The 126460-nt window shown below is 33.5% G+C and overlaps 11 protein-coding genes across 13 annotated transcripts; 2 read left to right on the top strand and 9 right to left on the bottom strand.

Moving 5' to 3' along the window:
* Nucleotides 1-8252: 8252 nt before the first annotated feature.
* On the bottom strand, nucleotides 8253-11260 carry LOC106707828. The gene is made up of 7 exons (XM_045686453.1): nucleotides 11160-11260; nucleotides 10819-10903; nucleotides 10087-10222; nucleotides 9691-9830; nucleotides 9337-9397; nucleotides 8872-8983; nucleotides 8253-8366 (listed from the first exon to the last, which is right to left on the bottom strand). Exons 2-7 carry the CDS (start codon nucleotides 10889-10891, stop codon nucleotides 8259-8261), a joined length of 630 nt encoding a protein of 209 aa, XP_045542409.1. The 5' UTR covers nucleotides 10892-10903; nucleotides 11160-11260; the 3' UTR covers nucleotides 8253-8258.
* A 3509-nt stretch (nucleotides 11261-14769) lies between these two features.
* On the bottom strand, nucleotides 14770-17806 carry LOC106707845. The gene is made up of 6 exons (XM_045686486.1): nucleotides 17733-17806; nucleotides 17236-17375; nucleotides 16348-16408; nucleotides 15921-16026; nucleotides 15442-15534; nucleotides 14770-14977 (listed from the first exon to the last, which is right to left on the bottom strand). Exons 2-6 carry the CDS (start codon nucleotides 17258-17260, stop codon nucleotides 14909-14911), a joined length of 354 nt encoding a protein of 117 aa, XP_045542442.1. The 5' UTR covers nucleotides 17261-17375; nucleotides 17733-17806; the 3' UTR covers nucleotides 14770-14908.
* A 4607-nt stretch (nucleotides 17807-22413) lies between these two features.
* On the bottom strand, nucleotides 22414-25255 carry LOC106707852. Its single transcript, XM_014499296.2, has 8 exons — nucleotides 25229-25255; nucleotides 25004-25080; nucleotides 24474-24609; nucleotides 24159-24298; nucleotides 23676-23739; nucleotides 23487-23595; nucleotides 22938-23033; nucleotides 22414-22635 (listed from the first exon to the last, which is right to left on the bottom strand). Exons 2-8 carry the CDS (start codon nucleotides 25068-25070, stop codon nucleotides 22576-22578), a joined length of 672 nt encoding a protein of 223 aa, XP_014354782.2. The 5' UTR covers nucleotides 25071-25080; nucleotides 25229-25255; the 3' UTR covers nucleotides 22414-22575.
* Nucleotides 25256-30351: 5096 nt separating this feature from the next.
* On the bottom strand, nucleotides 30352-32373 carry LOC106707844. The gene is made up of 6 exons (XM_014499287.2): nucleotides 32262-32373; nucleotides 31827-31956; nucleotides 31575-31708; nucleotides 31382-31442; nucleotides 30924-31026; nucleotides 30352-30478 (listed from the first exon to the last, which is right to left on the bottom strand). Exons 1-6 carry the CDS (start codon nucleotides 32335-32337, stop codon nucleotides 30368-30370), a joined length of 615 nt encoding a protein of 204 aa, XP_014354773.2. The 5' UTR covers nucleotides 32338-32373; the 3' UTR covers nucleotides 30352-30367.
* Nucleotides 32374-35733: 3360 nt separating this feature from the next.
* Nucleotides 35734-62349, bottom strand: LOC106707797 (acetylcholinesterase). Its single transcript, XM_014499234.2, has 5 exons — nucleotides 62216-62349; nucleotides 44771-44859; nucleotides 36307-38113; nucleotides 36025-36200; nucleotides 35734-35885 (listed from the first exon to the last, which is right to left on the bottom strand). Exons 3-5 carry the CDS (start codon nucleotides 38079-38081, stop codon nucleotides 35758-35760), a joined length of 2079 nt encoding a protein of 692 aa, XP_014354720.1. The 5' UTR covers nucleotides 38082-38113; nucleotides 44771-44859; nucleotides 62216-62349; the 3' UTR covers nucleotides 35734-35757.
* A 10818-nt stretch (nucleotides 62350-73167) lies between these two features.
* LOC106707866 (protein lifeguard 4) lies at nucleotides 73168-78089 on the top strand. Its single transcript, XM_014499310.2, has 5 exons — nucleotides 73168-73359; nucleotides 73732-73895; nucleotides 75100-75205; nucleotides 77505-77656; nucleotides 77809-78089. The coding sequence occupies exons 1-5, from the start codon at nucleotides 73294-73296 to the stop codon at nucleotides 78059-78061; spliced, it is 741 nt and encodes a 246-aa protein (XP_014354796.1). The 5' UTR covers nucleotides 73168-73293; the 3' UTR covers nucleotides 78062-78089.
* A 1144-nt stretch (nucleotides 78090-79233) lies between these two features.
* On the bottom strand, nucleotides 79234-97266 carry LOC106707798. 3 transcript variants are annotated; one of them, XM_045686308.1, is made up of 12 exons: nucleotides 97000-97266; nucleotides 96174-96363; nucleotides 96008-96091; nucleotides 95727-95935; nucleotides 94255-94447; nucleotides 93582-93978; nucleotides 93186-93250; nucleotides 92750-92869; nucleotides 87195-87306; nucleotides 86225-86399; nucleotides 82880-83241; nucleotides 79499-79577 (listed from the first exon to the last, which is right to left on the bottom strand). In XM_045686308.1, exons 1-11 carry the CDS (start codon nucleotides 97077-97079, stop codon nucleotides 82881-82883), a joined length of 1986 nt encoding a protein of 661 aa, XP_045542264.1. In that variant the 5' UTR covers nucleotides 97080-97266; the 3' UTR covers nucleotides 79499-79577; nucleotide 82880. The 3 variants fall into 3 exon arrangements, with proteins under 3 accessions (XP_014354721.2, XP_045542264.1, XP_045542265.1); XM_014499235.2 differs by lacking the exon at nucleotides 82880-83241 and having other exon boundaries at nucleotides 79234-79577; XM_045686309.1 differs by lacking the exons at nucleotides 95727-95935; nucleotides 96008-96091; nucleotides 96174-96363; nucleotides 97000-97266 and adding an exon at nucleotides 94697-94858.
* A 215-nt stretch (nucleotides 97267-97481) lies between these two features.
* LOC106707799 (periodic tryptophan protein 1 homolog) lies at nucleotides 97482-103570 on the top strand. The gene is made up of 13 exons (XM_045686382.1): nucleotides 97482-97647; nucleotides 97751-97809; nucleotides 98102-98217; nucleotides 98594-98673; nucleotides 99141-99246; nucleotides 99389-99496; nucleotides 99912-100086; nucleotides 100562-100658; nucleotides 101246-101416; nucleotides 101643-101733; nucleotides 102107-102188; nucleotides 102739-102890; nucleotides 103452-103570. Exons 1-13 carry the CDS (start codon nucleotides 97564-97566, stop codon nucleotides 103508-103510), a joined length of 1380 nt encoding a protein of 459 aa, XP_045542338.1. The 5' UTR covers nucleotides 97482-97563; the 3' UTR covers nucleotides 103511-103570.
* Nucleotides 103571-104623: 1053 nt separating this feature from the next.
* Nucleotides 104624-111196, bottom strand: LOC106707580 (aspartate aminotransferase, cytoplasmic). Its single transcript, XM_045685868.1, has 9 exons — nucleotides 110954-111196; nucleotides 110243-110350; nucleotides 108227-108300; nucleotides 107520-107628; nucleotides 107223-107440; nucleotides 106992-107142; nucleotides 106150-106315; nucleotides 105564-105635; nucleotides 104624-105491 (listed from the first exon to the last, which is right to left on the bottom strand). Exons 1-9 carry the CDS (start codon nucleotides 111063-111065, stop codon nucleotides 105272-105274), a joined length of 1230 nt encoding a protein of 409 aa, XP_045541824.1. The 5' UTR covers nucleotides 111066-111196; the 3' UTR covers nucleotides 104624-105271.
* Nucleotides 111197-111674: 478 nt separating this feature from the next.
* Nucleotides 111675-112054, bottom strand: LOC106707857. The gene has a single exon (XM_014499301.2). It carries the CDS (start codon nucleotides 111965-111967, stop codon nucleotides 111695-111697), a length of 273 nt encoding a protein of 90 aa, XP_014354787.1. The 5' UTR covers nucleotides 111968-112054; the 3' UTR covers nucleotides 111675-111694.
* A 2287-nt stretch (nucleotides 112055-114341) lies between these two features.
* Nucleotides 114342-125607, bottom strand: LOC106707801 (replication factor C subunit 1). The gene is given in 17 exon segments (XM_045686348.1): nucleotides 114342-114535; nucleotides 115172-115360; nucleotides 115789-116002; nucleotides 116548-116693; nucleotides 117200-117308; nucleotides 117816-117982; nucleotides 118665-118859; nucleotides 119604-119752; nucleotides 121256-121339; nucleotides 121790-121936; nucleotides 122411-122538; nucleotides 122663-122777; nucleotides 123359-123746; nucleotides 123905-124033; nucleotides 124370-124479; nucleotides 124573-125254; nucleotides 125407-125607. Coding segments are annotated over 17 exon segments (3174 nt in total). The 5' UTR covers nucleotides 125551-125607; the 3' UTR covers nucleotides 114342-114457.
* Between the last annotated feature and the right edge of the window lie 853 nt (nucleotides 125608-126460).

The raw sequence follows: 126460 nt of genomic DNA, 5'->3' as shown, positions 1-126460 counted from the left end.
GATATATCTTACCCTTTGTCCAAGTACACTGAAGCAAATCAACAGTGAACCGAATATTTAACCAAACACACTATCGCGAAGCGAACTTATATCAGTTTAATTCTGGTATCATTAAATTACATTATCTTAATCCGAACATTACATTGATTTCGTGAATCATTCTAGGAATTTATCAGTTGTTCACGTTAAAGGTTAATTTTAACATACGTTATGGATAATAAAATATACTGATTACATAAATTATAAATCTGTTGTACATATTAAAGTTACATATCAAAGTCCCGTTGATTTAAGATTACATCTCGGACGTTTTTTTTTTATTCTTTATATATCGTAAGGTGGCAAACGAGCAAACGGCCACCTGGATTCGCCGCAATAGCGAGGCGACCACTGCCCATAGACATCCGCAAATGCAGATGTGTTGCCTACCTTTAATCAACGGAGAAGAGGACGCACAGAAAGAGGATATTTCTCTTTCCTATGCGTCCCCTCCTCCGCCAAATCCACTTCCCCTTCCCATCCTTTCCTAATAAGAAAAAGGTGGGAAGGGAAAGAGGACTAAAATTAAACCTCCTCAAGGAATTAAGCGTCATTATTGATGAAAATTTAGCTTTTATCACAAAATGTTAAAAGAATATTTTTTTAAATGTGATTTAAGACAAGTTTCAGATCAGCGGAGTCCTGAGGTTACCATTTCTTCTTTTAGAAACGAAAATAAAGATTTTAATTGTTGGCAACGAAAAAGTCATTACGCTATTTCAAGAATTAAGGCGGCAAGTTGCAAGAAAGAACATTATTGGGCTCAATTGAAGAATTACCAAAAAGGATTTTTTTTATTGGATAGTTCGAAATGAACAATCGAAACGAATATTCGAAAGACGGAAGTACAGGCAACATCATCTATTTAATTGCCAGCTTTCCGATACTTACTTTTTGGCTTAGGAATATTATAAAAACGAATTCTTCGCTTCTGGAAATTGAAAAATAGAGCATAGGAACAGCCGCGCCGTAGAAGCCATAAAAGATTTAAAGTTTATGGCACTAATTTTACAATGGCTTGCAATTTGCAAGAACCGCGGGACCGGATGTTTTTGAGAAATATTATAATGCGTAATATAGTGAAATTAATATGTGAATATGTGTCGTGTATCGCCAAAGTGTCCGTGCTAGTGTAATGTAAAGTGTGTCGTCACAGTATCCGCGCTAGTATATCGTGCGTGTAACGCAACCTGTGTACGAATGTATCGCCAGTCGTCTACTCTCATATATGAGTATATTGTAATAGTAACTTCAATGTTAATTATGTATCGAGTCAGTTTTAAATGTTGCATTATTAACCGATATATTATTGAGGATGTATATTTTATTTTATGGATAGGTTAAAATATTGTTAAATGTAAGTTGTCGTACCGTATGATGTCATGTATTATCCCACTTGCCCCGACATGTATCAGAATATTATTATTTATGCTCTAATACGTCTAGAATTAATTGTTTTAGTTTTATGGTCTAGACGTAAGGATAAAGTATATGTCTAAGTGAATCTCCCTTGGTCATTAATCAGGTTTGAAAGTTGTTGCTAACTTTGGATGATATTAATAATATAAGTATGTGTATGTGTGTACATTTGTTAGCATCAGGATGACATGTGAACATGTGTTCATAAGATTCACTCTTGTATTGTAATGATAATACTTTATCCCTATTTTTGTAACGCTTAATATACATTGTCTTTAAACATGTGTCACGTTTGTTTTGTATTTTGTGAGATTTTATAAATAAAGATAAAACCAAAGGGTTGCTCTAAGTTGTGGTCCGAGCGCTAACCGAGAGCCCTTTCCTCGGATTTAGCGGGCTATAAATATGGCGCCTTACGGCGATATCTCTCAGTCGCAAGTCAGCCTCTGTAGAAAACACACGCGTTAAACTAACCCCGATGAATTTCGCTATTACTAAAGTGTTTTTCTCTGGCGACGTTTCCCATTTGTTAGTCCGTAGTAGCCGCTTTTGCTACTTCTCTGCGGATCCTGGACCGGTGTTACCGGCGCAAGGTAAGAATCGAGTTGCGTGCCGCGAGGTGCAATACGAGATTCTCGCTTTGTTTAATCGCTCCGGTCATCCAATTGAGAGCTTGTCCCAGACAGCGGAGGGTAGTGCCTTTTAAGGTGCTACCTGGCTTCACGCAGCCGAAACAGTAATTTTAGTAAAATATTGGATGATTCCCTTAAGGCGGATCGGCCGACCATAAAACAACCAAAATGTCATACGAAAACAGCATAAACTGCTATATTTGTTTAGTTTAGGGTTATAAGTTCAATGAACAATACCTATACCCACAGGTGGGCACAGTTAATCGAAAAGGTAACTTCGTTAATCGTTATTACGTTAATTAAAAAATTAACTTCGTTAATCGTTAAAGCGTTAAGTTCTCGAAAATTTAACGCAAGTTAAAGTTAATCGTTAACAGTTAACCATACCAAAATTATACATACTAATTTTACACTTATGTGGCGACACTTGTTTAAAATAGTAATTTGACTATATATTCTAAAACACATTAGTATTAGAGACAAGCATGAATGCATTATAGTATATTTCATTACGAGTGCGGAAAGCCTGTCATTGCAAAGAGTTCCGACAAATGTCTACAAGTTGACAGTTGGAACAAGTTGTAATGACAGTTCGCACGTGTACTAAACAACTATTTTTGATACAGTTGCGAAAAAATGAAACAATTTAATAGAATAATAAAAACACAATAAACTCAACTAACTAAAATGTTTGGAAAATGGCGCCAACCGTAAAAGAATACAAACAGAGATTTTTTGTTTTCTTCACCCATTCTGGGTAGGCAAAGGGAACTATGCCCAAACAGCCAAGTCTTCAATAGATTATTTTTATTGATATGAAATGAAAATTAAATTTAATGAGATGAAATAAAATGAAACCTAACCTAATTCATTGAATCAAATCATTAAATTTGATATTGTAACAAATTAGGAGCTTCTTTTTAGAAATATTTGCACGAATCATAAAAACTTCAATGATTTTTTTTTTGTAAAAAGTTCGTAGTTGGTTTTTTTTTATAACAGACATATATAGCGTCAAAGCCTTCGAAAACCGGCGGCTCCTTGAGCTAGATGCCAGACGCGACGAGCTGAAAGCCCGACCACCTGCGGCTATCAGCTATAATTACGTGAACGGTATGCTCTCATGTCCGCAATGTACGAGGATTTTCACAAACAAAATTGGCTACATAAGCCACATGAGAGCACATCAACGTCAAAACCGGAGTTAAAGACAGTCGTCGTGGCCGATATCGGCCGGGATTACATCATTCATCATTTTGACAGTTGGGAAAGAGAACGCACGAGTTTGGAAAAGCTAAAGAAAAAGCACGAGTAAAAAAGTTTTTTAATACAGTTGCTCAAAAAGTGGCGTATTGCAGGGACGAAGAGCGTTCGGAATGTGGGCATACTCGACATACTCGTGCTTTTTAGCCGACTTCAAAAAGAAGGAGGTTATCAATTCGACTGTATTTTTTTTTTTTTTTTTATGTGTGTTACCGCGAAACTCCGCCCCTGGTGGCCCGATTTTGATGAAAAATATTTTAATCGAAAGGAAGTGCTTGCAGGTGGGTCCCATTTTTTTGTTTTTTTTTTAAATAACTAGAAGACTAGTAGATTTTGAATATAGCTTCAAAATTTGTTGCGAAAATTAGGGACATTTTTGCTTTCAGCGCTTACGTAGGCTAAACTATAGGACCTACATAAAAATGATGTATGGCGAATTGTAGCTCTTTAAATGTGCTAATTAAAAGTCCGCGATAGCATATATCTATCTTTTATAGTTTTCTCACAATAACCATTTTTTTCTTCAGAAACATCAATTAAATTCATGCCCTATTTCCGACGCTATTATTCGAGTTCAGTATTAACCCTTATGTAAATAAACATGTTCATTATCAAGAGAATTTAATGTAGATTATGTTTGCAATTGAAACTATATAATTCTGTCTAATAGTTTAGGAGATATCGTAAGAATAAAATTACGCGGAAACGAAAAATGCTACACGAAAAGCACAATTTTGCTTTCTGGGCTTGCGTAGGTCAAACTATATGACTTACATAAAAATGATGTATGGAGTAATAATAGATCCTTAAATTTTCTAAATAAAAGTCTTCTGTGGCATATATCTATCATCTATGGATGTCTCACAAAAACCATGTTATTGTGAACAAACTTCGATTAAAATGCACACGAAAAACAGCGTCGTAAGCTTACGGCGCTATTATATTATATTCGATATGAATCCTTATCCAAATAAATATGTTTGATGCCTAGAGTATTAAATGCAGATTACATTAGCCTTTAAACTATGTAATTCTGATCAATAGTTTGGAAGATATTAAATTATTAAAAACTACGCGCATTCGAAAAATTCTACGGCGGCGCGCGGCTGGACAAAATTATAGGCACGCTACGATGTATTAGTTCGTTAATTTTCAATTTGTATACCGATTTTGATAATTATTTCATTGTTTAAAGGATAAGTGGTTATCTGCTGTATTCTAAATTAGTTTTTGAATTGAATTACACACATATCAAATAGGAAAGTCCTTTTCTTTATTTGTCTTATTTATGTCTTTATACGTATTAACGAAATTTGTAATTGAACTTCAAATTCACTAAAAATTGTGAAATAAAACAAAAATTTTAAGAAAAAAAAATAGCCGACTTCAAAAAAAAACAATCTCAAACAAAATGCACTCAAAAGTAACCTAAAAAAACGAATTTCAAACAAAATGAACTCAAAAGTAACATAAAAAAACAATTTCAAACAAAATGCAATCAAAAGTAACCTAAAAAAACCAATTTCAAACAAAATGCACTCAAAAGTAACATAAAAAAACAATTTCAAACAAAATGCACTAAAAAGAAACAAAATAATGTCATGAAAACTCTCTAAACTCTAGTAGTTAGTAGTAGGGGCTCAGTTTTCCGCAACTCCACGACAAGCGCGTATTTTGCGTGTCTCTAAACTCTAAAGAAAGTTCTCTTCTTTCTTGTAACATGTCTAATATAGACAGTATAATTATTGTTATTTTGGAGTCGGTTTCGGCCTAAGTAGGGACATAAACGTAAGTATGTCTAATACATCTTAAATATAAAATTTCATCTATTTACTTCGGCCGACACCGACTGCGAAATAACAATAATTATACAATATAGACATATTACAAGAAAGAAGAGAACTTTCTTTAGAGTTTAGAGACACGCAAAATACGCGCTTGTCGTGGAGTTGCGGAAAACTGAGCCCCTACTACTAACTACTAGAGTTTAGAGAGTTTTCATGACATTATTTTGTTTCTTTTTAGTGCATTTTGTTTGAAATTGTTTTTTTATGTTACTTTTGAGTGCATTTTGTTTGAAATTGGTTTTTTTAGGTTACTTTTGATTGCATTTTGTTTGAAATTGTTTTTTTATGTTACTTTTGAGTGCATTTTGTTTGAAATTCGTTTTTTTAGGTTACTTTTGAGTGCATTTTGTTTTATATACTCGTAATGAAAAATACTATTTCGAACCTTCTTTTGATTTGGTCCTGTTGGTCACGTCTTTCCCGGATGCTCTGATGCATCACACTTGCACGCGAACTTTACATATATCAATTATCAACTCGTTCGTTCACCCATAGATAATACACTATATATGATACGTGCACCATTCGAGTCGCCGACAGTCGCCCAACATAGCTGAACTTACGAGCGTGGCGTGGCGCGTAATTTAAACACAATGAAAGCACGTATCCAAGTTTCTAATTTAACGATTAACGGACTTTTATTAACGGAAGTTGAGTTTAACGGAAGTTAACAAAAGCATTAACACTTTTTGAAGTTAACTTAAAAGTTACTCCGTTAAGCAAAATGTTAACTTCGTTAATTAACGATTAACGGATTAACGAGTTAATGCCCAGCTCTGCCTATACCTATTTAAAGACGGAAATTCAATCAACAAGTTTCCTAAACCAACAGCAAGCCACATTGGTTTTAAAGCACTGTGGCGTCATCTAGTTTATTTAGTTTGAACTTTGGTTTTGTTCTGGTCCGGGGTAAATAAATTCATGCTGTAAAAGTATTTCTTTTTAAACAATTCATTCATATTGCTTATGTCTTGAATATAAATGCATAATGTTTCGAAAAAGTAATATTATATTAGATTATAAAATATTAAAAAGTATATTCCTTGAAATTGCACTGGCTCAATGAAACTGTTTTAAAACAAATGACATAGATGGCGGTAACATAAACTTTTTTCTGTGTTACTAAATTAAAAGTCGAAATTATAATTGTTAAATCATACTTCATACTAATATTATAAATGCAAATGTTTAGATGGATGGATGGATGGATGTTTGTTTGAAGGTATCTCCAGAAAGGTTAAACGGATCTTGCTGAAATTTGGCACAGATGTAGAACATATTCTTGAAGAACAAATTGGCTACTTATTACGGTTTTTTTTAAATTCCACACGGACGACTTTAGGCTATTCACGAAATAGAACACCGCTGTATACAGACTGATCTTCGGAAGCGGTTTTAACTAAGCAACATAAATAAATTGAAACTAATATTATTTATTTAAATGTTTACTATTTATTTATATTTTGTGTTCGGTTTATTAAATAAACTTTTATTTAAATTCATACATTGATCTTATTAATTTATAGTTAAATAAGATTCTAAATGATAACATCGTAATGATTGAGGCATTGATCCATACTAATCCTTACTTCCTTACTAATATTATAAATGCGAAAGTAACTCTGCCTGTCTGTCTGTCTTGCTTTCGCGCCAAAACTACTGAACCGATTTAAATGAAATTTTGTGCACAGTTAGTCTAGAGCCTGGGAAAGGACATAGGCTACATTTTAACGCGAAAAAGGGGTTGAAAGGGGTTAAAAGTGGGGGTGAAAGTTTGTAGGGAATTATCGTCATTTTTACAGGTAGAAGCTTGAAACTTATTTTTAAGGTTGCTAATTTGATATAGCTAAATATGAAATTAATTTTTTGTAAAAATTTTACCCCCAAGGGTGCTAAATAACAATAAGGGAATGAAATTTTGTTTAGCAATATGTGAGGTTTTGGTGAATGTGTAAGGGGTTGAAAGTGGGAGTGGAAATTTATAAATTTATTAATATCGTCATTTTTACAGTTAGCAGCTTGAAACTTATTTTTAAGGCTGCTAATTTGAAATAAATAAATATGACATTTAAAGTTTGCAAAAATTTTGCGGTGCAATATAACAAAAGGGAATACGGAACGAAAGTTTGTATGAGAATATATTATGTTTATGTGAATGTGTTGTAAGTCACGAAAACTCACAAAGAAAAATCACGCGTGTAACCCAGAGGGGTAGGCAGAGACTAAGGACCTACATTTGGCGCGGTCCTGGCACACCTCTCTCTATGTTTTTCTTCATCAATACATCAATGAATAGTACGTCGGTTAAGTAAAATAATAAGCCAAAAAAATGCTACCCGAAAACAGTATTTCACGCGGACGAAGTCGCGGTCACAGCTAGTTTTAAATAATAATGAAACACAAATATTTGTGTGAGTATTTTATTTCATTAAATAAGAAATATTTTGATACACATTTATTTATTTTTACAACATCAATGTCACTTGCATTAAATCACATTTCAAAACAAACGAATTTGAATTATAATGGGAATAAGTTATCTAAAATTCTGTCGACGTAGATCCACGCAATGTACTCAAGGAGTCCGTTGATGGCATCCTGCAAAAACACCATTTATTATATAAAAAATAAAAAACCCGACTGTCTGTGCTCCTATAACACTCAAGAGAAGAATAAAATGTTACGTCACTACACACAACCTATTCATTTAGGATGTATGCGGACAAAAAACATATATACCCCCAAAAACCCTCTTCTAAGTCAGGTGGGTAGAAAGGAAGGAAATTATTCTCCTCAGTACACCCATATCGTTCTTATTGGCTTATAGCTCAAAGTAACCAAACATTTACAGAACATTTCATTTTGTCGATAATACACACAAAATAAACTAGTTAAAATTATTTGATTATCTAAAAAAATGACTTATGTATACATATATACAAATACAGTAATTTTGAATTACTATTCTATTTTATTTTTTTACTTGACAGACAATATATTAAAAAAGCTATTTGATAATCACAATATAACAATTACATATATACTATCCCTGAGTAATTTAGTAAATACAAACCGTGTTCTCTTTTACGAAGGCGGGAAGACCGTTGAAGAAGTTGTTAAAGGAGGCGGAGAGGTCGCGGCCGAAGAGGTTCACGTTCAAATCAGACTAGAAATTAAAGATTAGTTTTAGAATATTACCATTACAATTAAGAATATTACAAGGTGATAGATAATAGTTAAAAGTAATACTGACGAACCATTACCCGAAAGGACCAGAAAATCACCTCACCATAATAGCATCCTTTTATAGCCTGACCAGGTAAGTAAAAAAACAAGCCATAACGCGGAAAAATATGAAACTAATGTGATTTAACAAAAATGGCGATTGAAGTGTTACCAGACCAGGATTTTTATATTCTTGTGTAGATTATTTTTTATTTATATTTGTAACTATTTTTAACGAATAAACCAGGTTTTGAATTCGAACCCATTTTACGTTAAGTTATGAGGCGGCTGTGTCTATTCACTCTGATCAACATTTCACGTCATACTTGGGCGGAAATACTGACAACGGAAATACATCGTTGCGTAGTAAGCAAGAGATGTTTAGAAGCCATAGTGGCTTGCGAGAAAAGACTGATTGATACAAATCAATATATTCGTAGACTTACCACAACATTATCAAGATACAAGTCCAAGTCGATACTGCGAACGGTGATACCAGAGATGGCACCGACTGACACCCTGACATCGGCTTTAATACCGAGGTTAACGATTTCCAAACTAAAACAAAATTAAACTGTTTAAATAACACTGGACTAATAAACCCTTTCCGCCTTGGAGCCGCCTCGACGTCGCCATTAAAGATATAAATTGTTTAGAAAAATGTTATGTCATTCAAGCTTGCAAGCGGTCCGCGAGGCATCGGCGAGGTGTCCACCCGCCATCTACCTGACCGCCGCTAGTCGTCCACTCGTGCAAGCGAGAATGACGTATCGAAATTTTATATCTTAATCCCTCTAAATCCTTTCAAAAATCGTTTTAGCGAAATGCTTTTATTACGTAACAAAATCACGCTATAGCTTTACTTATTAAGTCGCTCGAATTTTTATTTAGAGTTCAAATATTTCTCATACCTTCCACTGGCTTTTCCCGCGAGTTCACGGTCGAACAAGTTCATTTCGAAACCGGATTCACCTAAAAATTAAACCAAATGTAATAATCTGAAAAACCTTATCATTATCCTAATCCTAATTTTGATTCACTTGAAACATTCATAATTGAAATATTTTAGAAGTCAAGATATTCATCAACAAATCTACTTTCATCTGTTACACTATAAACAATCTTCTAAATCTTTCTACTTCTCTCCTATTTGCCACCTACAAGTGTCCTATTTAATATCTTAGTATTGCTCTTTTTCTTGAGAGTTTAATTTTTTTAACTTATACCCTTAATAAATCTAGATCATTTCGAAAAGTACAACTTACCAACGCTGCCCTTGAGATTTGGCAGAGAAACGTCAATGGTCAGTCTCTGAGCGAGGATTGAGAAGTTGATGTCGTTCACTCTTATGTTGCTGAGGCCAACCAGGTTCACATCCCGCGCAAAAGCATAGCCGCTGAGGATTCTGTTGAAACAAAGGATATATTGATTTAAAAAATGTACACCAATTTGAGCCTTATAGTCTTTGGCAAAACTGAGATATATGTTTTTTGCATCGGTGTATTGACATTGGAAATACATGGACACTGAACTTCAATATTAAGTAGCTCATTCGAAATGCTATTTACACTATTTAGTGCGATCAGATTTTACATCAGAATTAATACAAAGAGAACTTGAAGCTTGTACAGAATCGTATGTCCTAAGAATTGGGAACTTACTCTGGTTCGGAAAGAGCGAAGGAACTCTCGGCAAATCCAAGGTGGTATGGGTCAAGACCTCGGTCCCTGATGGCTTCACTCAATCCATTGATTAGATCGACGATGATGCCAGCGACCACTCTCTGTTGCCTGAGTTCTGTAATAGAGTAAGCTCTTTTAAGTTAAGCTCTATAAAGCTCTTTTTAGTCTTTTACGGAAACCTTAAAACTGCAATGCAGGTTTTTATGGAGCGAATATTAATCACTAACTAATAACATTTTCAACCGTTAAGAGGGATATTTCTTACCAAAGATGGCGGTATTATCTAACTATAAGTGCCGGCTAAATAAAAGTAAATCTATGCCGGCTCGCGCGCGGCACCTTGCGCGGGTAATCGCTCCTAGTCGCCAATTCGATCGGATTTTTTTTGATCGGCTTTAAAACGGTCCTCTAGTTATATTTATCGTAAATAACATACACTAACTCTAAAGCTTTTAAGTCTTTATTCTAACCTTGGATTAAATTCGTGTTATTTTTCTCACAATTACAATCTGCATAGTGAGCTCGCATATGCAATATAAAATGTATCTTACCATACTTATGACAGAGAATTAAAAAGTATTGTGAGCGACATAAAATTCAGAAACTGACTGACTATTTGTTTTTTTTTTATAAGATATGTGTTTTAATTAATTTCTTTCGCCAAGATAGATATCGTAATTAACTTGAAGAATAAGTTTTATTAATACTTACCATCCTCGCTAAGTGTAGGCAGGGCGCTGGCGCCAGCCAAGAGCATCAAAACGGCAAATGCGTAGGCCTTCATGGTCCTTCGATCCTAAAAATTTAAAACATTAGAAAAATAACTTTCAAGCTCTATTACTAAGCATAGTCTGATTTATTGCATGAATTGGTATTGTATTTTGAAAAGTAAGTATCCTTAAAAAAAATTACATTTGTAATTGTATTTAATATTTAATATTTTCATCTATTTAGATATTTAAGAATGATGAGGTTTTAAAGGATTTTATTTATTTTGTTGATATCTTTTGCTTTTTACAAATTAAAATAACACATAACATGTCCTAACTTACCTATACACTAGTTGCAAGTACACTTGGCAATGCGTTATCAACATTTTATATTGTATCCGAAATCAGTGATTATATCTGAAACATAATTAATCACACGACGATTTTAATTTAATCTTTTTAATCCTTTCCGTTCGATGTACGCTAATGACGTTACAAAAGAATCAGGTGTTGTTATATATCAGGTTTGTAGATATAAAAATTCTTATGGTGGCTCCACATTAGTGCCGTGAAGCTCAGCGAACATGTGTGAATGTGGATGGTTTTCGCGGGGTTCACGTGCGTTCGCGCTCGTTTACGCCTTGTTCTCCAATCAGAATCAATATTTTGTCCCCCCGCCCTCGTCTTCGCTCCTCGCTCACGCGACGTTCGCATCTGCTTTCACAGCCTATTTATTTTTTGTTTATTTAATAATTATATTAATATTAATAATTATGATGTCCTCCATCATGCTCTTTTTTTCCAACACTCTTGAATGTTGGAAAAAAGAGCCAAAAAGAGCCAAAAAAGAGCCAATGCCACACCAAACAAAGTTATTGCTGCAATAACTTCAACGTCCAGTTCACGGCGGGTTTCACGTACCAGTGTGAACACCCCGCGAAAGTGTAGGGCATGACTTGTGAATGCCGCTAATGTAGAGCTGCCATTGTAAGAAATGCATAGAAGCTCTACATGAATACATTGATTTATTAGATTATTTAACTAAATAGAATGACTCATCAACCCTAAAAAAATACATCGGCACAAAACTACATAGTATAGTGGAAGTGAGAAATTAAATTCTAAAACAAATGTGAAAATCAGTTGTATAAAACTTCAACACACATTGCTAAGTCTTTTTTCAATGTTTCAACTTTCTTACATACCTGAAGTGATAATTTAGTAATTATAATGATAATATTATCTAAATGCATAGATAAATTTAAATTTATTTATTTAGGTTATGAGTGATAATTATATTACTTTTTTTTTACCGAAATTATCATATACACAATGGGTTTCTTCGCGCATCATATCGAACATCATATTCGTCGGGCTCTAAAATATGTTAAATATGTTCATAGTGTCTGAAGCTAATATAAGTTAATTTATAAACTGACTAAAGACAACATTCGATCTTGAACCATATCCTTAGCTGAGGTAGCATATTATACATATTTCATTATAATTTCTTACGCCTTTTATTTTCTGGTACTAGGTATCATAGAATTACGTTCAGGAAAACGTATTTATTTATTTTAAATTATCACTGAAATCACTGAAATTCCGGTAGATACATAAGGACAAATTTTCAAGGTATTATGAAGGTTAAAATTTATTGTATGTTTTATATTTAGAATCATACTATTGTTAGTTGTTATTCTCAACTTTGATTAGGAAAGCCGGTCCCACCATTGTGTGGAGTACGGGCTAGGCAGAGAGAGGCATATTATCAACAAGATATTCCTACTTCAACTGTTAGTTACGTATCGGCTTACAAGAACAGCGTACCGTTTCCACTGTTGTTTGTGCAACAGCTGTATGAAAACATATTGTTATGTGAGCACATAAGTTAAATTACTCGAAATTAATACAAGTTCATACTCAGAATGAACCCAAAAAAATCATGTTTCGTGTACGAGATGTAGTTATAATGAAAAACCAAATTTTCAAATGTTTGTATGTTTGTCAGCTGGACCCATTTTGACGGGACATTGATGGGAAAGTATTTGATGTGTACAGGAATATTATAGGTTTGTTTTCTAAATCCACGCTAACGAAGTCGCAGGCGGCCTTTAGTTGTATAGAAAATTACACTTATTTTTCAGTGTTTTTCGAGCAGGGGCCAAGTTTTTGAGCTCGAGCTATAGCACATTTAAAATAGAGTTGTACTCTACAACGGTATTTAAATTCTTAGTTCATAATAAATAGTAAACAAGTGCTCGCTTTCTGTCCTATTCTTAACCAAAAAAAAATATTTTCAGTGTATAAAAGTGGTACTATAGACGTGTTACTATACATTTCGATGTTGATAATTTTCAATCTAAAAATTCTTCCCAAATCAACTTTGCGAATATTCAATATTCCGCAAATTGAATATTCTAACAAATTAAAATTAAGAAATATAGAATCTATTATAACCTTTATGAATTACTTATACGCATAGTAGATATTGTACATTGTACATTGACAATAAGTTGTTATTATGATTCAGTAAGTCAAGTGGGACATTCCCCTTGATAAACATAAGTATTTGTGTTGAAGAAAATAATCGACTTCAGGTGATTCAGAATAGATTAGTGCGTAGAGCCACGGGAGCCCCGTGGTACATGCGCAACAGCGATCTTCATATAGACTTGTGACTTGTCCACCATTGCCCAACACCTGACGTTGGCGTCGCGTCGTTATTTTACTCTGCCGTCGGTCATCCTAATCCGCTAGTTGTAGGTGCCGCCACTTACAATCCAATCGCGCTCCGTAAATTTCGTCGGGATTATCGTAGACCTAGGCACTTTCTTGACTTTCAAGACGATGCAATAACTATCGCTCAGGCTAAGGTATCACAGACAGATTACACGCCGCAGTCGCTGTCGGCTGCGGCAATCATTCTCGCGATACGGCCTCATAGCAGGCAGGTTTTCTCCTGTTAATGATAGAAGCGTTGCTGGAGTTTCTTCCGCCACTTCTTCGGTGATAGTAATATTAGTTGTATTAATAATAGCAACCGATCAAGCCGAGGTTCGGTCCTCTCGGGCACCCTTGAATCGGATTGCTAAACACGTAATCAGTGACAGCCCAAGCCGAGGTCCCCTGTCGGGGGCCCTTGCACTCAGTCACTCCATGGAGCGTCCACCGAAGCAATCTAAGAGCTCGGTGGCCTCCCAATTCGGTAATAATAACAAAGTAACAGTCCGAGCCGAGGCTCCTGAGGGAGGCTTCAAGCCTAGTTACTCTTAAACGAGGTTTAGACTAAACGCAATCAGCGCCCGAACACCTCAAAAAAAATAAAGAAAACAATTGAAAACAATTATATAGGTGAAACAGGGCAGGGCAGTCTTCCAGGACTGTCTGTTTGTCCGGACGACGTCTAAGGAGTAGGAGTATCGGAAAAGGGGCGTTAAAACAGGTGCCAACTCAGGAGCACGTGTCCTCAGCATAATAGGAGCAATACCGTCGGCTCCACAGGACCCGTTTATATCTAGAGACTGCAGCACTTTACGTACTGATCTCTCGATGAACTGGATATCCGACATGGAGGTCTCACCGCTTAGCATTTTTGGCGGTGAGTTACCTTTGTCATTCAGTGTCGAGTTGAATGCAAACAGTGATACTAATAGGTCGGCCTTAACTTTTGCAGTATAGGCCAACGTGTTGTCCTCCTTTAGAACTATGTAGTTCATATAGGTTCTTAATTATTTATCTTCTTAACCCAACATCAAACAGTTCATCTCATGATCTTCGTTTTCTTGCCTTATAATCCGAATAATTACTATGTACTCAGGTTAAAAATTATTTTTATCATAAACCGACATAAAACAAACTTTTATTTTTTACTCCATTTTAAACGAAATGAATACTGTGATAAAATATTCATGATATGATTTCAAAATTCCGCAAAATAAAAACCAAAACATTTTTACTGAAATTATTTTATTATTGAAATTTTACAACATAAGAATATTGCAGTTGGAACTTAAAGGTTGCTCAGCTTAGGTAGTGACTGAATTTGTTGTATTAAAAATATTTTTTATTTAATTCATACAAGCTTAAGCTTAAGGTTTATTTAAGATATGGTTAAGCAGGGTCTGGATGATCCTCGAGAGGCCACGGTTAATGAGATCCTGGAAATAAAACATAAATTGTTAAAAATCTTTAATTCTGTTGTCTCCTATTTATTATTCGTCTGTTAAAGCTAAAAAACTAAATTATCGTCTCCATTTCAATGTCCTTAATGCAGACAGTAATCTGTACTATAATCAAGCGAAACCACTTCTTTATAACTTACGGCACATTTTAGGTTATATATTTTCACGCCATCAAATTTAGGCGTAAGTAAATTGCATAAAATCGTTATGCGAGAAAGAAAAAAAAATGGCAAGACGGTTGCCTTTGATGGTAACTGTAGTTCTGAACCAATGGCGTTTGCCTTCTTTTTCATTTGAATATAGACATTTGTAATTGAAATTTATACGCATTGTAAACCATAAAATAAACTTTTTGTGTAACAAAAATGAATGAAATTTCTTACGGATGAAGCCGAAGTAATGATAGCTTTCTTATCTAAGTACAAAGATGAAACACTTACGCTGTACAGAGAAAGATTCGCGGGAAGGTTGTTCAGCCAGTTTGTGACTAGCGTTGAAAGGTTTATGCCGAGGATTCTGACATTGAGCGCAGACTGAAAATAAACATCACATGCCTTAGTACTGATGAAGATACAACTGGTGTTAAAACCAAGAGTCAATGCTTACATTAAAGGAATAACATTGTTTTGTACATTGGTGATTGTAAATTTTTTAAGAAAACTACATATTTTCTAGGTCATAAAAATTCTGATTTTGTTATTGTAAAGTTTAAAAATAAATGAAACAGGACCTTTTAGGGGACAATTTGTCACAAAAACTAGTTTTGTTTCGCTCTTGTAAATTGCATACTCGTAACTTTAGCTGAATTGATGGAACACATTTATTGCCATCGTACGAACCGCATCCATATAACAGATACGACAATGGACAGAAGGAAATCAAAAGGTACGGTATGGCATAATTTGGTCAAATTCCTCACCTGGATGTTGCCAAATTTAGCGTTGACCTTAACGTCACTAATCGACACTTTGTCACCCACGACTACTTTAGCGCTGCCGCTGGCTCCTAGTCCGGTAATTTCCAAGCTAGAAAAATAGATAGTGTTACTGACGAAACTATTTCCAATGAACAACAATTGGTAATAACACAAATAATTCGCATAGAGCTGAAAATTAGTAGGAACCCTCAAGTGTGTAGAAGTGCAATAGGAAATAGGGGATGAATGTTTGTATGCAAATGTGTAATGTTTATACATATTATTTATAAGTTTGCGACAAGGTACAAAACATTAGAGCTATTCTGATTTACAAAATCAAAATTACAAAATACAAAATTACAAAATTCTACCCAAAGACACTATGTCCGCGAGTTCCTCCTATCATAACTAGTAAACTTATAATACTTACAATCCACTCAAGCTTCCAGAGATTTCACGACCAAGAACGATCATTTCGAATGAAGAATCACCTGTAAATTAAGGAAACCATATAAAACTAGCTTTTACCCGCGACTCCGTCCGCGTGGAATAAAGAAAAAATAGAAAACGGGGTAAAAATTATCCTATGTCCTTTTCCTGGTTCTAAGCTACCTGCCCACCAATTTTCATTCAAATCGATTCAGCCGTTCTTGAGTTATAGTGTAACTTTCTTTTATATATATAGATAATATATATCTAAGGTGGGTTCAAGCTGTCAACGTGGTTATAAAAAAGAGTATGGTTATATCAACTTAAATATTTATCACAAAAACTGCTTCCGGTATAAGTACTTTGTTATTCATTTATCAAGATCAAATAACGGATGCCTACGCATATTCGATAATAATCATAATCATGATTTCTACTAATGTATAATATTAGCTTGCGATAAAAGCGTTGACATATGTTTGAGATAAACCGTAATAGAAACACTGACTAAGTTTTTCTATGATTAGGCCCTTACTGTATTATTAAAACAGAAGACAGCAGCTTATAATATAAGTAGGAGGTACAGTCGAATCTGGAAAAGTGAGACCCCTCAATAACCATGAGTCTTTGCCCGGACCCGATGGACGACCTCCATAGTGAGAAGCTCAGGTGAGAGAGCAAACTTTACTAGCGAGAAAATATCGCGGTACCTTGACTCTCGCTTTTCGGATACGACTGTATTTAAAGTAAGAGCCATAACTGTGGGTTTGTAGTGACATTTTTATACACACATATTGTCATCCCGCACATCTCTTTGAAAACAACAGAGACGACAATTATGTGTCTATACAAAGGCACTGCAGTCAAAACTCACAGTAAAAGTACTAACCAACAATCGCTGTGATGCGGGGCATAGAGATGTCAATGGTCAAGTCATTGCTGAACGGAGAGTAGCTAATGCTGTTAACCACGATGTTGCTAAGGCCCAATACACTCAAATTTTCGACGCGAGCAGACGCACTGAATACACTGAAATCCGTAATAAGATATTAATGCTTACAAAATAAGAAACGTTGAAATAACTTTCAAAATACTAATTGATCAACAATTACTGCTCAACAATTACTATTCACCATATATTATAGCCAACTTGTTTAAAAGGAGGAGGCGGAAAAAATCAATAAAAAGCTATCAGGCTCTTCAGAATTTCTTTTTATCAACCAGACTCTGAGTTCAGAGTAATCAGGGGATTTGTTTTTAAAACCTTATCCTCTCACATCTGAGAATCATGCAGTCAGAAAAGTAAGTACTGTTTCGTTAATACGAGTAACCATAGCAACTGCATTGTTTACTAGAGGTACATTGCGCTCGTCGCTTTTTACTTACGTGGGGAGAATGAAAACATATTCGCCCTGAGCGCTTTTAACCTCGTAGGGGTCCAGGCCGCGGTCGACGATTCCATTCTTTAATTTTTCTATGGCGCGGAGAATAATCCCAGCAACATCCGTCCTCTCCGCTCCGAAATCTGATTTGTTTAATAAAATATTAATTGATAAAAAAATATCCTAGCGTACTTAAACCAAGTTAAATTCATCAAAATGTGTAAAAATATATACAAAAGGTCAAAACTTCAGAAACTCGTGTGGTAATTTTTGAAACTCGTATAATGCATCCAGAAAATTTATTTACCAGTTACGGAGACTTGGGGCAAGGCTGCGGCGCACGCCACTAGCATCAACAGTCCGAAAGCGAATGATTTCATTTTGGTACAACTGAAACAAGTTCCGTTAAAGATTAACATTGTATTTCAACTGCTTAAACAGATGAAAAAGATGATGATAACTGGATTTAAAAAGTCAAGAAATTTAAAATAATTAATAATATACCGCCGAGAGTTACGAGTCACTTAAAGGCAAAGTTAGGGGTACTAAATATCCATGTAAAATTCACACGCATTGGTAGTATCGACCCAGAACCCTCTTTGAAAATTAAAAAAAAAAGAAATTATATATAAGTCTAATAATTCTTTTACATTATTTACTTTCAGAGAACGTATGCATTTGTACTTTGATCTGTAATTCAAAATCAATCCGATTATAAACACTATCCCAACCTAACCTTATTTGTTTAAAGAAACGAAACTGTACTAATATAAATTCAAACAATTGTAAAATAAATACATATTTTAAGCAATTTAAAAAGTAATAACACTTCTGCACCTTACCTTCTTATGTGTGAAAGTTAAGGTAATATAAAAAACAACGGGTATTTATACTGCGGCCAAATAGATCGATATCTCAGTGCATCTAGAAGTTTTTTATAAATTATCAATTTATAAATTCTTATATCTTTAAATCAAACTCGTCAGATTTAATTCATTTATAATGAAGTGATTATCGACATATTTTATTGGAAATGTTTGTATTAAATGACTTCAAAAATGAAGAGGTTTTCAATTCGATTGGTTTTTGTTTATGTATGTGCTCCGATTACTATGAGATTTATGATCCGATTGACGTGTTTCCTCCTTAATTTGATGCAGATTCATTGCCATTAGGTCCCACTTTTTTTTTCAAAATCAAAACTATTCAGAATGTTATGGGTTATTATTTAAAAACGTACTAAAAATAGCCTAAATGTAGGACAATTTTGCTTTCTTGACTTACTTAGACTAAACTATACCTACACAAAAATAATGTTCTCATATAGTAAAATATTTTAGCTCTTTAAATATGCTAAATAAAAGTCCGCGATAGCATAATCTTCTATGGTTTTCTTACACTAACCATTTTTTTCTTTAGAAACATCAAAAATAAATCACTCAAATATTTTTCGTATTTGGTATGAATCCTTATCAAAAAAAAATTACGTAAGACTATAATTGAATTTTAACACACAAAACTACGCGCGTCTGAGAAATGCAACTGGGGTGAGCGACCGCATAGAAACTAAAAAATAAATCTATATATATAAAAGAAAGTTGTGTTAGTTACACCATTTACGAGTATAACACAAGAACGGCTGAATCGATTTGACTGAAAATTTGAGGACAGGTAGCTTAGAACCAGGAAAAGGACATAGGATAATTTTTACCCCGTTTTCTATTTTTTATTCCGCGCGGACGGAGTCGCGGGTAAAAGCTAGTAAACTATAAAACATGAATCCGACGTAGGAACTTAAACTGGGTCTATGGGTACCTACTTGCGTAAGCCAATTTTTGTGTAAATATAGTAATACATCTCATTAAAAATGTATAAATCATATCATATAAATGCCACAAATCTACCTCAGCCGACACCGATTCCGAAATAACAATAATTATACAATAAACACAATAGAAGAAAGAGCATTTTCTGTCTTTCGAGGGATTCATATTATTTTGTTACATTTTAGTGCATTTAGTTAGAGAATATTTTGTTTTAAAGACGTTTTTTTTAATTTATTTACTAGATTTAAATGAATACATTGTTGAACGCAACCTTAATCTAACATTTTAGAGTAAAACTAACTTTAAAATTGTTAAAATTAAATCTAGTTTTATAATAATTTACTTATTAAAGACAAGATGTGCCTGCGACTTCGTCTGCGTAAAATACTGTCTTCGGGTAGCATTTTATTTTACTGAAACTTACAAAAATTACAACAAAACATATTAAACTTACAAAACATTCACATAAGCCTTACATATTCCCATAAATTTCATCCCCTGTTAACTGTTGTTATTTTGCACCTTTGAGGGTAAAACTTTTACAAACTTTGATTGACATTTATTTTTATCAAATTAACAACCTTAAAATTCAGTTTCAAACTTCTAACAACTTTCCATCCCCTTTTCAACCCCTTAAAACCTTTTTTTGCATTAAAAAGTAATCTGTGTTCTATAAGACTATCTGGGTACCAAGTTCGTTTAAATGGGTCCAATAGCTTTGGCGTGAAAGCGAGACAGACAGACTGATAGATACAGTTACTTTTGCATTTATCATATTAAGAAGGATTAGTAAGGCTTAATAAGAAAATTTATTTTTTAAAAACAACATGGTAACAAATATTATTATCAATTTAAAGGTAAAACAGATTTTTATAATTCATATGTATTATATGTCGGGGATAATAGTGATAAGGTATCAATGTATCAGTTTAAAGCTTTGATTGTTTGAAATAATCAATCCGTGGGGTGGCCTTGAATTTATTTTATACTTGTTTTTCAATAATAATCTGTCCCATTTCAGCCTTATATCTGTTATATTACTACATGTAGGCCCAATATTTTTCTTCCATACTTCCAAACGCCCCCTCCCTTCCCCACTTTAGACTGTAACGGATGACCGATCCTGTAGTTCAGGTTATCCTTTTACTTATATAATTGTTTATAACAGAAGGGGCAAACGAACGGCGAGAACACCGAGGTGATTAACACGCTCATGGACGTCCGCAATACTTGAGGAACGGCAGATACGTTGCCGGTATTTAAGACGATAGTACGCTCGTTCTTGAAAGACACTAAATCATACTGGTTTGGAAATAACGCCGAGGACAGACCACAATGTGGCTGTGCGAAACAGAAACTTTCGGAAAAACCGCACTGTTATAGATACCAGCCATCCAGGTGGTGTGGATGGTACTTGGCGGTCTGTGGTCGTTTCCGCTTATTGAACTCCGCGGCACGAATCGTTCCAAACAATTCTATGGAACACTCCCCAAGGTAAATGCGGAAAAAAATGCAGAGATAACTGACGTCCCTCCGCAAGGCCTGAGAATAAACCCAATCGATAAGAGCTTGGTCGTTGACGATTCTAGCCCCTATATGATGTATGCGGTCGATTGGAAGAAACTGATATTAGTGAGGTACCCAGGGGTGCGAACAGTATTCCATGTAGAGTCGAAGCAGCGCCTTGTACAGTAGTAGCCAGTGTCCCGTATGGATGGCTGGAAATACTGCTACAGAGCTTATTAACTGACGTTGATTGATACTTATTTATCAGTCTCCTGATACGTTTTAATTTCAATATATTCATGTAACAAAAAACTGACTAAATTACAAGATACTTTATATTATAGAGAAAAACCAAGATTTACTAACATTTTTTTAAGAGCGTCGGTGGCTCAGGGGTTAAGCATTTGACTTGCATTCTGCAGGTCCTGGGTTCGAACCCCGCTATGTACCAATGTGTTTTTCGAGTTTCGATTTACATATGCACATTTATCCGACGTTCTTACGATGAAGGAAAACATCGTTATGAAACCTGCACATATCTGAGTGAAGATATGTGTGAAGTCAATCAACCCGCACTGAGCCAGCGTGGTTGACTACAGCCTAGTCACCCCTAAATTAGGGTAGTTTCCTAGCCCCTCGGTTTTTTCTGTTTGTGTGCCCAAACAATTTGAAAATTAGTCTTGCAAGTCTGCTTTTTTTCCAGGTAAACTCCGAAACAGTTGGACCGATTTTAACAGGACTTTTACTTTTTTTATATTATACATATGTTGGAAAACGAACAAGCTGTCATCTGAATTCGCCGAAATAGCGAAGCGACCGCTACCTATGGACAACTACAATTGCAGATGTGTTGCCTAAATTCAAAAAACGGAGGAGGGTACGCACAGAATGAGGATATTTCGCCTTCCTCTGCGTCCCCTCCTCTGCCAAATTCTCTTATCCTTCACAAAATTTCCTTAAGAGAAAGGCGAGGGAAGGGAACATGGACTAAAATCAGGCCAACGACACGCTCACTCATCAAACGAAACGCGGAATTGCTTCCATTTGACGCTCTTGTGTGTGGTCGTGTTATTTCACCGGTCGACCCGGCACATTCGTGCACCCAACAAATAATGTTGTTCTTGTAAGTACCACTGTTTCCATAACTGGAAGGTGGCTAATGTATGCGGAAGTAACTCAAGTACGAAGTACTTTTTTAAATTACGCGCCGACGAAGTCTCGGTCGTCAGCTAATCTTGCAATATAATTCAACAGGCAGTTAGTCAATTTTCTCGCGAATTAAGAACACACGATAAAGGGTTCAGAAAAAGAACAAATGTTAATAAATAACTGATTTATTGCAATAACAAAAATTATTTTACAAACTCAGGTGTTACGCATAGAGAAGGTACTTATAGTGGTTTGTTAAACAAGATGTTAAAATTCGTACAAAACTGTAATAACTATAACATTGTATAATTATGTATGTACATTATACGAACTATTTGTTATTACAAATTTACTTCATGACTCCTCTTACAGAATCCTATCGAGGAAGTACATGATGGCTTCTCCAATTATCTTGTCCACGTATTCCTGAAACAAAGAAATATCATCAGTTTTAAACATTATTACAATAATATTAATAGTCGAATTGTTGCAATGAACAATTTACTAAACTCCACGAAATTAAGTATTAAATTGAAAAAGTTCTAATTACGAAACTCAATATTTATATAAGAATTCAAGATATTGTATTCCATAACAATTTATCAATGTCTGATGACAAAGTAGTGAAGAAGCAAACAAGGCCACCTAAATAAAACCTTTTACAATCGATTAAAGCCGTCAAATTATTATTTATTAGTATGGTAACATACAATCGTGAATAAACTTACAGCATTGTTTTGAAGCAGGTTGGGGAGAGTGTTGCTGAGGAAGTTGTTGACGTAAGTAGACACGTCGTACCCGATGATGTTGATGTGAATACCGGACTGGAAAATGTATTAAGTTATTATAAATATTTTCGGAAATACCAAATCTAAAGACTTAGATATCTAAAAAATCTAGAGCCATTTCAGTCACCTTTATATTCAGCTAAGCGTTCAGTCATCAATTGATCTCATTATTATAGACTAGCTTTTACCCGCGACTCCGTCCGCGCGGAATAAAAAATAGAAAACGGGGTAAAAATTATCCTATGCCCGTTTCCTGGTTCTAAGCTACCTGCCCACCAATTTTCAGTCAAATCGATTCAGCCGTTCTTGAGTTATAAATAGTGTAACTAACACGACTTTCTTTAATATATATAGATTTATATCGGATTCGAGAATACCTTTCTTTATTTCATTTAATTGTCCTTCCCATCATTATTTAAAGACTAATTCTTCCAATTTCTCAATGTTCACAATATGTCTGAAGTTCTATATAGAGATGTATTAAATTACCTCAATGCCACCAAGACGAGCAGAAACAACAAGGTCGCTGATGTCAACGTTGTCTCCAGAAATGTCGACTGATACGTCACCGGTGATGCGGAAGTTCTTAATGGAGAGCCTAAAACAAGTTAAACGTCATGGTTGACTTCAAATAGTTATTTACTTGGGATTTTATCTAAAGTTTGCCTTGAAATTTACCTTCCCGATGCCAGACCACGGTGGGCAGGACGGCCAAGGAATGAAACTTCTCCCTCTGCGAGACCTGTAATAAAGAGAGACCACTTAACAAAGAACTTATAACAAGGATTATCTAAAATTTTATTTACTCTCAAATACTCTACTGTATAAAGAATGAGTAGACGATGCATAAATTCAAAATCTACTAGTCTTCTAGTTATTTAAAAAAAAAATGGGACCCATCAGCAAGCACTTCCTTTCGATTAAAATAGTTTTTATCAAAATCGGACCACCAGGGGCGGAGTTTCGCGGTAACACACAAAATACAGTCGAATTGATAACCTCCTTCTTTTTGAAGTCGGCTAAAAACCGAAAGCGATGTTAGTTACAGTGAAAATTTTGTAGCTAGAAGATATAATTGAAATCAACTGAAGTTTAAATTCATTTTGATTAAATTTTTCGTGCAAATACATATTAATTTGTTAGTAAAATATATGTACACACCAAGGGAAGCGGTGATATCAGGAATGCCAATGTCAAAGGTAAGCTTTTGGCTGATGAGGGAAAAACCAATATCGTAGACAACGATGTTGCTTGCACCAACGACGGACAGGTCGCTTACGGAACCGCGAGCTGTAAATAATCTGGAGAAAGAAGTGAACGAATAGTTGAGTTCAATTGAGTATTAGATTCTAAATGGGGTGATATTATAGTGAAAAAATGAGGATATTTTCCTTTTTCTATTTACAAATATTCTCATTTCATTACAAAGGTTACTAATGTGACCATCAAAAAATGTTTTCGAATGAAAAAGCTTACCCAGGGATAGGAAATTCGTATTGTCCCTCAACATAGTCTAGAGTATAAGGGTCCAATCCACGATCTTCTATCCATTTAATTATACGATTAATAACGTCATAAACAGCTTCCACAACGTCTCTCCTCGATTCCACTTCTGAAAATAAATATTTCTATAAAATAATGTTTTAAATAATGTAAAATAAAATAAAATAATGTCTTATAAATATATATCATGAAGCTTCTTCTAGAACTGCCTCTTCGTTTATTATTGAAGAATGGTAGACAGTCTAAAATAATTTGCTCTATCGTTGGCGTGGCTGTAAGTAATTCTATTTCAAATACAATATGAAAAATGCCTTCTTCAAATGTTGTAATTTACAAGATTAAGCTTTTTCTGAGTGGTCTGTTAGAAACTTATATTGAATTAGATGCTCGTTTGGAATTATAGGGTAATGTAATTTCATTGTTCTGTTGCTATTATAGAATGAATTTTCATATAATGAGTATTATTACCCACGGTATTTTGAGGTTGCTATGAGAGGTCTTACCAGAAGTTTGTGGCAAGGCGGTGGCGCTGGCCAGGGCCAACAGAGCGACAAAGGCAAAAGTCTTCATGATGTCGTACCTTAAGGAAAAAATTAAAAATGTTAATATCCAAATTATATTCACGTTTTAAATAAAAATTATAAATAATATTGATCACTCAATTCAAATTATAAATCTGTTATTGAATATTCTTTACGGGTATTTTATGATGTTATTCAATTCCTTACCTTCCTTTAAGTAAGATTAATATCCGAATGTTGCAGTGTCTATTTATATTAAAAATTTATTGAAAGATAACGTTAAATAATACGATAAAATGTCATTTAATCAACGATGCGAAAGCTTAAACACAGTCACTATCAATGCAGATATATGTAGAATTTTAGAAATCGAAATGTATTTTCCTTAGTACTGAGAGATAAACATCCGTTCCATAGTTAAATGTATATTCAAAAGTCAAAAGTATGTAGAATGTAGATGATTTTATTGGAACGAAGTTCCTTATCGCGCGTTGTGAAAGGGGGCTAGACGGAAAAAATTCTTACGAAAAGTTGTCACTACACTTTTTGCTATAGTAAGTATGTTAACGACGAATGAGCGCTACTTCACCATGGCAACGACGTGACAATATATAACGAAAATTCATAGTAATAAAATGTACTTCTTGTGAAGACTTAAGTTTTTTATTCATAGAATAAACATTGGTTCATTCACTAATTAATTGAAAGGAACTTCGTTCCATCCGGGTGTCCCTTGACACCTCTCAAGTTTTTTTTTTATTCCTCATTAAATATTTTATGTTGTTATATTGACACACTTGGCTTATTATCTACTACTATCTTATTAGGAAATGATGGGAAGGGAAAGTGGATATGGCGAAAGAGGGGACGCATAGGAAGGGTAAATATCTTCTTTCTGTGCGCCCCCTTCTCCGTTGATTAAAGGTAGGCAACGCATCTGCATTTGCGTATGGCCATGGGCAAAGGTCGCCTCGCTATTTCGGCGAATCCAGGTGACTGTTTGTTCGTTTGCCACCGTTTGACATAAAAAAATGGTGCTAATTATATATCATATCTGGTGGGTGTTGCAAAGTTCAAATTTGACAAAATCATCGAACCAAGAATTTGTTTTTAATTATGCATCGTCAATGAAATTTCGTATTCGTAGTCACTGAAATGAAACATTTTCTTCTAAAATCGACTTCTTTATTCGTCGGAGCAATTGTATCATTTATGAAGGAGCATACAACTCACATATTTTATGTACAACTAATCTACTATATACAAAGTACTCTATTGTCACAGTTATAAAACATGCACCTTTTGACTTTGCTACGAGTAGGTATTGGACTTGATCAATCAGTTCCCTTCTTTTGACAAAGTGACAAGTCAATGATGACCATAATTATTATTTCACTAAGATCTCCCTGACTGAAACAATTGTATTTTCGATGAAATTGATACATCATCATCATCATCATCAGCCCACCGAGGGGCTCGGAGCTAGGGGTGTGGTCCCTAAGTTAGGGGTGACTAGGCCATAGCCAACCACGCTAGCCCAGTGCGAGTTGGTTGACTTCACACATATCACTGAATTTCTTCTCAGTTATGTGCAGGTTACATCACGATGTATTCCTTCACCGTAACAACGTCGGAGAGAGTTTCGGTGGTTCAGAGGTTAATCACTGACTTGCAATCTGCAGGTCCTAGGTTCGAATCCCGCCATGTACCAATGTGTTTTTCGATTTTCGATTTACATATGTACATTTATCCGACGTTTTTACGGTGAAGGAAATTGATACACCGAAGAAAATTATGTCTAATATAAGTAAGGGTCAAGGACACAAAAAAGTTTTATTCGAAAAAATCGTTTCCTTCTTTAGATTATTCCATATCATTATTTTTAAAAGATAAACGATGCACTCTAGAAAGTTTTTGATTGTTAATATCTCTTATCTAAATATAAGTAGTACTCGCATGTATTTAGGTAATCTGATTTATATCTAGGTATTATTTGCTGGGGATATAACTGTTTGTTCACTGATATGAAAAAAAAATTGTTACCAAGTAGCACGTATTATTCCAAAATCTTATTAATATAATAAATACGAATGTTTACATGTATGGATAGATGTTTGTTTGAAGATATCTCCGGAACGGCTGAACGGATCTTGATGAAATTTGGCACAGCTGTAGAACATAGTCTGGGAGAACACATCGGGTACTTATTAAGTTTTTTTATTAATTCCGCGCGGACGGAGTCGCGGGCGACAGCTGGCATTATATTATCACGAATTAATTTGATTCTGATTGCTGTACTTTGAACATCATGTTTTAAGCGTGTGGGTGCAATTTGGTTATTATGTCCAATAACATTTGTTCACTTTGTTCAAACTTTGTAAAAAGAGTAATGATGCTTCTTACGATACGAAGAACTTCGCTCTTTTATGCTTATCTCGCTCGCTCTTTATGAATAAGGGTCAATGTGCAAATTGAAAACTTTTCAATAGAGGCTCCCAAAGTTTACATTTTTTACCTGCTCCAATGGATATTTCTGAAACTTATATAAATTGTAAAAAATATAAATTGTAAAGACATAAGTTCTACGATGTTTGTTACTCTTGTTAAATAAATATATATCGGTTGTTTAATTAATGTAGATATAAGGGATACGTGTATATTTTTGTTTGCACTATATAAAATAAAACTAGTAAAAAGGCCAAAGTGTCATTTTGACTTTTTTTTGCTTTCAGTCAATTTTAAGTTATAACGCGATTTACAAAGTTCTCTTTCATTTCTGGTGTTTGATTTAACTCATAAATTGCTTATAAATCTACAATAAAAGTTTAGCCGTTATAAATAAAATGAAATTAAAACTTTGCATATTAGTTATTATTAAAATATTTTAAAAAATATGCATTGATATTTAATTTCAGTATATGATTGCATAATTTATCACAACACATTATGATAGAAGGATTAAAAAATATTTTTGATGCCACATTTCGATAAATATTAACGTTGCATTATCAATTTCAGGTTGCTATCGTATTTTAGGTAAAGATTTCTATTTATAGGGCAATAATTTTATCATCATCATCATCTCCTTGTCCTTATCCCAATCGCGTAGTATCGGCACATCAGATCACCAGTCACCAGGTTTCTTCCATCATCTCAGTCGTTACTCCCTTCTTGATCATGGCACCTTTAACGCAATCCATCCATCTCATCTTAGGTCTATCTCTACCGGTATTTTCTTCCACATTCATAATTAAAGTTCTTCTGACACATGCAATTCATCCTTTCTCTTAACAGGCCCATGCTTTTGTTTCTTAAATTCTCTCCCACCGCTGTTACTTTCAGACTTCCTTTAATATGCTCATATCGTATCTTAATCTATTCGTGTTACTTCGCACATCCATCATATAAATGCAATACTAACAATGCAATATCGAAAGACACATAGGCTGCTTTATTCTCTAACAGGTAAATCAGAAATTTAAGCCTTGATATCAATTTTGCATATGAAGCTGTACACACAACCTGTAGCTGGCACACTTGCTGTTAGGTGTACTACAATGACGGGCGTGAAGTGGAAGCAGTTCCGTGTTTCATCTGATGAGTTTGCGATGGCCTAATTTTAGTCCACTTCCCCTTCCCACCCTTCTAAGGAAAGGATGTTAAGAGGAAATGGATTTAACGGAGTAGGAGATGCATAGTAAGGAGAATTATCCTCTATTTGCGTGTCCCCTCCTCCGTCGATTTAAGGTAAGCGGTAACGAATATGCAATTGCGAAATGCGCAAGCCCATATTCGTTACCGCTTTTCTATTACGACGAATTGCCATTTCGGCCGTTCGTTCATGAGACACCTATGATATAAAAAATCCACAAAATACCACTGTTATAACTTGTCCATTTATAGAGGTCAGAGCATGTAGGAATTCTAAATTGGTTTGGTCCGTCTCGGTGAATGACCTAATAAACGAGCCTTGAGTAATTGTAATGAATTTGCAGCTGTGTTAAAAATTATGTGTTAAACAATTTACTCTGCCTATACCGTACAATGTAATTTGATGAAATTTGTTGTAAGAACTACTTACGCTATATCATCACCACCTTGTATATATCATACACTAACTGTCGCCCGCAACTCCGTCCGCCCGGAATTAAAGATCTTTGTAGTCTATGTGTTTTTCCAGACTGTGTTCTACATCTATACCAAATTTCATCGCGATCCATGCAGTCGTTACGAAGATACCTTTAAACAGACATCCATCCATCAATCAATCTAAACATTCGCATTTATAATATTAGTAAGATTTATAAGCCACATATTGTAGCAAGATATCAATTTTACAGATATCTGTATAACTTATATTCTATCCAAGTAATATTATTCCAGATCCCATATTTTTTTTAAATCACCATTTATATTATTTCTGACAATCTATCGGCCATTTACTTATTGACACTAATTATGTTGACATAATGTTTTGACTATTATCTAATAGAAAGCACTAATTCGTTTGGTAACTGTCGCAAGTAAAATGCAGTTAATATCTCCACGATAGTTTATCATCTTCCGGGCCTATTCGTGGGGTCGGCACACAAGGTTTTATAAACTTTAAAGTTTTGGCGAAAGTTTTTACGACCGGCCGCCTGCCTGTCGCCAACCCTACTATAGTTATAGTATGGTATGTAGTCACATATAACATTTGAATCTCTTTCTATCTGCTGTTTGATGTACTCTTCGATCTCATACTGATCACAGAAGGTTAAATAGTAAAGAAGATACTAGTTCTATAATTCTATAGGTTTCTAACATAGGGCGTGAAATGTAACAAAAAAAATGTTTGAGAGAATTTTATTAACACAGGTATATTTTACAGAATGATATTACTGTACAGTTAACTCGAATCGTATTGGTTACATAACCGATAACTTAAGATATTTCCAGTAGGGTTAATTAACTTAGAACAGAAGGTCGAAAATCCCCATGACCATTCTGCCGACGAGACGGTTAATTTGTTCCTGAAAATAATAAAACAATGTAAAACAAAACAAATTTTATCTATAACCTGACCAGAAATATAATATCCCTCGCTATATTGCAAGTAAAGTCAATTAAAGATAGATCAAGAAAATCGTTCCGATCAAATTATATTTAATTAAAACAAGATACCCTAATGCTGAAGTTCAGTATCATAAACTGTGTGTTTCAACAATCGAAACACTTACAAACATAATATGGGGCTTATCGTGAGGGAAACCCAATGTAAAAATACTAAAGATTACCTAAAATTATAAACATTTGATATACTCCCAAGTTTTAACATACTCAGAGGGCTAGTGACTGTAGAATAATTTAAAAATAACATACTGAGTATTTCTCGAGGGTTGCTGGCAGGGTGACGTTCATCCAGTTGTTGATGGGGTCAGACAGATCCCGCTCGTTGATGAGGATTTTAAGGTCGGACTGGAAATATTAAAAATAATAGGTTTATAATATTTATTATAAATAACCTGTTATTTACCATTCACTTTCTCTCTCCTGTTCTTATCATTTTTATTGATGCGGTAAAGAGTGATAACAAATAGTTATAAGATTTTTCTTTTATTTCTTCCCTTTGTCTATTTATGGTGTTAGATGTTTTGTTCATTTGCCTACTTCATATAAAACTTGAAATGAATTCCATCTGATATCTCAGTCGTCATAATCGGTTCTATTATTCAGGCGTTAAGCTATCAAGGATACGGTAAAAAATACTTAATGCGAGAAAATTATTACGATCCTGTCAGTCGGGTAAATACGATCGAAAAACATAACTAACACAGGAGGTGTTAGACAAGTAAAAATATATTTACTGTGAAATTACAATACCGTGATACTTTTATTAATGAGTTGCTCCGTTAAAACTTACTTCTAAACCACCAACGCTGAAGTCGAGTTCCAAGTCGTCGACCAAGTATCCGGTAAGGCCGAGCTGAGCCTCGACAGCTATGCGAACATCCCTGACTGCCAAGCTAAAAGGGAAATAAAACGACTGTTTTTAGAATCTGTATTAACTGGTTCCGGTTTCACACGGATTTTAACGCAACTCTTTTGCAGTCTTATTGAAAAATTATTTTTCTTTTTTAAACATTATTAAGTATCTAAAAAATCTAATTTTAATTATTATATGTCATGTAATGTGATTGTAACCGCTTTACAATTGTCTGGTCTTAAAAAAAAAAATTCATTGCTAATAAAAGATTGTCGTTGCCCAAGATAGTGTGGATATTTGCAAAACGATAGGATATTCAGAATAAAGTATTTCCTTTAAACAAAGGTGTATTAATGAATTGAAAAATTTTAATTAAAAAAATGTTATAAAGATACCTTCCGCTGATTGCACCGGTGATAATTCGGTTGAAGATTTTCACTTCGGCAGAGGCACTGTCTGTGATAAAAAACAAACTTTTATTATAATACCTACTTATTATTACTGTGTTTTTACACACTAATTAAATCCAAAGCAAAATAATGCACAAGTCATTACGTAAAGCGTCATACAGATTATAAAGAGCCATACCAACAGAGGCTTCGACACCGGCGAAACGGAGCTCCACACGAAGTTTGCCACCGCCGAATGCTACATCAACAATTTCGATGTCACCAAATCCGGCAGCCCTGAAGTTCTCAACGGACGCAACGGCACTGAATACTCTGTAAGAAAGATTTCAGAAGATTAAAGAAACTGCACTCATGCAGGTCATAGTCTTGAGGAGTGTTTACTGTCTTTATATTAGAGTATGGTAGTGAGGTTCATTATGATGTAACTTACCCAGGAACAGGGAATGTGTAATCACCAGAAGCGGATTCAACGACGAAAGGGTCAGCCGCCGCGGCTAATTCAACCACTGCCTCCAACACGCCGCGGATGAGGTCGTCTATAATTCTGGTGTTCTTGAATTCTGAAATAATATTTAATTCATATTAATAACTTATTTTACATGTTATAATACTAGCTATTTACCCAACTGCGTCCGCGTGGAATTCAAAGATGACCTGAATTAGTTGCCTATGTTCTATTCTACAATTTTAAGCAATTCTCAAATCAAATTCGGAATTCGGCACTAAATTTAACCTTCTAAAATTGCAACCAGGAATAATCTTTTTTACTGACCGTGGCAACTTGCAATGCTTATTAAAATCATACCCTATCTTTTATTTAATAAGATTTTTCTTTGTTATATTTGCTATAAAATGTGAGCCTTACCGGTGGTCTCGAATTGTGAGGGCACGGCGTTGACGCCGACCAGCATAACAACAAGAGCGAGAGCGATGGTCTTCATTTTGGCGAGTCTATCAAACAATAAAAATTATTATAATTGTAAATACAAAATTATGAGTATTTGTAAATATACTTTAAAAACTTTCTACATAGTATAATAAGTTACTGAGATTAACGATAGAAAAAATTACATTATCGTAAACGCTTAATTTTTCTAAATTAAAATGTAGTCGTTAAAATTTATTCGTAGTATTAAATAAAAGCAACAAAATTACGGCGTGTACTTACCTGATCTCTTAATTAGATTGCGAGAATTTTAATGTATCGAACAATTTATACTAATCTAAAATATTAGATAGCATCAAAAACAATCGATCAATTACAATTCTGATCACTTTTATCATTTTAAAACTACGGAAAAAGTCATTATACTCTAGATATGTTTCAAATAATAAGGTGATTATATTCAAAATGTTATTAGAAGAAATAGAATCTATGGTATCTATCCATCGTTTAGCATAGGTACCCTTTTGGAGAGGACTACATTTAGTTTGGCGATGAGCTTACGGCTAAGGGCCCGGACGAACGAAGCCCATCGCTGTCGTTGTGGGGTAGACGTGGATCCTCTAGCTCTAGGTCTAGGTCATCACGGTTTAGCATGTCGCCGCAGTGCAGGACGCATTCCGCGTCATGCCGCCTTAAATGCCGCCAGCCTCTTGGGCACCTTACCCTGCGAGCGCAGCGATTTGGAGTTCTACACCCTTTGCGGTTCTCGGCGATGTGGATCACGTTATGTATACTGGATTCGAGTGCGGTTCATATTTGGTCACTCCAGCGCATAGGGCGATGCCCCCTGAGTCTCTTCCCCTCGATTTTTCCCGTAATAATAATATTTTAATGAAATTGTTACTTAATCTGTTTAAAATATCTGGATGTAACAAAATGAAACTCGTTTTATATACAAGCATTTATTTTATAATTAAACACAAAATGCGAACATTCAATAATGCAATAATAGCCCTAATTTTTATTAATAAGTTTAAACATGTTTACTATAATAATTTAAAAGATAAATTTACTCAAAACAATACTGCATTATAGCGTAGGCCTTTGAAGATAAGAACTTCTTTTTTTTAATTTATTTAGGCCAATACTTTGCTGTTAAGCGGGTACAAAGCAAAAGATTGATTAGGTGCATATAAATTTTATATTCACTTTAATTTCTCAACGCCCGAAATTCATTTCTTCACATTATTTTGAATAACTTTTAAAATTTCATGACAATATTTTTGCCGAATTACACATCTCAAAAACAAATCTCTTAGTTTCACAATTAGAAATTAATTCATTCATAAATATTTAACAATTGTACAAAAATTTTAATGTCAATAGTTAATAAGTTACGATAAATTACAAATTACCACAAACATCTCGAAACTTCCATGATTTAGTTTATATGAAGATGATATTAAACCAATATTGACAACCCGTAACATAAGTTTGAACAAAATAAACATCTGAAAAGAATCAAATAAAACAAACAAATGAAATAAAAATACATCAATATAAGCATTTCATTTGGCACTAGTAAAGTAAATAATATATGTTGTTTAGTAAAATCAAAATCATTGCTAATTACAACCTACATCTACATATATATGCATATATGCATATAAAAATTATATAAAAAGACAGAACAAGAGGCACTCTAAAATTAAGCGTAGTTTGTGGAACACCTAACGTGAAAGATAGCGATTTGAATAATTCATCACTCACTAACATTAGCCGAAGTTTTTTAACAAGTATATTTACTGTATACTTTATCTAATTATTGATCAAAATAAATAAAAGCCTGAAATACATCTACATAATAATATACATATAGTTTATTTTTATCTAAATCTCATAAAGTATCGTCTTCCACAACAGATTATTGATTTCCATATACTTACATTAATTCGCTCCAGAAAAGCTTAGCCTGATATTAAATTTTAAAATAGTCAAGAAAAGTAAAGCGAAATAAATTCGAACACCTAATTTACAACACTAATTCTCGTATATACAAATAAAATAATCCATTACCTACAACGCAACTGACTCAAATATACTGCTTCAATAAATTTATTAACTCTTGAACAAATTGTAAAGATTCATCTAGGTAACATTTAAAAATACCAATATTTGAAAGCTGAACCGTTGGCAACTATGTTAGCTAATCTAAATGTATCAAACATCGATCCTAAAATAATAAAATACTAAATCGTATGCTCAAACATACACAGTATTCTACAATCTATAGGTTATCGATTTGTCATACTGGTTTCATTTGCTTTTTTTTTATTATTAAAGACTTGAAAAAATTACAAACCTTTTAATAACTAGTATTTTCGTGGTCTTAAATTTTTGAACATTCAATTGTTTTTGTTGTTAATTCTTGATACAGTATCGCTTGAACCATTATCATTTTCTGATTCCGTTTAATTTATATCGATCCGTATATCACGTACAACTTTCTAATATTGGTCCACTACAAAGTTGTGAAATGGCCTAGCTTATTTTATTAACTTACTCCCTAAGGCTAGAATGAGCTTAAACATTTCTATGCCTTGCGTGATATGTATTATAATAGAGGCGTATTAAAGCTAACAATATTTAGTTTTCATTCCTCTAACTCGGCCGTTGAATCATTTACAGTTTTTAAAAATGATCCTAATTGGCTAAACGAGCAAGATGTCCAATTGATGGTCAGTGATACGCCTCAGAAGGAGCATATATGTATATATACTCATTTAAACTCTCACTTCACTCCATTACAATTTGTTTGCTATTCCATACGTCGCTCCAGAACATTAAGTGGTGTCCATAGATCATTTCAGTATCACTTAAGCACTCAGAATACTTGGTAGGTACGTAGTGCAGAATCCAAATTACGTCACGATAGTTCTAATGAGAGATACCCATCAATACAACCTCCTTGAATAGAGGCATAGATAAAAATATGCATATTATTATTCCTGCGAAGATGAGACGTATCCTTTTCATTTTCAAAAAGTCATTTTTTATTTATGTTCGCCAGACACTTGCGTACATCCCACCCAGAAAGATATGTAGTGACTTATCGGCTACGAAAAAATTAACTCTACGTACAATATTCTATAATTTTATTATTAACAAGTGATATGTTGTTGGAGGCATCACTCCATTTAACATTAGTTCATAAACAATGATTTATCCTTCACTTACATATTAATTATGGAACTTAATATCGAGTATCCTCTAATAGAGTATATTCTGGACTTACAGCGCAATAAAACACTTTAGGTGGCTTACAACTAAAACTTCTAAAACTCTAATAATTTATACATACAAAAATAACACAAGATTTATGTTAGGCTCATGCCAAAGAAATAATGCACAATCGAAGAAAACAATATAACTTATAGAAGTAACTGAAGCTTAATTAAAATTATATCGATGTAGTTTATTTTACTACTTTAAATAACATAGAGTGAAAGTTAACAATTGCAATAAAACTAAAGCTGAGGGTATTGAAAGAAATGTTTGCAGTATCTGCTGCGTTGGTGCAGTTCTTTGGAGGTTCCGGCTTATCTGTAATTACAGAAATTAACATTGAAAATAAAGCCTCCAAAAATATTTCATACTATCTTGAAAACGTAATTTAATTGAAATAAATATCAATTGATCTTCTAACGAAAACTCTTAACAAATTACATTATTGTGAACTTACTGGTGGCAGCCATGAGTTGTGGTAAGTATTTTTGCCAAAAAGCACATTGCTTCACACGTAGTCCGTGACCTATGGCACTAGAATTGACAGCAAGGGAGAGATATTCCCTGCCATTTGCTGTATGCAAAGGCCAATGGACTTTTGTTATTTCACCATTTGGACCGATCGAAGGGTTCCTGAAATAAAAAATACGTAAATTAATAAACTTTATAGTTAAATTAACCTTTTATTGTAAAATTTTAATGGATACGGAAACACCTGTTGTTTGCAAAATTTACGTACCCAGATCTAGCAAAATTTGCCCAATATCTCATCAATCGCTTACTAAACTCAACTTCTTCTGGTGAATAGTTTTTACCGGGGTTGAGAGGTTCACCAAATACATAGTTGATTTCATCGGCGTGCATCACACCAGTCCATGATGGCCAAGGATTATTCTTGCTACGATGTTTATAGTAGTAAGTATACACATTGTTACCGGTTTCCGCGTATCGATGAGCAAATTCATTAACACCGCAAGTAAAATGATAGTCACCAACCATTTTGTCTAATGCGTTGCGATTTTTAACAGGATCATCAGGGTTCAACCAATCTGTGTACTCAAATACAATAGCTTGTTTAGCTACATCATTTACGTAAGGATTCAATTCTCTCACAGCTTGCAAATACTGCTCCCGTGTGATACCTACATTTTCTTCTTTTGGAAATAATTCCGTGAGATAATAAAGAATAAAATAATAACCCTCTTCAGTATTTGAACCCATTAGAATGTTTGTCTTTTTGAAATTCTGGTGAATCAAAGATCTTATAGGCATCTCATCCAAAAATGATCCATCAATTATAGGAACAAATGGAAATTCACAAATTCCTAATGTCCCCCATTCGTTATTTACGAGTTCATCTGCGCTTTTCTTTCGTAAGCAATCAATCATCGGTCCCATGTCTGTTCTAGAATTTGGACAATGAACAGCTTCAGCTAAACGTATTCCTCGAAGGATACTCTCTTCTCGAGATATAATAGCCCAGGGCGCAGTCGCTGCACCCGACTGCATTATCGCTTGAGTGAACAAATTTCTTGAAAGAGGCGAAAGCAAATGCAAAGATACTGACACAGCTCCCGCTGATTCACCGAATAAAGTTATGTTATGAGGATTCCCACCGAAATATTCTATGTTGTCTTTAACCCAGTGCAATGCCATTATTTGATCAAATAAGCCAGCATTTCCAGGTACGTCCGGTGTATCGAAAAACAAAAATCCTAACGATGCTACTCGGTATTGCATCGAAACGTACACAATTTTCTCTTCCGAAACAAGAATTTTAGGATCGTAAACGTCTAAAGTAGCAGTTCCAGAGTAAAAACCGCCGCCGAATACCCAAAGCATTACCGCAGCATTTTTTGGACGAGGTTTAGGCGTAACTATATTAATATAGAGACAGTCTTCCTGCATGTCCGTGTTGGGATTCCACATCATCGCTCCAGGGAAATCGCCAAATACGGTATCTACAATTTGAACGCATGAATGTGGCAGTGACGTTGTATTTAATATTTCATCTCCCCAATTCTCCACTGGCCTTGGATGTCGGAACCTCAAGTCCCCGATGGGTTTTTGAGCATAAGGAATTCCAAACCAAGCATCGACTTGTTTTCCTGTCGCCGCGGTAAGTGTTATTCCTCTAACTTTTCCCTTTTTCGTCCTAACGATCAAAGGATCATCATCTTCGGGACCGAGTTGAGGTTCGTCTGCCATGAGTTCTTCAGCCCGTTCGTGGTTGGAGTAAAATCTTTCGTCGTATCTTGCACGCTTTGAGGATGATTCCGCTTCTTCATACTTGGCTCTTTTCGATGAGGTTTCATGTTCATCGGTGCGAGGAAGTATGGTATCTAATTCAGGATTGTAGCGAACTGCTTCGCCGTGTCCTCGATAGGGTTGTTGTGCGTCTGGAGCAGGGAAATGGAGAGTATGTTCGGGAGCATGATGTCGGGCACGGTGCTCGTGCGGGCCGGCGACTGCGCGCGCCACCAGCGCGGCCAGCGTCGCGACCAGCACACGCATACCGTCGCTACACCCGCTCTAACTATCACCACCTGAAATATAAGGAAAAAAATAATAATAAAAGTAGCATTTGGGATGCTGTTACTTATTAGGTAAATCAATAACCGTAGGCCGAATGGAGTAAACACATCCAAATGAAAATAGTAGTTTCCTGCAGCCCAAACGACCTAAGCGATTTTTAAGTGTTTTTTGATTCGTCTTCCCTGGCATATAATAATGATAAAGTCGGTCTAAAATTTAGTTTCCGGTAAAAACTTGTGTACAATGCTTTTGTATAAAATGATCTTTCGGAAATTACGATTGTAACCATATCAACCAAAAATGTAAAAAAATATACTTTAATATACCCTTGATAGTTTTCAGATAGTTTAGGAAACATAAAATGGGCTTTCCCAAATCAAACCTGTCTTTATAAATAAAAACTTTATGCAAAGAAGACCCAGATGTAGGAAATATTTTGACGTCAACGTTTATAGTCATTAAATGGAGCAGATATAAAATTGCGATGTGTGGGACAGGACACTATTTTTGGATCTTCAAGTCTCTTAGATATGCATTTGGACATCTAGCCCTGTTTCAAAACCGCATTCTGTTTCAAGAGTATACATATTTTGTTACTTTTAAAACAAGGTGCAACTTGATCCCATCTTAATAGTTACTTATAATATCTTTGTGTGAATTCTTTTGATAAAAAGTATTAATTAACCGCGTGATCGCTTTATATCTATTATACGTCATACTGATTATTTATTCCACAAATTTATCGAACACTTGTGTTTTAATTATATTGTGAAGTATATATTTCATTACATAAGATTCTTGTTTTGTATTTTTTGTTATTTTGTTCCACGACTCGAAGTTCTTTTAGTTTGTTTGCTATATCATACTGATACTAATATTATTAATGCGAATGTTTAGATGGATGGATGGATCCATCTAAACATGGAGGGATAGATGGATGGATGTTTGTTTGAAGGTATCTCCAAAAGGGCTCAACGGATCTAAATGAAATTTGACATACATGTAGAACATGGTCTGGAAGAACACATAGGTTACTCATTTTTAGTTTTACTTAAGTTTATTTTTAATTCTGTGCGATAGCTCTTTACTAGCGTAAATAAATAATTCTCAAAAACCATTAAGAACTGTATATTTTAAGGTAAAGTAGATGTATTTTTAATTGTTATGTAATTGTTATCGTTAAGTTAGAAAAAGCAATTTTTATACTGCCAGCCTAATTTTTGTCCTCTTAACCTTTTTCTTATAAGGACAGAACGGGAAAGGGAAGTGGATTTGATGGAGGAGACGGTGAATAGGAAAGGAATATATTCTCTTTCCGTACATCTCCTCCTCCTTAGTTTTAAAGTAAGCAACTCATATACAATTGCAGATGTAGGCAGCGGTTGCTACGCTATTTCGGAGATTTCAAGTGGTCGCTAACTCGTTTGCCAACGTGTAATGTAAAAAACGAATACCGTTTTTTTTAAGACTCATGAAAATATGCAATTTCACTCTATTTATCTAATTAGACTTCATATCCTAATAAAATTATGAACTATAGACATCAGCAAAAAATCTAAGCCACATTTTTAAGACTGTACAAATCAAATCTAGTGCGGCGAAAACGTATTGTTAATATCTTTTTTATGAATCAACGATTCTTGGAAAAGCCTTCCAATAAATAGTGTTGTCTATATATGTATATCAATATAAAATCTTTTTTTTCTATTATGTCAAATCTAATCATTTAAAAGCTATTTAGCAGCTTAAGAAAGAAATAACACTGTTTCAAATAGATTAGATATAATTTTCCGGTGACAACACTATCCTTGTTATCGCAACCATGTGTAATTGGTTTTTCCAGCTGTTGTTTTTGTATTAATTATATGTTTCAGTTTCTTTTATTTATTACCAAATAAATAAATACAATCGTGTTCTGTAATATTTCCAAATTCAACGTAGTATACAAATTAAATATCAAGCGCCGTGAAATTGTGAGAAACGAAATGAATGGTCACTTTATTTCAAGTATAATTAGAAAACACTAGCTATCGCCCGTGACTTCGTTCGTGCGGAATTAGAAAAAAAACGTAATAAGTAGCAAATGCATTTTTCCAGACTATGTTCTACATCTGTGCCAAATTTCAACCAGATCCGTTGAGCCGTTCCTTAGATACCTTCAAACAAACATCTATCCATCTAAACATTCGCATCTATATATATAAAAGAAAGTTGTGTTAGTTACACCATTTATAACTCAAGAACGCCTGAATCGATTTGACTGAAAATTGGTGGGCAGGTAGCTTAGAACCAGGAAACGGAAATAGGATATTTTTTACCCCGTTTTCTATTTTTTTTTTTTATTCCGCGCGGACGGATTCGCGGGAAAAAGCTAGTTTATAATATTAGTAAGATTATAAAACATATTATACTATGTACATTTTTACAATCATTAAGACTGCTTTTAAAGAATTTTACTAAAAATATTATACAGTGAATTAGTATTACTATATTTTTAACAATAAAATAATAATCACAATTTTAATGTAACTAAAATAAGCCATCGGTAACCATCGGCAGCGGGCAGCATACAGCGGGCGGTCGGGCAAATATTTGCCGTGAAACAACTTCAATTGTTTATGTTGGCCGAACAAATCAAACACTCCCAGATATTGCTCTCCTACGGATATTGGATACTATGTTGATGTAAACAACAGACTTTGTTATATCGAATCTAAATATTTTACGTATTATGCGAGGTCTTGGCAGAAATTATGAGACTGTTTTATCGCAAAACATGTATGTGTATTTCTGAATTTGAATTACAATTTAAAACTAATTTGACAAATAACCTAAAGGATTATACAAATTCATTAATAACAAGATAACAAACAAAACTCGTACGATTAGCGATAGAGATATGAAAATTATATAAAGTTTTTATCAATCTAATTATTATTTAACGACCCCCTGTTTATAGTTGGATGTAACGATATTTTATGATATGGTGATATTTCCAATAATTCTTTTGTTTAAAGTACTCTAAGTCCTATGCAAATATTCTCTTTTCCTATTTACTTACTACGCTGTGCTACGTCGTAGAGTAAATCAGTAGTGCTTCTACGACATTATGTCGATACTAACCAGATTTGCTAAAATGAAAATGGATACGCAATGAAAGAAGCAATACATGACAGTTGTAAATTAATAATACAAATATTATGTACAAAAAATTAAAACGTTTTACAGTGGTAGATGCCAGCAACAACAACATCTGTTGCACGAATTGTCCGTCTCGTCCAGTGAAATACCATGACACACAAGAGGAAGCAATTCCGCATTTCGTCTGATGTGTGTGGTGTCAGAGGCCTTATTTTAGTATTCTTTCCCTTTCCAATCTTTTCTTATAAGAAAAGGAGAAGGGGATGTGGATTTGACGGAGGAAGGAATGCATACGAAGTGGAAACATTCTCTTTCTGTGGGTTCCTCCGTCAATTAGAGGTAGGAAATTAGGCTGAAATTGAAGATATCTATAGGCAGCGGTCGCTTCACTATTTTAGCGAATTCAGGTGGCCGCTCGCTCGCTTCCCACCTTATGATAAAAAAATAAAAATAAAGCTTTAATATTTTTAGAAAATATGTTTTGTTTGTGAAATTCTTTGAAATTACAATAACGTACAAATAGTTAGACCATACCATTTATCGCTCACGAAACTGCATTCAAGAATTTCTATTCGTTCGTGCGATAAATTGGGTCAGATAAGAATCGCACCCACAACATCTGAGCCGCTCGAACAAAACGTTGCCAGTGAACCGCATTGAATTTAATATTAATTCGAATCTCACTTTAATCTGGCCAACGGCGAAGGCGACCAGTTAAAGAACCACTCCATTGCTAAATTCGATACTGCGGCGAGGCGCGATATCGCCAAGTCGCGTGTCGGAAGGTCAGAGGCTACGGCGGAGATACGCCAGCGGCCATTTGCAATTCAAAAGCTACCACTGAGTGGAAATGCGACTGTGATGCCTCTGACATACAGTTTACTTGCGGCCTTGTGCTAAAAACAATAAAGGTCATACGTCAGCGAAGCTTAAAATTTATCACTCATATATCAAACCTACAACAACCTTACGCGGTTGCGGTCCACTAGTCGTTCACTCGTAGCATTATCAAGTTCCGCATAGCAACCACTGAACCATAAGCAAGGTACTAAAGACTCCTTTGATAACTTCGAAATGTGATATCTTTTGGTCACTATGTAGACTGTCAGATTGAAAGAGGTGTGTTTTATGTAAACGTTAGGAAATAATAGAACTGTTTAAAAGTCAACAAGCAAATTAATACTGGCCATTAAAAACAGATTTGCAACATTAAAAAATCTTATTGCAACATTTTAATAAAAATGATAATTCATAGAGTCAGAACACGAATGCTGTCCATTAAAAGTGTTCCACAAATTGCCGCTCCAATATCGCTGTCTTCGCGGCTGCGATCGTTTCGTACAAAATTTATGAGCGATTTTATATCCCGCGGGAGTCTATTACCGGAGGGAGGCGCCTACGACCAGAATATGTAGACCTCCGAAACTAGGTTGACTCGATGATGCCTGAATTATTTGATTTGTGTAATAGCCGAGAAACTTCTACTTGAATGGCATTTCTAATTTACAAAAAGTTATATGTACACTGTCATATTTGTTCTACAGTCAAAGAATTAAATATGCTTCCCAGGATCGAATGTCAATCGTTTTCAAAATAATTGCTTTGCAAACGCCAAATTATATTTCATCCAAATGAGTAGAAAATAAACGTCCGCATAAAGGAACCGAACTTGAACACATACATGTACATATGTATGCATACAATATCATATTTGATGTCTAACTTAACAGTTAATGTTGTTGCGATAAGAAATTAAGATTTAATTTACATGTTGACATTATATACGACAGTTAAAAATCTATGTACACTATTTTACTGTATGTCACGCGAAGAAAATTATACAAAAATTATAATAATTATTAGAGTTATAATATATTTATTATTAACGACTTTTGATCAAGTACAGCTAACAATAGGTTTAATTAAAATAAAACGAACGAGTAATTACGTGATATTTCAATGAAACGTTCATTATTGCCGTTGAAATTTAAAGCTGGAGAAAGAAAAAATATTTTCTTTTTTGTTCTCAGTTAAAAATAAAAGGTATGATTCGTTGTTTGTTTTTACGGCTCAGTATATTAATTTCAATACATAATCTTCGTATTTTGTAGTGGAATACGGCTTACTAGTCAGCAGCAATTTTGAATGACTGAAAATAACATTCAGTAGTTAGTTATAATCAAACTTATCATGGTATAGACTGTCGGCGTGTATTCGAAAGTCGAACAGTCGAGGTCAAAACATTGTTTATTTCAAAATTTAAAGTCTCAAGTAAATGCTGGACAGTTTTTTTTTTTTAATATTAAAAAATATATTACGTTATAACAATCACAACATATTTTAAGATTGAAGATCACGACTCAGTCTATTTATTTTTAATTTAATTTGAAATCAGAATATAGGGAACTACGTAAATTTATAAAACATACCGTATTTGCGTCCTTTTGGCAATTTTTTAAATATTGTAAAAAAAATATCGATACTTTTATCGACAACGTAACACATCACTACAGTCGACTCATAAAGTGTCCGCACACGCCCCGCCGCCGTGGCCGCACATACAAACAGCTTAATTATATTCCTCCCTTAACACAGCCTCTGCACCAACCTGTCTGCACTCAGCTAATATAATGATGTGAGCCTTTTCAACTTATAACGCTATTCATATTTTATAAGTGGAAACATAGAAAGTACTACTTATTTAAACACAGGTTAACCATGAAAAAAAAAACATCTAAACTTTCGCAATATGACATTCATATAAGATTCATTTGTTTTTCCATGGTTAACCTTTGTTTAAAAAATTACTACTTTCTATTAAACAAATGAATCTTACTAATGTTATATTGCGAAAGTTTAGATGGATGTTTGTTCCAGAACAGCTCAACTTAACTTGATGAAAATTGGCATAGATGTAGAACGTATAGTATGGAAGAACACATAGGTTACATTTCATTTTTTTTAATCCGACGCGAACCGAGACGTAAGCGACAGGTTGTGTCATTTATAATTTGAAAATGATGACAAGCAGATTAAATTAATACCTTGTTATGTATATAAAAAAAGCCTGATTGAAAATATAATAAAATCCATAGAGCACTATAGCATTATATCGTATTTATATATTAACAAAAATTCCTCTACAATTGCACTGATTTCAAATATAGTGCAACTCTAAATCCTGTAGATATCAGTCATCGAGTCGATAACCTGATTCTTGCGATGTGCACGGCACATGCACGTGGTCTGTGCATCGCATAATCGCAAATTAATCTGTGTAATATGACAGACAGCATAATGCGAAAGATTAAGGACGCGTTCAAGATACGATTACCGATCCTACCTATAAATAGAGTAAAAGAATTTTCTTATAACATTCTTTGTATTCACTACGAAAGCTAAAACTGTCTATTATGACGTTGATAACGAAATGTCATGTAATTCGGAAGATCGTCCCATCTTACATCATTCACAGTTGTTTAGTTTTGGCGCTATAGAGGGCGTTGTAGAATAATTTAATATCTCACCTGACACTATCTCCGGTAATTCATGACCAACGTCCACGGTGCGTTTGGTGCATGCGTGTGCCAACTACTTCACATGCTTTGCTGGTAACCTGCAACAAAAAATATGTTTTTTAACTAAATTTAATCTTATTAGTTAACTGTTTAAAGGGTGTAAAAAAACACTAGACAAGACAAGACAGAGTACTCCGACTGTGAACATACGCCCGCTTCCGGGTTTAACCCAATTTCACTTGAACTTTTAGTAAGGATGTAATTTAAAAAACACTAACTATCGAAAAGAATATACAAACTACTTGCAGTACACCAATAAATTTTGCTTTAGACACAATAAAAGCAACTAAATAAATAGGTCAAAGAAATAAAACTAGTATATCGATCGTACTATGACTTACTTAAGTAATTAGAAAGCATCATTAGCTTAACAGCTTTGTAAAGCACAAGATTTTATTGCTAGAGACATTTCGAATGGAATATTTTAACACGAATGCCAAGAGGACTGATTTAAAATAAATTTTTATTAACTAATCTTAAGAACTACGTTTAAGTAATAAATGAGATATAACTTGTCATCAAACATAGGTAATTTTTATTGCGCAAATAGAAAAAATAACTTGACCGTAAACATATAACCGATTGGAACTGGGAACCCACAGTATTTAGTATCTTAAACTTAATAGAACACTTAGAAAGGTACACATATAATGTGTTTAAATTTGTGTATATTTTCGTTCATAAAAAACTTGACTTATTGTTCTCTAACTTTTTTTTTTAATTTTTAACTAAAAATAATTTTGCTTCTATTCAGTGGGCATAGCACGAATATTTTTGACAATCGCTTTCGAATCGACATCGTTAATTATGTCAAAAAAAGTACGAGATATTTAGTGTACTGTACGCCCGATAGAGGCGCTGCACAAATTTAAATATAAATTTTGTAGATGACGATACGATGGCGATTGTTACAAACATTAGTCATTAAGTCAGGTTGTTCTACTTTCTTCATTGAATCAACTCATTGCTAATAAGCCGACTTAAATTAAGTCGGCTTATTAGCAATGAGTTGAATCGGTCATGAATAGGCTTGTTTTTATCTTCAAGCACTCCAGAGATGAACAACTAAAGTAATATTAAAGCATATTATTTTATTGGGATTCTAAATTAGAAGATAACCAACCATCAAACCTCCAAGTATTTATAAGTTAAACTGGTTAAAAAAAACAAATCGCGTAACAAAAGAACTATATAAAAAGGGCAGAAAGTGTTAGAAAATATATTCCTTTTCCTACGTAACTAAACGAAAACTTATAATTAAATTTCCCCAAAAATCTTTAGCAATACACTAGCCCTTTTCAATGTTGATTCAAGTCAATGCGGTCGAGGTGAAACTGCATTGCAGATGGATTTTACTATCAAAAACTTTTCCACTAAAGGTTTATATCTAAATATTTCTAAGTTTTATTTTTGCAAATATCACGAAGAATATAGATACTCTTTGTCTACTTTTGCTTCAAAACACAGTTTTTTTAACACATCGACTAGCTGTCGCCGGCGACACCATTAACGTGGATTTAAGGAAATAACTTAATTATTTGCCTATGTATTCTTCCAGACTATGTTGTACATCTATGCCAAATTTTAGCGAGATCCCTTTAGCCGTTCTGGAGATAGCTTCTAACAAATATCCATCCATTCATCCATTCGTTTATCTAAAATTTATAACATGACAAAATTTATTCTCCCCACTGAAGTGTTTGGACACTATGCTAAGTCAGGGGTGATTAGACCATAGTTAACCACGCTGACCCAGTGCGGATTGGTTGACTTCACACATATCTTTGAATTTTTTCGCAGGTATGTGAAGGGTGCATCACGACGTTTTCCATCATCGTATAAACCTCAGATAAATATATATACGAAAATCGAAAAACACATCGGTACATGGCGGGATTCGAACCCAGGACTTAGCTTAACCCCTGAGCCACCGACACTCTTAATAATCAATAAGATTTTATTGTGAGATAGTGTTTCTGCTAATAAAATTAATTTAAATTAATATATGCTTCCATCCACGAGTAATCTACTTGCCCTCAATCTTGAAAGCGGTCACTTAGCTGATTGCTTGCAAACCGGACAGCGGCATTTTATAGGCTTTTACTAAAGCTATATACATTTTAGACGCCCATCCGGTACACTTTTATAAAATGCATCATGTATCTAGGTTGTTTTTCATATTAATCATACGTACTAATTTTAAATAGTCAAATGACGAAAATAATATTAAAGTTATTAAATTGTTTAAACTCTCGTGACATATAATAATAAATTATTTAAGAACGGCTCAACTCACTTGTCCGGTGACGGCACCGACTAGTTTCCGACCCGTCGGGGGTCCATCTTCAGGGCGAGTGTTTATTTTCAGTGTGAGACGCGACGCGACCGCGAAGTCCTCAAAATAAACACTTACCCTGAAGATGGACACCCGACGAATCCGAAACTAGTCGGTGCCGTCACCGGACGTTCACACGTTCTTAAATAATTTGTTAATATTAAAGGAGTAGGTAAACTGACATTTAAAAAAAACTTTAGCTTAACCACTTTATGAAATTACGATTTATGAAAAATTTAAAAAATTATTCAATCAAATGCTTTGACCGTTGGTTTTTGTTTTCGATATGAACACTTTGTAATATGTTCTTGTACGAATTTCATAATTTCTTATCGCAAGACATAGATTTTTTTATTTTAACTGTTTTACTTAACAGTGCTTTTATTTCATAGAATTTTTTTCGTATATTCGGGGTGAAATATCCGCCTGTACGTTCTTAACTCACTTGAGTGCAATTTGTCCGAGCAACGTCGTCGAGAGCCCTCCGAGTCGGAGCTAAACTAAACTAGAATTTTTGTTAGGAAGTTCTGAATTTTTTTTTGCCCTGACGACAATTTTTATTTAACGAAACTAGCTCGGACTGGTCAAAACAATTGTTACAGCAAACTTTCTGGAGATGTCATAATAAGTTCTAAATTTGGTAAAAAAAAATATTTTTATTCGCTGTTACTAGAAAAAATTCATTGACTTTTTTCTAATAACCGATAAACTTATTGACGATGTATTTCATTAAAATCATTATTTTACGTATTATAAAGAAAAGAACTACAAGTCAAAGCTGACATGGGGCGGGCTGTCAGATGACCTTGAACTGCTAAAGGTGAAGGACAATACAGTTATCATATATCACCTTTCAGGGACATTTCGCTGCGCCCTATATTTGTCCTCTACTTCTCTTTTGCAAGTTCAGAAATCTTTAATTAATTTATACAAGTTATTTTATTTATAAATAAAGATATAATGTTATAAATCTATATGCTTGTGAGAACCAACTTTATAAATATTTTTATTGTAGTTTGCAATTTTTAAATGTGAGGGAGGGACACATATAATGCATTTAAAATAAGAATGAGCTTGAACCCGCGCCATATTGTGCCGACAACAAACATATTCATAATCTTACATATATCATAACTGCGAATGTTTAGATGGATGGATGTATCTCCAGAACGGCTACATGAATTCCGGACGACAGCTATTTAATTTATATGTTTAACCTTTTTAACAGTAGTGGATCCAGCAAAAATAATTTGTTGTGTGAACGAATGGGTCAGGTCGAACGGTACAATACCACGACCACAGAAGACAGGCGTGAAGTGGAAGCAATTCTGTTTCGTCTGATGACTGGCCTAATTTAAGTCCACGTTCGGAACTTAAACTTAGCATCTGCAATGGTGGATGTCTATAGGCAGTGATCGCTTCGCTATTTAGGCTTATTCAGGTGGCGTTGCTCGTTTACCACCTTATGATACAAAAAAACTCCAGGGACAAAATAATACTATTTACAAAATCTTTTTTAATTGAGACCATATTACCTTTTTACCGTTTTTAACAAATCGAGTAATTGTTGGTATATTTTGTTATTTAAAACGTATTGAACACAATACATACTTCTGAAATAATAACCCACCAGACGGGCAAGAGCATGCATAAACCTCATTCTTGTTTTGATATAAAATCGCCTTGACATCCATACCTCTGGGACTACGTACAGATGTATTATAAATGAGCTTGGCATTGAATTTATATAAAACATCGCCTTTAAACGTTCTTTCGGCATTCGACACGCGACATACAAATGAGGGGTACGTATTGATTTTATCGAACACGCCCCCAAATCGTGATTTGATTCCGAACGCTTCTTTTATATTTCACCGGTAGACTTTTCAGCCAACGAATTCACTGCGCAAAGATTTTCGAAGAATCTTTTCAAACCGAACTAACTCGCGTTAACAAAAATATCGTAGATGCACTTCTATAAAATTTGTTTAATGATATGCTATAAAACAGTTTAGGACATGCGTAGAAAGCAGACAGTCGTGAAGCGAAAATTATTTCGCGTTTCGTCTGACGAGTAGCCTTGCCGGAAGGGAACGTGGACTAAAATAAGCCCTCCGGAACGCACACTAATCAGATGAAATATGGAATTACTTCCACTTCACGTCTGTCTTGTGTGTGGTCGTAGTATTTCACCGGTCGACCAGGCCCATTAGTGCACCCAACAAATATTGTTGTTGTGGGCTCTACCACTGTTAGTCTCCAAAAAATGGGTATTTAAATTAGGTAATTGTGGCAATTGTGGCCCGATTTCTGGGTACTTGCTGATTTCATATCAAGTAAGTTATAAAAATCAAATAGGCAATCATAATCAATCAGGTTTAAGATTGCGAATATTAAAATTGATAAAAGTGTAAAATGAAAAGACACCATCGTGTTCAACTAAGCTGATTATCAAATTGTTTTTTTTTTTTTAATTTTCAGGATAAGTTTATTTTTTCCAACTTACAAGAAAGTAATAATGCGATATACATACCTATGTATGTATCATCTTTTTAGATCGTCTAGAGAGTATACAACTGAACCGATCTTAAGGAGTGAGGTATCATACGATTCGTCTTCTTCCCCTGAGTGTTTGTCCTACACAATTTGCTGTCAGTTTATATTATGACAACATTATAAGCTAAGCGTGTATATAACAGTAACTGATATACAAGTAATTACAAAGGATTATAATGTTCAAACATTATACTTCTGTATATCAGTAAGATTTAAATCTCGCGATGAATTTCCATCAACTGCTGATAATACCTTTGAATATTGTATACTAACTGTCGCCCGCGACTGTCGTCCGCGCAGAAGTAGAAAAAAAACTTTATAAGTAGTCTGTGTTCTTTCAGACTGTGCTCTACCTCTATGCCAAATTTCATCTAGATCCATGCAACCGTTTTGAAGATACCCTCAAACAAACATCCATACATCCATCTAAACATTCGCATCTTTTATCTATATCTATATATATAAAAGAAAGTCGTGTTAGTTACACCATTTATAACTCAAGAACGGCTGAATCGATTTGACTGAAAATTGGTGAGCAGGTAGCTTAGAACCAGGAATAGGACATAGGATAATTTTTACCCCGTTTTCTTTTTTTTTTTTTTTATTCTGCGCGGACGGAGTCGCGGGAAAAAGCTAGTTTATAATATTAGTAAGATGGCAACCGAATGATTTATGTTTAATCAAAAGGAAAATCTTTATATAATTTTGTAACAATTCTTATCAAGTGATAAAGTATGTATATAATTTAAGCAAACAGCAATTACATTATGTACTCAAAGAATTAACTCAAATGAAACATAACTATGTTTTTCCTTTTTATGTCTTTCGAGTTTATGTAGTTGAGTATTTACCAATGGAATCAAATCATCTTATACAAAAACAGTATAAGCAAATATAATCAAATGACCAAACATTTCGACTTAACACGACATTGAAGTTCTAATTAATTATTTTCTGTATTCGTACTTCTTGGTTTCTCTTTCTCGGAAACTACAACTTTTAAGTCTTTATTAGAAAGGACATAAGTCAATATAATTTTCAGTTAGTGAAAAATAATGCTTGATTTACAGAAAGTCGCTTTATTTTGTCTTATTTAGGAAACGAATTGTGTCACATAGCGCCATCTCTCGGAATTTTTAGGAACATAACTTTTTAATAACTTAACATAGAAAATAAATGGCTTACTTATGCAAACAATTGTTTTCTATTTAAATAAAAGAAACACAATAGTAAGTTCATACATTAATAAGAAATGAAAATGAAATCACAAGAAGTAATGTCATTAGGGCAACCTATTTCGTTCCCGTCCAGAGGAGATTCAAACTGCACCACAATTTCCGTCACGAGTAAATCATATTCTTACCTAGAAATATATTTAACTGTACCGCCTGTATAAAATAAATACTAAATTTTAGATTCTACAATTGATAACTCTCTCAGGCGCCTGAATCATGCCTTTGTATCACAGTATCGTCACTTTAATATTATCTTTTTTTTTCAAGTTTATACATAGTACATAAAAAAAATCAGTTTTGATTTTTTGTACATGTAAGTATTTAAATATTATGTACAATACAAAATTTCAGCATCAAAAACATCTTCTTATTTTCTATATTCTAAATACATAATAAAATTGGAATTAACAGTGCATAATGAGTTGAAAACCACAGGCAGAGTAAGTTAGAAGAGAACCGGTGGTAGGTAAGTGGCATACGCGACGCGGCCGGATGTGCGCGGGTCGACGAGCGGAAATTGGCCTAGCGTACTGCGAAGCCTTTGTGTCGAACTGTACACCCAAATGAGAGATAGATTTGACTTGTTTCTTCATACTTTATCTCCATGCGATAATTTTTGGTTCATAACTAATCTTAACACTCCATATATCTGCGACCTAATTCAATGAAATCAACCAACGCACTGAGCCAGCGTGGTTGACTAAAGTCTAGTCATCCCTAACTTACGGTAGGCTTACGAGCTCCGCAGGTACGATGTATATGAGATGACGGCTATTAGTTCAGTTAAAATTATTAGAACAATAGAAAATACTTAGTTTTAAACAAACATGAATGACAGAAAATAATTCGAAATCGAAACAAAATTTTTAATTAAATATAGTCAGATAAGGATATCTAAACCGATGAAAGAGGCGCTGCTATCCCGCTTGGCTTAGAATATATATAAAATCTACTTAGACATAGAAAATTATATAATAGAAAAAAATCAGATGACAGCTACAGTACAAAAAAACTTGAGAGGTGTCAAGGGACACCCGGATGGAACGAAGTTCCTTTCAATTAATTAGTGAAGGAACCAATGTTTATTCTATGAATAAAAAACTTAAGTCTTCACAAGAAGTACATTTTATTTCTATAAATTTTCGTTATATATTGTCACGTCGTTGCCATGGTGAAGTAGCGCTCATTCGTCTATAGCAAAAAGTGTCGTGACAACTTTTCGTAACAATTTTTTCCGTCTAGCCCCCTTTCACAACGCGCGATAAGGAATTCCGTTCCAAAAGGATCTTGTGATATTTTTGACGTTGACAGGTGGGCGCTATCGAGCTGTCATAATTTAGTTTGACTTATGCCCACCGGTTCAGATAGCCTTGTCGGTCTATACAGTCGTAAAACAATTGGTGCCGTCATATGATTTTGTCGAATTGAGCTCTGCCGAGTGGAGTGCGATTGAATGATTATGGTCCCCAAACAGGCGATCGTCAGAGAACATCCGCGTATCACTGACATATTTACGATTGTACCGACACCTAACCAACTATAGAGTTCACGTGATGAACTCTGTTAAACTCGCGAATCGTACATTCGTTAGCTGTTAATGTTATAGTGTACTACTATAATGTAAACATCATCTTCCTGCCCTTATCACTATGTAAGGTTGATATGGCATGTAATCCTTCAATCCTTTTTTGAACATAAATATCCATTCACACACAATCCATCCATACTATCTTCGGTCTTCCTCTACTTATGTACCCATCACCATACATTCTCTTTACTTGTTTGTACACCCCTGACACTCCACATGAATGTATTACTGCAAAACATATTAAATTGATAGAAACGATCAACTGCTCAAAGTTACCACCGATTTTCAATCAACATCTAAAACAAAAAAAGAAAAAGATGTTTGCTTTGCCAGTATCATTGCAAGAAAAGTGGCTGAATAAAAGTAAAAGTCGAGAATATTAAAAGAAAATAAGTCATTATTTCCAACCAGTTACTTATTTCCAGCCAGTATTTTTTTATTGTTTAAATTAATGACTTTTACTCGCATTAATAACTTTTTCTAGACTATGTTATAATTCTGGTCGCAGATTTTGATATTCAGAGATATGTATGTAAAATTTCTTCCTTCACAATACTTAATACTTGTATTGAGTTTGTAGTGCACTTATTATATATGCATTTTGTATAGTGCAAAATAAGGCCGTGTGAAAGATAAGACGCTGTCACTTGAAGCTTCGATATAAGTGCATCTTGAGGAGAAAATCTTGGCGCATAGTTGCTATCCAGCCACGATCGCACCACTAGAGCCGATCAAGTTGCCTTAACTACTGTCATCAAAGAATTAACGATGTAATACTATATTGCCTTCCTACTGTTTAATAAATATTGTTTTGTTTTTTGTTTTGTTAATTTCTGTTAGGCGATATCATTGTATATTACATATTGGATACGAACCCGTTTGTTTTGCAGTTTTGAACCTTTAAGTTATTAGAGATTCGAATAGGTTATTAAAATACGTACTACTCGTAGAAGATTAACTTTATATCCTCATTTGCGCAAAACAACATTCGAAACGCTCTTTACAAAGTTAAGGCAGTCACATAAACGTAAAGGGTGTCACGACGTTTAATTACAACATGTAATAATTATAAGCTTGCTACGCAATTAGGCTCCTCGTTGAGAGTCCGCGGGGAGGAATTAAGGGGAAGAGGCAACGCAGGGTAGGGGGGAGGAGGAATTTCGAGGCTCCGAGATGGTACCGGCACGGAGACGCCGTGCGACAAATGAGCTCTATTTGTATACGGCACGTGCGATTTGCGTATAAAAGCGTACGCGTAAACTGCGAACTTGTAGAATTAATTAAATTAACACTCGAAAAATGTGAACATACGCAATATCACAAGCTAGAGTAATAGCTAGGCAATTATCACGTTACAATGTGCAAAAAAATTATAATTTTAAGACGAAATGCAAATAAGCTTGAATCAATTTTCTATAGGTTTCTTAAAAGATATGAAAATAGCCTATACGTTTTAAAACTCTACGTCATATCTGAATCATATATCATAAAAGTCAATTCCAAGTCTAGTAAATGTCTCTTCAACTTTCAGTTTGCATTTCACTGACCTTACTGGACTTTAAAGTCCCACGAGTCTTGAACTCATTTTATATCCGACCTAGATGTCTTTTTCCTAACATTTACTATTTATTCTTGACTAGTTTACTGTTCCTGGCATAGCACCAATAAACTTCAATACATTTCTTGAATAATATACACATATCTTACTACGTACACAACCTTTTAATTTAAAGACACATTTGTTTCAATGCTTCATACATACATAGCATGCACATTACTATTTTGCTAGATTCGATTGACGTCTTAGTAGTTTTTATAATGTTTCCATAAAATATAAGAAAATAACTTTCTTATAGAACATTACAAGTAGATTTTGAATGAATTACTAAATGCATAATAAGTTGTCATCTTTTTTTGACGGAATTCTTAGTAATTAATAAGATGTAGACGGCATAGTTTTAAAAGACAATTTTTACCATCTCACATAATTTCCACCTACCTATCTGAATAAACATTTTTTTTTTCAATTTTTCATGTTTGCTTTTGCAAATATTTATAAAAGCCATCCTAAAGTCTGTATTGGTCTGTATACAAAATATAAAGTAAGTAAAGTCGATCGAATAATCTAACCTCTTTTATCGAATCCGTAAACTGATAAATTCAATTTATCCCGACCCTAACCCGCGGATGAAATTGGAATAGTTGTAACATGCATGTAAGCCGGGGCCAGATCAAAAGCTCAACTCTAACGTAATGCAAAATTCTACCTAACCTTGGAATGTTTTTCTTTGTTATTGTGTTTATTGTAAATATAGCACATTAGATCTAAATCCATAGACGAAGTTTTGGATTTACCTAACTTAAAGTTTGAAGCTTAGTTTGAATTATTTTTACACGAAAAGCTCTTACAAGTTTTGGAAGAAACACAGAAAACAACTACTTTTTAATGCATAGATAAAAAAAATCATTACTATTTCTGTATGTTTGATTTTAAAACTACACATATTTTTTTGAGATTACATTTACATTAACTTGAACCATGCGCAAAAATTACAATGTAGCCATACAAACAAACAAAAAAATTAACTCCAATCCGTTTAATTAACACACGTAATTGCCGTGTTTAATTTATTTCCAATGAATTATACAACTTTGCCGAATTCGAATACGTATTGTATGTTATATAAATAATATAAATAAAATGTGGTTTTCAATTTTGAAATAATCATTGTATACCACCTTTATTTCATCATAGTTTTTTCTCTAGATTGATAAGTACAATACTAGACAAAAAACATACAATACATACTACATAAATAACATTCAGTTAAGTTTCTATTTTTTTTTTTTTTCAGAAACTTGCATCAAGTTACATTTCTTCGTACTTTCCATTATAAAACCTTTTATTTTATTTTATTTTACAGACCATTGAAGAAGTGGTTAGCCAAGGTCACCTGTTCTTGGTACAGACAAATGAAGAAGCGGTTACCTGATGCCGTACATGATTATAGGTGAGTGTACGCGAGTGTACGGTGTGTTTGTACCGCAGTGCGGCGGGCTGCGTCACACCGCCGCCCGCTGGCCGCCGCGCGGCTCACTTACGCCGAAAAAACAACCGCCACGCCGAATTCCGTTTCGAGAATTTTTAATAAACGCTCCATTAGAAGTTTTAAAGTACGCTAACGTTTCTTCATTGAATTTTACAATAATTTTATTATTGTAATATTATTTCTTGATAGCTCTATAGTTTCGCTGATCAACTAACTACATCGATCGAATATTCTAAATGAACTCTGTGTTTATTGTAAATTTTATTTCATATGAATGTTAATAGAATTTCAGCTAGTGCTCGATGTCTTCCTTTTATTACAACTAACTGTCTAGAATTAAAAAAAAGAAAAAACAAATTAGTAACCTATGTGTTCCTCCAGACTATGTTCCACATCCGTGCCAAATCAAGATAAGTTTAGCAATTCAGGATTTACCTAAAATAAACACGTATCCATCTATATATTCGCATTTATAATATTATAAGTAAGATTTGAAAGTTGCAAAAACAAATATGTGAAAAAAATCTAAAAAATATTGAGCATTGCAATGCATTATGAAAATCAATTCCCCTGTCAGCGCTGGCTCACTCACATTCGTGAGAAACTATGCACATGCAACAGACAGCAATCCACGCTGTCCTTGAAAACCTCCGAACAACTTCTATGGAGGATTTAACCTTGATTCTTCGTTGCACCTGGACAGAAATACATTCTGCACATGCAGTGTTGATAGTCCCGAGTATCTTGATTAATTTTGTTAACACAAATTGTTGAAAACTAAAGTGATTTAAGTGTCATATATAAAGACACTTTTTTACTACACCTTGCTTTTTTTAAGAAATATGGTATCATTTTATCTTACTTAGGCAATTTCTCTACGTTAAGCTAAATAAAACTCTTGGCTTTTCACCAAATGCATAATGAATCGCAAAGGAAAATTCCATATTTTCCGAAGCCGCTTATGTAAAATTCAAAAATATTTTTTTAAGAATTTTTCATCTATATTCATCTGTATTTTGATAAATATGTAATAGAGAAATTAAATTGAAATGTTGCAAATATTAAAATATAAAAAACAATAATAAAAAAAATACAAAACATAGTTTTCATAAATGTACGATTTAAATAAAAATCTATTTTGAATCCAACAATTTTTATTAAATTTCTTTAAAAAGAAATCCACCGGTGCAAAAATACAATTCTTTTTTGTAGTGAATGAAACGTCAAGTGTTTGTTGTTACTACGCTGTTGTTTGAAGTACTGTGCTCTAAAATTGAAATCTTCAAAGTACTGAGCTTGCCATCACTTTTATTTTATACAATGATAAAAATAAAAAAGAGATATAAAAATTAACTTGCCAGTTATATAGCTATCATCAACATCAATCAAAATACTAACAAAATGTTAGTGAAAACCTTTATTTATCCTGCATAAGTTACTCGTCAATTTTATCTAAGATGACCTGAGGACCTTCAACTGAAGAGTTTAATGCTCTTGTACACTAACTCCATCTATCAAACCAATTACAAATTAATAACTAGGATTGATTTAGTTGTTTCTTACTGTGACAGGGCTCTGACTATCGTAGCAGTTATATAAAATTATATTAATCTTAATATATATAAATCTCGTGTCACAATGTTTGTCCTCAATGGACTCCTAAACCACTTAACCGATTATAATAAAATTCGCACACCATGTGCAGTTCGATCCAACTTGAGAGATAGGATAGTTTAAATCTCAAATTATAGTCGCAATTTTAATTTATTGCTAATTATTTGTCTGTTATTATTTGACAGTCACAACTATCTGTTAACTCCAAATGATTCTAACAGATGTCGATACCTTTCGACTGGGTTGAGTAAGTAATCAATAGATGGCGCTGCTATGGTAAATCTACGAACGTGTCATATAAGCTTATTAACTGCGCGCGGACGGAGTCGCGGGCGACAGCTAGTCTAATATATAAAATTCTCGTGTCACAGTTTTCGTTCCCGTACTCCTCCGAAACGGCTTAACCGTTTCTCATGAAATTTTGTGAGCATATTCAGTAGGTCTGAGAATCGGCCAATATCTATTTTTCATTTTTTTTTAAATGCGCGCGGACGGTGTCGCGGGCGACAGCTAGTATCCCTAAAATTCTCTTTGGAAGAACAAAGTCATATGTAATTCGAAAACTCTCGAAAGTTTATTCGAAAATTCTCGAAGGTTTTTAAACTTTGGAGCATGTGAATAATAAGTTTAAACATAAATATGGGTAGATATCGTGTTAGGGTTAGATTAGAAGTTATCTGCGGCCAGTAGCGGCCCGTGATATACAGTCGCGGGGCACGAATACCAAAAGGTCAAGTTCTTATAGAGAAATCCGTATACAGATATTCAAAGTACTAGAAATACCTCTAATTTATTATTATACTAATAATAAGAAGAAAAGTGCTAGCTACCATTTTATTACAATTTTATAGCTTTCGAAATTTGAGAACATCCTCCAGAGAGTTTAATAATATACAACATTTGGTCGTTTCATTTCTTAGGGTTATTTTTTCTTTTTACTAATGATTTTTAAATAAAATATTAGTAAAATTAATTAAGGCTATACAACGCTCTCTCTCTACGCTACTCAAACGCATTATACCATTTAATGTTTTCCGTTGAAATTGTAATAATTTAGGATTTAGATGGAAATTATTTTAAAAAACAGTGACCTCGTTTTGTTGCGTTAACGGAGAGTTTTGTAGGATTTATAATTATATTTAAACGGACCCACAGCGCCCTCTGTACAATATAAATTAAATCGTGAAATTGAATTTCGAACCACTTTTAGTAGTCGAGGAAAAACATTTAAAAAAATTGAAGATTTAATGCAGACAATTTGCAATGTAAACATAAATTTTCCTATAACAATTACTTGTATTCGAAAATAGAACTTAACAACATACGATAAGGTGCATTTGATAGTGAAAAATATGAATTTATTTGATTACAAAATGAAGCAGTATAATACCATGGATAAAAGGTAACAAATATTGTAGAACTTTACTTTGAAATAGGATTATTACGAGTATAAAAGGCGATAGACATAACCCACTTGTCATTTGGGTAAAAATTAACAGTAGTAGAAGCCTGCAACAACATCTGTTTCACAGAGAAGTATGAAGTGGAAGTAAACCCGCATTTCGCCTGATGTGTGTGCGTGCCTAATTTTACTTATCTTACCATTCCCATCCTTTCCTTATTAGAAAAAGGTGAGAAGGGAAACTTTAGATAAATAGTTGTGGCAAACTAGCAAGCAGCCACCTTAAAATATAAAAAAAACTGACATAATTTTACCGACCTGACCAATTTAACATGACATCTATATATATAAAAGAAAGTCGTGTTAGTTACACCATTTATAACTCAAGAACGGCTGAATCGATTTGACTGAAAATTGGTGGGCAGGTAGCTTAGAACCAGGAAACGGACATACGATAATTTTTCCCCGTTTTCTATTTTTTATTCCGCGCGGACGGAGTCGCGGGTAAAAGCTAGTTGCAAATAAACATGTCAATGCTGTTAAATACTTTCCAATTACCCACAACTTGTTTTATTGTTAACCATTTCATTAAAACATAAATGTAAACGTAAGTAAACAATGTATATAAGTAAATAATTACAAGCCTTGGACTGTTGTATCGTGTAATAAAATAAAATTACAATTATTTATCTAAAGTTTATAACTATTATTATAATTATAAACTCATTTTTTTATCATCTTTATTGTAGTCATTTTAACCATTCGTTTCCTTCTATATCAACTCAAAGACTAATACGTAATATAACATAATAATTTCTTTCACTTTTTCTCAATTTACAAAATAATAACCTAAATAATTATCCTATTGGAAAGTATTTTTATTATTTTTTGCACTTTTTTTAACTTCTATTTTATCACAACTATAATTTTTCGCTAGAAACAAATGCTAAACAGTGACTTTCACTCACTAGATAAAGGCATCAAAATATACGAATATATTGCCTATAGTTTTTATTTTTATCATGGGTATGTAACAATATTTCCTTGGCCGAAACACCTGCACAAAAAGATTTTTTTTTTCAAAGAGAATTTACTTGTGTGCACTTTTACAGTAGAAACTTAACGAAGCAGTGTTCGTATTAAATAGGTATAAAGTTTAAAGCATTTTAGTGCACGTGCGTAAAAGCGTAGGCGGCGGCCAAAATAAACGTAGCAAGAAGCGTAGGCGGCCGCGTGCCTTGCCGTCTACAACTCGTCTAGACGTGAAGATTTACTTAGTTGATTTTGAATTATTATATTTTACGTAATCTACACTCACAAGTAAAATGAGAGACTTCACTCAGTTAGTTTCCACTGTTTCATAAAAACTGTTATCTGTGATTTTTGACTGAAAGGGATGACAGTAAAGTTTTTACAGTGAAATTCTTCGTCATCGGCAGTTGTAGCTTCTTACTAATTGGGTGCTAATTTTTTATATGAAACCGTTTTTAATTTTTGTTTTTTTTTAATAACTAATAATAATTTCTTTTATTGATTAATAATTTTATGCAAAAAACGACATAAAGGAACTGAGCAATAACATTCTATGTAATTTTTACAACAACTAGTACACAGAATAACTCAAATTATTTGTAGGATTATTCTTTGTATTGAAATGTTCTTAATATCCTTTGTGTATATATTCCTCTTTTCAGCCATTACATTGCGAATCCTTTGACTAAAAGAACTCATTATTTTGCGACTTAAAAGGAAATCTCAGTTCTTTCTAACCGTACATATTAAACATATTACAAAACAAATCGAATAAGACTTGGATTTTTACATTTTAAAAACAATATATTTTTATCTATAATTTTAATAAAATTCGAGTGTATGTGTGTAACATGAATGAAAAAATCATATTTCGCGAGCATCGTGTATTTGCGTTGCTTATTTATATCTGTCTGTTTGTACGTTCGCATGTCCGCCTTTGTTCCGGGTAACCTTCGAAACCACTGGACCTATTTTGACGGGACTTTTATGGGAAGGTAACTGATGCATGGTCATGGACGAAGTCATATAAAGGCTGTTGATGATGATGATGATGACAAAGTAGTGGACGACCGCTAGTTCGTAATAAAGGTATGAACTGTTACTTGTCTTTCGACTTTAATGTACTCTGATATATAAAGAACATATGATAACATGTTGTACACATCTATATATATAAAAGAAAGTCGTGTTAGTTACACCATTTATAACTCAAGAACGGCTGAATCGATTTGACTGAAAATTGGTGGGCAGGTAGCTTAGAACCAGGAAAAGGACATAGGATAAGTTTTACCCCGTTTTCAATTTTTTTTTATTCCGCGCGGACGGAGTCGCGGGTAAAAGCTAGTATTTTATATGTATAAGGAAATTTGTCACCTTCTATTATAAAATATATATAAAATACTTTATAGACGTGTATATAAACGAAATTGAATTAACGATCTCGTATTCCATAGATATAAAATACAATACTGTCGTTAATTATACTCGATTGCAAAATAATATAAATTTATGTTCGAATTAAACTCGACACGTAATTAATTATATTGACATGAACGATGCAGAACATCATTCTCGTCTGTGAATATGTTCAATAATAATGACATTAATTAATGAACATATTCATTATAATGCGATCATTCAATATTGGTAAATAAATTTTATGAGCGTCAGTGACTCAGCGGTAAACACTTATAATCTGCAGGTCTTGGGTTTGTATTCCGCCATGTACCAATTAGTTTTTCAATTTATAGACTCCGAGCTCCTTAGTTAGGATGTTGAGTGATGAGCTGGTAGTGAAATTTTAGCCAATTTTCGTGAGCAGCAATTACCGTTTTCATTTTATTCCGAATAACATATAGGTATAAGTTCCGGTCTATGTTTTTTTAATACGATAAAACTATTCATTGTACCATATAAAAGAACATAAGATACCTATTGGTTGCTTTTAGGCGCCCTTATTACAAGCTGAAGAGTTTAGCTTAGCTTTTCGTATCTCCCTTTTATATTTAAGGAATGATATTGACCATTTGGCTTCGCTATATATTTGATAAATTTCTATTAAAATAATTAACATAACATGATTAATTGTTTGATATGTAGTATTTTACGGAATAATTTTCAATAATATTATTGTAAGATTAAAATTTAACGAAAGGTAAAAGTTCAGAATAATTTTGTAATACCATTAAATTACGCATATAGAATAAAGATCTTATAGCTAAGAACAATGTCGAGGCTTTAGGACTATTGCGAAGTAACTACACCGTTGCGGTGGTGAGACGCGCCTTGCTACGCTCGTAGCGCTATGATCTCGCAAATTATCAACAAGCCCACTCGAAAGACCTTGTCTTGACCCTGAAAACGTAACCATTACCGGAGCTTTCGCCCCACGTACCGCCGCCGCTCAAAGCTCTCGCGACTAAAACAATGAAAACATATGATACGACTACGAGATTCGGAGCTTTAAATATTTCAGCGCTACGTAGAAAAAAGCTACGTACGCTTATTTAAATTACATAATAAATCGAAAGTCCTCTTAAAACAAAAAGGACTTTAACCTTAAAAAATTAAAGATATCTTACCTTGATATAGACGTCTCCTTCGCACGGATTGAAGGTCGGGATGTCAGTAATAGGTGTGCTATTAATGGTGCACTCTCGGGCACGAGCGGCTGCGAGGGCAGGCGTCGACAGACTGAGTGCTCCGAGCCCGGCTGGAGCCCTGTCCCTCTCCCCGCGACCCTCGCCCCGCCGCGCCCGTCCCGCGCCCTGCCGGATAAACAACATGCATCGTAGGCCCGATCTGCGGAGCGGTCACACACGCCCGGCCCACATCGACTTTGCGCTGCTCGTTTTGCGTAGAACATTTATTCGATATACGAGCAAGTTTCACAACAAACCCAACATACTGAAATATGCAATAATCCTCAAACATCTTACAGAAAAATAGACAAAGTCTTAGAACTAAATATATTATAGATTTTACAACAATTTTGCACTCTTTCGCAATAAACCATAATATTGTATTGTAAATAGAATTTGTTCGAATTTTTTTAGGCCTTCTGGGAAAAATGAGTCCTTAACTACAGGGATATTACTGTAATACATTGTTAAGGTAATTGATTTGAAATAAAATCAGTCTTGTCCGTTACAGTAGATTATGAATAAAATGACACTTAACACTTTTAATCGATCATTCCGTTACTAGAACGAGACACCCGCAGAAACAAAATCTAACTGGCAGTAGGGTAAAAATTAGAAACAAGTATATTCTGCCTTATATTGGTTGCAAATACGACAACCGAAGGTCTCATTTATCCTTCAATTGATCCGGTCAGGTAACGGGGCTCATGTATAATTCCTTCGCATACGTCAAGACGAACTCCAATACCATCGGCCCTGACCGTATTCCGGTTTGCTTTTGCATCCATGTTAAACAAACTTTAACTTACACAGCTTACAATATTGTTTACACGATACAATGCGACTTGAAATATTTCTTTGAAAATATTCGTAAGTTAATTACTGTTCATTTTTTTTTCTTTGAGAATTAAGTTAAATGTTAAATGGCTTTGTGCCTGTTTCTAAAAAATCATCTATTTAATTCAAACTTTTCTTTAAAGAAGGTAAAAATTATTAAGAAATTTCAATAACACTTATATGTTTCTTATTAAATGCATACAAACAATTTATTTATGTTTGTAATTTTTGCCCACTTTCAACTAAACACTATCAATGCTTACGAAAGAAATACTTTGCTAAATATTTTGTAAAGGAAATCTCTCTAATTCTGACATCTAGTCAACAAACCTACAAGTATACTTATGTAAAAATTTTAGCCGTATTTTTAGAACAAATGAAAACGGCCCTGGATTTCTATTTTCTATGCCTACATATATTTTTATTTGTACTAAAGCATTTGAATAGAATATTCCGATCCGACCCCCATCTGTGATCTCCAACGTTTCAATAGTTGACCCTACTGATTGTTCACCAGTAGGGATTGCAATCCGGAAAAACGGATCCGGTAATCCGGCGGATCCGGCATCATTTAATGGTTACCGGATCCGGTACCAATATACCGGATCCGAAAACCGGATCCGGTGCTAGCAGTTTGTGGGAAAATAATATAGCTGTTGCATGAGTAGGTACTTTAAATGCGTTGTGCGTATATATTTGCAGCTCTATTAGAAGTCGTTTATCAAAATCTTATTTTCAAAATCAATATTGATTTTCTTTTATTACTTATATTTTTTTACAATTACTTAAAATAATTATTTATCGTAAGTTGATTAAACTAAAGAGTTCTAAACTCATGTTGTGATAATTTTTGCCATTCATTCGTTCGACAGATTCATCAAATCATGATGGTATCTGTTATAATCATAAATACCTATAAGACTTGTTTGTTAGCATTCTCAAATACTTTGATAATTGTAGGACCATAGGGTCCCTAAAGATGATTAAGGACAGACACTGGCTCACCACTACCACACTGGAGCGCAGGCGCACGTCCGCTTCGTACCGCGTTCGTCACTCAACTACCCAGAGACAGCTGTGCCTTCCAGTGTGGTACATGAGACAGTGAATTGTATCTATTCCATAGACACAAACACTACAATAATGATTTTGATCTCATTTCAGTTAATTACGTAAGGTTAATTGTATCTATTAGATATTATAATTACTTGATAATTAATATTGTTACTTATAAATTGATCTATCTGTGAAAGTGAAATCTAGAAAGACTAAGCTACTCGTTACGTCGTAAAATTATTACTAGTTACCTACACTACTAAATTTTAATTGTTGTCTTGGTGTCTATTTGTCTTAACATTGGTTAAGAAATAAAGTCGATTTTATATATTTGTGATTTATTTTTAATAAACTACCTACATATAAGTGCAGTGACACTTGATTAACTTACTTATTTTGTACTAAAAAGCGAAAATCATCTTGATTTAATCAATCCGGTCGGATCCGGTCGGATCCGGCCGGATTGATGGGAATCCGGTCGTATCCGGCCGGACTGAAAATGACGCCGGATTGCAATCCCTATTCACCAGTGCCCGCTACGTTAGAACTACGTTAAATGGAGAAAAAGACGTAAATGTAAATTAAGTATTTTTATATGTTGTACTTATTAAAATATATTTTAATTTTTAGTCTGAGAGAAAAGTATTTTTCAAGGATATGTTTGTATGTAAGGATGTACATTCCATTGTGATTATTAGTAGGCTAAACTGCATTACCGATTTTGTTAAGATTCTATTGTATTTTTTCGGTTTATGCATACAAAATATGTTCGATGACTCTTGTATACAGGCATGAAAATTATACATATTATTAGATACAAAGACAACTGTTGTTATTGTTTAAAAAAATATTAATAGAATAAGGCTTTTCGAAATCTATTTAGGTACGATAGTTGCTTGTCTAATTAATGTTTAAAAAATACGAAATACTAAAGCCACTTACAACGCTATCCGTACAGACTGTCGTTAGTTCAACATAAAATTGACTGCGCTAGGCTTTACTCGGGCAGAAAATTTGTTCATTGAAAGTTAACCTCTTCACCGAACGCTCCTTTAAAGTCAGAGGATAACAAGTGGACTTCCCGTGTCACTTTTACATTAATTAAAATCTAGTATATTTTTTTTACCAACCCGCACTTGGCCAGCGTGGTTGACTATGGTCTAGTCACCCCTAACTTGGGGCTGGCTCCAAGCCCCTCGGTGGGGACGTATAGTGATCTGATGATGATATTTTTTATTTATGTAGACGATTGGAAACTATGACTAGATAAATATACACTGCATATTTTCGGCAACTCGTAGAGCGTCTGTAGCACTGTACGAAGATACAATTCTACTCATACATTTACCGATCGTTTTTGAGATCAAAATATCCGTTTAAAACAAATTGTTATCTCTATTTTGTCAAAGATAATGACAGGAATGACGATATGTTTTATACAGAGACTGTGGTCTCAGAAACCCACTGTTATACGTGCGTAACATTGTATGTATCACTGAAATCGTAAAACGGGAATAACATTGTACTTTTAACAGGCTCTTAAAATAACCGTAGGGTTGTAATTTTTACATCATATAATATGAGTAGCATTGTATTTCACATAGCTCGTAGATCATTCGTAGCATTCCTAATTTGTTCGTTCGTCTGGGAATACAAAGCTTGTAGTATATTCGTAGCATCACATTTTTTCTTAGCTCGTAGATCGTGCGTAGTAATGTAACTTGTATGTTGATGGTAGAGCATGCGTAGCATTGTATCTTTCACGTAGCTCGACTTTTATAGGATTTATTCTTCTACATAATAATTTTAAATAAATGAAATTTAACAGAAATCTTCAAAAATATTCCATAATATATATATATATATTCGTATAATAATATTCCATAATATATATATATTATGGAATATTATTATACGAATATAGAATATACTTAATGTGATATATATATATATATATATATATATATCAAATTAAGTATACTGAAATAAATGAACAAAACATACAGAAGCAATTTTGAACAATTGTCAGCATTATTTATGTTACTCCGATGGTGCAATGTAGTTGAAAACGAATCCCATTTAACAATGCAATTCGACTTGTACAAGACCAGTCGAAATTTATTCGTTTTGTTACAAAATTTACATCCGACAAACAAGTAAAAATACACGCAGAATATCTGCAACACGGATTTTTTTTACCTCGTCCAATTTATTTTTATCAGTAGAACTGCGCAAATTGGGCATCGCATGTCAGTGATTTTTTATTCTTAGACATGCAACCTACAGAAACCTGCAACCCTTGAATTTTTCATCTTTTAACTCTAATTTCAATCATATGTAGATAATCTTTTTCCTCTATTAATAAGTTTACATCATCCTGATACGTTCCCACGACCGATGACTGAAGTTATAAAATTTTGTATGTATAGGACATCGTTATAACAATTGATTTGTATGGAAATTATACAGTTGTCACTTAATTCAAATACGTATATTACATAAAAATTAATAACATTATGTTATCCTACATTCGAGTATACAAATATTCTTGTTGTACCTGTATTTTATAAAACAATGTACGCTATGATTGAATTAAAGCCAGAACAAAGGTACGCTGCGAGTAGGAGAAGTATAGGAATCCAATCTGTTTTATGATTTTACTAAGGTCATAGGGATGTTCAATAATATCGATACTTTTCGATTTTTTTAACCATCGATTTCCATAGCTGGAATCTGCACAATAACATATTATTATCTATGTTGTTTTAATGACAACGAGAAGGGATCCAAATCACATTATTACAACGGTATTTAAAGCATTCCATTACTCATAAACACCTAACTCGTGACGCACACGTCAACACGCATATTTAAAAAAATATGTTATTTTTACTGAAATTAAATGCTAACTATTGGCTGTTATTTAATATTGTAAGTGTTATAAATATCATATAGATATAGTTATATATGTAGCCGTCGTGTTCATTTAAATAAACTTAAATAACAAAATGTCACATCACTAAGTGCTTTAATTAAAAACATTCAGTTAGATGTATCCAGATGCAGCGCTGCGAGCTGCGAGCACACATCAAATCTTTTTGTTCGTTCCAGCATTAGCAAACGTGGGATAATGCTTATTCTTTCGTATTTAATTAGACAGATGTCTGGGAACATTGAGTTATATTATAATTAAACTTTCATTTGTTTTAATATCCGTATCATTCAAAGTTACCATTTTCAATTTTGATTAACATATATGTTCGAAAATGGTCTAATGAATGAACTCCCTAACTCTGCTAGGCTTCGAAATATGGTATTGTTCTACCATACCTCAGCTTTTTAACCACTAATCACTTAGTTTTATATCATAAGGTGGCAAACCACCACCAACACCACCTAAATACGCCTAAAAAGGGAAGCGATAGCTGCCCGTAGACATCTGCAATTGCAGATGCGTTGCCTACCTTTAATCCACATAGGAGGGAACACACAAAAAGAGCATATATCCTCTTACTATGCGTCCCTTCCTCCATTAAATCCATTTCCCTTTCCTGGATTAAAATTAGCCCTCCGGAACGCACATTAGTGTACAAATAACACTATAAATGTTTACAGAACAACGTACAACATGTCTGTTGAAACAATTTATGCCGCTTGTAAAGCTCCCAAACTAACCGTGTTTCAGCGGAGGAACAATGCATACCCAAATTTCAATGGAAACGAAATAATACGGAGTAAATCCGTAATAACGCCCTAGCCACACTGCCGTTTATACGAAGCAAGGTTGAAATTAAACAAAACACTACGGACTATGGTCCGTTAACCGTCCGTAAAAAAATTGCGTCCGTAAAAACTGATGCGTTTGCGGAACGAAATTTTTTCGCGACAAATTCGATGTTGATATTCGTTCATACAGTATCACTTAACAAATGCGAAGCGGAATTTTTGTTTCGGTTCTGCAACTCTCTCGACGTCAGCGTAATAGGAGCGGGGCGCAAATGAAACGCCCGCGGCTCCGCGTGTACCTTATTATAATGGAACCTATTTAATTGGTACCGTTGTATTCTTTTGCCTTTTACGAAACAAGTATAATTATTTGAAAATTTAATTTCTATTAAAACATATTCGGTTAATTACAAATTTCTCAACTTGAAATATCGTAGCGCTTTCATTGAAACCACTATTAGGATATTGCTCCATCGCCCCAATGCGACAAGTGATTTGAACTGTCTTTAAATTCATAACAGAATATATTCCAACTTAAGCTTCATTTTGTATGAATTATCACGTCCAATTTTATATCTATCACTTGCCAACAACCTAATATTAAATACACCACAAATAATTAAAAAATATAAATACTAAGATATAGACACCGCAGGTATATACATATGCATATGTTGCATAAAATCCTAAAATATCCGTAAGCATGCAAACGTAGCTAAGACGTTTCACGAATTCAATGTACTACAGAACCGCACCTTTGAGAACTTGTATTTTTTCTCTTATTCTGTATCGTTGCGTTTCAACGAGTCGGTTAAAGATTCAAAAGCTCAAACGAGGGAGAATCTCTAGTGGTTTGAAAAAGCTCGGTCACTGGAAAAGTTTTTAGAATAATTAACTTTTGAAGAAAAAAATCTAGGTTACGGTTAATGATTAACAACAACATAATGTAATCTGTAAATCCCATCACCACGAATCTGGAAAGATTGAAGTCAAGACCTAGATTTCCTGATAAAAACGTTAAGTAATTCGATAAGATTAACAATTTTTAGATGTTAATTACACAATTTCTTATTGAAGAAACTTGAAGTACACTAATAAACAAAACATAACCGATAACCAAACAAAACCATGCAAACATAAGAGTTCTGCATTAACCTTTAATAAACCCCAGCACCGTGGCTTTTGCACTTTATTTTTTTTTAATCTATTCTATTTTATGAAAAAAATAATAGCAATATTTCTTCATGATTTGAGATTCAGCAAAATCTATCTGCATTGTACGATACCGCAATGCAGCCTAGTTGTATTCGTCACTGCGCAAATTAAAATATCATTGATCATTTTAAAATAATACGACTTATAAAAATCTTACGACCTATCCTCCCCTATTCAGAACTACGCCATCCTATTTTTCTCTATCTTCCGTACTCTCTTACTCCGTTACCTCATCACTTCGTAAAAAAAGTGGAAAGATCTAACTATAAAAAGCATCGACAATTTCTCAATTAAATTTTAGCTTAAACATATATTAACCCTTATATCTTACGCTGATTTTAGATATTACTAGAAATCATGATTATTGAAATATGATTATGTATAGGCTTTCTTAATGCGATCTTCGCAAATAAATAACAACACACAAGCAGTATTGGCGATACATATTTAAGGATAAAGCGTGCTTTTTTATAACCACGTTGACGTCTGTATCAATCACCAGCGGTCAAAGGGTTAAAACGCGTGTTTAAGTAAACTCTGTCTGGATGTATTTTTTGGAGTATTACATATTATTATTAAGTTTTAGCCCGTTGGTATTTTCTTTAAGATTCCTTAATATACATTTCTTCCAATTAACTTTCGCTTAAGGAAAGGCGTATTGTACATAATCACCAACACTAGGGTTGACACAAGTGCAATGCATTTTGATCACCACAGTTCAATTAAACTATGGAAAAGTTCCATTAAAAATGGTAGGACAATGGAAGTCAAGCACTAACCGTAGGTTTCCGAGACCGAAATCTCCGTTTAAAAAATAATGATTTGGATCAGGATATGTTTTATACAGAAATTTTGGTCTCAAAACCCCACCGTAAGATAGTTAAAGCTAGCTTGCAGTGTGGTCGCTGTCTCTGATCACGGTACGCTCGGTGGATGATGATTTTAAGTTTCAATATCAATCTAGGATAGTTAAATAAGACATCATTACAAAAAACCGTTTAAGCATGTCAAACGTTTCCTTAATATTAATATAATATTTTTTACAAAGATGTTTTCATCTTTGATCAAGCGCGCTTCCATATTGAAACGAGATCTTAAAACTCCGCTGTCGCAAACTCGACGCTTCTAACAGGAATTTAATTAAAATTTTCACGAGAATACGACTCATAAAAATTGTCGTGATAAAAAATGGGAAGAACCGCTGTCGGTGGCTATTTTCAACTTTCCAATTTTAATTTTTAAGTTTTCCATGAGACATCATTGTGAGACATGCCAACAGTATTTTTGTAAAGAAAATAATCCGAATAAAGATAAAATTATTTTATAAAGTACTTTTACTTGGTACTTTACTTTCTGGTATTCTTAAATAAAGTCTGAGTATCAATCATTACCCACTCTGTGGATGCAGAGAGAATATATATTAAACAGGCGCGTAATATGTAGAATCCGTAATCCTTGTCCATTACGATATATTTGTTTAGAATTTTACAAATGTGTTAAAATGGTTTAGTTATAAATTATCATATAATCTTTAAAGCTTTATTACTAGTAAGTAATAAGCAACATTGATGGACATTTTATCATGACTAATAAGTCATGATAAAATGTCCATCAATGTTGCTCATACAAATTTATCAAAAAAGCAACGCATAAAAATTCAAAACATATCTCTAATTTATTCTACTTTGTCGTAAGGACGCGGTTATAATATGTAACGTGTACGCATTCTCAACCCAAGGCCCTGCTCTCTTTATCTCCTTTAATTGTAATAAAATTGAATTGTCGATTTTACAATCAATTAATGGTTAAGCTCCAAAAAATCGATTATCTATACTCATCATAAAACAATCATGGCAACACTGACCAATAATAAATTAACGGTGGCTATTGAGATTTTAAATTGGCTGGGATTCCAGGTGGGTGCTTGGGTGCAATGCGGTGTCGCACAATGCAGTTGAGCTTTGACGAAATGCAATGCATCGGTGCCGGCCGCCGGCCTTTGATGTATAAAGCTGTGTTGTTTGAATGAGCTTTCGCCAGGCCATTGTGGATGTTTGTAGTGATTTAACATTCGCAAATCGTTTGATTCACCTCCGCTGTTGTAAGTTTTTGATCGTTTAAACATTCACAATTTTTTAGTATTACATATTTACATTCTAAACAATGGTGTATTTTCCGTAGGGACTCAAAGTAAAAAATGTTTTGTTAAATAATTATTAATTTGCTAACAAAATCACAAAAATAGCTTTATATTATGCTAACTACTGCGGCTTCTAATCGAATGGAATATGGAACACTATTTTAAATTTCAAATTTTGTGGATTTAATTTTTACGATAGCGACAATAAAGTGACACAAAATGATAAATCTACCTGAATTGCGTATATTTATGAGTACGAGACATTCATACGTGTACGTTGTATTTGTTTGAAGCAATAGCTCCGGTCCATGGGGCAAATGCAAGTTTACTCTCATTGCGAGAATACGGTGAGCCACAGAGCGCGTCGCTGCTTACCAATGGAAATCATTACTACAGTCCTTTAATGGATTGCCATTACACAAGTTTAATGTATCTACTTCATATCAATATAGATTTATATAACACCAGTACCATTTTTATTAAGTGTTGTATGTTACCAGAACAACTAAAGAATCGGCAACTTATACTCCGGCCTCCAGCATTTCATTTAATCGGGTTCCACAGACTTTTTTCTATCAATCAGCGGTCATTTGCGAATTTTAATGAACATATTTGCTTTCATAAATGTATTTATAAACGTCCCACACATTTGAGACCTTATATTAACGACTAGAGAAGTGCTGAAGATTTTAAATATGTGTACAAAAATACTTGATAAGCTAATAACTTTGTCAATTTAATATATGTACTATCTATAGATACTTTGATGGCATAAAATTTGCCCCATTTTATGTTCAACATCTTTATTGAAGAATTGTTCGCGGGAATTCTAATTAAATTCCTTTTCGCAAAGACATCAAGTTTGCGACAATCGAGTTTTAAGGAGCGATTTAAATAGACAAGAATTTACGATTCAATTCAAAACTTTCGCAGTAAGAAAGATACTATATTGTGAAATGTATTATAATAAATTTTACTAACTCTTGACTAATAAAGCAACTACAAAGAGCCGGATGTGGATAGATTATGGTGCAGTACTATTAGCCAATGCCTTAATTATAATTATTGTTTACGTAGGAAACTCTAAAAATAAATTCATAAAAAATTGGTCCGAAATAATTGAGTTATTAAACTGAAACTTAGACAAGTTGCCTTGTTTCCCTTTTGCGGTAAGTGTAAGATGCTACAATGCTTTTGATAAATGCTAAGACAAGATGTGACCAGTGTTAGCCTAATGAAAAATAAAATTGACGCAAAGACCTTCAGCTCCGCGAGCCAGTAATCTTTGGACACTACTGTTTGGTAGTAAAAATAGGTTCATGAAACAATGGACTTCTTAGAAGAAAAATGACTGCTTACAAAATGTAAAAAAAGCACGACATTGTAGACAATTGATGTCAGCTAAGTAGGTCAGTAACGTTTCACTGGGTAAACTACTAGAATTGACCCATTGTAAGAGTGTTGCATCGTCAAGGCTATCGTGTATACAAACTGATATACATCGTCTTCGATATATTGATGTTCGTAATTTATGCAATGCTTGCAAGCGAAAACGCACTAAACAATATAGTACATAACATGCAACTTTCGTGATGGTAATTCAGTGTTTTTCAACTTCGCAAATACTACGTGCAATTATTTTGTGATCACTTTGCTACCCGGCCGATACAAAATAAAGTTGTTCAAATTCTTTCGAGGTAAGAAAGAAAGATTCTTCTATATGTAAGCTCCGCGACATCTCAATGCCCGACCAGTAGTTTGATTACGAGGGGCGAGTGTAATTGCAATACCATTAAAGACCAACTTCATGAGTTTTAAACTTGTTCTTAAGTTTTATAAAAGAAAATCATTTATTTTTTATTCAAATAATTTAAAGTAGATTATTTTTGCTTCCAGTGTTTTAGAAGTAGCAACATTAATTTTGTCTTTGTCACAAACGTCATCCAGTCCCGAACTTGTCATATCTTCTTGTTTTCAAGGAAATTATTGAATATCGACATTAAGAAACAAAGTATTTCAAACTTAAAACGAATCAAATCTAATCATGGCCAACATACCACTAATGTATGCTCAAGAAGATTGTGAACTTGGAGGAAAGGAATCGATAGAGGTAAGAAACTTACGAAATCCATGCAATTCGTCAGCTGACCTTAGCTCTGACAATAATACAATTCTGTTTACTACAATTAATTACCATAATGTACTTATTATATGATTTGCATGCCATAGAAAGTTAGTTGTAACTTGATCCTTACAACAAAGTGATTAATCGTGTTTGTTTACTTTCTAATGTAAAACATGTCGAAGACATTTTGTACATTTTCGTAAAACTAAAAACACTGCTACTGTGTGATGTCGGAATAATCAATACTATTGTGAGAAAATCATAACTTTTCCACAATATCCAGACTTAAATTAACCATACTTAGATCCGAAGTCTTGCAAAAAGCATGCATAAATTTAATGTATGTTTTGTACTCAGGATGATTTTGCGTATCGCAACAATGTGATGAATGCTGACAAGGAGATCCGTTTGGGATTTGTACGCAAGGTGTACGGACTTCTTACAGTTCAGCTGCTGGCTACTGTAGCCATTGCAGGTGTCTTCCTGCTTGTCAAACCAGTACAACTGTTCATACACCAAAAGTATGTATTAAGTGCCAACTACACATAGATATATAAATATATTCAGATGTAGAAAACAAAAATTTCATTAATTTATTTCCAAATAATAATAACTCAAATACATTAGTTTCAATAATTAGAAAGTTTACACGTCACAAACACTTTTTCTCATCAATTTTTATAAAGATAAATGTAGAACACTTGGTATGATATATGAAGATAAATGTTCTTGACTCGTGTAGTGTAGTAGTTACAATAGTCATACGATAAAGTGTATGGACTGCATGGCTCAGTATTGTATATCTAAAGTTTGAACCTAAAACTGGGAAGGTTAGATATAAAATTTAACAGTAAAGTTTTATTTTACTTGATAAAGGAGATAACAGTTAAGATTACATTTCTTCTTGTCTATTCTAAGAAAGCATGTTTTGTAATGCCTAATGCAGATAACAGTAAATAAATAGATAACAGAGTATTTCTTTATCAGATTATATCAGGGATTTCTTTAATGTAAATACTAAGTTACTACTTTTAACTAAAGTATTTTTCATATAAAAAAATCTTTTTTACTAGCTTTCATCAGTAAAATAAAAAAAAAGTGACGACTTGTGAGTGAGTATAGACTATAATCTATATCCGTGATAAATTACAATGATATCTGTTAAACTGTGCAGTTATAGAATAAATATGTGAATCAAATATATACCACAGGAACAATATATATTTCTGTGATACTGTCACATAGTCTATGTTTTCTTCCAGACTGTGTTCTACGTCTATAACAAATTTTGATCTATGTGGCTGTTTGGAGGATACCTTCTAACAAACATCCATCCATCCAAACTTTTGTATTTATAATATTTAAGATGTCTTTTAGATTATATAAACTAGTGAGTTTGTTCAAACAATTGAGAAAGATTTTGCTTTGCTAGTCACCTCAATACAGCAGAATTATTTTGCGTCACTTTTTAAAATAAGGTTGAGATTTGGAAATACACATTTTATTAAGCTAAAATAAAAAATTGAGTGACTTAAGTAAAAGGTTACTTGGCAAACTTATTGAGGAAAATAAAAGGAAAAATTGTCATGACTTGCTTAATAGCATAGATAAACTCAACTTGGAGGGTTGTCTTTTTGTCTGCCTTTAACATAGTTTTGAGATATTTTTTTAAACAATTAAAGATGTTGTGTAAGTTACTTGTTGATTTATTTGTTGTGTTTTCAGTGATTGGATGGTATTTGTTGCCTTCATCTTGAGTATTGTCACATTGTTTGCGCTAATCGCCAAGCGCCGGGATTCCCCTGCGAACTTTTACCTCCTGGCTGCATTTGTGAGTATATTTAATCTAATATATAAAATTCTCGTGTCACAGTTTTCGTTGCCATACTCCTCCGAAACGGCTTAACCCTTAATTCGACGAAATTTTTTGTAACAAAAAAACTGTTTTTTTATAGTAAAGTCATATTTTTGGACATGAAATAAGTACAGGAAAAATGCTAAAAAAAATTATTGCTGGACAGTTTATGATAAACCACATGTCCGTCACAGCGGACATTGTCAAGTATGTAACGAATTAACATGTCCGTTGGGGCGGACTCTACCAAATGACTAACAGAAATGATAAATACAACAAATACACACCAAAAACAAAAATTAATTAATAATTGTAATCAAATATGACTATGAATATAAAAATTATTTTGTATGAAATTTCAAATGGCAATTACGAGGGTTCTTCCCTGTAAAAAATAGTCTTACGTCACATTTCATGCAAAAGACAGTAGTCTTTTTACTACTTTTAGGGCTCAAAGTCTCTTTCATGTTCAAATTCGTCAATGTCTAATAAATTAAGCCATTCCAAAGAAGAAGTTATTGAAGGTGCAGAAGATGAAAAATATGGATCTGGTGAGGGAGATTTGGTGATTTATTACTAGCTTCAGATGGGGCACGATGTTTTGGTACTAAAGCTAATACCTTGTTAATGCGTCCATGCAAATGCTTCAGTAAAAACGCAAAACAACAAAATAAGCATTTATAGAAGAATACATTCAACCACATGTGATATTGTGCAAAAAACAATAAATATAACAAAAAGGCGTTAATCATAGCGTATTTGGCAATGTTCGTCACACCGGACAGCTAGTTTCACGTAGTAATCGACAGTGTCCGGTGTGACGGACAAGAGATTTAGAGCGAGATAAAATAGTGAAAATGAGTGTAGAAGCTCGTGATTATCTTATTTTCCAGATATATATAATATCAGCAATATAAATTAATGCAGACATGGTCTAAAAGTTAGTAAAAATTAATAAAAATAGAACAAAACACCCTGAGCAAAACAGATTACTTCGGCGTCGACGCCATTTTCGACAAAAACTGACATTTTGAGTGTTTTATTATTCAAATTATATTTTTTAATAAATCTGTTATATGTTACCTATGCACTAAAATCAAAATCTTATGTATTTTTCTCTAAACTAGTTCAGTAGATTTTTTTAATTAGTTGTTCGTCACACTGGACACCATCGAATTAAGGGTTAACCAATTCTCATGAAATTTTGTGAGCATATTCAGTAGGTCTGAGAATCGGCCAACATCTATTTTTCCTAACCCCCCCCCCCCCCATTTTTTTTTATTTTTTTTTTTAACTGCGCGCGGACGGAGTCGCGGGCGACAGCTAGTATACAATAAATTTAAGACAAAATATGCTATGTGCATTAAGCCGCGTTCACATTTGCCTGACGTGTTGTGTCGTGATGCTTTCTGTCGTGATGGCTACTGTTCACATCTATGTGACGCGTTATGACGCATTTTTAATCAGTTCCGTTATAGCTCTCGGAGAGTTTACACATTCGCAATGTTTTTTCATGAATCATCCGATTCGGATTCAGATTATGAAGAAGATATGCAGTTATTGGCACTGGCAACACTTCTAATAAAACAAAAAAAGAGAAGAAGATATTGGATACATCCAGTAAATACAAAAAGATAGTTTAGTTTTAATAGATTGATCCTTATATTGTTTATATTTTGTATCATAAATCGCTTTATATTGTCGTACGTACTCGATCAGCTCGTCGTCCATAACTTCTGACGCGTCACAACACAACACGTGCGCGTGCACACTAGTCCGACCCGCTGTGTCGTGTCGCTGCGCCGTCCCCCGCACCTCACCCAACTGACGCGGACCGGGATCGCTACTGACGCGACACGACACAAGCCATCACGACACACTGTGTCAGAGAAGTGTGCACGCAACCATATTAATTGTATGAGACCGATACCTTTCTGACGCATCACGACACAACACGTCAGGCAAATGTGAATGCGGCTTTATCAATCTTTAAGTAACATGCAGAAAAGTAAAAACTATCAGAGTCACTACACCCATAGTATATATGAAGTTATATATCAATTATGTATGTATAAATATATGAACGCAAAAGCGAGGGAAGTATGCACACTCAATGCTCCATATACACAATCAGAGTAATCCATAATCTTTGTCTATACTATTCATATAGTATGATATATGCGGGATACGTAAAAAATCACCGAATGAAAAAAGGTATAGATACTGGGATACAATTATTGTCTGATTTGTTGATAATTTCATTAAATATTTTCAGACTGCAGTCCAAGCGTACACTGTGGGCGTGGTGGTATCATTTTACGATACATTCATAGTGCTACAGGCACTCGCTATCACCTTTGCAGTTGTCTTTTCACTCACTCTCTACACACTCAACACTAAACGTGACTTCTCTTTCATTGGATATGGGTGAGTAATGCTTTTAAGTAAAAAGCATATAATATTTGATGAAAAATAGCCTTCATAATTAGTAGTAAATAAACGATCTAACTATGAGATACCAATCTTTGAATAAAAATTGCCAGATCTACCATTGAAATATGTTTTACTAATCTTTTTAGATTGGTGGCTGGACTCAGCGTGCTCATTGTAGGTGGTCTGATTCAAATCTTCCTTCAGAGCTCCGCATTCGAGGTTGCGCTGTCTTTCGCAGGTGCGATCTTCTTCAGCCTCTTCCTCATCTTTGACACCCAACAGATGATGACCACATTGTCTCCGGAAGAGTACATCCTTGCTACCATCAATCTGTACATGGATATTATCAATCTATTCCTATACATTCTTCGTATCCTAAACGAACTCAATAGAAACTAAATTGCACATTTTTCTTCATATTTTTTAAAACACATGTTCGTAAAGATTTATAAGTTTATTGATGTTAAATTATAATCTACCTTTTTTATTATTTTTGGTTTTCTTGTAGAGTTCAATAGTGAAATCCGAATTAAATTATATTTTTATTGTTTTCAATGAGTTAACATTCCTATATTGTCTATGAAATTTGTAATTTTTTTTCGGTTACTCTAAATTATCTATGCATTTTTCCAATGTTTATATGTACATATATCTATTTATTTCTTCCCCATTATCCTAATTGAATAATGAAAACTTTTATTCATTAAGCATATATGTGATTTCTTACGCACTTAATCAGCACAGTATTATTTTTATTCAGCTTTTTGAAGTTCAGCGCCAGTTTTATCTTTGTGAATCTATCTCTTATTTTTTAAATCCTTTGACGGCCATAAATAAAAATGTTTGACAATGGCATTGATTGTTGTATTAAAATTAAATTATATATATTTGTTTGGAATAATGTAGTTTTATTTTACCAATCTAAATAGACAATATTGCTTTCCTTATTTTACTATGAAATGAAACAATATATTTAGTATTGAGTTGTTTATTACACTAATTTATTACAAATTCACTTAACATACAAAAAAACATGCACAAAATAACATAAATAAAAAGTTACAATTTACAATTGAAAATTACACTTTTTAAAAATTATGAAAATAAATTTTTACATTTCTAGACATAATTTCGCATTTCGTAACAATTTAAACCAATATTACTAAACCAACTAGCTAGACAAAACACCAACTTTATACAAAATATTTTGTTTGCAAAGGGTTCACACTTTTTAATGTTCTAGATTTTTTTCATCAGATAAAATAGTTCATATTCATAACAAACTGAATTTAGTACATTATCATTGTTAAATAGGTATCTATATGTGAAGGGAAAACATTGTACTCCCCAGAAATCTATTTATATAAAAGAAAGTCGTGTTAGTTACACTATTTATAACTCAAGAACGGCTGAATCGATTTGACTGAAAATTGGTGGGCAGGTAGCTTAGAACCAGGAAACGGACATAGGATAATTTTTACCTCGTTTTCTATTTTTTATTCCGCGCGGACGGAGTCGCGGGTAAAAGCTAGTCAATAATATTTAAAACTCCTAAGCTAGCGCATCTTTCAATCGTATCACCAAATAACACGAGGTGTGATAATGGTCAAGTGTTCATTTTAACTCCCGCTACACATAATAAGTCCATCAATTACGTATAATATGCATATATACGTAATTTAAACAAAACTAACTGCTATCACTACCAAAAACACTTCTTAACGTGTCCTGCATTTGCACATCACCATTTTCATTCACTTCACTATATTGTTCACTATTTGTATGATAAATCTCTTCATGGATCGTCAAATAATATTTATCACTGAACTCTTCATTACATAACTCACATTTAAAAGTCACATTTGCTGGTTTCTTTATCGGTTGACTGATGGAAAACGAATCACGAATTATTGGTCTGAAAAAGATAGAAAAAAACATTTAAGTTTTAGTTTTGTTTCGATTGCATCATGGGACGCCTGGCAGATGTGAAACATCGTGTGTGTACAAGTAATATGCATAAAAGATAATATTATTACAGGAATTAAATATAGCCTAATGAAAAAATTTCTTACAGAAAATGGTAACTTTATTTAATAAACATTTATTTACATCTTATACATATAAAAGAAAGTCGTGTTAGTTACACTATTTATAACTCAAGAACGGCTGAATCGATTTGACTGAAAATTGGTGGGCAGGTAGCTTAGAACCAGGAAACGGACATAGGATAATTTTTATCCCGTTTTCTATTTTTTTATTCCGCGCGGACGGAGTCGCGGTTAAAAGCTAGTTTGATATAAAAATTCGATATTAATATCAAGTGGCTACAATTTAAATATTTTCATCTGTGACTTCAGTAATAGTTATATTCGATGTTTCCTCTGCCATTATTACTGTGCCGATTGGTCGATGATAACTATTCAATTACATAAAGTACATTAAAGTATTCACAAATACAGCATCTATTGTTCCATATTTGGTAGTAGATTCTCTTGATTGTTGTTGATTTGCAATTGAAATTCTTTTTGAAGAAATGTCATTAATGGCATCGATTCAGCTCTTGTAAAATTTACATTAAAATCTCCAGCTAAAATTAATGGTAGTATATGTTTATTCATTTTAAAAATTACTGAACCTCTTTGACTATAAGGAAATCTTTCATGTAAAAATGAAATTATATGATCCATTTTGTTATTAGGTGAAATGTATACTACAATCATAATTAATTCACTTCCGTCTTCTAGTTTAAAATATGAAGCACACATATCACCAATATATGTTTGGCAAACATGAACTTATGTATCATTTTGAACTGTTAGATCCATGTTGAGTGTTGTAACATGTGAAGTGTTTTTGTAAATGGCAACTCCAGCGGCTCTAACATTTTGTCGTTTATATTTTGCAATACAATGAAAGTTACATAAGTCAACTGCTTCATCTGCAGAACACCATGTTTCAGTTAGTATTTCTGCAAATAGAATCTTGTAAATCAGCAGCATGTTTTCTGAGACTTTGACAGTTTAAAGTGTATATGGTTAATTTATTTCTGGAGTTCATAAAATCAGTGATCAATCCTTGCAATGTAGCAAGTCTGTTTAAAGATAATCTTTCAAATTCGTGCTGTAAGCTTGAAACTGATAGATCAACTCTCCTTCCATGATAAAATCTTAAATCATCCGTACTGTTACATATAAACAACCCTTCAGCACTTGTTACTCGTGTTAAAGCTACGTAAAGTAATAGAATACTATGACTTTTACTATATTCATACACCACCTCGTCATAAATACCTTCTTGAGACTTATGAATAGTCATAGCACATCCTGATATCAATGGAAAAAGATTTCTTTTTCCCACAATAGTTTTATTATTATTGAGTGATATTGTTGAAGTTCAACGCACAATAGGCACAGCACGTTTATCGATATTATATTCTGCAACAAAGGCAGCGGCTTTTCTTCTAGCCACTGTACCAGTGTTTTTATCTGGAAAAACTAGTAATATGCGAGTAACTTGATTTTCTTCGTTTTGTTCGATATGAATAAGGTTTCCAACGGCGCCATTATCTAATCCGTCTACCACGTCTATGTTAGTTGTAATAATGTAAGGTTTGCCAAAAACAAAAATAATTTCGTATGGCAACCCTCCTGTATCAATCACTGACATCTTGTGTAATTTTTGTCTCATATTCGCTTCCTGCTTGCAAAAACGATCATTACTCATGATGTTTTCTCGTCTTTTGGCTATTGCTCTTAATCTTAACCTATTCGGGATTCTCATTCATGACTTCTATTATCTTACGTTGCAAATTACTAACACCTCTGTTGGTCTTCTTTTCATATTCAACCACATATGCCGCACAAGAATATTCTTCAGTAATTATTTGGAAATTCATATTAGATTTTAATACATTGAAAACAAACAGATTGAAAGTATTGTGCCATTTTTCGAATGGATGTCGTTTATAGAATATTTTTGGCCTACTAATACCAGATCTTAGAATATCTGTGTATTCTTCGTCTGATCTGATATTATTACTTTCATAATAATCATTACTTTCTAAGTTAATTCTTATTTCATTATAAGTTTTTTGTAAAATGGATCAGTTTTTTCCATCGGTATTAAAATCATTGTGGATTTACAAGGCATGAATGGTGCTTCAAATCGGCACTTTTGCACTGAAGTAGATATTATTTTTTTGTAGCACGTCAAAGTATGCTTATTGGTAAGTAATTTTATATTTCCGGATGCTTCTTAAGTTGATAGTGACACTAAACTATCAATCATTTCTATTGCTTTTTTTTGCTCTTTTCCAAGAATATCTGTGGTAGCATTATCAAGCCATAAAAGGATATGCGCGTGTGAACTTCCACGATGTTGAAATTCAATCCTCAGAAAGTAGTTTATGACTCTAAATTTACCAAAAGGACTGAACTTCTTTGATTGTAAAATCGTCATTATAACATTAACTAGCTTGTTAAAATAAATAGCGCATGTTACAGCATCGTTGTTAAATAATGAACTTTTTTTTGGATAAAATTGAGTTCTGGTACGATGAGATTTTGCACATCTTTTCCTTCAGCTAATTTATACAGCAATGTTAATAAATCCGGCCACCCTATTTCATTTGCGCTTAGTGTCATGAATGCAGTTGGCTTCCCTAGCTGCCGCATCATTGCAAATAAATCTTTTTTCCTTGAAGACCAGTACCAAACTGAATTTGGTGTTCAATACCAAATTCAGTTTGGTAAGAGAGCTAGATTTGACTCCATGCAGTTATGAATATAGTCTTCACATTGAACTTGTTCCTTGGTTATATTGCTATATGTGCACATGTTTAAACGCGATCTTTAAACAGTCATGAACTTGCAGTCTCATAATTTTTACAGCCATATATAACAAGTGATAAGGATCGACTCCTCGACGATCTTTACGTCGCAATTCACTAGATGCCATCATAAAAGGCGTAACGTTGACTGTATCTCTGAATTTTCTAAAGTTTTCCATGTAAATACTAGGAAACGATAGCTCTTCGGCATGCTCGTCAAATAATAAACTCTGTGGAATTTTCTGTTGCCGTGGCGCTAATCGCAAATATTTTTCCTCATTTCATACCAAAGTTTGTTGTTGAGCAGTAAGGCTTTCTTCAAGATCAATATTATCGCTAAATTCATCTATGTTCTGTTGTGTAATTAATGGTGTTTTATTTGTACTTACTTCATCTATTTATTGGTTCTGTAATTATTTCTCTATTTTCTATATTTGGAGAAGAATGTAATTCTATAATACTTTCTGCATTCTGTAGACGTCTCCTTCTTTCCGCTTCACGCTGACTCAATTTTTCTCTGTTCTTTTCCCTGTATCTTTTTTGACGGTCTCTTTTATTTTGAAGAGGAGATGAAATAGCAGTTACTGGTTCTTCATTATTTACTTCCATTATATTTGAGTTTGAAGAGGTAGATCCGATAATGCTTTGTGAAGATTGTATACGCTTTCTTCTTTCCGCTTCACGATGTTTCAATTTGTCTCTGTTCCGCTCCCTGTATTGTTTTTGACGTTCTCTTTTACTATTGTTTACTCTGAAAAAAAAAATATAAATATGTTAATAAAATCTAAGATAAAAATTACACAACATTGATAGTATGCCATGTGTTTAACTGATCAATGTGGCGTCCAGTTTCAATAATAATATTTTGTGATCCCTGTGATGATTGTTGGGAACTGAAATATTTAAAAAAATATAATATTAAAATACTAGTGATGCAACGGTTGTCTGTTTTCGTTTCCGCAAGTGCGGAAGTTCCGCGCGCTTTTCAACATCCGTTTCTGCTTCTGTTTCCGCATCTTTTAAAACGGAGATAAAACGGAACTTTACGACCCGGAACCCACTCGGATCCGAGTGATCAGCAGTGAAAGTATTAATAAAGAAATATATTTGTAAAATGGTTTTAATATTTAAAAGCCTCCGTTTGTCAACACGTATTTTAACTTATTGCAGCACAGTAAAAATACATACATTGAAGGCTAAAGAACACCGATATCCAGTGCCTTAATAAATTAAAAACGAATACAAACTGTTTTTACCAAAAATATATATATATATATATATATATGTATTTGTAAATATTTTTTTTTTCATATTATTTACACTTCTGTTTCCGCATCCGTTTCCGTTTCCGTTTCTGCTAAAATTTATTTTTGACATGTTTCCGTTTCTGGTTCCGCTAAGACACTTCCGTTGCATCACTATAAAATACACAAGAAAAAGAAAAAAAATTTTGAGTGTGGCTTCAATATACTCATGAACTCAAATCTTAGTTAATTATTGCAATATATGACTAAAGATTTGCAAATATAAATTTTATTAATAATTTTTTCCATATTAATACCTTCTAATCTAATAATAAAAAAATAATTAATTGAAGATAATATTAATATAATTTATATAATTACTAATATGATTAATATGAATATAATTAATTAAATATACAAATAATAATAATTACATTTATGTACACTTGAAAAATACGATCTACTTACTAATACTTGGTAGACTTGGTAGTATGCCATAGTGTAGTTTCACTTTCTTTGCACAAGTTTGATCACTTTGATCTTCTGAGTTATCACTATCACACATATTTTATTGTCAAAAATTAAAATAAAAATGTTTCACATCAAAATTAGTAAACAACAACGTCGAACTGAGTGAGAAGTTATACTGTACACTCTACTACATATATATATATATATATATGTATACCTCAGTATAGCGTGGCGACCCGTCGCCACACCGTACACTCTACTACACATAAAATATATTAGGTCCTTACATATGAAATTGGCGTTTTGTATGGGAGGAACAAAAAGTCGAATATTTTTTAATATAATATATTTAATTAATCAAAGTATGAACCATTATTTTCTATGCACTTTTGCCATCTCATAGGTAGTTCATTGATCCCTTTACTAAAAAAACCAGTCGGACGGGAATCAATAAAATCTTTGAAGGCGATTTGGACTGCCCCATCGGAGTTGAATTTTTTCCCTTGCAAGAAGTTATCCAAATTTCGAAAAAAAATGGTAATCTGTTGGAGCAAGGTCCGGGGAGTACGGAGGATGTCTTAGACTTTCCAATTGAAGCTCTTCTAATTTAGTAGCCGTCTGTTGCGCAGTGTGTGGTCTAGCGTTGTCGTGAAGCAGCAGTGGCGTGGAGCGATTGACCAGCCTAGGTTGTTTAGCCGCTAGCTTTTCCATCATGGTTTGCAATTGCTGACAATAGACATCAGCCGTAATAGTCTGGCCAGATTTGAGAAAACTGTAATGAACAATACCGGCACTAGTCCACCAAACGCTTACAAGTAACTTTTTTGGGGTTAATTTTCGCTTGGGGCAGGATTTGGCTGGCTGGCCAGGATCCAACCATTGCGCTGAGCGCTTCCGATTATCGTAAAAAACCCATTTTTCATCACAGGTAATGATTCGGTTTAAAATACCTTCATTATTGTGCCGGTTTAGTAATGTAACGCAACAGTCGACGCGCGTTTCCGGTTTGCTTCAGTCAATTCGTGAGGTACCCACCTTTCAAGCTTTTTAATCTTCCCAATTTGCTTCAAGTGAATTAAAACAGTTTTATCACTAACATCGCAGCCTGTAGCTAACTCGGACGTGGTTTGCGATGGATCCGCTTCCACAATAGCCTTCAACTCTTCATTATCAACTTGAGTCTCAGGCCGTCCACGGGGCTTGTTCTGCAGATCGAAATTTCCAGAACGAAAACGTTGGAACCAAAAACGAACTGTGTTTTCTTTTGCAACACGACCGCCATACATATCATTCACCCTTCGAGTCGTTTCCGCAGCACTAGTGCCACGGCGGAACTCGTACTCGTAAATAATGCGATATTGTAAGTTTTCCATTTTGTAAAATGAGTGACGCAAACAGAAAAAACAGAAGAAAAAAAACAAATGAATGACGGTCATCGAACCACAAATACATGAGTCTATAGCTGTACAAATTTGAATTTGGAATTCCTTACCAAAGAGGAGAAATTCGTGATTAAAGTGGCCAGTACGAAAAACGCCAATTTCATATGTAAGGACCTAATATATATGTATACCTTAGTATAGCGTTCCAATTCGGTTTACAAGTGAGCCTATAGATGTTTCACATCAAAAGGTTGAATAGACTCACTAGTGTTTCCATTGCTTATTTTATAAAAAAAAAAAAAAACAAATTAATTATGTTTGCTCTAGCAAGGAGTATAAACCACAGTCTTATGAGTGTGCGTTCCAAAGGTATAATTTTAGTCCTCTTTCCCTTTTATTATAAGGAAAGAATGGCAAGGGGAAGAGGATATAACGGAGAAGGGAAGATTAGAAGAGAAAATATTCTTTTTGCACATCTCCCCCCTCCATCAATTATAGGTAGGCATCACATCTGTAATTGCAGATGTCTATAGGCAGCGGTAGGTTCGCCATTTCGCCATATTTCGCCGCGTGTTCGTTTGCCAAATATACACATATATAATACACAAATAAAAGATCAAATAATTCTTATATTTACCTTTTAACATCCTCCAAAGTCTTGGGTTTTTGAGGCTCCTTATTTGCAATAGCTTTACACTTTCGACTGTGCTTTGTGAGCTGTTCAAATGAATCAAACTTTGCTGAACATGCGTAACATATACTTTTGTTGTGACAAGTCTCATGAACCATTAGATCTGTTGATGTCATAAATCCTGGAATAAAAAAACAATTAGGCAATTAGTAGCTATGCTCTTAAAATCATTCCAATCCAAACCAGGAATGTTTTCACCATAGACAAACTGTAAATTTGTCAGCATTTGTTGCCATAGCTCATGAATTCCAAAAAGTTACCTCTAAAACACTTTTTCTTACATAACTTTTTCCATATTATCAAAATATATCTTAATTACATACTAGCTTTTACCCGCGACTCCGTCCGCGCGGAATAAAAAAAATGCACACAAGATAAAAAAAGTTCCTATGTCCGTCTCCTAGTTCTAAGCTACCTCCCCATCAATTTTCAGCTAAATCAGTTCGACCGATCTCGAGTTATAAATAGTGTAACTAACACGACTTTCTTTTATATATATAGATAAGTGAAAAAACAAAGTGCAATAAAATTCATGAATGGAATTTGATGTTCCTTCTATTTGCTAAATTTGCATTACATTGAAACATCCACAGCTGTATAAAGGCTCAAGTTTGCAGTAAAAGTAATAATGAGACAGTGCCATAAGATAGATATTGTGATAAGCAATAGATATACTAAACTATTCATAATTAGATTTTGCCCGCGACTTTGTCTGTGTAGAATTACAATAAAACTAAAAAAAAAATAATATGTAGTCTGATTTCTACCAGACTATATATCCTATATCTATGCCAATTTTCATCTAGATCTGTTGAGCTCTTTTGGAGATATTGTCTAAAATCCATTCATCCATCTAAACATTCACATTTATAATATTAGTAATAAGTTTAAGACTATTTGCCTTAAATATACTCACTCCTTTGACATGTACCACAAACAAATTCCTGCTTCCGTTTCCTCTTCTCTGGTGAACAACTTCCAGACTTTCGTTTTACTGATTTATAAGAATGTTGAGCAATTACATGAGCCTAGAAATACCATGAAATTAATAAGTTGTAATTTTTTTCATTAAAAACATTATATTTTGAATCCAGCTACACCAGTAGCAAATTAAAAAATAAAAAGGGTGATTAAATGAAAATGAAAATGAAAATCTTTATTTTTTTTGCACACTAAGTTTACAATATTCAATGTTGCCTTGGCTCCTTAACTAGTGAAAACTGTATTTAAGGAGCAAAGGACTTCCCTTATGTGAAATTACATTGTTCTTAGTGAAAATTATAGATTTAATTAATTCAAACAATAATTTAGAATAAACAATCAAAAATCTCTATTTTCCTTTCCCGTGTTTATTGTTATTATTACTAATTTTGTTGCGTGGGTGTTTAAGTGTGTGTGTATGCATAAGTGTGTTTCTGAATGTGGCTGGTGTGTATGTGTGTGTGTGTGTGTGCGTGTGTGTGCGTGTGTGTGTGCGTGCGAGTGTGTGTGTATGCTGTGTGGGTGTATTGCGTGTGATATATCTATAAGTGCATGTTGCTGTAATAATCTAGACATGAAATTGAAACAAATTTTCACAGGTATTGTAATCCATATCGTTCAACCATTCCTTAGTAATTTTTCTTAAATGGTATGCTTTCAGGTTTCTAATATTGAATTTTTTATCTAGAATATTATATAAGTAGGGAGCAAGGAAATTAAAATGTTTTGTAGCAAGTGTACTTTTAACAGCTGGCAAATTAAATCTATGAATTCTCTTGCTTTTTGTAGTTGTTTTACTAGTTTTATTGTTATGGAGAGCCTTGACGCACTCAAATATGAATGTTTTGCGAATACTCAATATCTTATGTTTCCTGTAAAGGTCGTCAGTGGGATGTTTGAGAGGCAGTTTGAACATAACCTTAAGAAGAGCTCGTTGGGCACGTTCTGCTTCTAGAATATAAGTTTTCGAAGCACCACCCCAAGAGCATACGCAGTAGTTGATTAGACACTGGCAAAGAGCTTTGTAAGTTTTAGTTAGAAGATCATAGTCGGCAACCGCTCGTAGTTTTCTGAATATAAAAATAAGTCTTCTGATACGCTTAGCCACTGTATTTACATGATGTTTCCAGTTAAGATTTTCATCTAGCGTGACACCAAGATACTTAAATGTGCTTGTGCGTTCAATTTTTGAGCATACACAATCCTGACTTGGAGATGGCTGTCTGTTACAAGGAGCTTCGTGTATTGTGATAGAAAAGTTGTTTGGTGGTTTTGATCGCGATGTTTTATAAAATGGTACATATTTAGTTTTCGAGGTGTTGAGAGTGAGTAGGTTTTTTTCTAGCCAGCCTGTAACAGTAGCCAGACCCTTTTCTGCAGCATCCTGAACAGTTTCCCATGAACTATCATGAAAAAGAATGACGGTGTCATCTGCAAACATTAGTAAGTCCGCTTTTTGGAGGCTCATTCCACATAAATCATTTATATAAATAAGGAACAGGGTAGGCCCGAGTGTGCTGCCTTGCGGAATACCGTAGGAAGCACTAGCGGAGTCGCTGATCACAGATCCGACTCTTACTTTCTGTTTTCTATTTGACAGATAGTCACTGAACCATGATAAGACTGTTCCTCTTATTCCATAGTTTTCAAGCTTCGCCAGTAGGACCTTCACAGAAACAGTGTCAAACGCTTTCTGGAGATCTAAAAAGACTCCTATACATTTGTCTCCATTTTCCAGATAGTCAGTAATTTTTTGAGTTATTAGGAGGACAGCATCATTGGTTGATCGGCTTTTCCTAAAACCAAATTGATTATTTGCTAGGAAGTTGTTTCTCTCCATGCAGGATATTAGTCTTTTGTTTACCACCTTCTCCATAATTTTTGATAGTGTAGACAACAAGGATATAGGCCGATAGTTGGATGGATTTAGCTTGTCGCCTGTTTTATGTATTGGGACTATCACTGATTCTTTAAATGTTTCTGGAAATTGTCCGGTTTGAAAGCTAATATTTATTAGATGTGATATAGGTTTGCAGAGGATCTGATTGTATTTCTTAAGAAATGCTGATGTAATTTTGTCCCATCCCGGGGATGAGCGTAATTTTAGTTTATCGATAATGAGTCGTATTTCTTCTGTGTCGGTTAAAAACAGTGACATTGATTTTAAAGGGTTCCCTGTCTTGGCTTCTTTGGCTAGTGATATTTCTGTTTTGTCTAAAATGTTTAAAGTTTTATCTGCCAATATTTTGCCAACGTTAGCAAAGTAAGAATTAACTATATTCAATGACTCTTTTGCCGTTTTTTCAATATTAAGTAAATCCAATGTAGTATTCTTAGGTTGTTGCATGTCACATACTTCTTTAATTATTTTCCATAATTCCTTACTATTTTTACTATTCGTTTTTAATTCTTCTTCATAGTATTTGTTTTTAAGATGTTTTGTTATGTTATTGCAAATGTTTCTATAATGTTTATAATATTTACTTGCTTCTTCATCATTTGGCGATTTTTTTAGTTGTTTATGTAGTTTGTCCCTTTTTCTTAACGATTTTATGACACTGGGAGAGATCCATGGCTTTAGTGGCTTATTTCTTTTAGATATCTTAATAGTTCTAGAATTAGATTTAATGATATTATGTAAAATATTAGTTAAGTTATCTGCCGCTTCATTTGTATTGCTTATTAAAAAGTAATGATCCCAACATATTTTATTTAAATCTTCCGTTATTTTTTCATAATCCATTATAATTCTTTCGTAACTATTTTGTGTTTTATGTATTTTAGTTTTATTTACATATAAAAGAATTGGTGAGTGGTCTGTAAATTCATCGAACACAGCTGTTTTGACTATATTTTGATCGAAGCCTTTTAATATAAAATGATCTAAACAAGAGTTTTTTCTGGTCGGCTTATCTATACACTGTTTGTACCCTAAGGAAGCTAGCATATTTAGATAGTCTGAGCTTGGGCCCTTTATTCTATTCGGCATTATATCTAAATTGATGTCGCCAGTAAGAATGACTGTGTTAGTTGTAATTACTTTTAGAATATCGTATAAGGAATCAATATACATTTTCGGGTTATGGAAACTTGGTGGCCTATACGAACAAACAACGGTAGCTTCATTACCAATTTTGAGCAGTAAGAAATTACCCTCACGCGCATTCGGTTCATAAATAGTACTGTTTAAATTATTCTTAGCATACACAATCACTCCATCATTTTGGTTAATCATATTCTTAGTCCTATATCCTGTGTAATTTTCAATATTTGGCGGTATGGTATTTTCATCTAGCCAACACTCTGTGAGGACTATAACATCTATTTCAATTTTCAGTTGCGATATAAATACAAGAAACTGGTCAAAATTATGATTAACACTTCTTATATTTACGGTCAGTATGCATAGAGAATTTGGTTCTCGCCGTTTGCATCGCAGAATGGTAGTGCATAGCGAGGGATCGGTTATTCTAATACACTCAGCATCTGACAAATTGTCGAGATCATTTGTTAAAGACTCATCCTGCGTATTGAATTTTATTACTAAAAACGTGTTGTATCCTATTCAGCTGGATAAAAAACTGAGTTCCCAGTTTTTTAAAATACGGTTTAAGTCTATTCAAAATGCTATAGTTAAGCTTCCAGTTACATAATGTGGCAATTTTAGTATTTGAATGTATGCGATAAAAATAAGAAGTAATGTGTGGAGGTCTCATGATTGAGCAGTTGTAGTAAGGTGTGTGATTGAAATGTATTCGTCTGACATAAAAGTGATTTTCTTTGTGTTTAATTTGTGCATGTGTAAGATAGGTGTAAGTATTAAGTGAGAGAATAAATTCATATAATAATACCCGGGAAAAAAAATTGTAAATAGAGATGAATACATTTTTTATACTTATATAATAGTTTTGTAAGATATTTCTAAAGCTTTGTAATAGTCACTTCTGCTGCCTAAGTTTGGAGATATCACCTTCTGAATCAATACGGCAGAGCGGGGACCCTTCTTCCTTTCTTAAGTAGACCTTTCCGTGTGTTGTCCAGCAAAACTTATATTTTTCGTGACCAGCCAATTCTCGTGCTAAGAAGAATAAGCGCTTACTTTTAGAAGATAGGTTTTCTGAGCAGTATATAGGAATCTTAGGCCCTTGTATCCTTAAATGTTCGGTGTTCAGTTTGTTGTTGCTATTTTCTTTGTTGAACTTTTTTATGTGTTGTAATAGGGACTCTTTATTTTTAACTGTACCAAACTCAACAATCACTGTCGGGGTAGAAGTTTTGTTATTGTTTCTAAATATATCTTTCACGTCAGACATTTGTGGCGGTAGTTTGATAGCTTTATAGATGTCGTTCAAGGTATCTAATAAATTTTGTTTGGTCTCACCGTTCCTTTTAGGTAAATTTCTGATTTCCACGCTCGTAGCGCGGCTTTGCTGTTCTAATTTATCAATTTTGTTTTCTAATGAAAGTATATATTTTTTATCTTCTCTTCTTGCTTCCTCCATTTGCTTCATTTTTGTTAATATTTCATCGTATTTATGAGCTGTAAAGTCAACTGATTCCTGCAATTTGACATTTTGTTCTTTTATTTCGCTCACAGTAGACTGCAACTCCTTGAGTATATCCATGATAGTGGTTCTAAAATCATCAAGTTCTGATTGTTCTGCCGATCGGTCTCTTTTTCGTTTAACTCTCTGCATGGTTTTAGTAGTTATAGTTTCAGGATTATGCGTTACACTTATAGACGGGTCGGACTGACTATGTGTCTGCAACGGGTGCACATCTAGTGTGGCAACATTTGGCGATTTAGGTGGCGTCCTCTTGAGTGGCATTATTAGTATTCCTTATATTAAGATCAATCGACGTGAGTGAATATTTTGTTTAATTTTTATTTAGATCAGCCTGTATGCGTGGAATAAGGGCTTGAACTTTTATTGTAAAATGTAAACAAAGGGAATGCCAAATGTGCAGTGATTACTTTTTTCTTAGAAAGTATATTTATCAATAGTAGTATGTGTTTATTGCAAACATTGTAATGTTGACAACTGTTGAACTCGGCGGAATATAAGATTTAGTGCAGGGTATTAGTGAAAACCGTTGATGTTTACTCTCAGTCACATTAATGTTTTCAATTCATAAAAATACAGTTTAAAGATGCTGTATTAATGTAATAGTCACTATATATCGCACTTACTTTTCTTGTATTTTTAGTTCACTTCACTTCAACGTAATTTCACATCAATTAAATTAAATGTTTACACTGGTGTTTGCTTGCAATATTAGAGCTTGACTGACACATCTACTCGTCACTGCACTCGCGCGGGAAGTGATTAAAATAGATGTATTTGAAAAAAATCTAGTTTGATCTGAAATTTTATTTGAAATATTTAGTTATTCCAGAAAATAGTTGTTATGTTCAAAGTTTGACTTTTCCAACAAGTACTGAATAGATCAAGAGTTATGATGCAAGAATATGAATGGAAGATACCATACCTTCAAACCAGTAACACTGTTCAGTTCTTTGCAGCACAGCATACACACTAGAGGGAGATCTGTTGGTATCACATCTCCATCTTCTATATCACTTAGTGGTTCTTCCTTTATCTCCAGAAGCTGAAAGTTGTATCAAATAATGTATCTCAGAGTAAGATCCAAATTAGTAAATTTCTATTTAAACAATAAAATTTAGGCATCCATGCTACGCAGCCATAAATCTGAGCATATTTCAAATTAATATTAGAAACATTGACACTACATTGGAAAATGGGAAATCTTTACACTACAGACATAATATAAAGAAATTTAAGACTGATTTAAGCATATTTTTTAATATAAAATTACAAACTTCACTTTTACAATTACGTAAAATGTTACGACATGCAAATTGTTAAATAAAACATACTTAGTGGTTAAAATCAAACATACTTACATCCTCTTTACAATCATTACCATTTGTTAACGGAATTTCCTCTTTTGACTCATGAAAAACATGGCCTGAAACAAAGATATCTATATATATAAAAGAAAGTTGTGTTAGTTACACTATTTATAACTCAAGAACGGCTGAATCGATTTGACTGAAATTTGGTGGGCAGGTAGCTAGAACCAGGAAACGGACATAGGATAATTTTTACCCCGTTTTCTATTTTTTATTCCGCGCGGACGGAGTCGCGGCTAAAAGCTAGTTTTAATATAAAACTCTCTACATAATCATGTTGATATTTATATCTATCAAGAATGCAGTAAACAAATTGATGGTGACATTATAAAAATTAAAAATAACTTAGCTGTAAAGCAGTTTCAGAATTTTTAAGGATTTACTTACCATTTAACTCCAGATAAGGTGATTGTGCACCATCAATTTGTTCATTTTCTTGTGGTTGCAATAACATAGGTTGCATTAGCTCTTCGGGTTCAATTTTAATTTCTAAACTGGCCATTTCCTCTTTATTATCATCCATATATTCATCTTCTGACATCACTTCTTGCTTGATTTCAACGTCTCCATAATTCTCATATGTCCCATTAATATTTTTATCTATTTGAATGGGTTTAGGCCATATTGTCTTGTTACTGTTGTCAATATTTTCAGGTGACTGTGGATGTTTCTGGCGAAGTAATCTATCATTCTTTCGTACAATGTATGCAAAATCACATGCACTCTGTAGTTTTAGACAACAAGGCTCACATATAACTTTCGAATATTTATCTGTTTGTGTGATCTAAAAATCAAATTAAGAACAATATTTGAAAACATAATGTTGCTGACATTAAGAAGGGATATTTATTATTTATTTTGTGTATTACAAGTTCTTTGATTATGTTTATATAAATAACACCATTTTTAATAAATGTAAAAACTTTGGAGGTTATGTAAATGATAAACAGTGTTATTGGAGTTACATTAATTCAAGTAATTTTTCGTTTTATTCTATTGTTTTAGCTAGTAGATGGTAGTCTAATTTCTATGTTTTTCAAGAAGCTAACTTCTAAAATACCTGAACATTGGCGAGTTTTGCTAAATCCTCAGCTATAGTAGACTCCATTCCATCCCAAGGTGGTACCCAGCATTGAAATAAATCGACCAAAACTGAGTTATTATCAATTGCCTGGAGACATGTCCGGCATTCCGCCAATCCGCATTCCGTTGGAAGGGCAACTTCCCCTTGATCTTTGCTCATGTTCCTTGACCTAAGCCACAAAATCGTGAAGCTTTAGTCTTATAATAAGTATTATTTAGAATCATAACTTAAAAATCACAAAGATTATGAAAAAATATAAAATCGAATAGTGTAAACGAAAGCTATGACATGAAGTGAAACAATATTGACGTTCTAAAAATTATGACAAACTAGATTAAACAAAAAGTCACAAGTTTTTTTTCCAATTAAACAAATTTATTGATGTTTATTTTTGTTTAAATATTTAAACACAATGTACCTTTTATATGGATTATATTCTGAAGGCTTTTATTTTTAGAAATATGAACACTATCTGTAGACATAAAGTTATTTGTCTTTTTTAATCGACAATGTTATTTCACCTGTCAGAACGTTACTATCGGACTAAATTGGAGAACAAAATTAAACCTAAACAAAAATGTTTTAATTTAGGAATTACAACTAAATATTTCATAAGAAGAATACCTAATATATTTTTAATACTTAAAATTTCCATAAACGTTTATCACGCAGCGAATGAAACCAATGTTGTGACGGAATATACTTGTCTATGGTGCTTTGTTATTTTATCATTTTGTATTAATTTTATAATCATTCGTGCCTTGTTTTAAAAATATTAAATTGCTACTTACAGCTTTTGTTCGGAGGCATATAATTTAATAAACTTTACCTTCGTAATAAAAGTAAACTATGTTCGTGACAAATCACACAACAATTTGCACCACAGATAAAATAATACACTCCACTAAAAATAAAAAGTAGGTAATATCGAATTGACACAAAAAACTAATGTTTTAGATTGGGTTCTTCGATTGATTCTTTGACTATAAGAGAAAATTTCATATACCTTCAGCTTTAAACCTTTTTAGTTTGTAATGTAAAAGATTAATCATAACGCAAAGAAGAAAAAGAATCGCATAATGTAAGCAACCATACAAAATAGAGATGGGCCGTTGTCTTTCGTCAAAGAAACGTAACATATTATAACATATTAAGCTTTCATCGACTTGTTGTTCAAAAACTCGTTGATAAAAAAAAAAAAAAGCTTTTGACAACTAGCTGACGGGTGGTCATCAAATTCAATAAAAATAGACCAGCGAAGTAGCGGCGAAAAAATGAAACAAACCAGAGATCTTCTATCTTCTATCTATCCATACCATAGATACATTGAATACAACTAGTTGTATACATACACTGCGTTGTTCATTTAACAAGACATGTAAGAAAGTCATATGCAGTAAAATACTATCGGAGATAACTGAATTAACGCAGCATTAATTCTTTTATACCTTTTCGTGTTTTTGTTTTCTGAAGTTTCATTTTCTTCTAATGTACTTTCTTCCTTAATTACTACGGACTTCTCTTGTAGCTTTTTTACACTTTCTTTTAATGTAGTAACTCTGTTTTTTAAATATCGATTGTTATCTCGCAATTTCTTAATGGTTTTGTTTTTATCGCACAAAACACTCTTAGTCTTCTTACACGTAGAAATTGCCACCTAAAACAGTGCTAGTGAAATAAGTTAACCAAATAAACGCTCAAATAGTCACGAATTAAAAAAAAATCGCACATTTTTGGTAGGTGTCTTTTTCGATGTTTGCTGTTGGAGTTTCGATGGCTCCTCATTTTTATTATGTTGTTCTTGTTTTGTTTTCTGAAATATAAATAAAAATGAAGAAAGCTCAACGCTGTTTACGTATGATCTTTAGCCTCTAAATCAGCATTGCACTATTTACCGAACAGTAGCAGGTGCGAAGTGTAGGTATTGCTCCTTTATTCAATATTCGCTTGATGTTTGAATATATCTTGAAACTGGATTGCGTAAAATGATCTGAGCAAATGGCACTTGTTTGTGTAGGATACCATTTATTACTTCTATTACAAAATTTTCTCCATTCTTGTCTTACTGTAGGATCTCTAGGAAACCTTAACCGAAAGTTGAAGAATTATATACTTTTACATTCGAATATTATTTTCGATTACAAGTATCTAGTAATTTTAACAGTGAATATTGGATTGGTAAGGTTGAAGTCACTGTTTTATCATTAAAACATAAGATAATATAAGTAGATTTTTAATAATAATTATAACGCTCTTGCTTATTATATAGAATTTACAACATATTTTGCACATGTATGCTATAACCTCCTTGTAAACGGTAGTAGTAAGTAGAAATAATTTCTGGTTCACTTTCATATCCGTCGATAAGTCTAACTATCTATGAAGACGCAAGAAGTAATTACTAAATCCAAAACAATAATAGTAAATAAACTCAAATACGAAGTTTATAGGATAATTATTATTAAAATCTTAAAACAGTACTACAACAATTTCAATAAATGGGATGAAGATTTAACAAACTTTACATAAATGTGATTATTTTTATTAGAATATAAAAAAGAACCACTTTTTTTTATAAATTATACAGTTAACCGTAAATTAACAATGAACATCACTAGGACACCAGCAAGTAAATCTAGTTAACTGACGTAAAATGAGATATGTTGGTATGATGACGGAAAAAAAGGATAAGACCTCATGTTTTTAAATTACGATACTAACTTGTGATAGGAGACATTATGTTCGCGTAATTTCGAAGTTTTTGATCTTCTTTTACACATTAAAACTGCACAATTCACCATATTTAACAATAAAACGAACCAAAAAAGCTTTAATAGACGAACGTCAAATGAAGTACTTTTGTATCACTCGTATGGTCAATTTGGCCCACAGACTAATAGTGTTGTAAACTTGACTGTGTCGATTCGTTAATTGTTTGAAGAGTTTGGTGCAAGAAAAAGTCCTTCAGTTTTACATGACCAAGAACAGTTGTTATTATTAAAATAATCTGTAATATATAAAAGAGAATTTTGATATTTTTATCAATTATAACATGCAAAGTATATTTATTTACTTGTTTTAATCCTCCAAAATGTATATCTTTTTTATCTTTTAAAAACAAAGAATCTTTTAGTTATCTTTCACAATGTCGGGATGATATTGACTTTGGTCTTTGGTATTTGGAAAAGTCAAAAAATATAATAAACAAAGTACTGTCAAAATTGTCAAATACTAGTAATCAAAAGCACGTTTTTATTTTGCCTCGTGCTAATATATGAATAAAATATGGAAGAAAATACACCAACTGTTAGCTTAGTATCATGTATGCATTTTGTGCAAAGAGGAGTTGCCAAATCAGTGCCTGAAAAGGTATATTCATTCATAATAATAATATTTACAATAATATTAATAATTACAAATACATTAATTTCTATTTGTAAGGAATATTCCTAATTTAATCTTGTTTTTCCAGATAGAATTAACTGAAAAAGAATTGGAAAAAATAATCAAACAAACGGCCGATGATTTAAGGTATTTATATTACTATTTTTAACCAAATTGTGCTTCTGTCTGATAAGTTTTGCTATCATTAAAATGAATTTAACATTATGTATGGAAACTAAATGTGAGCGACTCACAGTCACATAATTTGTCCGGTATTGACATCAACTAGTTTAGAGCCTATTCTTCAGTGTGAGCCATCTATATATAGTTTAGTCTCACGAAAGTTTAAACAATTTAATAGACCTAAATTGTGTTTCCAACAATCAAAATCACAAAATCTAATAATAGTAGCTAAACTTTAAATGTACCTATTAAATAGGATAACAGAACAAGGTGATGATCAGAGTGATGAAGAAGGTGAAACAGAAACTAGAGAACCTCCAGCAAACCCTAACGATGAATTCAATTTTGATCAATATGACGAGGAAGATAGTAGTGAGTACCGATTATTATAAAGATAACAATTTGTTAGTTAAAAAACAAAAATAGCTAACTCAGGAGAAGAATAAATTAATATGCCAAAATTAGTTCATTTAGGCGCTGGGCACAAAGTAATTTACATACATACAAAGCCACATAAATACTTACATATCCATGAAAAATAGAATTCTAAATACTCTAATTACATTTTACTATTAAAGTTTTCTGAAGTCTCATAACTCTGCTTTTAGTTTTCCCGATACAAACTATATACTAGTTTATACAGTAGTCTTATTTCAACCTTTGGTCCACAAAGCCTTTGTAGGGATGGCCTAATAAATATGTAGGTTAGTGAATTATTAATGTTAAAAATGATTATTATATTTTTCAGTAACAGTAAACCCTATTGGTATTGGTACTGTGGCAACATTGCCTAACCTAGGAGACCTCAGCGAGAATGTTCAGATAAGAGTAAGTGATAATCTGATATTATGAGATTGAACTAGAAATGCTGTATAAGTTTCAATGTTTTTGACGACTCAAAGTCACTGCATGCTGCAAAGTGCACTCCCCTAGTACATGTACGCACCGGTACACCTAAAAATGTGTTCTGCACAGAAACTAATACAATGTACTGAGCCACTAAGATTCTTAAAAATATAAACACTAACATTATTAAAAAAGTTAGATATAGCTTTATATTCTAATTAACATTTGTCAGTTTTATAGTAAACTAGCTGTCGCCCGCGACTCCGTCCGCGCGCAGTTAAAAAAAAATGAAAAATAGATGTTGGCCGATTCTCAGACCTACTGAATATGCTCTCAAAATTTCATGAGAATCGGTCAAGCCGTTTCGGAGGAGTATGGCAACGAAAACTGTGACACGAGAATTTTATATATTAGATGTATGAAAACATTCACTAATTGGTTTTACGCAGACAGAAGGACCAGACAGTGATGAAGAGGATGACATAATCAAACCAACAGACAACCTTCTACTTGTAGGGCATGTGGAAAGTGATGCCAGTATTTTGGAAGTACACAGTAAGTTGAACACTACTTGTTTGTCTTTCTTAACACACTGACCACTGATTTACAATGCAAATTCACTTTTATAACGTAAAATTGTAATAGCATTGAATGTGTTAAATATATAGAAAGTTATATCACAAATATTTTATTTTAGTTTTCAATAAAGAAGAGGGCTCATTCTATGTTCATCATGACATAATACTGCCCTGGTTCCCTCTCTGTATTGAGTGGCTAAGTCATGACCCAACAGATCCACAACCAGGTAAGTTACATGTTTATTATAATAACTTATAACTTGCCTGTTATTTTATATGTATAAAACATTAACTGTCGCCTACGACTCCGTCAACGCGAAATTAAAAGAGACGTAATGTAGCCTATGTGTTCTTCCAGATTAAGTTTTACGTCTGTCATATTTCGTCAAGATCCGTTGAGACATTCCGGAGATATCTTCAAACAAATATACATCCATACATTTGCATTTATAATATTAGTAAGAAGTAAGATAGCTTTTAAAGAAAGACTTTGGCAGGTTACAATTAAAGATTTTTTTTATATCTTTTCTTCTTACCAACGACTCAATAGCAGTCTGTAATCAACTTTAAAAAAATAACTAATTCGGAATAAAATTATCTGAATCTTACAGAGTCTTACTGAATCTGAGTTTTGTTACACAGGTAACTTATGTGCATTGGGTGGCATGGATCCAGTCATTCAAGTGTGGGACTTAGACATTGAGAACTGTCTCGAGCCAGCGTTCAAACTGGGCAAAAAACCCAATAAGAAGAAAAAAATAAAACGTGTAGGACACAAAGATGCTGTGCTTGATCTATCATGGAATAAAAATTTCACGTGAGTTAGAGCCACTTTATCTTAAATTTTGAAGGATTAACTGAATATATTAGTACATATGTGCTTTATTAACTTTGTTATAAAACTAAGACTTTTTCTGAGTGAAGCAACGATTGTTAGCAATTAGAAATCATCTTATGTCTTTAAAACTCTTTACGAAACCTAAAGCAATGGAAGAATGTTTAATTTTGGTTCAATTTAGAATATTTATATTATAATTCAAGGAATAATACATTGAAGTAATTATAAATGTAGTTTCATCATCATCATCAGCTCATTATGCTTCCATACTAAGGGATTCAGAGGCTACCCTAAGTTAGAGGTGACTAGGCCATAGTTTAACACGCTGACCCAGTGAGGGTTAACTTCACACATATCTTTTAATTTCTTTCACCATAAGAACATTGGATAAATGCATTTTAATATAGATTATTTCTTTAATATGTCTATATGTGTTATGTGTTGTATTGCACAGACACGTGTTAGCGAGTGGATCTGCCGACAAAACGGTACTACTATGGGACTTGGATCAAGGCACACCTCACACTAAGATCAACTACTTTTCTGATAAGGTAATTAATATTTAACTAGCTTCTAGTGATGCCTTCTTTATATTACCTGTATAAGTTGACTAACGATCAAGCGGCCAAGTGAATTTCCCAAAATAGCGTAGCGACCTATGTCCATCATAGAAATCTACATTTAATTGACGGAGGACAGGACACAGAGAAAGTGAATATTTCCTCTTCCTATGCGTCTCCTCCTCCACCAAACCCGATTCCCCTTCCCATCCTTTAATTATAAGAAAAGGGTGGAAGGCGTCTACCACTTTTAAGATATTTTTTTTTTTTTTTCAGAGAAAATCCGAGAGATATATTAACACATTGAATGTGTTAACAGTTTTGAAGCTTTGTTAATTTCTTTAATATTCTTCTACTAACTTTTACCCTCGACTCCGTCCGCGCGGAATAAAAAAAATGCACACAAGATAAAAAAGTTCCTATGTCCGTCTCCTAGTTCTAAACTACCTCCCTCCCCATCAATTTTCAGCTAAATCAGTTCGACCGATCTTGACTTATAAATAGTGTAACTAACACGACTTTCTTTTAGATATATATAGTAAGGTTATAGTTGAAATGTTGTCTGTATTGTACTATAGGTGCAGTCGTTATGCTTCCACCCTCTGGAGGCGCAGACATTGTTGGTGGGTGCGTGTGACGGACGAGCTCGTGTGTTGGACTGTCGCACTCCTGACACACACCGCGGCTGGTCCCTCGAGCCGGAGATAGAGCGCGTAGTCTGGGACACGCATAACCCCTTCTGTTTCGCTGTCAGTCATATTTTATTATTTATTTTATTTATGTAAAGATTAATTGGGTTTTGTATTAAATAATTATGTTTTTTTTAACTTTAATAACAGTTTAAACATTAGGTTCTCTGACAGAAGTTGTTGCAGATTTAATTTGGAATGAAATCGTACATAAATCAATACGTATTCGATTTTTTTTCCAATGGATTTCTATTTTAGTTAATTTTTTTTTCTTTTTTCAAAACAGATGAGTAACAATGTAGGTAAAGTGGCATATGTGGACTGTAGACAGGACTTACCTCTTTGGACCATTGATGCACATGAAAAAGAAGTCACCGGTAAAGTTGCACAAAATTTTTTTTTTCATACTGTTTGTATTATAAATTAATATATTTAATACTAGCTGTCGTCCGCGACTCCGTCCGCGCGGAATAAAAAAGCAACTTAAGAAGTAGCCTATGTTCTACATTTGTGCCAAATTTCATCAAGATCCGTTGCGCCGTTCCGAAGATACCTTCAAACAAACATCCATCCATCTAAACATTCGCATTTATAATATAATAATAATATAATTCGCATTTATGAATAGTCTGGAAGAACGTATAGGCTACTTAAAATGTATTTTTTTTTTATGACAGAGTTGCGGACAAAAGCTAATTATTTACATAAATACGTTTGTTATGTAATATGATTTTACGCATCTGTTTGCAGGACTCATACTTAGCGAGCAAGTGCCCGGACTCTTGATCACCGTCAGTACTGATGGTACACTCAAGACTTGGGACGTCACCAGGTATTATAAATTATATTTTTAATATATATTAACTAAAGGCTTAGCACGAATATTAGTGAGAACTTCATATTAAATTTAGTGCAGCGCCCCTACCGGGCTTAAAATACACCAAAAACTCCCATACAAATTTTGTAATATTTTATCTATGACATTAGAAAGGTGCGTGTTATATTTGTGTTAGTCCAAGCCATTTTGTGGTGGTAATTTGATGGTGACAGTAACAGTTTATAGCGGTTGTAAAAATTCAAACTAATAATAAAGATAGAATTAAGTAACATTTTTAAGTTGGAATGTAACAAAAGCTTTCATTTCGAAGCTATAGGCATATCCATTTATAGATTACTAGCTGTCGCCCGCGACTCCGTCCGCGCGCAGTTAAAAAATGGGGGGGGGGGGTTATGAAAAATAGATGTTGGCCGCTTCTCAGACCTACTGAATATGCTCACAAAATTTCATGAGAATCGGTCAAGCCGTTTCGGAGGAGTACGGGAACGAACATTGTGACATGAGAATTTTATATATTAGATTGATCTTAACATACTGATTACAGTGAAGGAGCTACTCAGGTGAGTATGCGTAGCAACAAATCTGGACAGAGTCTGTGTGTAGCTGCCTGTCCTGATGCCCCGCTCTCACTGGCACTCGGAGGTGACAACAAGCAGTGCCACATCGAGCTCGTGGATCTCACCGCCAACGAACAAGGTTAGGACCACGCCCTTCTTAAACCAGACCATTATATATTTCCCATATTATCTCAATGCTTCTAAGTGTTTGTGTAAGATATCGTCCATTAATCATATGAGGTTCAAAAGGTTTGCAAAAAAATAAACAAAAAGATCACAAAAAGGAAAAGGGGTCTAAAATAATAATAATATTAAAAATATAATTATTATTTTATTTAAAAAATTAATATTAGTTTATACATACTAAAAATTACGTGATTTTTGGTATGGAGGAAACGGGTTACCTAAAATGTCATCACATATCACCAGAGAAAGGGGGAGGGGCAAAAATTTGCAAAAAAACAACCTGATTAATAAACGACTCCTAATGAGAATTGAGTCAATTTCTCAATAGGGCTCCGCCTCCAAATTCATGAATTAGTCCTTCAACCCATACAGGCCACACCCACATTCACGCCCTTTTGATTGCACTCCACATTTCTTATTATTGATTCAATAAAATAATTACTATAAATCTTATCTAGCAGTGGTTTGATACAAGGAATGGTACAGTGTTCAGTAAATTGTGTTTCTTTCATAGTTTTGAACCGTTTCGGAGCTCGCATCCCAGCTACTGCTACTGAAGCCATGGAATCCTAACATTATTTTTACATACATTGTTTATAAGAATAATAACGTGAATTTTTATTTATATTTTTGATTATAAAATTACAATATGTAAAAAGTTTTATATACTAAAATATTTGTTCATTACACTACTTAATGTAACTTAAAAAAAATCCATAATAAAAGACAATAAATATATCAAATTGTTGTTTAATATTTAAACCTATTTCTCTCATATTCTTAATACACTGGTACTTAAATAGTTGCAATTGAAATTTTATCTATTGCTGTCTGCTTTATTAAAGAGATTGTAAGGGATGATATGTATACGTTACTGTTTGTATTGGGAACTATTTCTATATATAAAAAAAAGATTATTTACAAAATTAGAAAAAATAAGCATTATTTGGTATCATTTAGACCTTCACCAAAGCATCCATCACCATTAAAGGCACACAAGTGATTATTACCTGACATACAGCCTTCATAATTTTGGACTTGGAATGCTGAAAAGAAATATTTTCACGTATAAATAAATTGATTAAATAAAAACCTATTTTTCTTTTAAGGCAGTTATTTTCCCAACAAACCTTGATTTGTAATTCTCTTATCATATATTTATGAGGTTAGAAAAATTGCATTTTTAAGGATTACCAATTATCTAGATCGAAAAAGGAAACTTTTTGGGGGTGAATATTTTTTTTAAAAAAATAAAAAAAAAACAAAATTGATAACAAATGAGATTATATATTTGAAATCACATACAAAATATTTTGAAGAATGTTAAAAATAACACTAAATGCTATATTATTTTATATATGTTCATTATTTTGTTCTAGATATGAACTAAAAGCTTGTAATACTGGCTGACATTCAGACATATTCTACATCAATAAGTAACAATTGACCAACTATTAGAATATATCTGTCAAAATTTGAAAAACGGCAGTGATTTTTTTTAATAAATACTCTTTGAATAAAATTTTAATTCTAATTTGTGATTTTGTGCATAAAATATGCAGTAAAATAGCTAAAATTTTAATCGTAACAACACATTTATAAAATTTTAATATTGCTTTTTATCTCAATTGGTGTTGCATTGACAACATGGTGTTGCAATATAAGAAAATTATCAATAAATATAAATGTTCTTATTGCCAGGTATTCACTTACATGTAAAGCGCTGAGTTTTTATAAATATTAATAAATAAACAACAATTATGAAGAACGAGACCGATTTGTTATGTTGTAAAATAAAAGCCATCCAAAAATTTTAAAGAGATATTTTTCTAATACTTTTCCCAAATATTAAATTCGATTAATTATAGGTCTTCAAATTTATAAGCCAAAATACTGACCTATCAATATGCGACATCACATTCCAATAATCTCAATCTTGTAACATAGAAAACATTCAGATGCATTGCAACATCGGTACAGATGCGTTGTAACATCGGTACAAACACGTTGTAACATCGGTACAAACACGTTGTAACATCGGTACAAACACGTTGTAACATCGGTACAAACACGTTGTAACATCGGTACAAACACGTTGTAACATCGGTACAAACACGTTGTAACATCGGTACAGATGCGTTGCAACATCGGTACAAACACGTTGTAACATCGGTACAAACACGTTGTAACATCGGTACAAACACGTTGTAACATCGGTACAGATGCGAATACCATCAAATTGGTCTCGAAATGATGCTGTTTCGTCTCGAACAGTGTACAATTCCAGACAACACAAACAAATCGGTCACCGCAAGCCTCAGACATACAAATACATTACTGTTGTGCCGGGAACTTGGTGACGGCGTCGTGTATGGCTCGCGCCACGTACTGCACGTTGCCGGGGTTGAGGCCGCACACGTTGATACGTCCCGTACGCAACAAGTAGATGTGGTACTCCTCTATCAGGTACTCGCTCTGACGCTGCGTCAGACCAGTGTACGAGAACAGACCGATCTGGTTCACTATGTGGTCCCAGTTGCCAGGAGTGCCAAGTCTATTAAAAAAAAATTGCGTAGTAGTCGAGATGAATCCTTAAACTAGAATACAAATACTATTAAAAACTCACTTGACTAATTCTGATCTTAATGCTTCTCTCATCTCGATGACTCTAGATGACATTGCCTTGATGTGATCTCTCCTGTAAACAGAGAATAAACATAGTAAAACGTATTCAGTTCTTACTAATATTATAAATGCGAATGTTTAGATGGATGGATGTTTGTTTGAAGTTATCTCCGGAACGGTTCAACGGATCTCGATGGAATTTAGCATAGATATAGATCATAGTCTGCAAGAACACATAGGCTAATTATGTTTTTTAAATTCCGAGCGGAACTTATGGCAGTCAGAAAATATGCGAACTAACAATGTCATCTTGACAACGTCATATTTTGACCAATGACAGAGCGGCAGCTGCACGGTTTAATGTTGCCATATTAATAATTTCGAAATTGCATCAAAAAATTCGCATGATGTTTAGGCTAATTTGCTAATGTATGAAGTTATATAATGCGAAATTACTAAAACAGGTCATAAATTGATTACTTTCGGAAGAAGTTAATAAATTTTTGCTCACTGGCAACCTTTAAAACTTGTAAGCACCTAATGTCAATGTCAAAAATCCTTGTGGGACTATTAAAGGTAAAACTTGCCATTGATCGAAGAGATGCTTGTTGGAGAGCGCGGTGGCCACGACTCTGGCGCCGTGCGCCGGCGGGTTGGAGTACATCCCGCGCACGATCCACGTCAGCTGCGACTTGCACGGCGCCACGTGCTTCGCGTCCGACATCACTATGGCCAGATTGCCCACACGTTCGTCTGCAAACATTCGCTTTACATTCATACATCATCTATACCAATATTATAGATAGGAAAGATTTTAATGTTTGTTTCTTTGCATTGAATAGGCTTTGAAATTACTGAACTAAATTGAAAAATTCTTTCACTTTTGGAAAGCTGCACCTATCATCAGGTGACATTGGCTATATTTATAAATAATTTTTTTAATAAAAAATACTCCTTGGTTTATAATCTTAAGGTATAAGATAATCAATACATAGTATAAAACAAAGTCGCTTTCGCTGTATGTCCGTATGTATGCTTAGATCTTTAAAACTACGCAACGGATTTTGACGCGGTTTTTTTTAATAGATAGAGTGATTCTTAAGGAAGGTTTGTATGTATAATATCGACAGTAGTAGGTATATTTTGCATTGCACCCGTGCGAAGCCGGGGCGGGTCGCTAGTTTAGTATAAAATGGTAAAGTTTAGATGTATGGATGGATGGATGCATGTAGAATAGAAGGTACCTCCAGATCGGCTAAATGGATCTCGCTGAAATTTAGCACATATGTAGAAAATAGTCTGGAACCACACATAGGCTACAAGTCCGCGCGGACGGACTCGCGGGTGTCAGCTAGTATACTAATAAAATTAGTATTTAACAGAGTCAAAGGCATTTCAAATAACCAGAATGAAAGATGTTATTACTTACTGTAAAGTCCGAAGTTCTTTGCATAGGACTGAGCGCAGACGAGCTCGAAGCCTCGCTTGACGAAGTAACGCACGGCCCAGGCGTCGCGGTCCAGATCTCCCGAGGCGAAACCCTGGTATGCACTGTCGAAGAACGGGAACAACTTGCGTTCCTGTAAATAATTGTAACGATCAGATAGATTATCGTTTCTTCGCTAAAATTCTTCCTTCCAATGTTATTTGTGTCGCTGACCTCCATAACGTCAGCGATTTTCTCCCACTGCTCGTGTGTGGGATCTATGCCGGTGGGGTTGTGGGCGCACGCGTGCAGGATGATGACAGAGTTCTCGGGTGCGCCCTTCAGATCCGCGATCAGACCATCGAAGTCAATGGCGCGAGTCTCCGGGTTCCAGTAGCGGTACGAACGCGGTTGCGTGAAACCAGAGTTCATGAACACGAGATGGTGATTCTCTGCAAACGTTCGCATTTTTTAAAATTGATGTGATTATCCATCAATAAAAATCGTATGGCCGATTTGGATTTAACTTACCCCATGTCGGATTGGAGTAGTAAAATGTTGTATACTTGAGGTGCTTGTTAAGGAACTCTGCTCCGACGCGCAGTCCACCAGTCCCAGACAGTGTTTGTACACCGAATGCCTAACGTAAACATTTTTTTTACTCATACATATGGGTATAAAGTTTATACTAGTCTGGCCGTCAACACTTATTCTTTGACTGCCAGTCTCCATTACAAACATTTCGGTTCAGGTATTACACATTATTTCATATAACCTTATATATGATAGCTAAAAGAGGAGACTTCTATCTAACACGTGCAATAACGCTATCATGTCTACATAATAGAATTAAAAAAATCTTGATATCGATAACAAAAATATCGGTTACAGATAAACTATGTACTTTACTCTAGCACACATTGAATTATTATTAATAATAATAATTCATGATCGGCTTGATTGCTTATTTGCAACCACAAAGTTGTTTCAACAGCTTTATTTCATCACATTAGATTATCGTTCGTATCTTAATATAAAGTGTATCAAGAGAAGATTCACTACACATCGTGTTTACGTCAAGACGATGTAAACAATTACATAATTGGATGAGTTAATCCAACTATAATGGAAGACATATCTTACGTCAATAAACCATAAACAACTGATATTGCATTTTAGTTAAAAATATGCTAGCCCGGCACTATAATTGGTTGTTGATATTCGTAAAAAATACTTACACGACCTTCGGCAATCACAGGGTTATCTTCTCCAAGCAACATTGACACTGACGCAGACGTAAACTGGTCCAAGCCTAACAAACAACATTTTAATTATTATAACGCCCTTAATATGAACTTTATAAGATAGCATATCAAGAATTAAAATTTGCTAAATAAACAGGTGTCTTAAATAGTGGGTACAATCCTGAATTTATTTCACATATTTTTTTCATCGAAATCCAAAATAAAAAAATGTTTGACGGACAAGTGATCCTGTATTAGGTGATAGAACATTTAATGGGGGAATGCATTATTTGTATGGCTTTTGTGAGAGAAGATCCACAGTTCTCAAACGAAGTCCATCGATTTCGTAATAATTATAACCTTGACATCTTTAGTTTGTATTATGTAAAAGAAAGATAAAATTGACGTGTAGTTTTTGATTTACCAACTTTCCTAATTAACCGTAAAGACACGCAACAATTAAACGACATTGTAAAATGTACTCTATTTCAATTAGCATGGAGTCTATTATAAAAAGGTGATAGGAATTCATTATGGGGCTACTAAAAATTTTCCGATATCCTATCACTTTAATAATGAGATAAATGAGATAGATAAGATAGATAAAGAGGTATTGTTAGCTAATACATGCACTTTGAGATTGAATGGTGTGTAATGAACTAACGTAATTTTTAGATAACAGTCAGATAAAGAAATTGCCTTCAATCTATTACGATTAAAGGCAATATCATTGTCTCAATCTTATCTAGTAAATTAAAAAAAATAGGTTTTTTTTAATTACAATTTAGTCAAACATAGAATTTAATTTTTCTATTATTAACTGGACATAAACAAAAGCTATTACAGAGTTGTGTTCTGTAGATAAAAACAATTTTAAAACGGTTGAATTCATTCATCTTAAACAAGATATTTTTGTTGGATGATTGATAATTCTATATGTGAATTAATTAGTGTATAAATTAGGTTGTAGTACAAAGCAATATTTATTAATGCACTTTGCATTTTTGTATAACACTGAACTTTAGCACAGACAAGCTATATATAGCATGCAATACTGCGGCAATGGTCAGTGGAACCGAAACCGGCCTTAATTTTACATTAAACATGTTAAATAGAAAATTCACGTTCGAAATAGAATTATGTGCTTAATATAGCTATACCAATATAGACATAGTGAAATGTAAAAATAACTAGTTGGCATAGTGTCTCATAAACAACTGCATAGCTGGCTACTGTCCAGTTTAATGTTTTATTTACTTTTCTATTTATATCATATATCACTTTGTCAAACTTAAGAGTTCCCTAACAAACATTGCACACATTAGAATAGAAATCTGTATATATAATCTATATATATAAAAGAAAGTCATGTTAGTTACACTATTTATAACTCAAGAACAGCTGAATCGATTTCACTGAAAATTGGTGGGCAGGTAGCTTAGAACCAGGAAATGGACATAGGATTTTTACCCCGTTTTCTATTTTTTATTCCGCGCGGACGGAGTCGAGGGTAAAACCTAGTTGTTGTATAAACAAACATAAATTTCTGTTATTTTATTATTAGTTTATTAGTTAAATAGTAATTTTACTTTAAAAATCCAAATATTTCCTAATAGATTTAAAAGAAAAAAAATTATCTAACTAATAATATAAATGTGAATGTTTAGATGGATGCATGGATGGATGGATGGATGTTAGTTTGAAGTTATCCCCTGAATGACTCAACAGATTTCAATGAAATTTGACATAGATGTAGATCATAGTCTGGAAGAACACATAGGATACTGTAAATAATATTCACTGTAATATTCAGATATGTGTGAAGTCAACCTACCCACACTGGGTCAGCATGGTTGATTATGGCCGAGTCACCCCTAACTTGGGTTGCCTCCGAACCCCTTGGTAGGGATGTATAGTGAGCTAATGATGATGATGAATTTTATTTCCTTTGAAACTATAAAAGTCATCAGAATAAAGCTGACATTGACAAAGTAAGATATAAATTCTTACCAAGTACTGGTAGATATTCATGCAGCAAGGATTCATCTTCTGCCATCTGCTTTTCTGTTCTGCGCACCACTGGCAACACCCATGGTTTACCATTTTCATCCCTGTATGCTAAATTGAAACAAAAGAAATCAATATGTAGAGTTAACAAGCATGCTTAAATATGAATATTATTCCATAGTGAGCAATCAGAACAGTGGTAGTATTTACAGGAATGTCTGTCTAGCGGCCTGGTCCTGTACACACATACATACATTAATTTTATTTTATATGACAGCTGCAACTTGTTAGTATAGTCATAATATGTTGCTAACAAACTACTCTAATTGGTTCAATTGTCATAATTACTTTCATCATCATAACTGTCAAAACATGTTGAGAATAATAAAGGAAGACGAATTTTGTTCATTATTAAAAATTTTACTTGATTATAATTTAGCTATAGGTGTGACCTTCATCATTATAATTATGCAGTGCACCACAAATGTAATGTTGGGTAATGTTTTCATAATGTTACAGTATTAAGATTTAGATTTTTCTTCAAAATGTTAAGATTTCAAATAATCTTTTACATTAGTAATAGCAAACATAAAGATACCGGCCGGTTACATAATAAATTGTTTATTCGTAATTTTAATCGCTACAAATGTGAAACTTTGATAATACAAATTTAAAACAAATTTTTAACAAAAAATATACATTTCCACAACTTACCCCCAATTGTTAAGTTGACTTTATTTTTAAATGTGTCATCAATAAAAAGTTTGTTAAGCTGGAAGACTTCGATTGGAGGTCCCTGCTCGACACCTTCAAAACGCGAACCCATATTTGTATCAAGTTATTTTATCTCAGTAATACTGCTTCAACTAAACTAAAAAGTTATCAGACATGCAAACTTATTTTGTTTGAAAATTATCGCGTGACCTTCAAACGTCAAGCAATGTCATTTTCATTTTGCGATTTGCCGTTTGCGGTTTGCGTTGAGCAACGATCATGGTTCTTTAATTTTCACTGTATATGGCAACATTACTTAATTTAGCCTTATAGTCCTCAAATGGCCCACTTTCTGCACTTTAATCATTTTTTATTAATTTTAATGCTTTTTTATATGATTATTATAATACAAAGATAAATTTTTCTTATCCTAAGTTTTTTCGTAACTAACTTATATAGAAAAATGGAGTGTTTGCATTTTTTCTTGATATTCGTATTTTATTTTAATCCATATTACTCTAGGACAGTAGTTAATTCGTGAAATGCAAATAACTTGTTTATAGCAAAGAAATAAGCTTTCGCGATACAAGGTTTACTATCATTAAATTTAAAATCAAACCAATATTGATTTAAATCAGCAACGTTCATGAGAATACGGGAGCTACACCACTTAGCTTAGCAACTAATCACTACATTTTACAATAAAAGAGCCATTTCGTTTACATACTGCTTTTAATAACCTTAAAATCTTTTATATTGCGTATAAACTGGATTATTCAAAAGACAGACTCTTGGATCATCTGGTCTCATAATCATGTATACAGATTTGTATTCCTTATTATCTCCATTTCTTTTTTCATAGTTGTAGACTCCAACAATACCAAGAACAATACCGATTGCAGCCATACAACTTGAAGCCATAATTTCTGGAATTTCCCACCAACCTCGTCTGATCAATCCAGACAATGTTTTGGCAAATTTGACTTGATGACCAATTGTCTGAGGCATAGGCATTTTGGACTTTTTATAGAATACAATTGTTAATTAAATAAATTTGAAAGACCCCTTCGTCAAATTTACTACGCTTGTCAATTATAACATTTTTGTTTTCTTTTATTACAATTCTTTATCATGTTATACCTGGCTATATACATCAAAGTTTAGCTTAAATATTTTTGCATTATCATCGTCGTTTTGAATGTTAGCTTGGGTATATCTACTTAATCAAGTAATATCTATGTACTCCATATTGAAATTATATTGTAAATTTTTCGTTTTTTTTTTAAAAGAATAAGATGCTTAATCATATCGCAAAATATCTTATATATTTTATACTATTATGTAAAACTCACGCCTTACTTTGATTATATTATAGTTTTTTTTTTCTATTCAAAATATAGTAGCTAAAGGACATGTAGCCAAAAATCCAAAAATAATAAAATTGATTAAAGCCAAGTGTCAATTTCACTGTCAAATTTTATGACACTCCTATGTCAACTGTCATTTGAAATTGCAAGTAGAAGTATCAATATCAAGTCAAGAAAAACCTAGAAAATCTCATTTCCTTTAGAAACCACTTCGCTTGTGAGAATTTATACACGGCTTCATAAATGGCTGCTCCGGCCACACGAAGAACAATCGGCCAACTTTTCCAACAAGGTTGGCATGAAATTCCAGAAGTTATGGCTTCCTCTTGCCTTGCTATCGTTGGTATTGGCTTAGGAGCTTTGGGTGTATATAATTACAATAAAAGGGATGGTGATAACAAAAGATACAAACAAGTTTATTTAATCATGAGGCCCGACGACCCTAGAGTAGCGAAAATTCGAAAGGATTAAAAACGAACTGAACTAAAATGTGAAATTAGTGGCAATTATGTAATAAACTTGATTATATTATGATATGTTTTATTATTTATTTGTGGTTTTCTTAGTAACTTCTGTGCAACACTAGCTTCTTGTTTGTATCAATCAATGACCAAAACATTAATAATTGTGTATATTTGTGTATTGTGGATATAAATGTAGAAAACCGAAGTGATAAAGTTTAAGTAACACCATTTTCAATTTCATCAAAGTCTATCCAGTTTAGGTATGCAAAGGAGACAATAGAAAATATAAAGTATAGGAAAATAAAATAATACAAATAACTTAATTACTTGTAATTGTAACACAATTTTTTTTAACATCATACAATAGTTAGTGCTACAGCAAATATCTGAATATCACATAATGCTGAAAACACCTTTGAATAAAAAACTTGATTCAACTTAATTACTTCTTATACATCACCATTCATTAAATAAACAAAATTATAATGACAAAATGTTTCAATCAGTAAACTTTCCACTGTTGAAAGACCTATCCAAATCACAAGAACAGAGATAACATGTTTTAGTTATATTGACACACTCACGGAATAACCCCGTAATAGGAAAAATCAAATTTTTCAGGAGAAGCAAAAAACCTTATTTCTTTAAAAACTTCATCAATAATTATTGTACAAAGATTCTCTTTTAGATACCAAAACAAAGCTAATTTTTATAGCTACATTGTATTTAGTTTTCATTCATGTATTCTGTGCTATGAAGGAAAAATGATACAGGAAATAAAAAAAAAAATCTGTTTCAATAATTACTTTTTATCTCCGTAATTTACATTAAGGAAAATAAAAATAAAAATTCACAACATATAATAGGACCTTTAGATGCCGAAAAAATCCACCCAGTTTTAAAGATTTAGGTAGCCATGTGTATGAAGCCTAACTTAGATTTCAAAACAAATGTATATTAGAAGCATTTGAAGTAATTGTCTGGGTTGTTCTTTTCTGATGAAACCGGTCAAAACCAATTTAAATAATTAGAATTTTATACAATTCCTTCCAACTGTGTATTTTCATATTATAAGCAAATGTTTAAGACTTTTAGAAAAAAAAAGTTTTTTTTACAAAGTTCTACATTATAATACAAAATGTTGATTTCATGCTGTTTGTCACTGTGGATTTAATAATTGGTAATTTTACGTACCAATAATTTATAAAAAAAAAAACAACAACCCAACTAGTTAATATTAGTATAGTAAAAACCTCTTATCATTTCTTACATGATTTAAAATCTTACAAACATATTTTATAATACTGTTTATTTGTACCTTTAGGCAAGAGATTGAGGATATGAGCCTTATAATGCAAAGTAATATAATCTATATATATAAAAGAAAGTCGTGTTAGTTACACTATTTATAATTCAAGAACGGCTGAATCGATTTGACTGAAAATTGGTGGGCAGGTAGTTTAGAACCAGGAAACGGACATAGGATAATTTTTACCCCGTTTTCTATTTTTTTATTCCGCGCGGACGGAGTCGCGGGTAAAAGCTAGTATTAAATAATATCACTACATACAATTTCCATAACTAGCTTGCAAGAGTTCAAGTATTTATATTAGCTTGTAAAAGATACATCATAAAAAGATACACCCAAGTTATTGTTCAAGTAGTATTTTTTATTATTTCTTTTTCTTCTTTTCCTTGCTTGTACTCGGTTTATCTTTAGACGCTGCTTTATCTGTATTGACTTTCTTTTTCTGTTAACAAATAAAGAATATATTAACCTTTCTTAAAATGTAAGCTTCCGTAACAAATAAGTTAGGATTGTGTTGTGATTTTTGAGATGTACGCATCCAGTTTAATATTTAAAAAAAAATGTAAGCCGTCATGGGACGCTTGGCAGATGTGAAACATCGTGTGTGTACAAGTAATATGTATAAAAGATATTATTAAAATAATATATATATATATATACCTCAGTATAGCGTGGCGACCCGTCGCCACGGCAAGCGTCGCCACGCCAACAATTCGGTTTACAAGTGAGCCTACAGATGTTTCACATCAAAAATATTAATTAATTTAAATTAATTGTTATCACTAATCAGTTATTTAAGTGAGTTTGTCAAATGATAAGGTAGGAAAGCGGCATCCATGTTGTTTTGGAATAATACCGTGTTAGGAACGGAAGTACTGTTGCGGGTAGTCTCACAAAAAGTTTTATAAGGAAGCATGCGCTGCTGCTCATGGCAGTCTCTTTCCATCCGTCATCGCGGACAGGCTGACATTTAGTTTAGTTACGAGCTGCTTTATATTATTGCGAGGACTATTTAGAAGTAGAGTTAAATTCGGTATTTCGCTGTTAAGTTGGAATTTCATTATACTTGTAGCATTACCTTTATCATCGCGTCGTTCTCTGGGTCGCTATCCTCTTGTTTATCTTCTTGGTCGTTCTCGTCTTGTTCGAGAAGGTCGTTTGTGTCTTGCAGGTCGTTATCCGTAGGTTTTGCGCGTCGCACGGCGCCAGGTGCGTATGGCAGCGCACTCGCGCGCTTGTTGTATAGACGAGTCATTGCTGCTTTCACCTGAGTCATTGTTAAATAATACAATGGATCATGTATAGGTTAAGATTTCTTATGAAATATTTTTTAATTAAGTTATTTTATAATTTTTTTTTTAGTATTTTTTATGAAGTTTAAATTTTCAATGTTTGTAGATTCAATAAAATCTTAATCTTTTTTTTTAATTGATATAAACAGTGAAATAAAGTGGGGTATAAATAACTGATAACTGCTATTTACAAATAACTAGCTGTCGCCCGCGACTCCGTCCGCGCTGAATTACCAGACTATGTTCTACATTTGTGCAACATTTAATCATGATCTGTTGAGCCGTTCCGGAGATACCTTGAAACAAACATCCATCCATGCATCCATCCATCTAAACTCTAAACTTTTGCATTTATAACATTAGTAAGATTAATATAGAACTTATAAAATTTATGACCACTTACTTTAGAATCAATTAATATCATAGGATTGCGTTGTCCGGGCCACAGGGACAATTCAATGAGAGAATCCAAGTCCTCCCTCAGGAGATGGTAAGACTCCAGTACATCCAGAGACTGCTGGATGCCGTCAGCCTTGTGAGTGAGTAGCGGATGTACAACCGCATCTCGCAGGTGCATAGCATAGTCCAGGAATATTGAAGACTTCGAACCGGAGGTGCTAAAAGTTTATTTAGACAAAGCTTGAAATTTAGCTGAGAGAAGAGAAATATTTTGAACAGAAAGTGAGTGCCTTCTATATTCTATAGCAGTTGCCCGCGACGTCATAAGCGTGAAATTATAAAAAAAAACTAGTAATAAAATAGTCTATGTCACTCGGATATAATGTAGCTTTCCAACAGTGAAAGAATTTATAAAATACTAGCTGTCGCCCGCGACTCCGTCCGCGCGGTTAAAAAAAAATGAAAAATAGATGTTGGCCGATTCTCAGACCTACTGAATATGCTCACGAAATTTCATGAGAATCGGTCAAGCAGTTTCGGAGGAGTACGGGAACGAAAACTGTGACACGAGAATTTTATATATTAGATAATAAAAAAAAAATCTTTCATCTTTATAATATTGGGTTAGATTATAAAGACACTTTAATACCTTTAATTTACTTTCAACTTTTTTACAGTTGTTTCCTTTGTCAAAGTTTCGGAGAGAAGGAAAGAGATGATAATATATTTTTGTATGAATTTGTATGTGTGTATGTGGTATCACCTGAGCCTGGTGTGCGCGTGTATCTCCTGTCCGAGGCGCTGCAGTTTCCCGGCGCGCGAGTTCTTCCCCAGCCAGCCGGGGAACTGTATCTGACCGGCCACGTGTCCCGCCATCGCCTGTCCCGGGATCACCGAGCTGTACATCGCCTGGCAACAAAAACATATTGCTATATAGTCATACATAATACAAATAAATATGCAGTTAAAAAAAGAAAAACTTTATTTTTTATTTGTTTTTTTTAATTTTTGGAACGAAGTTTTTAAAACTAGCTTTTAACCGCGACTCCGTCCGCGCGGAATAAAAAAAATGCACACAAGATAAAAAAGTTCCTATGTCCGTCTCCTAGTTCTAAGCTACCTCCCCATCAATTTTCAGCTAAATCAGTTCGACCGATCTTCAGTGATAAATAGTGTAACTAACACGACTTTCTTAATTTTCAAAATAAGTCTAGACTACAGGAATCCACAATGGATATAGACCCTCCAATAATATAAAAAAAAATTACGCTAACGATTAGTTAGTGTCTTTTTGGAATTATTGTCATTTTGTTTATTTAAATGTTGTCTATTAAAAAAAAAAAAAAAAAACTTTTTTTAAAGTAATCATGTATATGATACACATTTAATGTATGTGTAATAAATTGTGAACATACCTGTATGGGCAGTAAGTTCCAAGCTTGACTGCCTCGTATCCTCGCATCCACCAGATCACCCAGGCTGATGCTGTCCGATGCCATGCTCAGACGATCCAATACCTTGCACCTGTTTATTTACAGTTCATTTTCAATTATCATACATTTATATACTGTTCAATATTTGTTTACATGTAGTCTGGAAAATATTTTTATCTTTAAATGATATCCTGTGAATATAACTGAAGTTTTAATAATAAAATTATTTCTTTTTTTGCTTTTTTTTTTAATTATTCTTTTCTCTTCGTCAAGCGTCGGTGACTTAAGAGTTAAGCATTTGACTTGCAATCTACAGGTCCTGGATTCGAATCCCACCATGTACCAATGTGTTTCTCGATTTTCGATGTACACATATACATTTATCCTATATGAGAAGAAATTCAGATTTATGTGAAATCAACCTGCATTGGGCCAACATGGTTGACTATGACCTAGTCACCCCTGACTTAGGTCAGGCTCGGAGCTCATCAGTGGGGACATATATTGGTATGATGATGCTGAGTTCTCTCATACAAAAACTCATCGCCTTTGTAAAACCCTGTTTTAACTTATAATTCAAAAAATATAGTAAACAAACAAATAAAAACGTTACTTGGGACAATGTGGCACCACTTGTATGTAATTCTCCTGCACAAAGAGCGGCGCCAGACTGTAATCGTAGAAGAAGAGGTCCGATCTGTCATTTATTGACATGTTCTTGTGCTCAGACTCTGTAAACACCTTTCTTACTGCTTCCCATGGACCCTGAGAAAAAAAATTTACCTTAAAACTATAAGATATAAGAATGGAAACATTTATGTTTGTTATCTATGAACTTGTAAACGAATAGATTGTGGTGAAACTTTGGTAAAGAAAACTCTAGAACAGTTATGTCAAAGATACGGCCCGCGATCGCAATGTGTCACAGAAAGAAGAAGTTATAAGACTTCATTCGATTCTAATTTAATAAATAAAACGTATAAATATAAATAATAAATAAAAATTCAGTTTTTTTTATTTTCTATCTGGCCTACCTACGAATTCAAAATTTAATATATGGGCCTCTGCAATATTGAGTTTGACACCTATGCCCTGGTTATTAGAGAAGATACAAGGGGGTTAAAAATTTAACAGTGGTAGACGCCAGCAATATCTGTTGCACGAATTGACCGAAACGCCTTGTGAAATACCTAAACCACACAGAAGACAAGCGTCAAGTGGAATTCCGCGTTAGTTAGATGAGTGTGTGTGTCGGAAGCCTAATTTTTTTTTCTTTTCCCACCATTTTCTTATAAGTAAAGGATGCTGAAGTGGATTTAACAGAGGAGAGGACACATAGGAAAGGTATATATCCCCTTTCTATCCCTTCCACTGTGGATTTAAGTCAGTCTGTTTACCATCTTAACAATAAAAAAAAAATTATTACAATAACTAATGTGAATGTTACCAATTTAATATCCTTCTTGATCCTTTTAGCATCATTCTTGAGACGTTCAGAATCAGCGAGGTTGGGATCTGCGGCCCATATTGAGAGCAGGTGCAGCGTCTGCCTCACATCCTGCCCCGCGGCTACGATCAGCTGCGACAGCGCCTCGCCAGGGATCTTTATGTGCTCTTTGAAACACGTCGACATCATCGCTGACTACGAAAACATTAAGCTCCATTAACATCTTACATGCTATATATAATGGACCTCGTTAGCTCAGTGGTTAGGCACTTGATTTGTATGGCAGATCCTGGGTTCGAATCCTGCCAAATAACATTTATCTGATATTATATTATAAATAAATATATACATACATAAATACATTGTTTAATGACTTTAACAGATTGATTCGTCAGTTAAACCCCTTTAATAATCCAAAAGCAATACCGGAGTACCAGCATCACTTAATCGTATATCACCCAATCATAACAAAATTAATAAGCTATCCATCATTGACATCTTTAAAGATTCAAGTGTAATTATAAAAAATAAAATTAAAGATTATTTTCTCAATTTAGATCAATCACCATAAGAGTATTTTAGGTTATCTTATTTACTCATTTACTACTAGCTTTTACCCGCGACTCCGTCCGCGCGGAATAAAAAAAATGCACACAAGATAAAAAAGTTCCTATGTCCGTCTCCTAGTTCTAAGCTACCTCCCCATCAATTTTCAGCTAAATCAGTTCGACCGATCTTGAGTTATAAATAGTGTAACTAACACGACTTTCTTTTATATATATAGATATAAAAGTTTTCGGTTTTTCTGTTTGTTTTTTTTTATGTTATAAATGACAAATACATGACAAAATGTACTCTGATATAATTTTTTTTTTTATTAAATTGTAATCTTTCATTTAATATGTAAGGTTCCTAAAATAAATATAAAAAATATAATACCTTGATCTGATCAACAGTTGGTCTGTTGAAGCGCAGGTCGTAGCAGTAGTTGACCAGTGATCTCATCTTCTGACTATTTCTATCATTGCACATGCAAATTATGGGCACTGATGTTGACTTTATTAAACCAATTAATTCTTGTAAACCACCTACATACAAAAATTACATCAAATATATTTTTATAGCACTAACATTATGAAAGTAGTCAGTTTGTAAACTCACTAGACTTATAAACTAATGGATATTTGTAAACCAAATGAATCATTGACTTTTTCAATGTTTTTTTTCACTTAAGTCTATGTAATATTGAATCAAAATGTCATATTGTAAACTAAGTCAACAAACTAGTTGTCGCTCGCGACTCCGTACGTGAATTAAAAAAAAAAACAACTTAATAATTAGCCTATGTGTTCTACATCTGTGCCAAATTCTACAAGATCCGTTGATTGGTTTCAGAGATACTTTCAAAAAAACATCCATCCATCCATCTAAACATTCGCATAGTAATATTAGGTCCTTACATATGAAATTGGCGTTTTTCGTACTGGTCACTTTAATCACGAATTTCTCCTCTTTGGTAAGAAATTCCAAATTCAAATTTGTACAGCTATAGACTCATGTATTTGTGGTTCGATGACCGTCATTCATTTGTTTTTTTTCTTCTGTTTTTTTCTGTTTGCGTCACTCATTTTACAAAATGGAAAACTTAAAATATCGCATTATTTACGAGTACGAGTTCCGCCGTGGCACTAGTGCTGCGGAAACGACTCGAAGGGTGAATGATGTGTATGGCGGTCGTGTTGCAAAAGAAAACACAGTTCGTTTTTGGTTCCAACGTTTTCGTTCTGGAAATTTCGATCTGCAGAACAAGCCCCGTGGACGGCCTGAGACTCAAGTTGATAATGAAGAGTTGAAGGCTATTGTGGATGCGGATCCATCGCAAACCACGTCCGAGTTAGCTGAAGGCTGCGATGTTAGTGATAAAACTGTTTTAATTCACTTGAAGCAAATTGGGAAGATTAAAAAGCTTGAAAGGTGGGTACCTCACGAATTGACTGAAGCAAACCGGCAAACGCGCGTCGACTGTTGCGTTACATTACTAAACCGGCACAATAATGAAGGTATTTTAAACCGAATCATTACCTGTGATGAAAAATGGGTTCTTAACGATAATCGGAAGCGCTCAGCGCAATGGTTGGATCCTGGCCAGCCAGCCAAATCCTGCCCCAAGCGAAAATTAACCCCAAAAAAGTTACTTGTAAGCGTTTGGTGGACTAGTGCCGGTATTGTTCATTACAGTTTTCTCAAATCTGGCCAGACTATTACGGCTGATGTCTATTGTCAGCAATTGCAAACCATGATGGAAAAGCTAGCGGCTAAACAACCTAGGCTGGTCAATCGCTCCACGCCACTGCTGCTTCACGACAACGCTAGACCACACACTGCGCAACAGACGGCTACTAAATTAGAAGAGCTTCAATTGGAAAGTCTAAGACATCCTCAAAAGTGCATAGAAAATAATGGTTTATACTTTGATTAATTAAATATATTATATGAAAAAATATTCGACTTTTTGTTCCTCCCATACAAAACGCCAATTTCATATGTAAGGACCTAATATTAACTATTAAAATTATTTTCAAGTAACTTACCTCTATCTTCGTTACCAGCCATACCATCAACCTCATCCATTACTAAAACATGTTTTTTTGAAATAGCTTGTTTACTTGTATCACCTGTTAAAAAAATCATATTTTACACATTTTTTAAATCAAAATTTGTTAGGTTTACTTCTGTTTTGTATAACTTAAAGTACTTAATACCTATAACAGTGATAAGTACATGTTTTTAGATATTTGCATGGACTGACATAAAAATCTCGCCATATTGCTTAAAAATATGGCTCTAAGTATAGCTGTCGCCCGCGACTCTGTGCGCGTGACATTTAAAAAACCTAATAAGTGTGCCTATGTATTCTTTCATATTATATTCTACATCTGTGCCAAATTTCATCAAGATCCGTTAAGCCGTTCCAAAGATACCTTTAAACAAACATCCATCCATCCATCTAAACATTATTGTTTATAATATTAGTAATTATGTATTAAAGAAGGCAATTAAAGATCTCCTAGATTTGATTTTTCTTTTCTTGGTTAGCCTTTACATAAACAAATAAAATAATTCACCTCTGGCATATCCTGATAATGAAGTAGTTGTCAGCAGTTCTCCGATCTGCTCCTTTATTAATGTTTTATTCCTGGTATCTGATGCATTGAATTCCACCACATCAAAGCCCAATTCCTTGCACACTAGAGACACTGTAGTTGTTTTACCTACAAACAAAATAAATCATCATCATCAGCTCACTATGCTTTCCCACTGAGGAGCTCGGAGCCTAATCTAAGTCAAGGTGGACTAGGCCATAGTCAACCACCGCTGATCCAATGCGAGTTGGTTGACTTCACACATATCTTTGAATTTCTTCTCAGATATGTGCAGGTTGCAGGTTGTTTTTATTCACTGTAAGAACTTCGGTAAATGTACATATGTAAATTGAAAAACATTGGTACATGGCGGGATTCGAACCCACGATTTGCAGATTACAAGTGCTTAACCCCTGAGCCAACGATGCTCTTCTAAATATGTTTACTATATTCAAAACTGCACTGTAAAACTGTGTATAATCTAAATGCATTAATAAAATAGTTTTCATAGAGTAATTTAAGGAAAATTTTAAGGAAGCCAAGGTTGCTGACTGACAGCAGCAGGGATTAGGGAAAAAAAAATAGTTTTCTCAAAAAACTTACCAACACCAGGAGGTCCAGAAAGTAGGGCCGCTTTATAGTAACCCCCATCATCATTCTTAGCCCATGGATTAGGTTTAGGAAGCTTAGCTTTTCGATTGGCATACCATTTTGTCAACCAATTTGTCAGTCTGTGTTATAACAAATTACATAAGAAATGCCGTACTCAGAATCGTTAAAGGTCCCTTTGCAGTACAATCTAGATTAAAAAATTTTGGAGTTCACATCAAGCAAAATATTATTAACAGAACTTACTTTTTAACATTACTGTTAGGTCCATGTTGGCCTATGATTTGTTTAACGCTCACTGGTTTGTATTTGTCTACCCATAACATGGTGTTCACTGTTTGAGCACCCGATTTGAAGACACCTGTAAAACATTTGCTTTATTGTGAACTAGTGGTCGTCAGCTAGTACGTCAGCAGAATTTAAAAAAAAAAAACTTGAGAGGTGTGTTGGGACACCCGGATGGAACGAAGTTCCTTTCGATTAATTAGTGAAGGAACCAATGTTTATTCTATGATAAAAAAACTTAAGTCTTCACAAGAAGTACATTTTATTTCTATGAATTTTCGTTATATATTGTCACGTCGTTGCCATGGTGAAGTAGCGCTCATTCGTCTATAGCAAAAAGTGTCGTGACAATTTCTCGTAAGAATTTTTTCCGTCTAGCTTCGTTTCACAACGCGCGATACGGAACTTCGTTCCAAAAATAGCATGAAATGTGTCCTTATGAATCAGCTATCTTACCGTCCAAGTCCCATCAAAATCGGTCCAGCCGTTCCGGAGATTGCCCGGAATAAATGAGGCCTTACGGAAAGACATACAGACAAACATTGTATATTACATAATTATAAATTTTATCAATCACTAGTTCCATTGCCCAAAGAACTGAAAAAACAATTTATGTATGCTAAAGAGTTTTGATCAGGATGACAAAGTTCAACATACCAGTATTAGTTGGTTCCGGTTGCTGTATTTTTCCTTCGTTCGCATTTTCGGTTATATCTGATTTTCCCTCAGATTTACTTTTATGCATACTTATATCTATTTTTTCTATTTTCGTTTCTGTTTTAATTTCACTTTTAGATTTAATTTTTATTGCTTTAACATCTATTTTGGTATCATTCTCTTTTTTATCTGTTGGTGATTTAGATTGTACTTTTTTGGGTTGTTTCTTTGCCGATTTAGGTTCTTCTTTTATTATAGTTTTATTTTTGTTAGATAAATCTATAATCATTTGCAAGAATTCATCTTCGTTGATTATTTTGATCCCCAGCTCTTCAGCTTTAGCCATTTTTGCTGGACCCGGGTCCTCTCCTGCAAGGACATGCGTTACCTGGAAATGTAATTTTTTACTAATTTGTAAATTTGAATAAACATGTTTTTTTGTGTTTTAATTTTTCTTTTCTGTTAACATAGCGCTAAACTTCGATATTAATGTGGCTTTGCTTCCTATGAATAATTTTAAAAATAAAAAAAAAACTTTACACTCACCTTTTTCGTTACAGCACTTTTAACACACCCCCCAAAACTGTTTATTGCTTTTGTAATATCTTCTTTTTCAAATGAATCTAATACTCCAGTTAGAACAAAGGCACAATCTTTTAAACAATCTGGTGTACCCTAGAAATAAATAACTACTATTTCAATTCGACATTAAAAACAAATGCAGATGTCTATGGGCAACCGTCACTTCGCTATTTTGGTGAATTCTAGTGGCCACTTGCTCATTTGCCAGATTTTACTATAAAAAGAATAATACATTTTCTACAATAATTTTTCGATAATAACCATAAAATTAAATAGCCAATATCTCTCGCGATGTAATTTTTTTTTTTACATCGAGAGATATAAGTATAATACTGAACAGATGCTAAATGATCTTGATATTGAACCACAGTAAAGCAAATAATGGCAGAAATAAGAGATTAAGTAAACTAATGGCAAAATTTCCCATACCTTTGGAATTTCTTTTGCACCTAAATGTTTAGGTCCAGATCTATTTAAATAATTTTTGTAAAGTGCTGCTGACATGATTTTCCTTTCGTGTCTTTCTTCATCTGTGAGAACTAAAATATATTCCAACATTAAATATAAAATATTATTTACATCACATTTATACATAATGAGATTAGGTTTGAAAAAAATAAATTGTATTTTACCAGATTCATTAAGACTTTTATCCATTTTCCGTTTCTTGCCTTTACGAACTTCTTCGGTTTGACTGTTTTCAATAAATTCACTGAAATCTGCCTTTGTTTCTTCAACCCCATTTATTTTAACATCATCTCTATGTGTATCATTTTTATAATTATTCTTTGCATGCTTTGATTTTTCTTTTGGACTTTTTTCATCATTAATCTGTAGGTCCCTTTCTAAATTTTTCTTTGTTTCCTTAGATTTTTCTTTTGGAGTTCTTTCTGGTTTGACCGTCTGTTCTTCTCTTTTTGTAGGACTTTTTTCTAGTTTTGTTACAGTGCCTTTAATTTTTTTATTCATTGATTGATTTGTTTCTGTTTTATCTTTTTCTTTATTGTCATCTTTTGATTTATTTGTACCTTCCGATTCTTCAATTTGATCAAGTTCTAAAAGACTCATTTCGAATTCATCATCTGAATGAATTCCAGTTTCGGTTTTCTTATTTTTCTTAACTAATAAAGGTTCACTTCTTTTTATTGATCCATTATCAAAAAGGTCAACTGATTTAACCTCTTTCAATGTGTTATGATTAGATTTATTTTGTTTTCTTTTATTCAAATCTTCTTCTTTCTTTGGAATTTTCTTTTTTTGAACATCTTCATCTGAATCATCTGATATTGCCCTTTTCCTTCGTGGCTTCTTCTCCTATAAATACACAGTTTGAATGTAATTACAAGATATATTTCACATACAGAAGTAATACATACAAACATACTTCAAAATTAGTTTATGTCTTCATGAAATCTACTTCACAAATCGGTACTGAAATGTACAAATTAATTGGAAATAATCAATACCTTCTTTTTGATCTCCATTTGAGGTGATTCCGGTATAACATCACTATCATCATCTTTTATGGCTGTCTTTGGTTTGAAAAATGAACGAATATCCTGAAAATGGTTCAACTTGTGTTTTGATGTTTTTGTTACAGTTAAAGCCATTATTAGTACCACGTGAATAGTATAAAATCAATAAACTTTGCAATATTTAATACAAAAATATTTTCTATGTTAAATATCTAAGTATACAAAAGAGAACTCAACTATCATTTTAATAAAGTATTGTTCACACTCACAAAAAAATAAAGGTAGACAGTAAGAACATGTATTAGAAACTGTTTTTTAAGTATTGAGAATACAACTAATTTTTCATTTTATTTTTTCATTCATTGATTCATATTTAGCCAACTTCAAAAAGAAGGAGGTTATCAATTCATCTGTATTTTTTTATGTGTGTTACCGTGATGCTCTGCCCCTGGTGCTCCGATATTGATAAAAATTATTTTAATCGAAAGGAAGTGCTTGCAGATGGATCTCATTTTTTTTTTTACTTTTTTTTAAATAACTAGAAGATTAGTAGATTTTGAATTTTATCTTTACAACAGTAGTCAAATGACAAACTTACAATTATGTTTAAAATGATATCCTTTAATATAGGCATAGAATTCAAGAATCCTACCTTTACTAATTACTATACTCAAATTGGTTAGTACAAAGTACTATGAAAATTTCCATTTATCTTTATTCTATTATCCTGAATTAACATATTTCATAAGAATTTATATAATTAAATATGGAAAAATCTTATTTTTGCAGTGCAACCACCACCCTAACATTTTGATAAAAGTCTTATCTACTATTTTATCAGTCTGCGATTATATTTAAAATACAATGATATATTGGAAATGCATTTTATCATTCGGGAACCACATCTATAACAAGTGATTGACACATACATAGTGTCACAGTCAAGCAATCTGATCATATTTTCGTTTTTTTTAATGCAGTTTGTGCATACCAATAGCTGAATTTAATCCATAAATTTAAGAATATGGTATGGCTGCATCTAGCG

Source organism: Papilio machaon, chromosome 3, assembly GCF_912999745.1.
Source record: "Papilio machaon chromosome 3, ilPapMach1.1, whole genome shotgun sequence".
In the NCBI taxonomy this organism is placed as follows: Eukaryota; Metazoa; Arthropoda; class Insecta; order Lepidoptera; family Papilionidae; genus Papilio; species Papilio machaon.
The sequence above is the reverse complement of the archived record's forward strand: the minus strand, read 5'-3'. Positions and strand labels throughout refer to the sequence as shown.

Excerpts from the sequence above, each read along its gene's own strand:
- LOC106707828 (XM_045686453.1), bottom strand. The coding sequence starts at position 10,891 with ATGAAGGCCTACGCATTTGCCGTTTTGATGCTCTTGGCTGGCGCCAGC. Across the intron at positions 9,831-10,086 it reads TTCGCTCTTTCCGAACCAGA|AATCCTCAGCGGCTATGCTT; the intron begins GTAAGTTCCCAA and ends TTGTTTCAACAG. Across the intron at positions 8,984-9,336 it reads GCGGGAAAAGCCAGTGGAAG|TTTGGAAATCGTTAACCTCG; the intron begins GTATGAGAAATA and ends ATTTTGTTTTAG.
- LOC106707845 (XM_045686486.1), bottom strand. The coding sequence starts at position 17,260 with ATGCCCCGCATCACAGCGATTGTTG. Across the intron at positions 16,409-17,235 it reads CCGCATCACAGCGATTGTTG|GTGATTCTTCATTCGAAATG; the intron begins GTTAGTACTTTT and ends CTTAATTTACAG. Across the intron at positions 14,978-15,441 it reads CGAATCTTTCTCTGTACAGC|GATCTCATTAACCGTGGCCT; the intron begins GTAAGTGTTTCA and ends TTTTATTTCCAG.
- LOC106707852 (XM_014499296.2), bottom strand. The coding sequence starts at position 25,070 with ATGAAGACTTTTGCCTTTGTCGCTCTGTTGGCCCTGGCCAGCGCCACC. Across the intron at positions 24,610-25,003 it reads CGCCTTGCCACAAACTTCTG|AAGTGGAATCGAGGAGAGAC; the intron begins GTAAGACCTCTC and ends ATTTATTTTCAG. Across the intron at positions 23,034-23,486 it reads CTCGTCTTGGTGGCATTGAG|TCCGGTATTCACATCAACAT; the intron begins GTAATTTAATAC and ends TACATTTTCCAG.
- LOC106707844 (XM_014499287.2), bottom strand. The coding sequence starts at position 32,337 with ATGAAGACCATCGCTCTCGCTCTTGTTGTTATGCTGGTCGGCGTCAAC. Across the intron at positions 31,709-31,826 it reads TACACATTCCCTGTTCCTGG|AGTATTCAGTGCCGTTGCGT; the intron begins GTAAGTTACATC and ends TCTTTCTTACAG. Across the intron at positions 30,479-30,923 it reads TCAGCGTTGGTGGTTTAGAA|TCCGACCTTAAAATCCTCAT; the intron begins GTAAGTTTTAAC and ends TAATATTTCCAG.
- LOC106707797 (XM_014499234.2), bottom strand. The coding sequence starts at position 38,081 with ATGCGTGTGCTGGTCGCGACGCTGGCCGCGCTGGTGGCGCGCGCAGTC. Across the intron at positions 36,201-36,306 it reads GCAAATTTTGCTAGATCTGG|GAACCCTTCGATCGGTCCAA; the intron begins GTACGTAAATTT and ends TTTTTATTTCAG. Across the intron at positions 35,886-36,024 it reads ACAACTCATGGCTGCCACCA|ATAAGCCGGAACCTCCAAAG; the intron begins GTAAGTTCACAA and ends CTGTAATTACAG.
- LOC106707866 (XM_014499310.2), top strand. The coding sequence starts at position 73,294 with ATGGCCAACATACCACTAATGTATGCTCAAGAAGATTGTGAACTTGGA. Across the intron at positions 75,206-77,504 it reads TTTACCTCCTGGCTGCATTT|ACTGCAGTCCAAGCGTACAC; the intron begins GTGAGTATATTT and ends AAATATTTTCAG. Across the intron at positions 77,657-77,808 it reads TTCTCTTTCATTGGATATGG|ATTGGTGGCTGGACTCAGCG; the intron begins GTGAGTAATGCT and ends TAATCTTTTTAG.
- LOC106707798 (XM_045686308.1), bottom strand. The coding sequence starts at position 97,079 with ATGGTGAATTGTGCAGTTTTAATGTGTAAAAGAAGATCAAAAACTTCG. Across the intron at positions 93,979-94,254 it reads CAAAACTCGCCAATGTTCAG|ATCACACAAACAGATAAATA; the intron begins GTATTTTAGAAG and ends TTTGATTTTTAG. Across the intron at positions 93,251-93,581 it reads ACCTTATCTGGAGTTAAATG|GCCATGTTTTTCATGAGTCA; the intron begins GTAAGTAAATCC and ends TCTTTGTTTCAG.
- LOC106707799 (XM_045686382.1), top strand. The coding sequence starts at position 97,564 with ATGGAAGAAAATACACCAACTGTTAGCTTAGTATCATGTATGCATTTT. Across the intron at positions 100,659-101,245 it reads TCAACTACTTTTCTGATAAG|GTGCAGTCGTTATGCTTCCA; the intron begins GTAATTAATATT and ends ATTGTACTATAG. Across the intron at positions 102,891-103,451 it reads TCTCACCGCCAACGAACAAG|TTTTGAACCGTTTCGGAGCT; the intron begins GTTAGGACCACG and ends TTTCTTTCATAG.
- LOC106707580 (XM_045685868.1), bottom strand. The coding sequence starts at position 111,065 with ATGGGTTCGCGTTTTGAAGGTGTCGAGCAGGGACCTCCAATCGAAGTC. Across the intron at positions 105,636-106,149 it reads AAGCATCTCTTCGATCAATG|GAGAGATCACATCAAGGCAA; the intron begins GCAAGTTTTACC and ends CTCTGTTTACAG. Across the intron at positions 105,492-105,563 it reads TTAAGATCAGAATTAGTCAA|ACTTGGCACTCCTGGCAACT; the intron begins GTGAGTTTTTAA and ends TTTTTTTAATAG.
- LOC106707857 (XM_014499301.2), bottom strand. The coding sequence starts at position 111,967 with ATGCCTATGCCTCAGACAATTGGTCATCAAGTCAAATTTGCCAAAACA.